Source organism: Cnephaeus nilssonii, assembly GCF_951640355.1.
Source record: "Cnephaeus nilssonii genome assembly, chromosome: 14".
Lineage (NCBI taxonomy): Eukaryota > Metazoa > Chordata > Mammalia > Chiroptera > Vespertilionidae > Cnephaeus > Cnephaeus nilssonii.
In genome coordinates this window covers 41,708,523-41,852,701 of record NC_137085.1, presented here as the reverse complement: position 1 = coordinate 41,852,701, position 144,179 = coordinate 41,708,523, and the positions used below count along the sequence as shown (strand labels likewise).

Here is a 144,179-nt window from a genome sequence, read left to right as displayed (position 1 = left end):
TGTTTTCTGGGCACTAGCTGGGTTCAAAGTAAGGTGAATGGCAGGGCTGAGAGCATGGATGTGGTATTTAATTTGCACATATTCTAAGTACGTGATTAAAGAATCTGGGAATGGGGGTGTCCAGGAGAAATACATTTCTTAAAGAATTAGTATGTGTAGCAGGCGTTCAGCGAGCTTTGGGACAGGTTAAAGGCTTCTGGGGACAGAAGAACTGGAAGAGTCTGACCTCAAGATGTTAAGAGTTCTACAGGGTGAAGGGATAATAGTTATACTGCCACAGCTCAATCTTACTGAGCACTTACTATGTGCCAGGCACTGTTCTCAATGCTTTACACACACACACACACACACACACACACACACACACACACACACACAGAGAGACAGAGAGAGAGAGAGAGAAGCATTTTTAAAAGAGCATTATAGGCAGGGAAAAAGGCAAGGACAAAGTTCCTAAGATACTAATAAGCTTGGCATGTTTGATGATTAGAAAGAGGTCAATGTGCTAAGAGCAGTAATGCTTTTTAGCCCCACAAGCCACTGAGGAAGGGATTGTCGTTATTCCAATGTTGCAGATGAGGAAACTGAGGCATGGAGAGGCAATAATGAGCCTAAGATCACACAACAAATAAGTATCAAGAACTCTCAGAACCATGCTTTTCAACCCCTATTTATTGAATGGTCAATACGTATAGGAACTCTACACAAATTATTTATGACCCACCCCTTAAAGGTGACCCTTATTGGCTTCTTCATTTGTATTAACGATTTCCTCAGGTTTCTCCGTGAGCTGGGATTCAGTCGTAGATGTGCCTGATGCCTAAATCCATGCTCTTTGCTTTACATTCTGCTGCCTCTTAGGGCCGCTGCCTCCCTTAAACTAGACTGAACAGCGGGCCTTTGCCAATCTGATCTGTGATGCTGAAACCTGGGGTCAACAGCATTTCAGGGGTTCTTGTTATTAATCCACTGAGATGCTCCAATTGAAAACAAGTAGCCCCAGAGTCTTGCTGAGAGGAGGGTTATAGGACTGAAGGGGCAGGACCCCAATCAAATGTCATGACCAAGAATGTGGCCTCACAGACTAAAGCCACAACTTTTCCCACAAGGAAGAGCTGGATAAATGGCAATTACTAGGGGACGGGGAAATGCATGAAAGACTGCAGGGGAACCTCAGCCTGTACCCATTGGAGCAGACCTGCTAGCCAATCTCTTATTTTTTTCCTCTTGGTTTTAATTTTTTATTTTTAAATTTATTTTTTAAAATTTTTATTGATTAAGGTATTACATGTGTCCATATCTCCCCATTGCCCCCCCTCCCCCCGCCAACCTGGTTTTTAAATTTTTATTGATTTTTTTTTTAAGAGAGAGATTTGTTGTTCCACTTATTTATGCATTCATTGGTATGTGCCCTGACTGGGAATCCACAGGCAATGTTGGTTATTGGTCTGGGGAAGGCTTTTTTTTCTTCTTTCAATTCTGTAAGTAAAGATAATCAAGGGCTCACATTAATGTGAAGAGAAAAAACAACAAAAAAACAACACCAACAATGCACATTTACTGACTGGGATCAATGTTGACTCTTCTGATCTCCGAAATAAAGTAGTCTCCAAGGACCATGATCATCTTGACATTTTGGAGCATTTCTATGGCCCACTTATATCAGTGATATTGTGTTAGTGAACAGAAAGTAGCCAATACTATGGCTGCTTTAGATATATTTGGTCCAAAGGATTAAACATAAAGTGAAAAAGATTCAGGGGCTGTCATATTGGAGAAGTTATTTGGGGTCCAATTGTCTGGGGTGAACTTAAGAAGAAAACCAAATTATAGCATCTTGTACCCTTGGCCACTAAGAAAGCGGCTCGGTGCTTGTTGGGCCTCTGGATTTTGGACACAGTCAGTTTTGGGGGGAGACCAGAGCAGGAAGGGACCTCACAGCAGGTTTGGGTTGCACTGCAATCTGCCCTGAAGTTTGTGCTGAAGGGCTCAGCAGACCCAGTGATGCTGGAGGTACCCATGGTGGAGAAGATGCTGTTTCGTGTTTGATAAGCTTCAGTGGGAGAATCGCAGCAGACTCTTAGGGTTCTGGGCATCGCCATGCCTTCTGTAGCAGAAAAGCACTCACCCTGGGAAGAGAAGCTCCGTGAAGGCTACTGTGCCATTTGTCGCCACTGAGCACCTGACCATAGGATACCAAGTGACTGTGAGAATGGAGTTGCTCACTATGGACTGGGCATCGTCATTGTCACTGAATCATAAGGAGCTGCCACAATCCATTGTGCGATGAAAAATGGTTCCTAAGAATCAGACCCAAGAAAGTCCAGAAGGTGGCACTAGAGCTTCTTCCTCAATTCATGCACATGGCCTCACAGCAGCTTCCAGGTGGTCTGCTGGTGGAATTTTGGGTCTGGTTCATAGGCAGGATTGATCAGTATACTGTGGGAAAAGAAATTGGACAGCCCTGGCAGTGTGGCCAAGTGGTCAGAGTGTCAGCCCACACACTGAAGGGTCACAGGTTTGGTTCTGGTCAAGGGCTCCTACCTGGGTTGTAGGTTCGATCCCCAGCCCTGGTATCTCTCTCTCTCTCTCTCTCTCTCTCTCTCTCTCTCTCATTCCCTCCCTCCTTCCTTCCCTTCCCCAGTCTCTTTAAAAATCAATGGGAAAAATATCCTGAGGTGAGGATTAACGAAAGAAAGGAAGAGAAAGAAAGAAAGAAAGAAAGAAAGAAAGAAAGAGAGAGAGAGAGAGAGAGAGAGAGAGAGAGAGAGAGAGAGAGAGAGGAAGGAAGGAAGGAAGGAAGGAAGGAAGGAAGGAAGGAAGGAAGGAAGGAAGGAAGGAAGGAAGGGCTGGACAGTTGCCATATCATAGACCCTCAAGGACAGAGTGAGGGGAAATCCTTTCAGTGGACAAAACTGCAACCGGTACACTTGATAGTTCTCTTCGAATGAGAGGAAAAGTAGCCAGAAACACAGGCTCAGGGCAGGGGAAATGGTGTGCTTAGTTGGTCAGGGGCATGAAACCAGCAAGACTGGAGGATTAGAGACGTGTGCATGGAAGTAGGCATAGAGTGAGAGAGCATCCATTCCAGAGGAGATGCCCAGTAACCAGGTGAACAGGACGATTTACACAGTGAATATCAGCCAGTATCTCCTCTTGGCCACCAAATGCTTAGGCAATGGACCTGTAAATATAGTAGCTATTCTAGTAGGGATGGAGTCTGTGCATTTGACCAGCGGAGCAAGCAGCCTCTCACCAAGGATGACCTACTGGCTACTGCTGCTGCTGAATGTCCAACATGTTAGTATCAGGGAATTGGGGACACTGAGCCCTCAGTGGAGGGCATCGGCCAGCTGCTTGGTGGCAGGTTGATCACATAGACCTCTTCCACCTTGGAGGTGGCAATTCAGATCGTATGTCGATTCATATCTGGGATTTATTGTTTGAGGGCAGATATGCTTTTGAGATTAAAACGTAAAGAGGATATATAAACTTCTTTAAGATATTTCTGGTTTAAACCTAATTACTGGTAAACCATTTGGACTCATTCCCTCTGGCTCTTTTTTAAAAATTATATTTTATTTTTATTGTTGACATTGTTACAGGTGCCCCTTCCCCCCACCCTTTTCGCCCCCTCCACCCAGACCTCCCTCTGGCTCTTCCTTTAGAGCAGTGGTTCTCAACCTTTCTAATGCTGCGACCCTTTAATACAGTTCCTCATGTTGTGGTGAGCCCCAACCATAAAATTATTTTCGTTGCTACTTCATAACTGTAATTTTGATGCTGTTAATGAATCGTAATGTAAATATCTGTGTTTTCCAACGGTCTTAGGCGACCCTGCTAGTGGTTCTCAACCTGTGGGTCATGACAGGTTGAGAACCGCAGCTTTAGAGGATCTGAGACGATTCATTTACTTGCCACAGAGACCACTTGGCGTACGTTTTGATAACTCGAGGCTGTTGCTTCTGCCTAACTTGGTGCAGGACACTGTGACCTAAAGAGATAATAGACAAGTAGAGCATCTTGCCTTGATGGGTCCAGGAAAGAGCAGTGCAGGTCAGCCATTAGGCTAGACCACAAGGTGCAGTTACCACTACTGGCCACCAGATGGCAGAGGCACTCAGGGCAGCGCAGCAAGGAGGTTGAGGGTTTCAGGTGAGGCTTCCCAAAGACCTGAGGGCCAAAGACAAAGGGTTTGGTAACAGCGTTCTCAGCAGGCAGGACCAGTTGTTAGGGCGAATATAATTTTAAAAGGTAGAAAGTAGGATTCACTGGTGAGTTGCAAACAGGCTCACTTTGGTTTTGACAGAGATTTATGCCAGGAACATGAAATCTAGAAGAGTATGTGCCTGTGTGTGTGTGTGTGTGTGTGTGTGTGTGTTGGAGGTGGGGGCCCTTGAAAAGGATAATTTCAAAGAAGCAAGGTCAAAACAAAAGATGAACGAGTAAACTAGAGAACAGGCTGGATATGATCACATGGTAGGATACAGAAGAAGTGATTAGTATTTCAGGGGGAGGTTTGTAATGTGAGTGAACTTCAGGTATGATGAGGTTCCTGAAGGAGTTCTTTATTTTTTTTAGCACTGGAGACCCATTTGACAGGCTGGTGAAATTTATGAACCCTGTGGTAGATTCTATTTTATAAAAAACTAGAGGCCCGTTGCACGAAGATTCGTGCAAAGACCTTCCTTCACTTGGCTGCCGGCACCAGTTTTCCTCTGGCACCGGGGACCCAGGCCTTGGCTCTGGCCACCCGCCGATTGGAGCGGCGGGAGGCGCGGGGGGTGGGACCAGATGGTAAGTCCCGCCCCCCGTGTCTCTCGCTGGCCCGATTGGCTGCCCCGAGTCCCACTGCTTGCACCTCCCGCCAGCCGGATGGGTCCCCCCTCAGGGGTGGCCGATCGGGTGGCGGGAGGCGCAGGTGGCGGGACTCACGTGATGGGGGGCAGGGAAGCACGTGGGGGCCACCATCTTTGCTGGGTTAATTTGCATAGCGCCCTGATTGGCTGTGGGCATAGTGAGGGTACAGTCAATTAGCATATTACTCTTTTATTAGGTAGGATGTCCTCAACTACATTTTGGGTCTCATCTTTCTACAGAAACTTAGTACTTCCCCATCAAGAGGTGGTCTCTGGCCCTGCCTGCTGTGACTCGTTTGGAGTGTCATCAGGTACACCGAAAGGTCATGGGGGTTCGAATCCTGGTCAGGGCACATGCCCAGGTTGCAGGTTTGATACCCTGTTGGGGTGCCTACGGGAGGCAACCAATCAATGTTTCTCTCTCATATTGGTGTTTTTCTCTCTTTCTCTCTCTCTCTCCCTCTCCCCTTTCTCTCTAAAATCAATTAAAAAACAAAGAAAAGAGGTAGTGTCTCTACACTCTCCCCACCAATCTGTGCAGGCCTTTGTGACAGCCTCAGCTGATAGCGCAGTGGGAGTGACATATGTGACTTTTGAAGGTAAGTAATAGAAGTCAGTAGAGCTTCTCTCTGGCCTTCTCTCTGCTTTCTCTGTCTTGGGACCCTGAGCTGGCATGGAAGAAGTCAGGCTACCTTGTAGCTGCCAAGTTAGAGATGCCACATGGAAAGATCATGCAGAGATAGAGATGCTGGGTGAGTCCCCCCGTTCCAGCCTCCTTCCCTCCACCCCCCCGACATGTCAATGGGTGGTTTCAGCCACAGCTCTCCTCTGACTCTAATTCCATGAGAGATCCCAAGCGAGAATTGCCTAATGGAGCCTTAGTCAGCCCCAGAACCGAGAGAGGTAATAATAAAATGATGGCTGTTTAGGCTTCCCTTGCACCATAAATTATTCACTGTTGTATCCTCATCATCTCCATTATTCCTGACATGTGAGAATTTCTCAATAAATATTTGAATTAATGGGTCCAACGTGCTTCCAATGTCCACTGTCATTGGCTACTTCTTTCTCTCGTGGTCCTTTCCAGAATCAGAGCTGCATCTCGGCCTGGCCATTACACTCTGGCCCCAGGTCTCTGAGACTTAGTGTGCCAGTTTTTTCAATAATTGTGCAATTGATTCAACAGCACATGCACACAGTATCACTGAGCTTAATGCCTCGTTAGCAAGAATAATTAGTTAAAATAAGAAGCCACCAGATGGTAAGTATTATCAATAACACCCATATGTGAGCCAAGACATGAATTACAAAGTTAATCTGAGGGCATGTTGTATGCTTGCCCTGGCACCAAAATTGCTAGTTACTGCTCTGCCTGGAAGTTCCATTCTACACAATAATTTCTGATGGCAGATCTATGAACTTTATTCAGCATGTGGGGGGATGAGAAGGTAGAAGAAAAACTCACACTAGTTAGTTATGAGAAGGATAGATTGGAGCATTATGATTTGAGGTTCAGCCAAAGGAGGGGACAGTATTACTTTTCAGTGGTGATCTACAGAGATCAAAGAAATATCAAGGTAGGAGAAATGTGTCCACCAGCCGGTACAGCCACCTCTAAGGCCTCCACTTGTAGGATCTGCAGCCATAGGGGTCAGCTACTGGGAGAGAAAATGTGAACTCTCTGGACATACAGTGCTGAGATGCCCCCAGATCTCCCCAAAGATGCGGGTGTTTTACCATGTCTCCAACATTGTACACCAGCCTGCAGTTCTATCCAGAAAGATATGCACATGAAATTCTTTAGTGCAACAAATACAAAACTTAAAGGTGGCTCCCTGTTTATGTAGTCCGCCATATTCAGGGCTCCAGACTTTTCTCCATCATTCTCTAACTGAATATTTATTTTTTTCCAAAGTTCTTGGCCAGACTCAGAGTCGCTTATGGAGCTCAGGGGTCAGTCATCAACTATCCCGTTTCCTTCTATTTGGCTCCTTGCTTCTTTCAAGGACCTCCTGTCTCATTTCTCAGAGATTTGAAACATGTGTTAAGGAGTCAGGGTCACATCATCCCACAGCTTCTTGCCCACCCACATGGTTCTCCTAAGGGCTGGCATTGGTGGTGGAGTGAAGATCTCATGGTATGTCACCACGAGTTCCCTGTCTACCACCTATCAGCTACAGGGGCTCCCCATCAGTAGAGTGGGGAAAGCAGCAAGGGCCATATCAATGATAAAAAGTGTGCCTTCAGCAACTTCAGAAAACCTTGTCGCTGGGTGCTAGCAGGCAAAATGCTCCAGCCCTCCTTTGCTAATAGAATCATGTTAGTCTCTGCCCTGCCACATCATCCAGATGCCTCTATTTGTTGATTGTAAAGACTTGTCTTTAAAAAAAATGTTTGTATTGATTTCAAAGAGGAAGGGAGAGGGGGAGAGAGAGATAGAAACATCAATGATGAGAGAGAATCAATGATCAGCTGCCTCCTGCATGCCCCACACTGGGGATCAAGCCCACAACCAGGGTACATGCCCTGACTAGGAATCTAACCATGACCTCCCAGCTCATAGTCGATGCTCAACCATTAAGCAACACCAGCCAGGCTAAAGACTTGGATTTTAAATGAATTAAGGGGCATGAACCACTGAGGTTTCTGTTTCCGTTGCTGGGGGGAAAATGGTAGTCAACAAGGAAGTCTACCTGGTATTCAGAAGCTCAAGGCTGGTCCCCAGATCCACTAGCCCTTCAGCCTGATGTCTTACAGACATAAATGAGGTATCATTTTGTCTTCAGGTGTGAGGGATAGAAAGAGAATACGCTTGTTAGCCAAAGAAATCTTGAATGGATAGGGCCTTGAGTGGGCGGTGTAAACTAATAAGATGTGAATGCATGTCTGTAGACATCTGTGTGTGTTTCCTAGGGAAACTATGACTGAGAAATTGTACAATGAAAGGAAGACACTATGACACCGAGACACTGAAGTGCCTCTCTTGAAAGCAGATCCAATGAAAACCAAGTGTTGGATGTATCAACCTTGAGGGGAGAGGCAACGCCTCACCATCCCCTCCCTTACATGGTCAAGTGTGTTGTTTCCCATGGCTGCAATAGCAAATCGCCATGTTAAAGAAAGCAGGCTTTTTTGTAACTATATATAGTGATGGATGTTGACTAGACCTTTTAGTGGTAATCATCTCATAATGTATACAAATATCAAATAATCATTTCAGACATGTGAAACTAATATGTTATATGTCAATTATATCTAAACACACACACACACACACACACATACACCAATCTATCATGTCACCATGCTGGATGTCACAAGTCTAAAATGTGTCTGCAGGACTGTATTTTTTCTAGAAGCTGTAGGGGAGACCCTGTTTTCTTGACTCTCCCGGCTTCTAGAGGTTTCCCATATTCCTTGGCTTCTGCACCCTTTCCCCATCATCAAAGCCAATCACTTAGCATCTTCTAGTCTCCTTTTGACCCTCCTGCTTCCCTCTCATAAAGACTCTGGCGCTTACATAGGGCCCACTGGGGTAATTCAGGAGAATCTCATCTCAAAATCCTTCATTTAAGCACCTCTGCAAAACCCCTTGGAAAGTAACGTGTGTACGGGGATTCAAACATGAACATCTTTGGGGGACCATCATTCAGCCTACCACATCAAGGATGCGAAAGTTATATTTTGTTCCCATGGTGACTTGTGTGTGACGTAGGCATGCACATAAACTGCCTCAGTGCTGGTTCGGGCTGGCATGGCTTGCGCTTCTTTTACTTTCCTACATGACACAGAGCTAGGTGAGCATTAATCACAACAACCAGGGCCTATTTTATGGGATGTATTCAGCACCAAGTCTTGTTTTTAAATCTAAGAAAAAACAGCAAAGAAGTGGTAGTCAGTGTCGAGTCATAAAAACATTAGGATGTGAAGGGATCTGTGAGATCATGTGATCCAATTCTTTTCATCTTTTTTTTTTTAATTTCTTTATTGATTAAGGTGTCACATATTTGTCCTCATCCCCCCATTCCCATCCCACACCCCTCCCCATGGATGCCCCAACCCCCTGTTGAACTTAACCATTGGTTAGGCTCTTATGCATGCACACAAGACCTTTGGTTGATCTCTCCCTTCTCCCCCCACCCTCCCCTATCCTCCCTCTGAGGCCCGATAGTCCGATCGGTGCCTCCTTGTTTCTGGTTCTGTTCTTGTTCATCAGTCCATGTTGTTCATCATTTCCCCTAGATGAGCGAAATCATGTGTCACTAGAGATGTACTTATAAGAATTGAATGTGCTACGGGCAATAATAGTTATGCTGACAGGCAAAAAATCAGTCTGTAGTGAGTTTCTTTCTGGACCAACAGTTCTTTTGAGACCCAATATCAATGTCCACCAGTTCCTTATGAGTACATGTCGGCACTGACCCCTCAGCTCTGGATGGTGGACAAATGGTGATAATGCAGGTCCGACTCCCTCTGGTTTGGTCTTGGCCGGACCCAGGGGGGGCACGGCCTCACCCGGACCCGGGACCCAGGCTCACCCGGATCCAGGGGCCCGCGGCCTCGCCCGGACCCGGGGCCCAGGCTCACCCGGATCCAGGGGCCCGCGGCCTCGCCCGGACCCGGGGCCCAGGCTCTCCCGGATCCAGGGGCCCGCGGCCTCGCCCGGACCCGGGGCCCAGGCTCACCCGGATCCAGGGGCCCGCGGCCTCGCCCGGACCCGGGGCCCAGGCTCACCCGGATCCAGGGGCCCGCGGCCTCGCCCGGACCCGGGGCCCAGGCTCACCCGGATCCAGGGGCCCGCGGCCTCGCCCGGACCCGGGGCCCAGGCTCACCCGGATCCAGGGGCCCGCGGCCTCGCCCGGACCCGGGTGCCAGGGTCACCCGGATCCAGGGGCCCGCGGCCTCGCCCGGACCCGGGTGCCAGGCTCACCCGGATCCAGGGGCCCGCGGCCTCGCCCGGACCCGGGTGCCAGGCTCACCCGGATCCAGGGGCCCGCGGCCTCGCCCGGACCCGGGTGCCAGGCTCACCCGGATCCAGGGGCCCGCGGCCTCGCCCGGACCCGGGTGCCAGGCTCACCCGGATCCAGGGGCCCGCGGCCTCGCCCGGACCCGGGTGCCAGGCTCACCCGGATCCAGGGGCCCGCGGCCTCGCCCGGACCCGGGGCCCAGGCTCACCCGGATCCAGGGGCCCGCGGCCTCGCCCGGACCCGGGGCCCAGGCTCACCCGGATCCAGGGGCCCGCGGCCTCGCCCGGACCCGGGGCCCAGGCTCACCCGGATCCAGGGGCCCGCGGCCTCGCCCGGACCCGGGGCCCAGGCTCACCCTGACCCAGTTCCCAGCCTCACCCGGACCCAGGGGCGCGCAGCTTCACCCGGATCCGGGACCCAGCGGGGTTTCGTCTTCTTGATCCCATTTCCTGTTGGTCAATTCCATCTCAGTAATTCCTTTGGCCATTTTCTCAGAGCTCCAGGGCAGCCGCCACAGAACTCGTTGGGCGGCGGGCTCGGCGAAGCTCCGGTGTGCCCGGTGCGCGGCAGCGGGCTGGTCCGGGGTGGCTGCGTCGGCCCTTGGGTCTGCAGCGGTGGCCAGTCACCGAGCGTGCGCACCTGGCCGCTTCCGGGGCGTTGAGATTCTTGAAGGACTCGGAGGTCAGCAAGCGCGGAGTCTCCCACCCCATGTCTCCCAGGGGCTCGTCTGTCCGTGCTCGGCAGCGAGTGGGGCCTTCCCCTCAGCCGGAGACCGCCGGGGGAACTGCGCCGAGCACGTTCCAGGCCGCCACTGTGTCGTCTGAGCCGTAGTTCTTAAAGTGTGATCTTTGGGTCACCGGCATCAGCATCATCCCGAGTACCCCTCTCTTTTATTCTAGTTGTAGAGCATCTGCTCAGTCAGCCCTCCGGTGGTTCTGGATGGTGTCTGCTCCGCTCTCCCGTCGTAGACTCAAAATTGTTGTGGTAGGCAGCAATCAGGCTTCCGCCCTATGCCTCCATCTTGGTCTTCCTTTGTATAGTTAAGTCTTGATTGTTGTTGGTGTCGCTGGGAGGAATTGTCCTCCAGGCCAATTGGCCGTGCAGATCCTCTGTGTCTATAAAGGAAGAGTTGCTGTGTAGGAGACAGATTTATGGGCCGGGTCTTGGTGCAGCAAGGCTTTGGCGCTCATTGATTCTGCCTCTGGAATGTGTCCTTTATGCGCGTGGTTGAAATCTGGTGTCATCTCACACCGACCACTAGATGCCCTCGTTTCTGGGTCTCCAATGGTGTGTAGGTCAGCTACTACCTGAGACCACTCAGCAGGACTTACGGCAAAAACTGCAGTTTCCTCCTCCTGTCTGAGCGTCCCTAGAGCAGTCCGACTAGAACCGCAGTTTATCTGGTCAAGCTGCCATATGGCAGGCCACCCACATGCAAAAGCCGTTGCTTGGAGCCCAGGTGTGCCTGCAAGACGTACGGGGCGGACCTGCAAAACGAGCGGGGCGGGTCCCAGGGCGGGGCGGGTCTCAGGGCGGGGCGGGGCCTCAGGGCGCCACCAGGCCATGGCGAGGCGAACCGCACTGGCTGCAAGTCTGCTTTTTCTGTTTTCCACGTTTCCAAGCCCCCTCATTCCGCACTCCAGCGCAGCAAACACTGATTGCTGGGCGCACCTCCACAAGGAAGTCACTCCCACTCTCCGACAGGAAGGCCGAGAGTCCAGCCTCTTCCCGCAGGCGTCTGGGGCGCTAATCTCCCCTAGGGTTGGAACAAAAGCCACAAGTCCCTTCCCCCGACCCACGCGCCTCCGCACCTCAGCTTCTCCAGAGTTCGCTCTTTCCTCTTCTCTCTTAGCTGTAAATCCACCATTCAGCCAGCTCTCCTGTGGTTCTGGATGGCAGACGCTCTGTGCGCGGCGAAGTTCCTTTGTTTAACTTTGAAATTGCTGTGCGCGAAGTTCCTTTGTTTGACTTTGCTGCCTTCTTGGTCCTCCTCTCTCAAAATGGCTAGAGGACTTGAGTGTAAGACAGGAAGTCTTAAGAATCCTCTAAGTCGGTGTTGGCGGTCTCCTGGGCCCCGAGGATCTCAGTGGGGAGCTGGGCCAGGTGGGCCCGTCTCGCAGAAAGATGGTCTCTTCCTTCACCGAGAGCCGCTGCGCCGAGTCCGCGGCCGCCGCCACAGCAGATGCTGCGGCGCCCACGAGCTCATGGCCCCGGCTGCGGTGCTGGCTGAGAGGAGCCGCCGCCCGGTCTGGGGAGACGCGAGCAGGAGTCGCCGCGCTCACCAGTCCATCTTTTAGTTGTTTTTCCGAAACTGCCATGCGAGGCAGCAGATCAGCCGTTCACCTCCGCCGCCATCTTCGCGTCAGTCTCTTTTCATCTTATATGTGAGGAGAATGAGGTGAGGAGAGACCAAAGGGACTTGCCAAGCTCAGCAACTAATGACACAAAAAAATCAGCACCCGCTTCCTAACTCTCTTGTTACATCCCCAGGATCGAAAATTAAATTTGGGAAGCTTTATGGAGTCAGTCACTGATTATCTGATCTTGCTATATTTCCCCCCTTAGTACTGGTTTTAAAAACAAGAAAAAGAAAAGTAAACCCTCCGTGAAGTTCCCTGATTTGGTATAACAACTGTTTACCAATGTGGCTGATGCATAAAGTGACCGAATAATGGCAAGTGGATTTAAATTTCAGGATGAGGAATCTGTGTGTGTGTGTATGTGTGTGTTTTCAGAAAAATGATCTAAGAAATATAGTTGAGCTCTAGCTGGTTTTGCTCAGTGGGTAGAGCATTGGCCTGTGAACCGAAGGGTCCCAAGTTTGATTCTGGTCAAGGGCACATACCTCGGTTGCAGGCTCCTGGCAACCAATCAATGCATCTCTTTCATGTCAATGTTTCTCTCTATCTCTCCCTCTCCCTTACACTCTCTGTAAAAATCAATGGAAAAATATCCTCAGCTGAGGATTAACAACAACAACAACAAAAAGAAACATACTTGAAATAAGTGTGGAGTAAAATGTCTAGTTTCCTTGGACTTTTTTTTTAAAGGCTTTTCTTTGAAATTTATAGAAAAATATTTGTTGCGTGTGTGAGAATCCTAGATTCTGAGAAAAAAGACAATGGAAGAAGGTTGAGATTTATTATTTATGACTTGAATTTCTCAAGCTTCTAAAAATACAGAGGACAACAAGTTTAAATGTTAAAATACAATAATCTCAAAGTTACATAAGTAGGGCATTGAATGAGAATAAATGATTATGTGGCATGTTAAAAAATGTGAAGTGCAGTTAAGTTTTTATTTGTTTTTTAAATTTCTTGTGGATGGGAACCTGTCGCCCTGCTCAAGCTGAATTGCTTGATTTGCCAAAATTAGACAAGCCAACATACTTAGGCGTGGTTAGGGTATAGAAATGCAGAATATGGGCAAATCCTGATGCAAATGGGAGAAATAAGTGTCAACATTTGCACCTGTTTGAGCCCTTTGCCATTTTGGTTCATAGTTCTGTCGGGTCTGGTTTGCTGATATCTGGCTTATTTTTTCTATGGAATTTGTTAAATCAGTTTTTCCATACCGTAAATTACCCCAAAAGAGCAAAGCAGTTCCCTTTGGAAATCAAATGAACACTTGCAGATCATTGGGTGTCTTGCGATACAGTGCACTCGTCACTGTATTATGGACTATGGGAATATTTAGGAAAATTAGTAAACTAGAGACGATGTACATAATTCGACTCCGGGAATCACTCCCATTTTTACTTCTTTGTAGCCATGAAATCATCGGAAGGGGAGTTAAGCATAAAGAGGAGAGGCGAGAGATGGTGTTGAAAGGATGTTTCTGAGATGAGTTGGAGTTGGTGGGGGAGAAGTTGGGCACCTTGAAAGCCCAAATCGGTTTCAGACCATAACTCTTTACCACCTGCAAAGGTCTGAGGTTTCTGCAGAGGGCGGATGGATGGTGGCTGTCATCCTGTGCTGACCAGGTCAGGCATTGAGACTGACTGATGAGTCAAGCAATCTGGATAAGGACTTCTGGGTCAGAAATTGCACAAAGGACGATGGCAGCAGTGAGAAGTCTGGATCATATCACGGATTATCCTTCTCCTGAAGCAATCAGCTTGGGCCTCTGTGCAGCCTTTAATAGAAAACCATCGAATTCCACCTGAGGGCAACAAAGAGGTAGAGAGGCAGAGACAGTGTTTGGCGAGGTGCAACCCACCTGGCCTCAGATAACAGGTTAAAAAATAAACAGCGCCCTCGCTGGTTTGGCTCAGTGGATAGAGCATTGGAAGGGTCACAGGTTCGATTCCGGGCAAGGACACATGCTCAGGTTGCGGGTTCCATCCCCAGTAGTGGGCGTGCAGGAGGCAGTTTATTCTCTCTCATCATTGATGTTTCTCTCGCTCTCTCTCTCCCTTTCTCTCTAAACTCAATAAAAATATATTTTAAAAAAATAGCTCTAGCCGATTTGGCTCAGTGGATAGAGCATCGGCCTGCGAGCTGAAGGGTCCCAGGTTCGATTCCGGTCAAGGGCACATGCCCGGGTTGTGGGCTCGATCCCCAGTGTGGGGCATGAGGGAGGCAGCTGATCAATGATTCTCTGTCATCACTGGTGTTTCTATTTCTCTGTCTCCCTCTCCCTTCCTCTCTGAAACCAATAAAGAAATATATTTTAAAAAAATAAAATAATAAAATAAACAGCAACAACAAACACTAAGCAAACGTCTACGTTTATCTTGATACAATCAGCTTGCCTTTAAGAACTCCCGCCTAAAGTAGTCTGACTGAGTACATTGCAATACAAGAGCCCTGAAATTGTAAAACAGAAAAGCTTTCAAACTCCAGGTAAAAGCCATGCGGTCGCCATTGACTGTGTAAAATTGCTGAATGGTTAGCGGGTTGGAAGCTTCCTAATGTCCCCCGGTTTAACCCAGGCCACGAATTATACAAAGGGCTGAATCCTCAGAAGGACCATTTAGATGTCTGTCTCTCAAAAAATGAGTTGCGCCCTTGACTTCACTTAAGTAATGCACGTTCACTGTAGAAACTGAGAAAAACACACACGAGTGCCAAGTCAGTGACAGCAGTGTCCTGTACCTAGCGTCCCAGCTTCGGCTGGGAGAACACAGACGAGTAATCCCCCAAAGGCAGCCATGGGCAGAGGCCAGGATGTGCTAAGTAAACATCCTACAATACACAAGATAGCTCTGCACAACCAACAGTTATCCTGCCAGTGTCAACGGTATCAAAGATGAGAAACCCTGCTGATAAAACTGTCAACACGGTGAATCCCAGTTCTATTTGCTTCACATCCTTGTGATATGGCCACGTCTCCCAGCGAGGAAACTGCTCTTCACAGCATCGCGGGCATCAGGTCCTTGGCCCACCAAGAACTGTTGTCAGTGTTGTGCTATGTGAGCCTCCAGGCTCTCTCTTCTGTGCAAAGCCCTCTAACACTTGTTTTCTTGAACGGACTGTCAAACCTCAGAGGGAAGGCAGGGGAGGGGGTTGGGGGAGGAAATCAACCAATAAACTCATATACATACATGCATAACCCATGGACACAGACAACAGGGTGGTGAAGGCCTGGGGTGGGGGGCAGGGATGGGGTGGGAGAGGTCAATGGGGGGAAAGGGGGACATATGTAATACTTTCAACAATAAAGATTAAAAAGCAACAACTTGTTTTGATGCCGAGCTGATTAAGGAAGGGAGGGGGACTCCAGGGAGCCTTGGCACATTCCTCCTTTAAAAGGAAGGGGCCCTGCCTGGCAAAGGTGCAAGTCACAGGGAACTCCAGGTGCAGAGAGGGGACCTAGACTGGACAGGTTGAACAAAGATCAAGAAATCTTCTTTTTTTTTTTTAAATTTCTTTATTGATTAAGGTGTCACATATTTGTCCTCATCCCCCCATTCCCATCCCACACCCCTCCCCACGGATGCCCCAACCCCCTGTTGAACTTAACCATTGGTTAGGCTCATATGCATGCACACAAGTCCTTTGGTTGATCTCTCCCCCCTCCCCCCACCCTCCCCTATCCTCCCTCTGAGACCCGATAGTCCGATCAATGCCTCCTTGTTTCTGGTTCTGTTCTTGTTCATCAGTCTATGTTGTTCATCATTTCCCCTAGATGAGCGAGATCATGTGTCACTAGAGATATACTTATAAGAACTGAATGTGAGACGAGCAATAATAGTTATGCTGACAGGCAAATGAATCAGTCTGTAGTGAGTTTCTTTCTGGACCAACAGTTCTTTTGAGACCCAATATCAATGTCCACCAGTTCCTTATGTGTACATGTTGGCACTGACCCCTCAGCTCTGGATGGTGGACAAATGGTGGTAATGCAGGTCCGACTCCCTCTGGTGTGGTCTCGGCCGGACCCAGGGGCACGGCTTCACCCCGACCCACGTGCACGCGGCCTCACCTGGACCCGGGACCCAGCCTCACCCGGATCCAGGGGCACACGGCCTCACCCGAAGAAATCTTCTTAACCAATAACCCCAGCAGATATGACCCCCAAATTCTATTCCTTTTCTCCAATTAACTTTGATCTCCTCTGATTTTTATTCTCCTCTTCCACTTCCATAGGGAAATTTAGAGTTTTCCTTTACGGAGATTTCTGTTCATAAGTGGTACACTATACATACTGTTTTGCACCTTTTTTTCTACTCAACAATGTTTTAGAGATTTTCCTATGCTAATAAAGGGATCTAGTTCATTCTAAGTGTTGCCTAGAATTTCATGGTGTGAATATATCATAGTTATAATAACATCCATAGACAAACCTTTAGGTTATTTCCATTACTTTACTATTAAATATGAAGTTGCAACGAGTCCAGCCAGAGTGGCTTAGTGGTTGAGCTTCAACCTATGAACAAGGAGGTGGAGATTTAATTCTCGGCCAGGGCATATGCCCTGGTTGTGGGCTCTATCCCCAGTGTGGCGAATGCAGGAAGCAGCCGATCAATGATTCACTCTCATCATTGTTGTTTCCATATCTCTTTCTCTCTCCCTTCCTCTCTGATATCAATAAAAATATATTTAAAGTTGCAATGATAACCTTAATACATGCCTTTTTGTGTTTCATGTAACTTTATTTCTCTGCAGTAGATACCAAGAAATAGAATTGCTATCTACAAGGCATTGCTCATTTAAAATTTTAATGAGGTTTTCTAAAATGCTAAACCAATCTAAACTGTCACATTTCCCCATACTGTCACTACACCTTGATATTATAAAACCTTTATAATTTTTACAAATAAGGTGGGTTAAAAATATATTATTTCTGTAACTTGCATTTCTTTGATATTCACTGATGAGTTGTGCAGATTTTTATGTTTTCAGGTCAGGTCATTTCTATTTTCTCCTTTACATTTCCTTTAACAAGTCCTCCTCCTCTCTTCCCCCACCCCTCCAATTGCTGGTCTTTTTAAAAATTGTTTTTTAGGAAAATCTTTATTCTGGATAGATAGTACTATTTTTTCTGTTATTTATATCTCAAGTAGTTTCATCCAGTTTATTACTTATCTTTTAAATTTTGGGGTTGTCATTCATTTAAACATTTTAAAATATTGATATGTTCAAATTTACCTACCATCTTGTTTACGTTTGCCTTTTGGATGTTAAGGAGGCTTCCTCTCTTTCAAGCTTAAAATACGTTCTCCGGTATTTTCTTCTAATGTTTCCTTCATTTGGATTTTTACACTTAGACCTATAATTTATGCAGACAAGGCTGGTTTCCTGGGCATGCAACCTGTGCAGCTGCACAGAGCTCTGTGCTTAGAAGGGCCAGCAAATTATTAATTATTTGTGATTGATGTGAATGAGGCAGTACATAGATTCATTAGGAATTTGTGTCCAGAAGTCAGAGTACTTGCATTTGAATGTTGGCTCTGACGTACATTAGCTGTGTCCTTAGGGAGAATCTTTTTCCCCCCTAAGGACACAGAAGACTTTATTTTGCACACAAAACCACTGGGGATCTTGCCTGTGGACACCTCGGAGATTACAATGCAGATGCACTTGGCTCCAGACACTTGAGCAGCGAGGTGAGAAGAACAATGATTTGGACCAGTCACATGACTACAGACAGGGCTAGGGTTTCCACCAGGGTTGCCATGTCAGGCTAGGCTTTGTGGCAGTTCTAGGAAGCAGTGAGAACACCACAGGGAGGGCAGAGGCAGGGGCCCCTGCAGCTATAGGCTGGGGGCCTTGGGCTGCCCGTGCAGATGTCAGCAGCAGAGGCCTAATTAGCCGACTAGTGACCACGGGGCTCGGGCAGCCTGCCCAGAGCTTTTTGGCCAGGGGGTTTCTGAAGTTCCTGCCGGCAAACTTGGCCTTGCTGCTCAGCTCCTCCTTGATTCTGAGGATCTGGTTGCACTTGGCCAAGCGCTCAGATCGGCCAGGAGCACCAGTCTTGATCTGCCCAGGGCAGAGCCCCACCACCAGGTCGGCAATGAAGGTGTCTTCGGACGGCCAGGGACACTCCCAGGATGGCGTTGGCACCGACTTTAGACTTATATTCCGTCCTGTCCGTCTCTATCATCAGCTTGTCGACCTTCCCCTGATCCACGATGCTCAGCTTCCTGCTAACCAGGGCAGGCGCAATGGTTGTATTGATGTGCTCAACAGCCTCGGAGACACCCTTCCCCAGAGAGCGCGTCTGGTCAGTGTCCCGAAGCTCTAGAGCTTCGTAGATACCAGTGGAGGCACCACTGGGCACAGCAGCTCTGAAGAGACCTTGTGAGGTGTAAAGAGAGATCCACCTCAACAGTGGGGTTCCCACGAGAGTCGAAGATCTCTCTGGCGTGCACCTTCAGAATAGACATGGTGAAATTCTGGCCGCCGGATGTCGCCCGAGAAAGAAGGGAGCTGCAGACACGCAGGGCAAGCGCTTAGTCACAATGGGCGGCGCTGCTGCGAGGATTCACATCAGGCAAATTTTTTAACCTTTCTATTTCTTAGATTTCTCATGTTTAAAAAATGGGGATAGTGACCAGATCCAGCTCATATCATGGTTTTGTTTTGTGGGTATAATGTAATTCAGGTAAGTGCTCAAAGAATATGCTCATTTTAAATGTTTTTTCTTTTTTAGGTGTTCAGACTTACCTTTAATGTGGACCTCTTTAAAACAGTACTGACCAGGTTTTGTTCTGCAGGTTCCAAAGTCTAAAAGGCATCCATGGAAGGGGATTGAAAGGTTGCATAACCTACAAATTACACCTCCAACATCTCCAAGGACTGGAGAGAAAATATAAGGGGAAAATAGAGATGAAGACCAGAGAGAGGAAAAACAGGGGAAGAAAAGAAAGATCCAAATATAAAGCAGTGATTTTCAACTTTAAAAAGTAAGCAATATTTTAAAAATTTGATTTCACATATGCTACATTTCATGAATTGGAAGTACTCTGAACTGATACTAATTAGAAATTAGGCCAGGTGGTCTAAATAACTTACTTGGTTAAAATGTATTTAGTTCCTCAGTGCCTAATTAAATCAATTCAAAGTTATGTATAGTAGCCAGAAAAATTCATTTGAGCCATGTAGCCACTATTAGGTCTTCTATTCAATGTCTAAAGCAGCACATTATCCTCTATGATTATTTATTGCTTGATTCATGTTTATAGATTGGTTATCTTCAATACTCAGATTCAGTGGCTCAAAAATGTTATTCATTTTGGTTATGTGGAAATAGCCCAGAAATTCTTAAAACGTGGTCAAAATACATAAGAATAGAAGATACCATCTAGAAGATCTGTTTCCAAAATTGATTTTAAATTCGATTTACTTAAGCAGTTAGAATAAGCAGATCCCCAGAGGGAACCCCCTCCCCCGAGTGAGAATCTACAGGGGTTGGGGCCCAGGAATCTGTATTTTAGACAGGCAGAAACAGCAGAAGTCATGTGACTGAGATATAGATATCAAGACCAGTTTTTGAGAACCACTGGTTCTACCGAATTCAGGAATCTCCATTTTGATAACTCCTCAGGGAGCCTTGGCAAGTGATGGAGAGCTCATCACTACTAAAACCAGCTCTGATTATGAAAGATTCTTCTGAAATTTGGCTACAATTTATCTTCCTGTTCATGGCCCCTTTATAATATATGAAGAGCATTGCCATGTCACTCCTATTCATTGATAACTCAAAGAAGAGTTTACTAGACATTGGGTGCAATGTAGTTTATATCTCCCTCTGTCATGCTGGGGTTAGAAGAGATCACTTTTAATAGAAAATAGTCTGGCTGATGAGGCTAATTAACCTCTCCTGACTATTCTTCCCAGTTTCAACCTCATCTGAAGACACTCTGGTCATTTAACATTGGTTTTCCCATTAAGCAAGTCAGACTTTCAGTCCATAATCACGTATCAATCCACAAATATCTTTTAGGAACTAAACTTAAGCCAATTGATGAGCCACTTACCTGTATTAGTCCAATTATTTCCCGTAATAAACCTTTCCAGCAGGTGTTGTAGTTGCCCACATTTTACATAAGAGAAAACTGATTTTAAGTCGTTTGCTCAGCTGGCAGAGATTGGCTTGAAAGGGTCTGTTGTAATTCCGAATCCTTGTTTTTAGTAACCGCACCAGGTCACTGGAGCTACCAACCTTCTGATGTCACGGTCTTCTTTCTCTCCCTCTCAGATGGTCCCTCCTCTCTCGGTTCCACACCCAATATCCATGATCTTCTTCTTCAAACCTTGTTTCCCACATTCTATATTGTGACTGAAGAAGATGCCTTCACTCTTAGGCCTTTGTGCTGATTGTACATTTTCAGTTGCCTGAATACTTACACACATGTTCTCAGATCCCTTTTAGTCTTTTTCTGCCTTAAAATGTATTGTTGGTTTTTAACACATGATGCATTTTGATTTGACAATTAAATTTCAAGCTTCAGATTAAATGCAAAGTAAATAGTTTCTTTACATGGTTAATTCTGAAGTATGCTATTCTATTTTATAACTTTATTTGTTAGCTCATATTATGTTATATAATAGCTTATTCAGGCCTTGTTGTAAGCACCTTAATTAGAGCACATACCACCTATATTATGCTTCTATAATTTCTTAGAAAAATTTCCCTCTTTTTGATTTATGTTTTTTTAATGACTTACCACCTAAGAGGCACAATAAGACAAAAACACGACTGCTGACAATCTTCATTCTTAGGTTTCTAGACAAAAAAGCTGGAAGGAGAAATACATCCTACTGTTAAATATTTCCTGGGGAAGTAATCAGTTACATATTTATGTTAGCTATTAAGAAAAAGGGAAATGACTGGCTAAGTTTTATTTATTTCATTAATAAATTATAAATAAATTTATTCTGTGATGAAGGAAAAATAAGGTACCTGTCTTTATCAAAAATTCACCATAAAACTTCTCCTCACTCCAACAACATTTTAAGTTGAGATGTCTTCTCATTATCAAATACCACCCCCTACCTTGTTTCCCCGAATAGTAATTATTTAATGCAAAAATATAAAGTGAGATAGATGATGTTTCTAGATTGATATTGTGTTAAAAATCCTCTTTTTTAAAAATATATATTTTTTATTGATTTCTTACAGAGAGGAAGGGAGAGAGATAGTCAGAAACATCGATGAGAGAAAAACATCCATCAGCTGCCTCCTGCACACCCCCCACTGGGGATGTGCCCGCAACCAAGGTACGTGCCCCTGACCGGAAATGAACCCGGGACCCTTCAGTCCGCAGGCTGACACTCTATCCACTGAGCCAAACCAGTTTTGGCTAAAAATCTTCTTAACTATTAGCCAAGAAGTAAGTATTTATTAATTTTTCTTTATAAGCTAATACTTTCATGCAAATGATCATATTTATAAGGCAAAGTATTATATATATAATAGATGTATTTAATAGTAATTAGTACTTATTAAAATGTAGTTAATAGTAATTAGTACTTATTAAAATGAAGAGAAAGACATTTCCAGATTGGCTAAAATGTAACATTTAGTTTTTCATGACTTACCTACTTGAGGTATTGTGGGAATTTCTTAGATCTGAAGTTGTTTAAAGGAGAGCAACAAGTAAACGATGTGATGAAGTCCGTTATAACTGAAACCAACAAGGCAAATCTCTGATCCACCAGATTCCAAACAGTTTAAACAGTAAAAATTGCCCAAGTAAAAACAGGTGATTTTTTTGTTTGAGCACTCTGATCTATATGAAATTTAAATGCCTTAGTCATGAAATTAACATAAAAAGACTAACTCAATCAACAGTTAAATTGATTAACTGTAAATTTGGCTATAGGTTTCTATATTCACTATGGTATAGATTAATTAGTTCACATGCGCATAGCCTTGTGGGTACACTATCTGTTATTGTATAAAATACTTGGTCTTGATTATTAGAAATATATGTATACAGCAGAACTAGGTACATTAAGAAAGCAATTTGATTTTTTTAAAATGTTTATTTCTAGGGTGAAAAAGGAGGCATATGTAAAACTTTCTTTTTTTTAAAAAAATATATTTTATTGATTTTTTACAGAGAGGAAGGGAGAGGGATAGAGAGCTAGAAACATCGATCAGCTGCCTCCTGCACACACCCCCTACCAGGGATGTGCCCGCAACCAAGGTACATACCCTTGACCGGAATCGAACCTGGGACCTTTCAGTCCGCAGGCTGACGCTCTATCCACTGAGCCAAACCGGTTTTGGCTAAAACTTTCAATAATAAAGAGTTTAGCCGAAACCAATTTGGCTCAGTGGATAGAGCATCGGCCTGCGGACTGAAAGGTCCCAGGTTCGATTCCGGTCAAGGGCATGTACCTTGGTTGCGGGCATATCCCTGGTAGGGGGTGTGTGCAGGAGGCAGCTGATCGATGTTTCTAGCTCTCTATCCCTCTCCCTTCCTCTCTGTAAAAAATCAATAAAATATATTTTTTAAAAATAAAGAGTTTAAAATATGTTTATTTCTAAATTAATATATAGTTCCAAATTAATACATTCCTCTTAAGCTGAATTAGAGTATTAAGAATATTAAAATCTTTGACCATGCTCCCTACCAAATCCAGTGTCTTTCCAAATGTAACCACATTGTTAAAATGACGAGTATCCTTTTTTATTCTGTGCATTTTTACAATATATTTTCAATTTGGAAATACGAATAATATTGCTTTTTGTTTAATTTTTGCAAAAATAATGTTACATATTATTTCCCTCTTGCTTAAAATTATGTTGAAAATCTTTCTATGTCAGTCTTTAATAGTAATTCATTATTTTTATTGCTATATAACATTTTTGGTATGGATTATACCATTGTGGTTTTGATTTGCATTTCTTTGATGATTAATAATGTAGAGCACCTTTTCATGTACCATTTGGCCATGTATATGTGTTCTTTGGAAAAACATCTATTAAAATCTTTTGCCTATTTTTTAATCAGATTTTTGTTGTTTTGCTATTGAGTTGTCTGAGTTTTTGTGGATATTAAGTTTTTATTAAATATACTAGAGGCCTTGTGCATGAATTTGTGCATGGGTGGGGTCCAGCCGGGCTGCCCCGATGGGGGCTGATTGGGACCAGGCTGGTGGGGGGGAGGGGACATGGGTGGGCTCACCACCGGCCCTGGCCCCGATCAGGGTCAGGCTGTGTGGGGGGTGGAGCCGTGGGAGGTCTGTCAGCCCCCCCTAAGAGGGGGCTGATTGGGGGCAGGGCCAGCCAGGGGGGGTGCGGGAGGTCAGCCAGCTGGCCCCACCCCTGATCGGGGTGGGAGGGACCAATCGGGGGCTGGGCCGGCCAGGGGGAGGGGCTGTGGGAGGTTGGGCGGGGCCAATTGGGGCCCAATTGGGCTGGTTGGCCACCACAGTGCATTGTCATAGCGACTGGTCATTCTGGTTGTCTGGTCGTTCCGTCATTCGGGTCACTTGGCTTTTATATATATATAGACTAGAGGCCCAATGCATGAATTTGTGCACAGTTGGGGTCCTGATGGTGTGTGGGGGGGCCAGGACATGATGGGAACCCTCTGGGTGGGCAGTGAGATGCCCTTCCTGGCCCAGGATCCAGATCCATCCTGCTGACATTCGTGCTGGTTGTCAGGAGCCACCTGGTAGGTGCTTTTATATTGTTTCTTCCTTGGGGAGCATCTAGGGAAGGGAAGTGGCTGCAGTGCCCGAGGCTGACTTCCAGGAGGCCGACAGCATTGTCAGGATCATGCTGGCAGCACTGGTCCTTTGGTGCCTGGCCTGTTCTGTGGAGATTGGACCTGTAGGACTACTTAGGGAGTGAGTGGCTGCCGCATGGCTGGTGGGCCGCCAGGATGGGTTGGTCAGCTGAGCGGCGCTCCCACTGTGGAAGCGCACTGACCACCCGGGGGCAGCTCCTGCATTGAGCATCTGCCCCCTGGTGGTCAGTGCGCATCATAGCGACCAGTTGTTCCGGTCATTCCGGTCATTCAGTCACTTAGGCTTTTATATATATAGATGATTTGTAAATATTTTCTCCCATTTGGTAGGTTGCCAATTTTTGTTGATAGTTTCTTTGTGTAGAAGCTTTTTATTTTATTTTATTTTATTTTATTTTATTTTATTTTATTTTATTTTATTTAAATCTTTAGTGTTGAAAGTGTTGCATTTGTCCCCATTTTTTCCTCTATTGACCCCTCAGAATGCTCCCCCTCCCCTATCCTGTCTTGTTCCTATTCTTAGGGGAAATGATTTTAGTTCTTGCCCATTGAGTATAATGTTGGCTGTAGGTTTGTCACATATGACCTTCATTATGTTGAGATACGATCCCTCTATTCCTACTTTGCTGAGAGTTCCTATCAAAAATGAGTGTTGGATTTCGTCAAATGCTTTTTCGGCATCTATTGACATGATCGTGTGAGTTTTGTCTTTCAATTTGTTTATGTGATGTATCACATTTTTGATTTGTGAATACCGCACCAGTCTTGCACCCCTTGCATCATTCTTGGTCATGGTGTATGATATTCTCAATATATTGTTGGATCCGATTTGCTAATATTTTGTTAAGGATTCTAGTATCTATGTTCATCAGGGATATTGGCCTGCAATTCTCTTTCTTTGTAATGTCTTTATCTGGTTCTGGAATTTGTGCAGAAGCTTTTTAGTTTGATGTAGTCCCACTATTTATTTTTGCTTATGTTGCTTTTGGTGTCAGATTCAAAAAAAATTATTGCCAATCTTACGTCAAGGAGCTTACAGTTTCAGGTTCTACATTTATGTCTTTAATCTCTTTGAGCTGCTTTTTGGTCCAATTTCATTCTTTTGCATGTGGCTGTTCAATTTTCCCAGCACCATTGATTGAAAAGACTGTCCTTTCGTATTGTATGTTTTTGGCTTCTTTGTTGTAAATTAATTGGCCATATATGCATGGATATATTTCTGGGCTCTCTATTCTGTTCCAGTGATCTATATGTCTATTTTTATGCCAGTACCATACTGTTTTTAAGTGACATTTAAATAATATTCTGGAAAAGGCAAAACTAAAGTGGTTGCTGGGGTTGAGCGGGAGAGGAGGGACTGACTACAAAAAGATAGCATGAGGAAAATTTTGAGGATGGCCCAATGATTCTGTATCTTGTTTGTGGTAGTGGTTACAAGACTATGCCTTTGTGAATTTCAGTTAATATAAATTAAAAAATAAATTTAAAGTATTAATAGGAAAAAAATCTGTAAGTGCTGACAAGGAGAGATACTAGGAGTTAAAAGAAACAGTAAGAGGGGATTCTAATCTATTATTTATATTGAAGGATCAGGGAAGGCTCATGATAACAGAATTGGAAATTAAGCTGAACTGTGAAGAATGGTGAGGAGTTGGCCAGGAGAGAGATGGGAGAAAGAGGATTTCAGGCAGAGGAAATAGCTTTTAGAAAGTACTTGCCCTGATAAGACATGGAAGTACTTTGGTTCTCAAATGCTAAGAGAAAACCAATGTGATTGTAGCCCAGAGCACTAGTGTAAGAGTAATGAGAGAGGGGCAAGTCCTGCATGGCCTTATGGGCCACCCATTTGAGGATTTTGGCTTCTATCCAAAAACAATGGCATTTTTACTAGTGATTAGGACTAGCATAATTAAATTTATAATTGTACTTTAAAAATGGGACTACAGGTTGAGAAAATGGGAGATGAGGGAGAGTAGAAGTTGGAATATTTGCATAAAAGAAAAAATGATCTGGGACACGTCCTTTTACAGGCTGTAATTCTCACCCTCCTTCTGAAATGAGCATTTCTAATAAACCCTTATGCCAGTTTCTAATGAAGGAATAAAGACTTGTTCTGGGTAGTGATACACACAGTTGACTATCAGCTGACTGCCAGTCAAGAATCTAGTGACCTTCAACCAGACTGTTTTTTCTATATCTGATCCTTTCCCATTTTCTAAAAAATTGTTCTACCAAGAAGAAATATTTTAATTGACCTACAAAGAGCATTTTTTTCTTGCATGCATGCAAGATTGCAATAAGATGTTGACATACGTTAATTAAAAAATTCTTTGAAAAAGCTGCTAGAAACAAAGTCAGTGTTCAAAAATTAATTGCCTTCCTGAATATCATCAATAAACCACTAACAAACATAAACTCTAAAAGATGCCATTTACAATAGCAATAAAAATAAGGAATTTGAAAATAAATATAATAAATGATATGCAAGATCATTATGGTGTTCCCAGGTGTCCTTGGCTTGTGGCTGCATAGCTCTGATTTCTGACTCCACCTTTGCATGGCCTTCTCTCTGTCTTCTCTTCTGTCTCTTACGGCATTTGCCATTAGACATAACGTCCATCTGAATTATCCAGGGTGATAGCATCTTGAGATCCTTAATTACAACAAAGATTATTTTTTCAAATAAGGTCACATTCACAGGTTCCAGGGGTTAGAACATGGACATATCTTTGTGGGGGAGGGGAGCACCATTTAACCTTTTACCCACAGTAAAGAACCAAATAAATGGAGGAATGGACCATGTTCAGATTAATGAAGACAAATATTTAAATGACGTGAATCCTTATCAAATTGATTCAATGTATATTAATTATATCCCCAAATAATTTTTCAATGGAACCTGACAAATTGGTTCTAAAAGGGACAAATAGCCAGGATATTCTTTAGAAAGAACTGGGCTAGGAGATGTGACCAACTAGATATCAAGATTTATTTGAAAACTATACTACATAAGACCATGTGGCACTGGCACAAAGATAAGCATACTGACCAATGAGACAGAAATTAACCTGCACATGTATTGAAACTTGCTATATATGAAAGATGTGGCATTGCAGGTCAATGGTAAAAAAATGTCTTTTTAGGAAATTTTTCTGAAGCAAGTGGCTATCCACATTTAAAAAAACTGAAATCAGATCCTTACGTCACACGATACCCAAACGTCAATTCTAAATGTATTAAAGCCCTACATGTGAAAGCCAAAACTTTAATACTATTTGAAGAAAATATAGAAAATTATCTTCATGACAACAGAATAGAAAATTATTTCTTTTTTCTTTTCCTCCCTTTTTTTATCTGCAAAAAGCTTTATTGTTTCATTTGGTTCAATCCATGGGAGAGGGCTCCAGGGTGGTTAAAAGAAAGGCTAGTAGTTTCGGGGAGAGGCTCAGGTAAAAGCCAGACACGGGGGGGGGGGGGGGGGGATGCAGAGGGGCCCCTCAAAGGCCTCTGGGCTCCACAGGCTCCTAGTTTGTTTGAGGGGGAGCCTTTCGAAGAGATACCCGCCCAGCCCAGCCTGGGGGCCGCCAGCCTGCGGGGGTGAGCCAGGTGTGGCCCATCTTCTGGATGAGTTTCCCCTCCTCACCCCGGAAGTGGTTCTCCAGGAGCCACAGAGCTGAGGGTCCGTGCGGGTAGAGCCAGGGCCTGCGGCTTCCATGGCGTCCTGCGTTCTGCCCACTGGTCTTGGGGGGGCTTCAGCACCTCCTGGAAGAGAAGGCGGCCACCGCGCTGGTTTTGCAAGTTTAAGAGAAGCTCAGCGCCCTCGCGCTTCTTCTCCACCCACTCGCCCTCCAGAGCCACATCTTCCTGGTGGAAATAGAAGCCCAGAGAGAGGTAGGTGTTGGGCCCACAGATGCAGGCTGGCCAGGCGGTTGACCGCAGCCTCCACTGGGTGGAATAATTCTGACGAATTTGGGAGCTCATGGTTGTTCGGCAACCAGGAGTTCAGGTAGAAAACAAACCGGTGTGTTGGCTGGTCCCGGAGGTGGTTCTGAAGGTGGTGACTGGGTAAGACGCAGGAGAGTGGCCTGAGGCTGGAAGAAGGGGCGTCCCTGGCTCTGTTCCGTCCAAACACTGCTGAAGCAAGAGACAGATCCGGGACTGCCGAGGGCACTGCCGGAAATTATTTCTTAAGCAAGAAACAAAAAGTACTAACAAAAAAGATAAAGATGATAGCCCTGGCTGGTGTGGTTCAGTTGTTTGGGTGCCAAACGTTGCTGGTTTGATTCCTAGTCAGGGCACAGGCCTGGGTTGTGGGATCCTTAGTAAGAGGCAGCCAATCAAAATTTCACTTTCACATCAATGTTTCTCTCTCGCCCTCTCCTTTCTTCTCTCTCTAATAATAAAAATATTTTAAAAAGATGATAAATTTGACTACATTAAAATTAAGATTTTTTTTGTCTATGGAAAGGTATTATAAAGAGAATAAAAAGACAAGTCAAAAACCTAGAGAAGACATTGGAATACATACAAAGAAGATTGATATTCAGAATATATAAAGAATTTCTGAAAAAATTAAGAAAAAGGCCAACAAAATATATAAATTCTGTTATATCTATATATTCTTGTACCTACTAGTATGTTATATTTATTAGAGTATATTATAACATAATATTAGGATAAATATATGAGCAAATATTTTAAAGAGGAAATCTGAATACTCAATAAGCATACCAAAACGTGTTCAATCTCATTATTAACCATGGAAATAACAAAAAATGAAAACATAAATATCATTTGACACCCACTAGATTAACAAAAATTAAAAAGTTGTAAAAAGTTTTATTCTATTGGGCCTGAGGAGCAACAGAAACTCTTGCTGGTGGTCATGAATACTGGTACAAGCATTTTGGACCACACTATGGCATCATCTAGTAAATTCCAACTTGCCCATACCCTGTAACTCAGTAGTTCTCTTCCCAGGAATAGACTGGGCCTATAGAACCTCTCAAACTGTGGATAGCAGACATGTACAAGGATGTTTCCTGAAGCAAGGTTTGTATTGACAAGTATCTGGAAACAACCTATGCATCGTATCAGTAGGAAAATGGACAAGTAAATAAAGATGTTGTTATATGAAAGAACTGGGATAACGAAGAAGATGCGTGAACTACAGCTGCTCACATAAGCATGGAGGACTCATTGAGGCTTAATATCAAGTGAAGAAAAAACCATGGCTTAAAAGAATATTTTCAAGTTTTATCAAGTTTACATTGTAGTTTTTGTTAATCCTCACCCGAGGATATTTTTTTCCATTGATTAACCACTGAGCCAAACTGGCTAGGGCTACAATTTAGTTTTATAAAGTTTGTCAGCTAGCAAAATCGAACAACATTTCCCATTTCATACATTGGGCAGTGGACAGAGCTGTGAAAAAGCAGAGGTTAAGTGAGGCACTGGCCTCAGGTACTAATTTAAGGGATGTCAAAAAGCTCAGTAGTCAAGAGAGATCATATTTTAATACTATATTAAGAAAATCAAATTGGCAAACCACCTCACTCAGGCCAGTCACCTGGTTTTCTAAACGTAATTATATTGCAAACAGGGTTCTGGGATTAGGGTGAGGAAGTGTAGAAGTACAGAGTCAGATCCCACCTTTATCTAAAATTGTCATATTTTGTTTTTGCCTCTTAAATTTTGCACCCAAACCAAATGGCTCATTTGCCCCACCTTTGTCCTGGTCCTGTATGGGTTGATTTTACTATTATGCTTCATAACTCATAAAAATGCTGTATGTATTCCTTTGAATGAATCTAATATTTCAAAATTTAAAAAATGATATAAAAAAATAAGACACACAAAAAGAAAGGAGAGCTAGGGAAGGAATTCCCTAGGAAAATTGGAGCCCTCCAATTTTCAGTAATCTGGAAGATATGTTGCAAAGTTAAAGAGACTAAGGAGAAGCCAGCAGATAAAAGGAAAACCAGAGACTGGTGTCTTCCAAGAGTGGAAATATTTCCAAGTCCTTTGGGTCAAGGCAACTGCTGACAAAAATAGCTGGACAATCACCTATTAACCTTTTCAATCACCTAGGCCTTGACTTCAGAAACCTTGTCTAACAGTCTAGCTGAGAGAAGAAAACACGTTGTGCATTCATGCACAGGAAGCATTATAATGTGCAATTATGAAAAGCTGTATTCTTGAGGAACCAGAAGTTTAGGTATTGTCTTAAGCATTTTGAGTTGTTGACAAGGCCTGTTGAATTCATTTGAGGGACCACTATGTCTCTACCTGTCTTACTTTACTGACCGGTATATTCCTTTTATGCTTTGAGTCTCAGCTCAAGTGTAGTCTCCTCTTAGATATCTTCCTTGTGGCCAGCTGTTCTGTTTTTCACCTGGCATAATTGCCGCCCAGAACACTGTGCATAGAAAAGCTTTCAGGAATGCTTTGGACAGGAGAAAGGGCAAAACTGGAAGTGAGGAGAATAAATTTAGGATCTCTGATGATTTAAGGCAATGGGGCAAGCTGAAATCCACTGGAGAAAGAACTTGTAGTTATGACTGAGCCCGTTAGAACAGAAATGTTTGAGAATATGAACCAAAATTTGGACTTTAAAAGAATGAAAGGGAAGAAGGTTATGTATCATTCTGAGGACTGCATTCAGATGCTGTATAGTCAAGCCTGCCTCCCTCCCTCCCTCCCTCCCTCCCTCCCTCCCTCCCTCCCTCCCTCCCTCCCTCCCTCCCTTCCTTCCTTCCTTCCTTCCTTCCTTCCTTCCTTCCCTCCTTCCCTCCTTCCCTCCTTCCCTCCTTCCCTCCTTCCCTCCCTCCCTCCCTCCCTCTTTCCCTTTTCCTTCACCTACTATATGCCAAATGCTGACTTAGGGACAGAGGTTGCTAAAATTACGACATCACCTGACATGACAGATTAAGAATGCTATCATATTTTGTTGATTCTAATTTGTGCATTATTTTTTTCACATTATATCATCTTTGATGTTGGAGTATATCTTACAAACATACCGTGGTGATAACATCTTTCTTTATTATGTCTTTTAGTTGAAAGTAACTTAGATTTGATAAAAGACCTTAGACGCTCTGTCTGTGTCAATTTTATGTGACAGCCAGAGGCATTGGAATAGAGCCTCCTGCCTCCCCAATAGGGGGATAGGGGACAAGCTCCTCAGCCCTCCTGATCGAGTCAATTTACATCACTCTGTCCCTTTAAATGACAAAGCTTGGAGAGAGAACTCTGTAGTGACCACATGACCACATCATGCCCTTCTCTCTTTCTTATCCTGAAACTTCTAACCTAACCCCAGGCAGAAAAAAAATGTGTGGGCTTTTACTTCCCATATATCATACTAGAGGCCCGATGCATGAAAATCTGTGCAAGAGTAGGCCTTCCTTCCCCCGGCTGCCAACACTGGCTTCCCTCTGGCACCCAGGACCCAGGCTGCTTCCCTCGGGCTGCCTGCAGGCACCCAGGACCCTGGCCAGCCTCCCTCTGGCCCCAGCTTTGGCAGGAAGGATGTCTGGAAGGATGTCCGGTCTAATTAGCATATTACCCTTTTATTATTGTAGATGATCCTTGACCAGATTTAAGATCAATGGTGATTATTATCTTCTCTAGTCTATAGGAGGGACTCTAGAATCTTATTCATAGGGATTAATTTTTGACATGTTAAATGGGAACCAGAAGAATTTGGCAAAACTTATTTAGGAGCTGTTTTCTGCCCTGAGTTTAGAAGTCGCACAGGGTGAAAGGCTGTAAGAAACGTGATTTAGGGTGGGTGTGGGGTGGGGAGGATTAAAGGAGATGCCAGCTTAATAGTTGTAAAATATCCCTTTGTACTCATTTCTTTTGTCTTGTTGCTTTAGTAAGAACATTTAGAACAATATTAAGTACTAGGGGCCCAGTGCACGAATTTGTGCACCTTGAAAGGAACTGTAGGCCATGAGGCTGCAGTGGGCACAAGGGCAGGTCTCAGCCCATCCTCCGTGCCCCTGCCTGGCCCTATCCCACTGTGGCCTCCAGTCCCCCATCTGCTGGCAGCCCCGCTCCCGCTGCCACCGCTCCCACGTGCTGATGGCTCCAGCCCCACTCGCACCTGCTGACGGTGTGGAGCAATTGGGGCCAGAGCTGGCAGCAGGTGCGAACAGGGCCAGTGCCATCAGTGGGTGTGAGTGGCGGCTTCTGCCCCAATCACTCCTCAGGAGCAGGGGGAGGTGGAGAAGCCCTCAGGGGCAATTGGGGCTGGGAGCCGCTGTTCACACCTGCTGATGGCACTGAGCAATTGGGGCTGGCACTGGCAGTGGGTGAGAACAGTGGCTCTGGTGCCAGCAGTGGGTGCAAGTGGGGCCATTGCGGGCAGCAGGTGCGAGAGGCAGCTGCTGGCCCCAATCACCCCTCAGGAGCAGGGGGAGGTGGAGAAGCCCTGAGGGCTCACACCCACTGACAGTGCTGAGTGATTGGGGCAGGCACCAGGCGCCGGCAGCAGATGCGAGTGGAGCCGGCGACAGCAGCAGGTGCAAGCACTGGGCGGGACTGCGGCACGCGGGAACAAAGAATTTTCAGTAACCACCAAAGGTTTGCCTCAATGACAGCGACCGGCACTCCGCCTTGGTCTGGTGCCCCCGCTCACCTGCTCCACCATCCCACTGTGGCCACTGCCTGCCATGTTCTGCGCTCTGTGCCTGCTGCTGACGCCCGCCATGTTCCATGCATGTGCCCCTGGTGGTCAGTGCACGTTATAGTGACCAGTTGTTTGTTTGGTTGGTTGTTTGGTTGTTCCGCCATTCAGTCTATTCGCATATTAGGCTTTTACATATATAGATTCCAAACTTCAAAGGAAATATATCTAGGTTTCACTTGACTATGGTCCTGACTGCTTTTTTGAGGGGGAAAAAGTCTGACTCATATTAAGAAAATGTCTTAGTCTTAGTTTAGAGTTTTTATTAGAAAATGACATTGATTTATATATTAAACTAGAGGCCCGGTGCACGAAATTCAGGCATGGGTAAGGTCCCTAGGCCTAGCCAGAGATCAGGGCCAATCTGTGGGGCGACTGGTGGGGCGATCTGGGGGCCCCCATGGGCACCCGCCTGAGCCAGCCTGGGGCTGACCTCTCGCCGGCCCCACCCCCACCCTCTGCTGTTACTACTGGTCGCTCCCTCTCCGGGACAACCAGCAGGGCAATCTGGGGGCCCCTGCTGGCACCTGCTTTGGCTGGCCTGGGGCCTGCAGGCTGGGGGCAGCTTCTGTGTCGAGCATCTGCCCCCTGGTAGTCAGTGCATGTCATAGCGATGGGTTGTTCTGCCAGTCATCCCGCCGTTTTGTATATTAGGCTTTATTATATAGGATGCCTTTGATATATCAAATTTATCAAAATTATTATGGGATTTTTTCTTTGATCTATTGATACAATATTATGCATTTTCTGAATAAATAACACTTGCATTACTGAAATAAACATTGTTATAGTGTGTTATTTTATTTTAATATGCATTTGATTTTCTGCTGTTTTATTTTTGCTTTTTCCACCTCTATGTTAAGTGAAATTAATCTACATGGTGTGTGTGTGTATGCTATTTTGGTCAGGTTTGCTAACAACATTATGGAAGTTCTTAAAATAAATTGAGAAGCTTTCCATATTGTATTAGATGCTGTGAAATTTCAAATTCATGCTCTGCTTCTTATAAGATGTGTAATTTTAGGCAAGCTGCTTTATTTGTTTTTAAACTTATTTTGTAAAAATTGACTACTCAAGCTTTTCCCACTTTTGAAGTAATTTTTATAATTTATATTTATAATATATGTATATTTATAATTTATATTTTTCTCTATAAATTTCAAATATATTACCAGATACATACTAAGGATTTTTAAAATATTTTTTTATTGATTTTTTTATAGAGAGAGTACGGGAGAGAGAAAGAGAAAGAGAAACATCCTTCAGCTGCCTCCCACATGTCCTGTACTGGAGACCAAGCCTGCAACCCAGGCATGAGCTCTGACTGGGAATCAAAACAGCAACTTTTTGGTGCATGGGACGATGCCCAACCAACTGAGCCACATCAGCCAGGGCTATGCTAAGGATTTTAAAACAAATTAAATGTCTGTCAAATCTGTGGTAAATTTTGCATATAAATTTTTCAAAGTTGATTGGTAATTTTGTATAGTTTTCTTTTTAAAAATATTCTCTTAGTCTTTATAGTAGTTTGTATGATTGGTTTTTTAACAACCTAGCTCATTGGTTAATTTATCAAATATTTTCAATTTCTCTAATATATTAATGTTACAATTTATCTCTTTTAAACTGATCTCCTGGATTAACTCTCCACAGCTCTTATTACTTCCCTCCCCCTTTTATTTCTTTTTATCCCCAGGTTCTGGAAGGATTGCTTGGTCTTGAATTCTAATTCACAGATTTGTTTGAAACTTGACCATAAGGTTTTCTATTTTCTCTGTCCTTTCTGATTTCAGATTTTTCTCCTTTTTAATTATTGCTCATTCTGTATCAATAGACAAAATCTTCTTTAACGAATGAGAGAATTTCTAAACTTTCATACAAAAATATGTCCTTTCATTACTCAGGTTGGAACTTGTTTGATTTATACTCGCTTTTCCCATTTTCAGTTATTTGCTGAATTAAAGAGGGAGACCAGCCTTTGTCCAGTATTGGTGGTTTCCGTTCTTTTAGAGATTATGTAGCTTTGACGTGCCAGACCAGCCAAGCCTGAGGTCAGCTGAGCAGCAGCCCTGTTTTTCTTCTTTCTTTTTTCTCTTTTTTTCTGTCGGAGTCACCTTCATTTGGAGAGAGCCGTGGCGGCCTCTCTGCTCTTCTGCCAGCAGCTCGCAGTCCCGGCTCCGAGTGCCACAGGGTTGTCAAGTACAGCTCAGGGAATACAGTCAATAGTATTGGAATAACTATGTGGGGTGCCGGCTGGATACTGGAAATATCAGGGGGAACACTTTGTAAAGCATATGAGTGACCACTATGCGGTACACCTGAAACTAATCTTATCTAATAAAAGAGTAATATGCAAATTGGCCATCACTCCAACACACAAGATGGCTGCCCCCATGTGGTCAAAGATCCTGCCCCCATGTGGACACAAGATGGCCACCACAAGATGGCCAGCAGGGGAGGGCAGTTGGGAGGGATCAGGCCAGCAGGGGAGGGCAGTTGGGAGGGACTAGGCCTGCAAGGGAGGGCAGTTGGAGGTGATCAAGCCTGCAGGGGAGGGCAGTTAGGGGTGACCAGGCCGGCAGAGGAGGGAAGTTGGGGGCAACCGGGCCTGCAGGGAAGAGCAGTTGGGGAGGGGGGGACCCAGGCCTGCAGGGGAGAGCAGTTGGGGGAGGGGTAACCAGGCCTGCAGGGGAGGGCAGTTAGGGGTGACCAGGCCTGCAGGGGAGGGCAGTTAGGGGCAATCAGGCTGGCAGGGGAGCAGTTAGGCATCTATCAGGCTGGCAGGAGAGTGGTTAGGGGGTGATCAGGCTGGCAAGCAGAAGCGGTTAGGGGCAATCAGGAAGGCAGGCAGGCGAGCAGTTGGGAGCCAGCAGTCCTGGATTATGAGAGGGATTCTAGATTGGAGAGGGTGCAGGCTGGGCTGAGGGACACACCTGCCCCGTGCACGAATTTTGTGCACCAGGCCTCTAGTACAGAATAAGATTGAATGGAAACTATACTTGAAAAGTACAATTAATTAAAAAGATATTTGGAAGGACCCCAGGATCCCTGCTCCTTCTGACTCTGGCCTGCAGAGCACCACACCCCGGAGGTGAGGACTGATTTATAAGTGTCCCTTACAAGGCCACCATTGGCCTATTGTTACCTCTAGCCCCCTGCTAGTGCACTCAGGGTTATAGTCAGATTTTGCTGAGGTCTGTTTACATTTACTTTTCAAACTTCAAAGAAACTTGGGGTGATGGGGCTTTTCCTCGTGGTCCTATGTTTCTGATATTTAGCAAACATTTCTCCCTTTTTAAATTGCCAGAATTGCTGTAAGATGTTTCTTGTTTATAGTATTTGCAGGTGATTCCAGTGGTTAACTTGGATGGACTAAAGGGTAGTTAAATGTATCCTCAAGTCACCATTTTTAGCTGAAAACCATCCGCTTTTCTGAGATCTGGGACAGCTACCAAATTAACACCCACATGTACTAGTGATGGCTGGCAGAGCAGGGGATCGGGGGCAGAAGATTTATGCTATATACTTATTCCATTTTTTCAGTCATCGCCTACAGATGTCTTCTACAAGAACATCAGTTCAGTGGCCAAGAGTGTCTTGGAAAGAGGAAGCCAAGATATTCTCTGCAGTGCTTGGTCTCCCGCTGTCTCTGATCTCTCAGAGCCACCAGATCAGTTAGATGGCCAGTAATGGCCTGCTGCTTGCTGCTTCCTGTAGTCCCAGCTGTTGCTGCTGCTGTCAGGGTCTTTCAGGAACACAGGTGGGCACCTTTATAACATCTCGTTGTGCCCACTGTAAAGTAGTTCATGTTAATAAGATTTGCCTTCAGGTGGATGGAAATTCAGGTCATTTCTTCCATATGTAAGTTTTCTTCTAAATTGAGATCATCAGCATCCCATTGCACATGTCCATCAAACTAGACGAAGTAATTTGGATAAGCATACCCAGGTTTCCTTTTAAAGCTCTAGAAGCACATACATAGCTTATCATTTTCCACTGAGGTTCCATTTCCCATAGAAAGATTTTCTTTAGGTTCTGGCTAGATTTCCTCTTACCTCCCACTAATCACGGTGTACTAGGCAGCGCTTAAATTCAGTGAGTTAGCAAAACTTGCAGAAACTTAGCATTTGGCCAAAGCCTCAAAGAAGAAGAATGCCAAGATTTCGGGTTATTTCTGGGAGGTACATGGGGAAAGGACACTTGAGCAGAAAGGCCTGTTAGCAGCTGAGGTTTGAGGTGAGGTTATATGAGGATTTGGTGCAGGATTAGCCAGGTGGTGTGACATTGAATGTGGAGAGGCCCCAATCTTCACAGGAAGATTGCCAGGGGCTATTGTACAGTCACGCTCCACTTAAGGATGGGGGTGGGGATGGGGATAGGTTCTGAGAAATGTGTCATGAGGTGATTTTGTCCTTATGTGAGCATTATAGAGTGCACTTACACAAACTACTCGCATTGTATGTGCTCCACTTTTATAAGACAGGCAGCAGCGCTGGAGGTTTGTTTACACCAGCATTTCCACAAACACAGGAGTAATTGCAGTACAAGCGCCTGACTTAAGCTTAGATTGCCCAGGCAACCACTCCAAGGAGGCAGCCACTTCAAAACCACAGTCTCTGATAAACACATTACCACAAAGCTAGATGAAGAGCCTCCTCCCTTAACTGAGGCTCGTTTGATTTTGAGATCTGGGTTGATTTCCATAACTGACCATGTGGGCTACTTGTTTTTTTCTCTTCCTGCACTTTAAATTCTTGCTCTTATGTTTTTAAATTCACCAATAATGAGTGAGCCTTGAAACCTATGCTCAACCCCAATAAAAGCAGAACCCCAAGCCTGTCTCCTTTCTCCCTCTATCCCCCCTCCCCCTCCCTCTCTCTCCCTGAGACCTTACGCTGTGCCCCCTCGTGTGCCTGTACACTCCAGGGCCTGTACTACTAAGTAATGAACTCCTTTTTCTCTTCAAAATTTCCTAATGGTTATGGCCGAAGCATGTCTTGCAATCCTAGTAAGAACCACAGGAGTCCAGGTGAATGCCTCCAGGTATTTCTAACTGTGTGATTAGAAAGGAAGCATGTGGATGAGAAACTGGAGCCCAGGTGAATGTCCCCAGGTATTTCTCGCCCATAACATTCCTCTTTGCCCTAGGACCTTACCACAGCTATGTAGGACATCACGATGCGGTAGGAATTTTCCAGCTCCATAGTAGTCTATGGGGCACTGCTCTATATATGGTCTGTCATTGACCATATGTTGCTATGCGGCACATAAGTGTACTGCTAACACTTAGGAACAAAACCAGAAGCCTTCTAAACTTACAGGTGACTAAACAAATTTGATAAGAGTAATAGAGTGCTATTAATGCTGAAAGTGGTTATTGCCATTCAATAAACATTCATCAAGGGACTACTATATTCTAGTCTCTGTGCAAAGACCAAAGTATACCAAGATGCATAAGTTGTGCTAACAAAGAAGCTGATCTGATTATTTAGGGAAAAGATTGTAGTAAAAAGAGGAGCTTATAGAATTCTGTGATTTGACCAATTATGTTTCATCTAACTCCTTAATGAATATGATCTTTAAATTTTTTTTATTTTAGGAAATTTCAAATATGACATAAAAGTAGACAGAGTAGTTTAATGAACCTAATGTGTTCATCACTTAGCTTTAAAAATTAATATATGGTTAAGTCCCTTTTACCTACATTCCCTCAACTCTTCCCTCACTGAGATGATTTTGAAGTAAATCCTGAACATCATATAATTTTCGTGATATTAATATTTCAGTATGTATCTTCTGAAATAAGGACTCTCTTTTTTAACATACCCATAACACCATCACTATCACATGCAAACAAATTGATAATAGCTCATCAATATCATCACATAAATGTTCACTGATTGAACTGATTGCCCTATTTAAAAAAACTTTTCCTTACAGTTTATTTTTTGGTTTGTTTGTTTTGCCCCTAGTTGGTATGACTCAGTTGGTTGAGCATCATCCAGTACACCCACAGGTCACTAATTCAAATCTAGGTGAGGGCACATACTCAGGTTGTGGGTTCTATTGTGAATGCAGGAAGCAACCGATCAATGTTTCTCTCTCTCTCTCTCTCTCTCTCTCTCTCTCTCTCTCTCTCTCTCTCTCCCCCTCTCCCTTCCTCTCTTTGTAAAAAAAAATTTCTTCTATTCCTGTTCTCTCTATCATGTCTCTTTTCTCCCTCCTATAACTATCTATATCTAAAAATGGCTTATCTTTTCATTGCTTTAAAAAATATAAAATTGGATATCCTATATAATAAAGAGGTAATATGCAAATTGACCATCACACCCTCGCACAAGATGGCCGCCCTCATGTGATCAAAAGATGGCCACTCCCATGTGGTCACAAGATGGCCAGCAGGGGAGGGCAATTGTGGCTGATCAGGCCAGCAGGGGAGGGCAGTTGGGGGGGACCAGGCCTGCAGGGGAGGGCAGTTGGGGGTGATTGGGCTGGCAGGGGAGCAGTTAGGTGTAGATCGGGCTGGCAGAGGAGTAGTTAGGGGGTGATCAGGCTGGCAGGCAGAAGCGGTTAGGGGCAATCAGACAGGCAGGTGAGCAGTTGGGAGCCAGCAGTCCTGGATTGTGAGAGGGATGCCCGAATGCCAGTTTAGGCCCTAAATGGGCAGTCGGGTATCCCTCAAGGAGTCCCAGATTGGAGAAGGTGCAGGCTGGGCTGAGGGACACCCCTCCGCCCCCCCTGTGCACAAATTTTGTGCACCAGGCCTCTAGTATACATATAAAATAATTATTTATTTGGACCCTTGAGCCCAAACTAGTTGAGTTAAAAATCTACAGGGAACAAAAGACTACCCAGGTGAGCCCTGCCCAAGTTCCTGTCTCACAGAACATGGAAAATATTAAAGCATTGTTTTACATACAGTAACTGTGTTATGAGGTAATGTGTTATACAGTAATAAACAGATGATACAGCAATATATATATTGGATGGCCCAAGATGGCCCAAGCCACCACCTAAATATCATCTTTAGCTAACAATAAAAAAAACTACCCTTCTAAGTCTTTTGGCTGGTCTTATAATTAAAACAGAATAACAGGAGAAAAAAAAATATTTAATTCATACATACAGAGATCTCATAGATATGGGACTAAAGGAAATGTCCAAAGCAAGCAGCTTTTGCACATTTTAGACAAACTATAAATTGGTGAGGAACTAATAAGACAAAAAACTTAGTCTTGGGTACTTAATTAGTGAAGAATGTAAACAGAGTTTGTTTATATCTTGGCCCTAAATTCCCTGTCTCTGGCCATAGAATGTCACTCTACTTCCCAGTGCAGGGAGGATACTTTTCATGCGATATATTTTCTGCTGACAGTGAGACAAAGGATGGTCAGAGTGTCCTTTTTGCACTGGCCGTTTCTTCAGTAACTTCCATGTAAATTAATGAACATGCCGAAGTGACCTGCTGTAGAGCAGCCTGGCCCGAGCCACATCAGTATCCTGCTCCTCACATCCTGGACGGTGTTGCCAAATTTACTTCCTTTTCTTTGTCTCTCCGAAACAATATCCATAAATCAAAATTGAAAGCAGAGAGATTATTGACATCATTGCAATGTATCATGCCTTCTGATTGAGAATGTTTCTGGGCTCTTGTTGATGTTTGGAGTCTTGCCAAGCACCATAAGTTAAATAAGATAGCTGCTTCTCCTAGCAGGGCACTGGAATGACTCCAGCTAGGAACCGATCCAGTAACAAACAACTTAATTTATGATGGCATAACAAGCCTCCGCCTCAGAATATAATTAGGAAAAATCCAACTGAGACTGAGGTGTGCTAAAATGAACATTCTCCTTTCTTTGTGCAACACACACCCTGTTTTTCTCGTAGATTCGCAGAGTCAGAACACTCTATAAGAAATCATTTGGTTTAGCGTGTAGGCTTTTTGGCTTTTTGAATGAATAAAATATCCTGAAACTGGGATAATATTCTTTTTATTTAAATATATTTTATTGATTTTTTTACAGGGGGAAGGGAGAGGGCTAGAGAGTTAGAAACATCGATGAGAGAGAAACATCAATCAACTGCCTCCTGCACACTTCCTACTGGGGATGTGCCTGCAACCAAGGTACATGCCCTTGACCGGAATCAAACCTGGGAACCTTGAGTCCGCAGGCCGACACTCTATCCACTGAGCCAAACCGGTTAGGGCAATATTCTTTTTTAAAAAATATATTTTTTTATTGATTTCAGAGAGGAAGGGAGAGGAAGAGAGAGATAGAAACATCAATGATCAGAAAGAATCATTGATCAGTTGCCTCCTGCATGCCCCCTACTAGGGACCGAGCCCACAATCCAGGCATGTGCTCTTGACCAGAATCGAACCTGGGACCCTTCAGTCCGCAGGCCAATGCTCTATCCACTGAGCCAAACTGCTTAGGGCTGGGATAATATTCTTTATAAAGACTTTATATGGTTTCTACTCTGGCATGTTTTTAGACTGCAAAATGGACTCAGTAATAAAGAGTCTAGGCCCTGCCCTGCTCCCTAGTCACCTCGCCATCCTTCCTGAATCAGTAGGGTTAACTGCAGCTATGAATGACACAAACTCCCACATGCCAACAATTAAGTAAAGGTAGAAATTTACTTCTCTCTCATGAAGACAATATCCCGAGACAAACAGTCCCAAGTTTGGCTTGATGAAGCTGCTGTTATCAGAGACCTTGATTCCTTTCTGCAGCTTTGCTATTGTCAAAATGAGGCTTTTCTCCCATGCCCAAGTAGGTGTCTTGAGTTTCAGAAAGTAGGTCTACAATCTGGTCGGTATAAAGAAGTGGGAGAGGCCTGGCCGGTATGGCTCAGTGGTTGAGGGTAGATCTTTGAGCCAGTAGTAGGTCAAGGTTCGATTCTTGGTCATGACATATGCCTGGGTTTCAGGCTCGATCCCCAGTAGGGGTCGTGCAGGAGACAGCCAATCAATGATTCTCTCTCATCATTGATTCTCTCTCCCTCTCTTTCTCTCTCTCTCTCTCTCTCTCTCTCTCTCTCTCTCTCTCTCTCTCTTGCTCTCTCTCTCTCTCTTGCTCTCTCTCTCTCTCCCTCCCTCTCCCTTTCTCTTTGCTACAAATAAAGATAACTTAGACACTTCCTTTTAATTTATATTTTTCTTATTTTATTCTCTTTTCTAATTACATCAATTATACTAGCTAGCAGTTTCATAATAAAATAATGGAAAAACTTTTTTTTTTCAAATAAACTCCTTTTTAGGAACCAGATATCTTACCTAATAATAGACAAATATGTAAATTGACTGTACCTTTGCTACACCCATAGCCAATCAGAGTGACTATGCAAATTAACCCAAAAAAAGATTGTGGTTAATTTGCATACATAGGCGCCCAGCGCCTGTGTCCCAGGAACATCCTGGCACCAAGGTCACTGTGAGGTAAGGCCTGGAGCAGGAGTGGACTCCCTGCGATTGATTGCAGGGAGTTGGGGCTCTGCTCCTGCTCAAGGCCGAAAGCAGACCCCCTGCGAAAGATCGCAGGGAGCTGGGGCTCCGCTCCTGCTCAAGGCTAAAAGCCTCCACTAGAGGCTTTTGGCCTGGTGCAAGAGCGGACCCCCTGCAATTGATCGCAGGGAGTGGACCCCCTGCGATTGATCGCAGGGAGCTGGGGCTCCGCTCCTGCCCTAGAGGCTTTTGGGCTGGGCAGGCCTAGGCAGGGGCGGAGCCGGCGATCAGAGGGAGCTGGAGGGCCCCTGCCCAGGCCTAAAGCTTTGGCCAGTGGCTTTAGGCCTGGGCAGGGCCCAGCCCGTGATTGGTGTGAACTATAGAGGAAACACCTTTTCTGACTGCACATTGGCTAAGCTTCCTGTATGCCACTGGTAATATTCTTAGTAACTTGGGTAATAAGAATCCAAAAAGGTGATCTAGGGTTTTTCTACCATGCTTCTGGAGAAAAAAATGAAGATCCGCTGCTAGAGGGCTAAGAAATGTCATATCCTGCCCTAGCCAGTTTGACTCAGTGGATAATGCCTCAGCCTGCAGATAGCAGGGTCTGGGTTCGATTCTGATCAAGGGCATGTACCTAGGTTGCAGGTTCCTCCCTGGCTGGGGCCCAGATCAGGGCTCATGCAGGAGGCAATCAATCAAAGTGTTCCTCTCACTTTGATGTTGCTCTCTGTCTTTCCCTTTCTCTTCCACATTCTCTAAAAGTCAATGGAAACATATCCTCAGGTGAGAATAAAAAAAAAAGAAAGAAAGAAATGCATATCCTATGAAAGACACATCTTGAAAATGCCTAAAGAAAGTTGTCATTTTTTCTTGGTGAAGGGACTGGAGTCCGTGTTGATGAAAACACCTTGGTGGCTGTGGTGACTGGCAGTGGCTGCAGCAGTGGGGTGATGAGGCTGGTGCCTTCCCCTGATCAGCCTGGTTGCCTCCCACAAAGGGAGGCCAGACTGCAGCTTAGGCCCGCTCCCTATGGAGAGTGGGCCTAAGCCGTCAGTAGGACATCCCCTGAGGGCTCCCAGTATGTGAGAGGGGGCAGGCTGGGCTGAGGGACCCCTACCCCCAGTGCACAAATTTTGTGCACTGGGCCCCTAGTAGAAAAAAATAACAGTAAAGCTGTTCTAGTTGATGTAAGCATAGGGGTCTCTGATGCCCACCAACTATCTCCCCCACAATTAGCTGGATCCTTACTCTACATCCTAATACACATATGAAAACCTGTAGGGTTAATGGAGCATAATTTGAAAACTGCTTACAGATTCTAGCACTTTATTTTGCTGATGAGGAATCAGACCTTAAGATTTGTCCAAAGGAAAAAAAGGCACCGTTTTTAAAATAAAATGACTATATCATATGAAACAATGAATTCAGTTTATAGTTATTTTCATTTATTCATCAATTCACTCACTTAACAAATACTTATTTAGAACTTACTAAATATTAAGAAGACAACACAAAAGACTTACAGTCTAGGGCTGAGGTCATAAGCTATGGCACAAAGGCCAAATCTAGCCTGCTCCCTGTTTTTATATGACCTGTGAGCTAAGAATAAGAATATTATATTATATATTCTTATTCTTAGCTCACAGGTCATATAAAAACAGGGAGCAGGCTAGATTTGGCCTTTGTGCCATAGTATATATGTATGTATGTATGTATGTATGTATGTATATATATATAATTATATATATATATATTAATCCTCACCTGAGAATATGTTTTTATTGATTTTTTTGGAGAGAGGGAGAGAGAAAGAGAGAGAGAGAAACATCTATGTGAAAGAGAACCATCGATCAGTTGTTCCCAACTGGGAATCCAACCCACAGCCTTTTGGTGTGTGAGACAATGCTCCAATCAACTGAGCCACCTGGCCAGGGCTATTTTTTATATTTTAAGTGCCTGAAAAAAAATTAAAAGAAGAATAACACATGACACAAGAAAACTATATGAAATTTCAGTATTCATAAAGTTGTATTGAAACACAGCCATGCTCATTCATTTATGTATTGTCTACAGCTGATTTCTTGCTACAATGGCAAAGTTGAGTAATTACGAAGGAGACTATATGACCCATACAGCATAAAATATTTACTATCTGGCCCTGAAAAATTCACCAATATTTGATCTAGGTCAGTGGTTCTCAAAGTATCAAAATCATTGAGACCTAGGAATCTGTATTTTGAGAACTCTTCTTTCCTCTCTCCTTATGCCCATTATGAAAAACAAGCATGAAAATAAATAGAAACAATACAAGATGATAATTGTTTCAATGGCTGTGGACGGGCAGTGGAAGTAGATAAGATATCATCTAGATCTACCTGGGGGGGAGACAGGAAGTCTTCATCTCACATGGTGATATTGGAAGATGAATGGATATTTTCCTGTAGAACAGCAGAAATAGAGCATTCCAGAGGTCAGCTAAAGACAGTACAGGATGTTCTGAACATTGTTCCAGAGAGGCCATATAAAACAATGTTGAGGAATGTGGACTCTGAAGTGCCTCTCTCACTATCTAAGGGACCTGGGGCAAGTTATTTAAGCTCTTGGTGCCTCAGTCTCTGCATCTGCAACTGTATTTAATAACTATGCTTCATTTTACTCACCTATTGATTGGGTTGTTATGAAAATAATAATTGTTATTAGGACAGTGTCTGCTACATACTAAGTGAGTTGTAAGCATTATTATTACTATGGATAAAGGGTGAAGTCAGAGGGCAGAGTAGGGAGAGATAAGGTTAGGGAGGGAGGTAAGGGCTGGTAAGTTTAGATACAATTTTGGTAAGTGATGCACATCTGTGGTAGACGGTTAAGTTGGTAGCCTCCAATGAACCACATCTCTCAGCATTCACATCCTTAGATTATCCCTTCTCACGTTGACTTTGGACATTGCCATGTGACTTGCTTTTACTAATTGAACATTAGCATATTAATGCAAGCAGAGGCTTGATAAGCACCTTGGAGCATATCCTCTTTAAATTCACCTTCTTAAAATCCTGCTCACCCTGTAAAGAGATCCAGTTATCCTGATGGAGACACCATATGGAGAGATGCCTAGCCAGGTCCCAACTTTTCTAGCCACATCAGCTGAGTTCCAATAATCTTGGATTTCCAGTTGAACTATTGCATGACTGTAGCCACAAAAATGACCCTAGACAAGAACAAACAGTATTTCCTCTCCATGCCCAGTCCTGATTTTAAAGCTGTGATAAAATAAATGGTTGTTGTTTTGCATCACTAAGGAAACAGATAACTGAAATATCAGCACTAAGGAATTATGTTCATGAAAATTATCAGATTTGTATATATCAAAGGAGACTTTGGTGGCGGTATGTGAGATGGCATGAGATGAGAAGAAGGGGTGCTGGTAAGGGTGTTATTTCAGTAGTCCAAAAGAAAAATTATAAAGAGTTGAAATAAAACAGTGAGAGAGGGGATGGAAAAGAGAGAAACGAGAAGACTGTTCTGTGGATGTTAGCTCAGCAGAACTCATCCTAACATTATAAATATGTACCATGTTTCTGTCAGTCCTTAAAGGGAAGCTAAGCATCTCACCAGGTGCTCAGGATGCCCTTTTTTTCTTCTTCTCTGTTGCTTAATTAAGGTCTAACCTCACCTTCTGCCTACTTGGAATCTTCATTCCCAACTTGGTTTCCCTCTGATTTTGTTTTCCTCTCTCTGAACTTTGGGTTCCAGGACTTTCTCTGATCCTTTGATTTTGGCATTTATACTTGCTTTCCTAGTATCTGGAACTTTGCTTTTTCCTAGGAATCGGACATGGTTCATTTTCCTAGACTATTGGGTTGATGCACATTTACCTCAGCTCCAAGACCCTCTTAGTTATCCATTTGGAGGTGACAGGGAAGGGTTGGAAAGAATCAAGATATTTATAAGGTGGTGAAGGTAGGATTTGATTGATGTAAGTTTGGAGTATGGGTAAATGGAGAGGTGGGTTTCTAGTTTATGTGACTGGGAATATATTGGTGCTATTAACCAAAGTATAGATATCAGGAGAAAGAGTAGATATTGGGGAAAATGGTATAAATTTAACTTTAGAATTATTGCATTGAATGTGTCTATTGGACATCCAGGTGGAGAAATCCAGAAGGCTCTTGTATATATAGATCACAAGTACAGAGTGTGGATTGGAGATAGAATCAGCATTCATGTGATACATAAATACATGCCCAGGGAGAATGAGAAAAAGGCAGAGCACAGGCCCTAGCCATTTTGGCTCAGTGGATAGAGCATTGGCCTGTGGACTGAAGGGTCTCAGGTTCGATTGCAGTCAAGGGCATGTACCTGGGCCCTGATCAGGGCTCATGCAGGAGGCAACTTCTCTCTGTCTTCCCCTCTCTCTTCCACTCTCTCTAAAGATATCCTTGGGTGAGGATAAAAAAAAAAAAAAAAAAAAAAAAGGCAGAGCACAAGTCTCTGGGGATGCTGACTTTTAAGGGACAATGAGAAAAAAATGGTGATTGACGGAAGCAATCAGAGGTGAGCCAGAAATTAGTATTATCATACAAAGAAGGCAAAGAAACAATGAAGATAAGTATCAGATACCAAAGAGTTTCAGGTGAAATGATGACTGAAAAGTGTCCACTGGATTGAGTAATTAGGAGGGCACTGGTGATGGCCTTAATGAAAGAGGCTTCTGTGGAGTAGCAGGGAGAGTAGAGCCTGTTTGCTACAGGTCGAGGAATGAATGGGAAATGAGGAGAGAGACAGCAGCCATAGACTGTTCTTCTTGAAAGTTTGACATGAAAGTAAGAAGAAGCATAGGACACATGCAAAAATTGGACATAAATTGTAGGAAACAATTTAAACATTTTAATATCTAAGTAAGATACAAGAATAGTTAGAAAATCAATGGTACCAAGAGGCCTATTAGAATACTAGAGGCCTGGTGCATGACATTCGTGCACTGGGAGGGGGGCGGTGAGGTCCCTCAGCCTGGCCTGCGCCCTCTTGCAGTCCAGGACCCCTCAGGGGATGTCCACCTGGGGATCGGGCCTAAGCCAGCAGTCAGACATCCCTCTTGCTGTCCGGGGCTCTCGCAATCTGGGACTCCTTGCTCCTTACGGCCTGCCTGCAGTGGAGGCGGGAGAGGCTCCCGCCATTGCTGCTGCACTCGCCAGCTGTGAGCTGGCTGAGTGGTGCTCCCCCTGTGGGAGTGCACTGATCACTAGGGGGCAGCTCCTGCATTGAGCGTCTGCCCCCTGGTGGTCAGTGCGCGTCATAGCAACCGGTTGTTCTGCTGTTCGGTCAATTTGCATATCAGCCTTTTATTATATAGGAAGAGCAGTCCCTTGTTTCTTAGTAATAACTACATTCAGTTCTTCTAGGTGTTTATAACTAATATGCTTATATTGTTATTTTATTGACTGTTCTGTCATAGATTTACAAATATTCAAATAAGACTACCTATATCAGTGATGGGCAACCTTTTGAGCTTGGTGTGTCAAACTTCGCCAAAAAACTGAGCATAACTCGGGTAGTGTGTCACTTTGAGGAAAAAACTAACTCCAAGACTCTAGTTGCAAATGTTTCATCCTCAGGAGCAGCAAATGTTTCGTCCTCGGCATGCAGCCGCGTGTCATCAGAAATGGCTACGCGTGTCAGTGCTGACACGCGTATCATAGGTTCGCCATCACTGATCTATATCTATACCTACATACATTACTGTACGCTAATATTTTTACTGTTGCAAATATTAAATCATGCTATTCATGTTGTTTGGTGGCTTTTCTCACAGACATATTTCTAACTTAGTACTTACAAATGCACCTCAGTATGTTTCAAGCGATTCAGTGTATGGAGGTGCCACAGTTTTTTAAACCACTGTAGTTGTGCTTCTGCAGTCACCAATAATGAAATGACTCTTGCTAAGGCCACTAACAAACTTCATGTCTTTAAATCCAATGAGTCCCTTTTTAACGTTCTATTCTTATAAGGCCATCCCTTGCAGTAATTTCTTTGATCTGTTTTCTTTGATGTTGGTATTATGATGGATAGATTCTTTGCTTCAAGTCACACCCATTTCAGACATGATTTAAAAAGAATTAGAAAACATGATAAATTCAAAGTCAAATCGTGATATAAGATAGAATGTGGTTTGTTTTTTTATGTCTCTTTTTAAAAAGTTTTTCAAAGCTGTTTGCTCCTGAATTTTCTGTAAGCAAGAAAAAAACTCAAAAATGTTTGACTTGATCTTCGAAAAAGATATCTGCTAATTATAGTTTGTGGGCAAGTGCAACAAAATAACACACATGTGGATTACAGCACTCTGTATGCTTTGCTGATATGGAGTGAAATTACTAGTTGAGAATCATGTGGGCAGGATATAGATGGGGAATTTTAACAATTACGTGAAAAGACATCTTTGTCTCCTTTCAATGTCAGTACATATTATTGTCTTTCAAACACTAGTTTTATTATTTGAAAAAAAAATTTTTTTTAGAGGGAGTGGAAAAGAGAGGGAAAGACAGAGAGAAACACATGGATTGGTTGCCTCCTGCACGACCCTGACCAGGGCCCAGACCCGGAGAAACCTGCATCCGAGGGGAAGAATGTCTGTTGGGTTGCTAACCAACAATGTCTGCCACACCCTTTCCAACATCCCAGTTTTTGTATTTGCTCCATTTCCTCACTTGCAGCACACTTTGGTCACTGGAATAAAATAATCGATCATGTCCTCATTTTAAAGAGTCTTTCATTGGACAGAAGTGGGCAGAATATCTGGCCTGTCTATAATTAAAATTAAGAAAAAGCCCAGCCATCCAAATCCTCCTCATCTTTGGAACTAGAATATAGCAAAGGCCTCCAAGGTGGCCTCCCTGCCTTCAGACATTCTGCTCTAATCCATGTTCCTCACAGTCAACACAGTGATTTTTTTAAATCCCAGACGTAATAGTTTCGCTCTTCTGCTTAAAAATTTCAGATGGTTTCTATCACCTCTCATACCTAAACTCCTCAGCATCACAAACCGTGCCCTTTGCAGTCTTGTTTCATCCTACCTCCCCATCCTCAACTCCCTTTTCTTACGCATTCCAGCTTTGCTTTGTCATGAAAGACATTCTAATGAATCTATGCCTTGTACAATGGCATTTCTTCTTTCTGGAGCATCTTCCTCACTTTGTCTGCCTAAATATAGCAGGTTTATATTGAGAAAGAGAGAGGTGGAGAATGGTAGGGAGAGGGAAAGAGAGTGGAAAAGAGATTGGAGGAGACAGAAGGGCCGGAAGAGAGAATTGAATAATTGTGTATTAACCCTGTTTCAGCTCTTTGTTGGTATGATATTTAATTCCAAGAAAAATAACCATATAGGCATTTTGACCCACATTTTATGAGGGAGGAAATGGAGGCTGAGTGAACGGTTAAATCATTTACCCAAGATCCCTGAGCTTCTTAGAAGCTGAGCTAGAATTTAGACTGATGCACTCCCACTTCAATGTCCTGCTAATTACCCTACCTGTACCACTCACTGTCTGACCAAATATTCCCAATTAGTCTGGTGGTACTTGAGACTCTAGTTGAAGCTGGTTGCATTTGATGGATTTAAAAGAATATAAAAATTCTCCTCTCGTTTGCCGGCGTCACTCTGGACTGAAACTCATGAAGCTGGAAGCCGACTCTGAGAGATGGTGGCCAAAAGTGATCGTGGCACAGCATGCCTTCCACTTTGTCGCTGCCAGGAAAGTCCAGATGCCCTCAGTTAACCAGTTCTAATGGCTCTGAATACACCTCTCTACAGCAAAGTGCTCCCCTGCTACTCCCTAATAACCTTTTTCTGAAGGGAGGCCTTTCACCAATGCCAGTGGTTTTCCACCGTGAGCTCCTACGAGGACTAAGCATTGGGATGCTCATTGCTGTCCATGAGACATTATACATGTTTATTTCTCTAGTCTAGAAAGAGTACCATGTGTCCTCAGACTGTAAAGCTAAATGTTCCAGATGGACAAAAGCTCCTGGGATTCTAGGGGACAGTTTGGGGGACTCTAGGGGACAATGTGTTCCTTTGCACCTTTCTTTTCAATGCCTCCTTGATGTCTCTGTGTCTACAAAACTCCTTTCAATTATTGCCTACCCCGGCTAAGACAAATGCCTGTGTCTGAAAGTCTCGGGATAGTTTCAATCTAATGATGCGAGGATTTGTCTTCTGCAGTGCAGAGATTGTGGTGTGAACCCAGATTAAGAGGAAATGAATTGGCCCTTGACGGGTGTGTTACTAGAATGTCAAGTCAGCAGAACCTACTCAAGCATCCCACAGAACAAAGGATGTGAACATAGGCTTCTCAGTCTGCTCGATTTATAAACTTGGGCTAGCCCTGAGGGAGGTCAGCCAGAATGAAGGAAAACTCTAATTGTAGTTTAATGTACTAGAAAGAACATTTGTCTTTTATTTGCATTTAAGAAATAGAATTAATTCGGTCTAAAGTATTTCCAAGCTGAGATTCACCTTTTATATGTAGAACCTATGTACCTAATGGTGCTATATTTTGTTCATTCGATCATATTTAAAATAATAGTACAAGTTCTTAAAACATAGGCACTTATCTTAAGTTACTGATCTTGAATATGATGTGAATTTAACAAAATCAGAAACTTGTACAAATGTAAATCATAGCCCCACCAGGCTGAACTGCTAGAAAATGGGGAAAAGGGAAATGAGGTGACCTCCACAGATGGCAGTAAGAGCTACTATTTATTGTGTGCTAGTACCAGACCAACAGCAGAACCTTAAGAGGTAATACTTTATCCTAAGTTTTCAGTTAAGTCCCAGTGTCTGAGGGGTTTAAACGACTGGCCCAAAGCCACATTGTTAGTAAATAACAGGAAGAGCCCAGAGCCCAGGCTCTAACTGAGATAGGCTTGGTTGCAGTCCCTTTGTTCCTAATGCCCACTTTCCAATGCTATCATTTTAGGACTAACAGATTTCAGAGTTAATCTACTTCAGTGTTTCTTGAGTAATGAACTTTTAGTGATGATCCCTGTTAAGGAAAATAACTCATGTGGATCCATGGTGTTGACATAAATTGTTTTTATTATACGAAGCTTAAATATGTACTAAATACGTTCTTTTATGCCCATATTTTTAATATAACCATAAAGTCAAACAACATACAAATTAAATACCAAGCAAGTTGCAAAACCAATAAAATTTAAATTAGTTGCATTAACATGACTGAAGATGCTGTTTTGCTGAAACTAAATTGCTCATACTAAAAAGTTATCTACTAATCACCCCTATAGATAATCAGAGTCTATAGCAATGAGGTGTTCATATAAATGTTAATAATTTCAAGCCACTGAGAAATGCTTAAATGCCCATTTTTTAAAAATTAATCTTTATTGTTGAGATTATTACAGATGTCCCTCTTTTTTCCTCCCATAGCTCCCCTCCACCTGGTTCCCACCCCACCCCAGGCCCTCGCCACCCTATTGTCTGTGTCCATAGGTAATGCATACATGCATATAAGATCTTTGTCTAATCTCTTCCCTCACTGCCCCCATACACACTCCCTTCCCTCTGAGAATCATCAGTCTGTTCCATTTCCATGACCCTGATTCTATTCTATTCACCAGTTTATTCTGTTCATCAGATTTTTTTATTCATTTCATTTTTAGATTCACTTGTTGATAGATATTGTTGTTCATATTTTTAATCTTTACCTTTTTCTTCTTCCTCTTCTTAAAGAATACCCTTCAGCATTTCATATAATACTGGTTTGGTGGTGATGAATTCCTTTAGCTTTTCCTTGTCTGTGAAGCTCTTTATCTGACCTTCAATTCTGAATGATAACTTTGCTGGGTAGAGTAATCTTGGTTGTAGGTTTTTGCTATTCATCACTTTGAATATTTCTTGCCACTCCCTTCTGGCCTGAATAGTTTCTATTGAGCAATCAGCTGACAGTCATATGGGCACTCCCTTGTAGGTAACTAATTGTTTTTCTCTTGCTGCTTTTAAGATTTTCTCTTTGCCTTTTGCCCTTGGCATTTTAATTATGATGTGTCTTAGTGTGGTCCTCTTTAGATTCCTCTTGTTTGGGGTTCTCTGTACTTCCTAGACTTGTAAGTCTATTTCTTTCACCAGGTGGGGGAAGTTTTCTGTTATTATTTCTTCAAATAGGTTTTCAGTATCTTTCTCTCTCTCTTCTTCTGGCACCCCCATAATTCGGCTGTTGGTATGCTTGAAGTTGTCCCAGAGGCTCCTTACACTATCTTCATATTTTTGGATTCTTTTTTTTTTTTTTCCCTCTTCTGGTTGGGTGTTTTTTGTTACCTCATATTTCAAATCATTGATTTGATTCTCGGGGATCCTCTAATCTACTGTTGAATCCCTGTACATTATTTTTATTTCAGTCAGTGTATGCTTAATTTCTGATTGGTCCTTTTCCATCATTTTTTTTTTTTTTTTTTTTTTTTTGGCATTCTCACTAAAATCCTTGAAAGTCTCACTAAGTTCCTCGGAGGTTTCTAGAAGATTCTTGAGTAACCTTATAACCGTGGTTTTGAACTCTATATCTAGTAGTTTGCTTTCTTCCATTTCTTTCATTTTGACATGTTTCTTTGTCTCCGCATTTTGGCTGCTTCCCTGTGTTTGTTTCTATGTACTGGGTAGCTGCTAATTTTCCTTGAGTTGATAGAGTGGCCTTGTGTACTAGGTGTCTTATAGGGCCCAGTGGCTCAGCCTCCCCAGTTACCTGAGATGGGCACTCTTGGTGCACCCCTTTGTGGGCTGTGTGCAGAGTTTTGTTGTAGTTGAGCCTTGATTGCTGTTGGTGTCACTGAGAGGAATTGATCTCCAGGCCAATTGGCTGTGAGGACCAGCTGCGACTACAGTGGGAGAGCTGCTGTGCAGGAGACACCCTTGTGGGGCCGGACTTGCTTCAGTGGGGTTTTGGTGCTCACTGAGTCTGCCCCTTGAGTGTGTCGCTTATGGATGTGAAGAGTTGTAATCTGGTATGGTCTCACACTGACCACTGGGTACACTGGCTCTTGGGTCTCCAGGGAGGTGCAAAGTCAGCCACTGCCTGGGGCCATCCAGCAGGAGCTACAGAGAGATCTGCAGATTCCTCCTCTTTGGAAGTGCCCAGATGAGGCCCAGCTGTGAAGCAAGGCAGGCTATGCCTGTTTTGGGGCCTTTTATTGACAGGTTTGGGGCTCCCTGACCCAGCTGCAGCTTGTTTGACAGGTTTTTAGCCTGAGAAAAGACAAACCATTCATATACAAAAGCCACTGCGCAAAACTTGGGTGGGGTTGTAAATTGGGTGGGGTGGGGTCTTAGGGAATCATCAGGGTGGAGCAAACAGAAATGGCTGCCAGTCAGCCCTGTACCGGGGAGGTCCCAGCACAGGAACAGTGACAGCTGGGAGCACCTCCATCTGGAAGAAAGCCACCCCAGCATTCCTGCCCTGATGCCAGACAGTCCAGTTTCTCCCAGTATGTGTCTGGGTTCCCCAGGGCTTCGCCTGGCACTGGAACTCAGAGGAAGTGGGAGCTTGTAAATTCAGTTCATGGTGCCTGCCCTTTAAGAGAAGCAGCTGGGTCTCAGTCTATTCTCTACGTATATCTATGAGTCTGTTTCCATTTTGTTTGTTAGTTTATTTTGTTCATTAGATTCAAACATAAAATTGAAATAAAATCTGAGACTGACTTATTTCACTTAGCATAATATTCTCCAGATCCATCCATGCTGTCAAAAAAGGTAAGATTTCCTTCTTTTTTATAGCCAAGTAGAATTCCATTGTAAAATAACAGTTATATAAAAAGAATTCTCTATAAAACATTTATCCTATTAGCATCAACAACAATAAAATAGTTAGTGGAGAAAATAATATTTAGTAATAAAGAATTTACATTCTAAATATTAGAAATTAAGATGACAGTTAATATAAAAATTGCAGATTACTTAACATTGAAGGTATTCTTAAGTGTACATTATCAAGTCAAAAAAGTTTTCAAAATAGCATGATCTCTTCTGACAAAAACATGGATATATGGAAATGCTTAGAAAAAATTTTAGAAACATATACAACAAAATGTGAACCAATTCTTTCACTACGATGGAAATTTAGCTTATTCTTTTGTGTATGTTTTTTATACTTAACATGTATTGTTTTTGTAACAAGGAAGAGAAGAATAAATATCCTTTTCTTCAAGTGCTTGATCTGAAAAATAATTTATCTCCATTCGACTACTCCTAATCAAATTTCATTACTTTATTTTGGTAATGATGGCTTGAGGCTGGTGTCACTCAGTTGTTGAGCATTGACCTATGAACAAGGAGGTCATGGTTGAATTCCTGGTCAGGGCACATGCCAGGTTGCAGGCTCGATCCCCAGTGTGAGGCATGCAGGAGGCAGCCAATCAATGATTCTCTCTCATCATTGATATTTCTATCTCTCTCTTCCTCTCCCTTCCTCTCTGAAATCAATAAAAAATATTTTTGAAAAAAGATATAAACTTTATCAACCAAAATAAGCATAAAAAAACAATCAGTAGTATTTTTGTGACAGATTGTGGGATGTTTTCCCACTGTGAAAGTTGGATATTTTCCCACTTTTCTGCAGCAAAGATACAGGTTTTTAAATGATATTGTAAAGATTAACAAAAGGAGTCATAAATTTCCGTGTTGATTGTAGAATCACAGCCTTTAGTTTGACCCTCGCAATTAAGTGTATTGTATTCAAAGTGAAGCCTCAACCTTATATATCTCATGTACAAGAACAGCAACTTAATGTTTTTGAAAAGCTGCTTGCTTGCTTCTCCCTCTTTGCCAGTGCTATTAAAGAGTGGTGTAAGCACACTTATCAATGAGTCATATCAATAGTTATGAGTAACAGCAATACTTTTATCGAAGATGTGCACCATCTTTTAAAAACTCTAAGCAAAATGCCATCTTTATGCAAGTGAATGATATGAGAGGCTGTTTTGAAGCAGTGGGGTCTTTTGTTGGTTTTGGTCAATCCACATTGGAGGTGAGAAATCACGTGATCCAGTAAATGTAAACCATGGCATTTTTTATATGAACCATGTGACACACATAGTATTGGGCGTGGACTCGTTCTTAGGACATGATTAAAATTCCCTAACATGTTTTGTAAGGCCCATCATGTTTATTAGCAACCTCCAGGTAGATTCCTGGGATCTCCATGGTGGATATTTAAAGATTTTTCTGCTTTTTTCAAGCCTATGCTTCTACCTCCTGCCCCTTAACACATGACCTCCACCCTTGCATCATTCAGAAAACAGAAGGCACCAGGCAGAAAAATGACTCTACTTTGCTCCACTGAATCTGCAAACTTACCTACTTTAGCACCCACCAAGCCACTCTCCTTTCTGTAGCAATTCCTCCACCTGTGCTCTGGATCTCAGCTTCCCCTGCCTCCTTAGGGACTACACTCTACAATGAGCCTCCTTTCCCACATCTTCAGTTTCTTACTTCAATCACGGGCCTTTCAACATCCTTTTCAATGATATATGAATAGAATTAATAAAATGGCAATTCCCATTTACTAAGCATTTAGTCTATACTGGATATAGAACTAAAGGCTTTTAAATCTACGAACTTATTTTTTAAACCTCTTTTAAAGGTTGATGATGCTGTCCATATTATGCAGATGAGAAAACTGAAGCTCAGAAATGGTAAGCACCAGCTAAGACTATGCAGTATATTGTGGTGAAGTAGGCATTCAAACCAAACTCTGTCTGATTAGAAGATTATAATTTAATCATCATGTTATTCTGCCCTTGAGCATCCCTGAAAAACCCTCTCTTGGACCCAGTCTCTAGTTCATCATAGACAAACTTCCTGAAAGGCTTGTATTCACTTGCTGTCTCCACCTCTCACACCTCAACCCACTGCAGCGTGGCATGTGTCCCATGACATCACTGAGACCACTCAAGATACCACTCAACATCATCAATTATCTTCTCACTTCTAAAACCGAACAATCCTGAGTCCCCCTCACGGCTTGATTTGTAGTAAGCAGCCTTTGACTCTGTTGACAGTTCCCTCCCTGAAACATTCTCTTCCATGGACTTGTATAAAACACCTACTTTGTTCATTTTTCTCCTACTTAATCTTTGGGGTTGCAAGTTGCTCTTTTTCCCTCTATCTATTCCTTATGTTTTGAAATTCCTTAGTTCTGTCTTCGTTTTATTTCAAATACAATACTTTCATTACGAATACTGTCCTGGAAATCTCACCCACGCCCATGGTTTTACTTCCATTTGCTGATAAATGCCACATTTCTATTTAGAGCCCAGGTTGCTATCCTAATCTTTAGACCTGAATGTCTGCTGCCTATTCCACTCCTGACTTGACATGTCCCACAGGCATAGGGCTAGGAGCAGTGAAGTAGTGAGAGCATTCAATTTAGACTCAGACCCCTGGGTTTGAATCCTGGCACCACCCCCTTGAATCCTGTACCTCTGAGCATTCATTTTTCTGCACCTACATTTCCTCATCTCACCTGCACTTTCTGAGTGCACACACAAACCCACACATATACTTTTTCTCTTTTTTTTAAAAACATGTCTTATACAAATACAGACACTAACATACTATCACAGGTTATTTTTCATAATTTTTATGTAGGCCACTGGCCACTCCTCCATTAAGTGAATGATGATGTTATGTTCTTTATTTAATACTAGAGGCCCAGTGCATGATTAAATCATGCACGTGTAGGGTCCCCTACACGCTTTCGCTTTCGATCACGGGGGAGCTGGGTGCCTGTCCGCTGGTGCACCAGGCCTTTCAGAAGCCTCCGCAGAGGCTTCTGAAAGGCCTGGTGCCTGAGGGGACAGGCACCCAGCTCCCATGCTTTCGCTTTCAATCGGGGCAGCGAGTTCACGTCCCACCGCAGACCAGTGTGTACGTGTGTGTGTGTGTGTGTGTGTGTGTGTGTGTGTGTGTGTGTGTGTGTGTATGTATGTGTGGCTTAAAACAAATGTACTATGCTATGGTTCTATAGATCAGAAGTCTGGCACGGGTCTCACCAGGCTAAAATGAAGATGTTGGTAGGGTTGCATTTCTTTCTAGGAGAAAATCTGTTTCCAGCTTCTAGGGCTGCTCTCATTCCTTGGACATGGATCTCTTCCTCCATCTTCAACACCAGCAGAATTGGACCGACTCCTCAAATCATATTTGTCTAACCTTTCTTCTACATTCACATGTCCTTCTGAGTCTAATCTCTTCAGGGAAATGTTCTCTGCTTTTAAGAACTCATGTGATTAGGTTGGACTAAAAAATGTGTGTGTGTGGTTTTTTGTTTGTGGGTTTTGTTGTTGTTGTTTGTTTTGTTTTTTAATAAAGACAAGGGCCTTTTGGAGTATGATGACCCTGGTTTCCTGGATTTTGTTAACCTGCCTGAAAGAAGCAATATTTCTTTTATTGGGCTCTTCAGTACCTACATTACTCATCCATCTATCCATCTATTCAACAAACATTTTTTGAGTGTCTGCTCTACTCCAGACACTGTGCTGACTAATAAATGTTGGTGACTCACAAACTTGCCAGTGTTGAGTAGTGGTTATGACTTGTTGTGTCAGACAAGAGGCATCTTAGCCTTAAGTCTTGTCCAGTTAGAACAAGTTAGAAATGAGGTTTACAAAAAAAGCATAAAGGGATATTGAGGAACTGGTTAGTTTTTTGCTCCCTATTTCAAGTTTGCCCTGTAACTGCCTGACATTTTCTAAGTCTATTTGGGTGTCTTTTTGAGCAAACTGTCAGCCTGCCATAGATCAGTTCAAGGAAAACATACAAAGTCATTCCTAGGAGCCCGGCCGGTATAGCTCAGTTGTTGAGTGTCAGCCTGTGAACCAGAACGTCATGGTTCAATTCCCAGTCAGGGCACATGCCTGGGTTGTGGGCTTGATCCTCAGTGTGGGGCGTGCAGGAGGCAGCCAATCAATGATTCTCTATCATCATTGATGTTTCTATCTCTCTCTCCCTCTCCCTTCCTCTCTGAAATCAATAAAAATATATTTTTAAAAAAGTCATTTCTAGGAAACATCTCAGAATAAAAAAAAATTCTCTGTGACCCTAAAAATATAAAATGGCCATCTGCATGGTTCAAGATCATTGGGAAATTTGTTGTATCCTACATTTCCCTTTATTTATGTCTGACTTAGCCTGATCTTTTAAAAACTGCATGACACTTTTTATATTTCATGGGATACTTAGAGTGGAGTAGAAGTTATATCTTTCTTTTTAAGCATTTGAACCAGGTTGAATCAAAACCAATTTTTTAAAATTTAAATTGGATGATGGAAAAATAACCAAAAAACAAAAATGGTATGAAAGTAAATCTTTCCTGAAAGAATCTACAACATGTCTGCAGGTTTAGCTGTTCTTTCCGTTCAGGCTAGTCCTTGGACATTCTTTCAGGTTATCTGCCTACACTGTCATTGTAAGGATCAAATGAATGGTTCATGAGACAGGCCTCCTCAGCTCTCCTGTTGTTCTAAGCAAAAATGAGGTATTGTCACTCTCAACTGATGACCTTGGAAGTCATTTCCTCCAAAAGAGGTTTTTATGTATCTGTTTACCTTTTAGTCTTGGTCTGCATGTTCTTTTCCTTATCTATGTGTGACTGTAAACCATTTGTCAGAGAGGACTTTGAGTCCTATCACAATTATACCCACGGTTTCGCTTGGTTTCACTTGAGCCAGACACTTCCAGATTTTCCTGTTTAGTGGTTTACTGGGTTTTTATTATTCGATACCCACATCCCCGTAGAAAGGAGATTTAAATAGGAAATAATTTCCTGTTAGAAGGACATGAATGTAACTGGTGTAGCAATAAATGGGTAAGATGAATGAGAGTTGTATGGCTGCTTCTGTACATGCCTATCACTGCTGTATTATCCTTGATGCATTTACAAAGCTGTCTCTATAACTAAGTGCATGGAAAATGGCAAGTGTGTTTATTCACCATTCCATGTTCTCTTAACTAAGGGGCTCAGATACTGGAATGGTGGTGTTACCGGAACAGGGACTCGGCCTAGAGCGAGTCTGCCTTGGGGTGGCCTGTAGTGTGTGAGTTCTTGACTTTGTGCAGGAAAGATTTCACATCATGAGTCCAGGTGATTTTGAGAGGATGTTTATTGAAGCTGGGGACAGTGAGACAAGGAAGGGCTTAGGAGAGAGCCTAGGTGGGATTGCTTTGGCTCTCTAGGAAGTTACGGGAAAGAAGTGAGCCAAGGCGAGGCTGCTGTCCTCTCACTAAAGAGTCAGAGAAAAGGGGGTCTTGGGGACAGGTTCAGGGTTAATCTGGGACAAGCTGCTGCTGCCCATTGCTCCCTGGTTGCAAGCCCCCTGGGGTCCCTTAGAGTTTAGGACAGAGGTGTGGAATGTCCAGCCCGTGGGCCCATATAAAGCCCGAGAAATCATTTGGTCTGGCCCTGCCAAGGCAACCTCAGGCAGGACTCAAAATTCAATAAATCTAGGAGCAAGTGAATTATACTAAACGAAAGATGTTATAAATACCAAAATGGACCTTGGCAGGAAAAAGGTTCCCCACCCCTTGTTTAGGAGATGCACCCCTGTGGGGGAAGCAAAAGGGGAAGGAAAAAGTGTGGGGGTGATCCGGAGAGGAAGAGGGAGCTAGATCCTTGGTCTTGAAGGAATTTAGGGGAGATCTTCAAGGAGGATCTCAATAAAATATTCATCAGCTTTTCCAGGTGTTCCTTTTAGGGTCCTGGTCTCCACTGATGGGTCGGTACCAGGGCAGGGGGTCATTAGTAATTGAAGCTGGTCCTGAGGTTGCCCGCCTGGTTTTGCTGATACAACTGAGGCTTAGATGTTATCTCTAGGGAGAAAAGGTCAGGAGCATCTAAACTGTATGGCCAGCAATATGCCAGGGGAGGAAAGGCCACCCTGGGGGTGAGGTCCCATGCCAGTTTTACCCTTTGCTAGGCACCTGGGCTTCCCATTCTGGCGACCGTCTGTATCTGGCTGTAAGTTGCTTGGCCAGTTTGTTTAGCTATCTGTCTCTGTTTCCCCATTCCACTTGCTGAGGAGTTTTCCTAGCTTCTTCTTATTCTGCCTCAGTGGAATGTGGTAGAGTGGGAGTGTGTTGGATGGATTTCTCTTCATTCTTCTGAAAACTTGCTTTACATTGTCAATCTCTTTGCTAATTGTAATATTACTAATGATAATTTTAAAACAACTACTCATATTAAGTGAGGTAGAAATGATGGAATTGCTGTGACAGACAGCATTACACAACAGAGAAAGGAAAGAATGTGTTTGGCACCTTTCTTCTCTTGCCCAATTTGATGGTAAGTGACATGTGCAACAATATCAGTGTATTTATATTATGGCTATATTATTTTGACAATCTCCAAAACCAAGCAAGAGGATGTAGATTAATGTAAATAATACCACTCCAAGAATATCCCATAGGGACCCAGTTGTCCAAATATACCAAGAGACTCCCAGGCCATTGATGGTTCTGCTGGACCCATGTAAGTCTTCTCACCTCCCTCCTTCCTATCCTCAACCTGACCTAATGGTCCACATTTGTGCCTCTGGCTTACAATACCCCATTATGTAGGGCAGCTCTGGATACTTGTACCTCATTATCATATGGGGTCCACCATTTTCAAGGACAAAGTGTAACTGAGGAAGAAAAGGAGGCAGTTCTGTGTACCCTGTGTGATAATTTCAGGGAACTATTCGTCTCTGATAACAAGAAGTAATTTCCGTTTAGGAAGCAATCTCTGAGCTTTCTTTTTTTTTCTGGCCTCAATCTCTATCCTCTATTGATTTTCAGGTTCCAGAATTTCATCTATTTTAGATGAATTCTTTCCTATTCTAAAAATCAGCAAAGTGTATAGTCTAGGTACTGCTTGGACATCCCTTATGTACACGAACATTGTTCTTTGAGAATGTTTGCTTTTAGATTAGCCAAGTGACCTGAGCCCACATGGAAATTATTCCCTGGTCACTTGTTTTTAAACTCCAGGCCATCCATCTTCTTGACTTCCCAGGTCAGAATAGATCTTCACTCTGGTTACAATTTAAGGAGAATTAGGAAAGCTACCTCATTTCTTTTTACACTAACTGCCTTCCTAGAAGTATTCTCCCAAACAATACTAGAAATTGTACTACTGTAACTCTATGAATGGGGTCCAAAATAGTCACCGTATAATGCATTAAGTTTTATTCAATGCTTAGGAATTTGGCCCTTTGGTGACACATTGAACTCTCTCTGTGTTTTTCATTTACGGCATAAGAACCGATCAGATTCTCTCTTTACTTCCTAAGATTGGAAACCATTGATATAATGGGGAGCAGGAAGACCATGAAAAGGGGAATAAATGAAGAGGAAAGGGAAGGGGCTTGGCAAATAGGGGTAAATACCAGTTTTTGGCTGGTATTAGCTCAAATAAAAGATCAAATGGAGTGATGGAAAGAGCTTTGAACTAATTGCCAAAAGTCTGAGGATCTTAGAGAACCAGTGCTGTGATTTTAGACATGGCATTTAATGTTTGTTTCCATCTATAAAATGCAAAGTCCTATGTCTGCTCTGCTTATCTCCTTGGCTGATTATGAGACCCAAATGTATATTTCTGAAAACTCTCCATAAAACATACTGTGCTCTGGAGAGGCACTTGGTTTTTATTAAGGGTTTGTAAGCATGCATAAATCCTGCCTCAACAAACTATTGGGCCCTGGCCTGCGGACTCAAGGGTCCTGGGTTTGATTCCGGTCAAGGGCATATGGCCGGGTTGCGGGCTCGATCCCCAGTAGGGGGTGTGCAGGAGGCAGCCGATCAATGATTCCCCCTCATCATTGATCTTTCTCTTTCACTTTTGCTTTCCCTTCCTCTCTGAAATCAGTAAAAAAAAATTTTTTTAAATCTATTGGGAAAGAAGTGGGTACAAGAGGGTATATATGTCACAAATTAACATTTGTGAGATATATCAAGAGTAGAGGAACTTCTGCTTAACAGTTTTGCCTGGTAGCAGTCGTGTACTCACAACTGTAAACCTACTTTTGTATGTATCATATTTCAGTTAATTCTGATAGTGAAATAGAGTGGTTATTTGTATTTCTGTCTTGAGAAAGTGAGATTTAAGATGAAGCCACAAACACAAGATTGTGTAGTCATACATGGTAGATCCAGAATTCAGTCCAGCTTTGTCTGATTTTGAACGCCTGGCCCTTAATCACTTTGCTCTCCTATCTTGACCTGAGGGGGGAAGGATGAGTAAACTAGTATTCTGTCCTCACCAAGCCCCAATTTAGTGTTTGGATGAGCATTATAAAAACTATTATCAAGGGGCCCACAAGACAGATAAAGATGACTAAAATACTATTTTATAGAAATAATACATTTTTACAATTTGAGAGGAAACATTCTATTTTTAAGCAATAAAATTAGTAACAGAAGGTGTGGTATATATTGACTTCAACAAGGCATCAGACAATTTTTATTTTATAAAAATTTGGAGGAACAGTTGTAGAAATATTATGTAAATGACAGTGTGTATGGAGAATTTCAGAGCTGATTGAAGCTCTACATCAAAATGTATTGCCTAATATAGTCAAGATGAAGCTGGAGTTTGGGCTGCTTTTTTGCTACTTTCAACTTAAAGTCTTTAATACCCCAAACTCAAGTTATACTTTCTTCATTTCACAACATATAATAGTATTATATACACTATGGCAATTTTAATATTATTATTTATTTTAGAGAGAGGAAGGGAGAGGGAGAGAAAGATAGAAATATTGGTGAGAGAGGAACATCATCTATTGGCTGCCTCCTGTATGCCTGCTACTGGGAATCAAGCCCGAAATCTGGGCATTTGCCCTGAATGGGAATCGAACCATGACCTCCTGGTTCATGGGCAGATGCTCAACTGCTGAGCACACTGGCTGGGCATACACTATGACAATTTTAATGCTTGAGGAAGGAAATGAGTAAGTCTGAATTGGGATATTAGAGTATATAATCTGAGATTAATTCATCTATTTACTGAGTCTCTATTATGTGCCCTTGCATAAAGAATTCTGAAAAAACAAACCAAATTTATAAAAGCAACAACAAAAATTGCTTCTTTTTGATGCTTTCCCCTCCCATTTGGGCTAGATTTATAATTAGTGTCTTTTGCTTTTCATATGAAAGAGTCTTCCATAAATGGTAAGAATGGTAAGTTCCTTTCTCTCTCTCTCTCTCTCTCTCTCTCTCTCTCTCTCTCTCTCTATATATATATATATATATATATATATATATATATATATATATATATATATATAATTAAAATCATCCCTTTAGAAATATTCAGAGAGGAAGGAATTTTTGACATTCATTTATAGTTTCCCAAGTAGGTTTAATTTTATATATTCAAATAAGGCTATAAGAATTTCTCAAAAATCTTTTATTTTCTTTATAAGAATCATTTTTTTGTCACAACTTGATTTTCAGTTAGTTTTTAATTTCCATATGAAATATACACCTATCCAAAGGGACACTAATTGTGTAGCTTTTCTAACAATTGTAATAGTTGGTTTTCTGCTGGGATAGAAGCCCAAATTGGGCATGGCTTCTAGGAGCATGGACTCACATGCATGCAACAGCTCTTAGTATACAGCCTATCACATCGTTAGTTGAGCTGAGCCTCTTCCCAACTTGGGAACCACTGTCAGCTCAAGCCACTTGAGCTGTGCATGGATACCTATGAGAAAAACCAACCCTTCTTTGTTGTCCCAAGAATGAGCACGTAAATAGGATTTCATTCTCTAAGTCTCAATTGTCAATGTGGCATGTTGGATATGTATAAAGTAAACTCTTCTAGTTCAAGGCAGAAAAATGGACTAATTCCCAGAAATGTGTGAAATCATGTTAATGATTCCCTACTCCAACAAATTAAAAACTATATTTCTTAAGCTATTACTAACACTTGTCCAACATGAGATAGATTGCATGAACTAAGTAAAATGGTAGCTCTGCTTTTGGTTTGAATTATGTTAATTCAACATGATAGTACTAGGCAGTTCATGTTGATCAGAAGCTGTGGAAGGTAGTTAATTTGGTCTTTCATTAATGAAAATGGGGTAATTTATGTAACAACTTATATTGGGCATCTATCTTGTCTTCTTTATAGATAAAATGTTTTAAAAGGTCTGAGCCCTAGCTGGTTTGGCTCAGTAGATAGAGCGTCAGCTTGCAGACTTAAAGGTCCCAGGTTCGATTCAGGTCAAGGGCATATGCCCTGGTTGCGGCTCGATGCTCCGTAGCGGGTGTGCAGGAGGCAGCTACTTAATGATTCTCTCTCCCTCTCCCTTCCTCTTTGAAATCAATAAAACTATATATTTTTAAATCTGCAACTATTCCATAATCTGCCACTTAAAAATGCTGTTACAATATTAAAAAAATAAAATAAAATTTAAGGTCTGAGAAGGAGAAATAAAATGAGTTTTGGGGAGTAAAGAAGTATGGAACCAGTGATAGTATGTGATCTCCCATTTTACAAATGAAGAAACCAAGGTCTGAAAAGGTGGAATGACTCTCCCAAGGTATCATTAGCTAGAGGCTGAGCTGGAATAGAAATCCATAGATATTGATTCTATCTAGTGCTTATCCTTTGGTGTTAAATGTGGGATATCTTTATAACCCATTTTAGGGTAGAAATGTAGATAAAGTAACACCTGGTGAATAGTAGTTGCTTTGAGCTTGCTGTCATAGCTAAGGTGCTACCTGATTCTAAGGATCAGCAGTAAGAGTAGTGAAGGAGCAGCACTTATATGGTACTGAAAGCTTTCTATCCAGAAAAAAAAAAAATAATCTTCCTGCATCAGCCGGGCATAAAACCTAGTTCAAGTTGAAATTCAATTCTCTTCTTTTGAAGTTCTTCTTTATTCATTAAAATTTAGGTAAAACATATGTCTTTTCCCAATTTTCTCCAAATTTAGTTGCTATTCTACAAAGTAGAAGCAGCTTTTTTTCTAGCTTACTTTTCCCTCTACAAACCTCTAGTCTCTCATCTGTTGTCTTTTCTATATTTGAACTTTTATAAGAAAACCTCCAGGATGTTAATGGTGATGATAGGTCTGGGTTGTGAGAGAAGAGTATTTTTTAAAAAATATTCAAATCATTTAAAATGAACATAACAATTTTACAAAATAAAATATCTATTTAAAAATATAGACCTCTTTAAAACAATGATAAAGAAATCACATCTGCATTGTTACCAATGTGTCACTTTAGCTCTAATCTTAAGTGCCTTTTATTATATTCACTATAGGCCTGGTGCACAAAATTCATGCACGGGGGGAGGGGTGTCCCTCAGCCCATCTTGCACCCTCTCCAATCTGGGACCCTGAGAGGGATGTCTGACTGCCCGTTTAGGCCCCATCCCTCTCACAATCCAGAACTGCTGGCTCCCAACTACTCGCCTGCCGGCCTGTCTGATTGCCCCTAACCGCTTCAGCTTGCCAGCCTTATCACCCCCTAACCACTTCCCTGCCAGTCTGATCAACATCTAACTGCTCCCCTGCTGGCCTGGTCACCCCTAACTGCCCTCCACTGCTGGACTGGTCGCCCCTAGCTGCCCGCACCTGCCAGCCCAGTCACCCCTAACTGCCCTCCCCTGCCGGCCTGGTTGCCCCTAACTGCCCTCCCCTGCTGGCCTAGTCGCCTGCAACTGCCCTCCCCTGAAGGCCTGGTTTTCCCCAACTGCCCTCCCCTGCAGGCCTGGTCCCCCCCAACTGTCCTCCCCTGAAGGTGTGGTTCCCCCCAACTGTCCTCCCCTACAGGCCTGGGTCCCCCCCCCCCAACTGCCCTCCCCTGAAAGTCTGGTTCCCCCTAACTGTCCTCCCCTATAGGCCTGGGTCCCCCCCCGCAACTGCCCTCCCCTGAAAGTCTGGTTCCCCCTAACTGTCCTCCCCTGCAGGCCTGGGTCCCCCTCAACTGTCCTCACCTGCAGGCCTAGTCGCCCCCAACTGTCCTCCCTTGCAGGCCTGGTCCCTCCCAACTGCCCTCCCCTGCCAGCCATCTTGAGGTGGTCATCTTGTGTCCACATGGGGGCGGCCATCTTTGACCACATGGGGGCGGCCATCTTGTGTGTTGGAGTGACGGTCAATTTGCATATCACTCTTTTATTAGATAGATATCCAAATTTGATATGCAGTATATATGATAATATGCTATTCTCCAATCATGCTAGGGAAATGTTATACTAATACTATGGAAACTATTAATTCCACTCCTAGAGGTGACAAGGAAGATGAGTGTAAGTTGCATATGGGTAGGACAACATCTGTTTCATACAGTGTCATATCCAGTGCTTAGCATAATGCCTGTCATACTGTAGATTTCCAAGAAATATTGGTTGCATGAGCAAACAGAATAAGATATATAGGGACTAGCACTAGAGATCAGCCAAACTGGCTACGTGAGGATTGAGCCATCTCTCTATTGCTAGTAAATGTAGAAGTGAGGCACCCACAGACATAACTACTGCTATAAAGATAAAGTAATTTGGGGAGGGGGCACAAGAGTACTCCTTTGATGGGTATGCAAACCTGCATTCTCACTTAAGAACTAGAAAATTGAGATCATTATGATTTGCTCTCCATCAAGGCTTCCTACTCAGAAGAACACAATTTTAGAAGGAATGCATTTATTCCATCTCAGATTTTTGGTGTGCCTTTTTTCCCCTTAAAGCATAACGAGCTTGTCAGTTTCCATGGTGAACATGGAGCACCATGGAAACTGATAGATTTAGCTACACAAAAAGAATAAATAAAATAGGCAGTCATCTACTTCACTGTGCAACGACAACTTTTTCCTTGGATGGGAGAGGAAAGTGGCTTCTCATTTAAGCCGCCTGCCCTTTATTCCCTGTGCCTCATGAAAACACGCGTTATTTTCACTGGATCATTTCACTAACCTATGCTGATTGGATTGCTTATCTCCTCGAGGTCCTAGTTTTATTCCTGCTTTGGTTTTACTTCAGGGTGGGTCGGTGTGTCACTGACAATGGTTGGAAAACCATGTACAATGTGGAAGTTGTAGATGACAACCTACAATGATCAAGTGAGTCATGGAAAAACTGAATGTAAAATTCTTCGCTGTCTATTATGGGGAAACAATGTGTGGAAATAACTGCAGTCAAGACCCAGGTCCATCCTGTACCAAGTGGCTAGGCAAGCCAATGCCCTGGAACCTCAGTTTCCCCATCTCTGTAATGATTCAAGTACACCCTCTTCCTACTTTATAGGGTTGTTGTGTGCCTCAAAATGAGATAGAAGAAGAGAAAGCCTTTTAAAACAGGTCAGATTCTATCTAGCAGGAGAGATTGATCAGCTGCTGGTATAATTACACCAATAAGGTGACCAAAATGTAAAAACTGATCATACTATGGTCCTGTCCTTTGCCTCAGCAATTAGAGTTTCAGAATATACTTGTCCCACCTAGTAGTTGGGGAGTTTTGAGACCACTGTTTCCATTTGAAGCAGGGACGAATATGGTCTTAAGAAATGAAGCTTTTCAACTTTTCTGTATGTTTGAAATTTTTCATAATAAAATTTTGGAAGACTACATCAAGAAAATAAAGCTTTCTTTTTAAAAAATATGGTTTTATTGATTTTTAGAGAGAGAAAGAGAGAAACATGCATCAGCTGCCTCCTGCACGCCCCCTACTGGGGATGGAACCCACAACCTGGGCATGTGCCCTGATAGGAAATGGAACTGCTGACCTCCTGGTGGGACTTTGCTCAACCAACCGAGCCACCCTGGCCCAGGGCTAAAAGTCTTCCTTAAATTCTAGTCCCAATAAAAATCTCACCATTAACACACTTACTATAGCTCTTTATTTTTTAAGCACTAAACTATAGGAAATAGAGCTATCTCTTGAAATTCAGCATTTATATAAATCTCTTGAGCAGCTTCTCTTGGCCAGGCACTGTGTTAGGGGATACAGAGAACAAAAGGGGGAAAAAGGGAGAGAGCTTGGTTCTTTAGGAAACCACAATCTTCTGGGGAGACAGACTAATAAAGGAGAAGCACCTAACACCAGAGAGAGAGGGAGTATAAAGATTTCCTGGAGGGGGTTGGGAGTGAGCAATTAAGCTGAAGCATTTGATCAGGGGAAAGTAGGTAGTAAAATGAGGCCAGCACCATGGGAGGCGGAGAGATCATGAGCCAAGCAGATGCATAGCATGTGGGAGAGGAGGAGGAGGAGGAGCCGGAAGAGGCAGCCATACGAAGGAGAGTCTCTTTTCTTTGGAAGGAAGTGAAATGTGGGGGTTGGACCCTGAAAGTACACTCCATTGGTGGCTTTCCTTTTGAGAAACTGAGTAGGTGGGGGTTGAAAGGAGCCATTGCTGACAGGGAATGATAATACTAGAGAAAAGCAGTGAAACGCACACTAAATAATAATTTCTAAGGCTCTCAGTTCTAATACTGCATGGATTTAAACATGGGCTGTAGAAAGCGCTGGAGAATAGGAACTGCGATCCCTTGAGACTTTGGAGGCACAATAAATGCCCATTTGTTGCATGCTTTGCCCTGTCAGGATAACCACATTAACCAGAAGCTGGCTCGCCGTGTGTTGGGGCTATGTTTCAAAGGTGACTGTGAGAGCTCTGCAACTCCTTTTCCTCCAAGCCTCAGTGACCTTGAGAACATGTTCCCGGGGAGACCTGGGAGGACCAACAATTTAAAGGAGTCTCTGTCTCTACGGGTGGAGGAGGGATGAGAGTTGTCCAGATTTCCTGACGTGTGGCTGAGCTGAGGGTGCTGGATCCTGAGCGAGGGGTCTACAACTGGGCTGTGAATGGCAGCAGTACTGTGCACTTACCTGAGGAACACCACTGCCATGTCCCCGGGAGGCCTGTGGCCATTCCTTCTGTGTAAGACGAACTTCATTTAAATCTACACGATAAATACTCATACCATGAGCCACAGACAGCAAAATCAGTAAACATCAAAACAAAATTCCCTAGCAATTCCATTACCCCAATAAGACGATAGTCACTGTTCTCTATACCTTTTCAAGTCTAGCCATTATGCCTATAGGTGGTTCATGATTGTAACCAAGCATAAATACCTTTAAAAAAAACTTAAAATTTTATTATATATAATTCCCAGATGCCTACATATTTCCCCTAATTGTTTTTAATAACTGCATAATATCCTACTGAGCAAATACATTCAAATTCACTAGTTTCAACTGTTGGATATTGAGGTGGCTTTCATTAGAAATATACTAGCTGTATCTGTTTTAGGAGACCTACAAATCTATTAGGAGCATTTACATGATTTCTTTTTTTTTTTTTTTTTTTTTTTTTACAATAACAGCCAGACACTATCTTCACTTTTCTTTCTGAGGTTTGTGTGTATACAGGCCTAGATCAAGAGGATGTTTTCGGTGTTCTGGCTGTTGGGACTGCCAGGAGGGAGTGTGGTCTCAGGATTAGGAAAAAGTGACAGGGAGAGAGGGCTAATGTCTCCACAAGGCAAGATTCAGGGCTTCCTAATCTGAGTCTTTGGCAGGGAGACCAACCTCCTTGTTGGACCTGGGACTGAGGAGTGTTTGGGTTTCGAGACTTTCTGTGCTAACACCAGGAAAGTCTCCCATAACTGGAATGAGTTAGTCACCCTAGACATTAGGGGAAATGAAGGCACTGAGAAAATAATAAATCATTCATAGAAGCTAGCCCTAGGTTATAAAAGCAGCAATTCAGAGAAAGCCTGCTCGTGCACTGCAATGGAACGTTCACTCTTTATGTAGGCACCAAAACCGGATACTTATCTCAGGTTATTGTTCTTCCAGAAAAACCATTTCTTCATTTATTCAATAAATGTGTATGCAACACCACGCACTGTTCTAGGCACAAGACCCCTATTCTAGTGGTATTTCCATTACTGTGTGTGTGTGTGTGTGTGTGTGTGTGTGTGTGTGTGTATTGGGGGAAGGGAAACAGAAATAAATAAATAACGTAACATAAAATGCATGATGATGGATATAATCAATGCCATGGCAGATGTAGGATGGACTATGGAATAGAGTCTTCAAGGGCAGGGGTTTGCTACTAGCTTGGTGGTGGGGGAAGGTTACTTTAAGAGCTGACAATGGAAGTAAACCAGAAACAAGAAGCGCTGGCCACGTGAGACCCGCAGGAGGCATGAGGGGCAGAAGGAGCAGCATGTGCAAAGGCCCTGAGTAGAAACCAGCTGGTTTTCTGGGAGGAACTTGGTGAAGAACCGTGTGGGTGCAGTGTGGGAAAGGAGTGTGGACCTAGAAGCGTTCTTGGCAGCACCCAGTCCAAGCTCCATTTTCACAAAGGACGGTGATAAGGATGCTGAGGCCCACCTCATGGACCATAGTCTCCTGATTCCTCACCCAGCACTTTTCCCACCACGCCACGTCACACTGCCATCCCTAGCTAGTTGGCTAGAGTATTTCTTTTCTCCCCTTTGTACAACTGCAAACAAACCAAAGAGATTAATTTAGGTATGAGAAAAATTAGAATTCTAATTGTGGATGGACAGAAGGACCAACATATTGGCCTCAAAGTGAAGAGAGGTACTTTGGGGTCCAGGTTAACCTCCAGTGTGTGTGTGTGTCTGGGGGGGCTCCTAGCAATTCGGTAGGACATGCTTCCAGACCATCAGATTAGGACAAATTCTGCCGCTGGCAGAAGCTGAAAATGAAACCTGTCTGTGAGGTTGGCCGCTCTAACTGACCTTTCATCCGTGTCTGAACTTGTGCCAGGTCAGAGTGTGTGGGTGCTACAGGTTGAAGAGTCCAAGGTTTGGCCACCAACAGCCCTTAGAGCCTAAAGGAGAGAGAAAACAGGCAGGTGCACAGGTGTGCCGACTAAAGAAGGGTGGAAGAGGTTGGGGGGACAAAGAGCAAAAGCAGTTTTAGTGACCAATTCGAGGTCCGGGGCTGGAACCCTGACTCCTCCAGCTCCTTCCTTCATCTCCTGCCCCCTGGGTGGGTGGCAGCCACCACGGATCCAAAGAACTGCAGCGTGAGCCGTGATTTTGGAAACTCAAAGAGTTAATATATCAACAACTCACGCAGTGGAGGAGGGAAAGACCACACCCACGGGAGCCGGGAGCCAACTCCAGGGAGGAAAATCCCATTGGTATAGAAAAGACAGGGAGCCAGCCCCTGGGCGCGGCCTGCAGGGGGCAGGTGATCTCCAGAAAAGCGGGGGTCAGGACGAAGCAGGAGCCCGTGCGGGTTGAGCAGCAGAGCCTCCGCCGGGTGCGCTCCTCTTGGCCCGCGGACCCCGCCGCGCTGCGCTCGGCCGCTGACATGTGCGCCGCCCGGATGCCGCCCCTGGCGCACATCTTCCGAGGGACGTTCGTCCACTCCACCTGGACCTGCCCCATGGAGGTGCTGCGGGATCACCTCCTCGGAGTGAGCGACAGCGGCAAAGTAAGCGGGCGGGGGTCGGGGACGGGCGGGCGGGCGGGAGGAATCGCGCGCGGTGCCCTGCGAGGTGCAGAGCCAGTGCCAGCTCCAGAGTTGAACTTGAGGGCTTGGCTGCGGGGGAAGCCTGAAGAATCCTGGCTGCCAGGGAGCAGCGTGTTCCTAGAAGCCAAACAGGTGTCCCAGAGCCCGGAGCCATTGGTGCGGCAGCCGTCCAGGCTGTCGAGGAAGGGGGAGCGAGGCTGTGCCCTCGCAAATCCTAAGAGATAATTACCAGACTAGAACCTTGTATATCAGGTGCCTGGCATAGGCTAGGGCGCTGTGTCAATGTCTTGTGAAAGGAATAACAGAGGAGAAATTTGATCAGTGTTCTTTAGTCCGCTCAGTGCAGAGAATAAGCAAAGTACTAATTTCATTCATGTGGTCATTCAACAGACATTTTACTTACTGATGACTCAAACTAAACTTGGAATCCTAAAAGGAGAGTCTGCGAGAAATTATCCACCCCACTCCCCCAACACACACCCAGAGCCATTTGCATCGAAGCAAGCAGTTCCATTTTTAGGTGCAAAATGTCTCCTACCAGTGTATCTTCCACACTTCCTTTCCCAAAATCAGATTTCTACAAACAACATGGGTAACTTGATGTCTAATATTTATTGTTCCATATTCATCGGTGCTCACTGTAGTGGCCTGGCCAGTTTGATGAGTGAAAGGCATTCCATTTGTTTAGGAGAAAAAAAACTAAGCAGGGGATGGAATATTTTTGAGCTTTCCCCCCACCAGATTGTTTAGCACAAGTACAGGTATTGTGACTTGTCAGCTTGAAGATGCTATTCCTGTCTAAAGATTCTTCCGAGTCAGTGAGAGTTTTAAATAATGACTCTTACATTTGGGGATAACTAGACCCTGTTTTCTTAGGGTGCTTTAAAAAATATTCTCTGTGCGTATTGAGGGAGCCTGCTCGTATATTTCCAAGGTGATTGAACTCTCAGTTCCTCCAAATGGGGAGATTCCCATAAACCCCCAGACTGATGAATTATTGCCTTGAGTACTTTACCCCAAAGTTTCAGGGAACCCTTAGGCTCAAGAAAAGTCCCAGGAAGCCAATGAACAGAGACTGCTAAGCTGGGGAAAGGCCAGAGGAGTTTGCCTAACCACAAGGAGCTGGTCAACTCTTAGGATTCTTTTTTTAAAATTAATTTCCCATATCCTGAATTTTAATTGGTAGGGTAGCAGGCAAGAGAGTGAGTTTGAGGACTGAGTATAACCAGTGGAGAGGAATAAGAAAAGGAAGTAATTTATCTTAAAAAAAAAAAAAGGTACCTTTGCTAGGTTTTGTACAGAAGAAGAATAAAAGTCCCCAACATGCAATTAGTAGTTGAGTCAGGAAGTCTATCCTAACTACGGAACATACTGAAGCAATAAATTTAGAAAGATGCCATTTCCCCACAAGATAACATTAACTAGGAGTTGAATGCAAAGGTGAGTTCATCAAGTGGCTTCAATTTGTGGTATAAAATGCCCCAATCACTGAATTGGTAACTGTTTACAGCTCTGCTCCAAAGTACAAAGCAGTTGATTTCTGACTGCATACAAGGATAATGTGCCATAGATAATGTGTCAGGACTTGATTTCCCTCATTTTCAAAGTGCAAACGCCTGTCCTTTAGAGTCGCTGGGATAAATATCTTATTTACTTAAAAATTATATTTCCATGAAATAAATATGAGGAATCACCATGGTCTTTACATTTTTACTGAGCTCTGAAAGCTGTTCTCACACCGTGGGATGAATCAGAGCCACTGAGGGGTGCTTGTTACAGTGCTGGGTCCTGGGCATCATCCTCTGAGAATCCGAATCTGTAGGCCTGGAGGGGGCCCCAGGAAGTGGCGTTCCAACAAAGGGCCCAGGAGGTTCCAACCCAGGTCATGGGTGGGTTACACGTTGGGTAACCACAGTATGTAGGTTGTGTGATAGAGTCAGTTGTGTCAGGTCTTGGGAGCTTAGTTCTCCACTTCGAGTTCAGGCCTGGCGTAGCATCTCAGAGAGAGGGGGTGTGACTTCCTCTGTTCCTCTCTGTCTCCCTTCTAGACCTCATCCCTTATTTCATATAAATTCATTTTGGCCCAGAGAATGGCAATGACTCACTACTTTTAGTGAGTTAATTAAAGCTCATTCAAAATTAGGTTAATTAAAATTAATTCTCTAGTCAATATTTCAGTATTGGGCATTTTGAATTCAGCGTTAGTTTTTGTACTCAAGTGACATGTAGCTTTTCAAAAGAAAGACCCAGCCTGTATAATTCATTTGCAGATATTTAATCGTGAAACAAACACTGTGTGCTCAAATATTACTAAACTGCCTGATTCCACATGCAACAGGGTCAGGTTGACTTTAAAGATACATAAAGATGCTTTTGGTCTCTTAAAATATTTTTATTGATTTCATAGAGGAAGGGAGAGGGAGAGAGAGAGAGAGAAACATCAATGATAGAGAATCATTGATCGGCTACCTCCTGCACTCCCCACACTGGGGCTCAAGCCTGCAATCTGGGCATGTGCCCCAATGGGGAATTGAACTGTAACCTCCTGGTTCATAGGTCAATGCTCAGCCACTGAGCCACACCTGCCGGGAAAGCTTTTGGCCTTTTAATGAACACTTACATGGAGGCAAGAGCAAGAAAGAGAATCATTTTGGTGCTAATGTCCCGGGGTGGCAGGAGAAAGTCCTGTGGAGAAACAGAGACCTGGTTCAAGTTTGGTCTTTACTGTTTACCTGCTCACTTACAACCTATGTGAATTTGATCAAGTTATTAACAATTTATTTCCAAGTAATCTTATGTATAAAATATTTCTATAGTCTACCTCATAGGGTCGTTGAAAAGATTAAATGAGTTAATAGTTGTAAAGTACATAGATTAATGCCTTGCATATAGCACATATCCAATAAACACCAGCAGTTATTATCAGCAATTTAGATGGAGATAAGTGAACAAAATTGGTAGGTATTTATGTCAAGTCACCTGGATTTGATGATAGGGTTGGAAAGATATTTGTGAATGTCTTCAGTTGTATGGCGGGATGCAGATTGGCTAGTGATAGAAAAAGCTTGACGAAGGAAGCCAAAATTGAGCTGGACATTAAGAACACACAGGACTTGGACATGCAGGAGAGGCTCTGGTGAAGGGAATGAGGCAATGTTCTTTATTTCCTGAAGCTGTTGGAAGGAGCAAGAGTTGTATTTCACCTGACAATGCATCACCAACTTGCGTTGCCAGTTCTCACAGTGTAAATCACACATCTTAGTGGTTCTGAATCATCCTTTCCTTCTGCTTAGGCAAGTGAAGACCCATCTTCCTTGCCAAGCTCAGGACCCCAGAATATGCTGTGAACTTGAAGAGGGAATCTGGGCTAAGCCCTCCCTTCTGAAACTGCCAAATCAGAGCTTTGCTGTCATTGGAAACATGTGTTCATGCCCAAATATCATGTTATTATCTTGTAAATTCCTACTTTCCAGAAGGCAGATTGTTTTGTTCAAAATGCTCATGGCAGGAACTGTTGGCTTACCCATTCAATAGCTATAACCCCTGCTTCCTTATTAACACGTCTGACTTTGATCTGCTTGTAATATACTTGGCTCACAAATACATCATGGGGTAAGCCAGTCTTGGTCATCATAATCTCATTTGCCGGATACTTCTTTTCCCAGCTTCCTGGTAGCTCAGGGAGGCCAGGATGACATTCTGACATGCAGGAAGTTGGCTCAAGGCTTCTGGGAAATATTTCTCTCCCTAATCAATAGATACAGATGTGGGAAGAGAAGTCCTTTCCCTTTTTGATGCCCTCACGTGAGGAGCGGAGCTGCTGCTGCCACTGTTCACCTCCACCTAACCCCACCTCCTTTTCCTCTAGCTATCACCACACTGTTGTCTGCGTTTATCTGTTATGTATATACTAGAGGCCCAGTGCATGATTGAATCATGCACGTGTAGGGTCCTCTACACGCTTTTGCTTTTCGCGGTGGAGCTGGGTGCCTGTCCGCTGGTGCACCAGGCCTTTCAGAAGCCTCCGGCTCGGCGGAGGCTTCTGAAAGGCCTGGTGCTGGAGCAGACAGGCACCCAGCTCCCACGCTTTTGATGGTCCGCAGCCGCTGAGGGGGGCTACCCTGCTGTTGAGGGGGGCTGCCGCGGACACCTGCCATTGAGAGGTGCAGCTGGGTGTCCGTGGCAGGCCCCCTCAGCAGCCGCGGATCTGGCCGTTGAGAGGCACAGGGGGTGGGAGTCCTGCCCCCTGCGCCTCTCAACAGCAGAGTAGCCCCCCTCAGTGGCAGCGGATCCGTGCCTCTCAATGGCCGGATAGGCCACCCCATGTTCCGCCCCCCAGCCTCCCGCCGCCCAATTGTGGGAGTAGCGGAGTGATGGTAATTTACATGTTACTCTATTATTAGATAGGATTTTTTCAGTTAATCCCTTCACCTTTTCCATCCAATCCCCCATCCCTCTCCCCTCTGACAGTTGTCAGTCTGTTCCATGTATCCATGCCTGTTTGTTTTGTTCGCTAGGTTCCACTTATTAGTGAGATCACATGGTACTTGTCTTTTTCTCCGACTAGTTTATTTCATGTCTGAACCTCAGCATCCTTATTTATAAAATGTGGACAGTAATAGCACCATGAAGGAGATGTGAGGCTGATGAGATAATGTGTGTAAAGCACTTGGCGCATAGTAGTTGCTCAATAAACGTTGGCCATTGTTATTATTTTTCTTTCACTGAAGTAATGATTTCATTTTTGCATTTGATTATACTTAGCTTAATAGAATGTTCTCACTCACTGAATTGATTTAAAGTTCTCAAAAATGGGAGGACAACTGGAGAGAAGGTGACATTAATGTGTCAGATACTTAGCTAGATTCTTTGTACATTGACAACTCTAGATTAGATATCATCATCATCATCATCATCATCATCATCATCATCATCATCATCATCATCCCTGCTTTACAAATGAGGAAATGGAGGCTTAGAGAGTTCTCTGACTTGGCTGTAGTCATAGGGAGTAAGTGGCAAAGCCAAGATTCCCACCCATGCCTGTCTTATGTCCAAGGCCCCTGCTCTTTCCAGCAGTCCCTGCTGCCTCCTGTCATGAGAAGGGCTGAAACTCTATTGTGTTAGGGCCCCTCAACATTGTCTTATTGTTTTGACACAAAATAGGTGGACAGGAAAGGACATGGAATGTGATGTATAATACAAAGACATTCATGAGAGATGTGGAACAAAACAGACATTTCTAATTCCAGAGAGGTAGTTAAAAAGCACAATTACACTTCTTCTCTGAGGCTTTGAAGCAACATTGCTGGCATGGCTGGAGTTTGCTGCCCTTCCATTTGTGTAAAGTTGTCTGTTGGTTTCTGGAATTTCTTGGCAGCCCTGATTGATCTGGTGCTGTGGCTGCAGGCAGCCGAGGTGCTGGTGTATCTGACACATGGCTGCTGCCTGAAGGCTCTGACAGTTGCAGAGATGGGCAGTATCTCTTGCAGGCTTATGGCATGCCCACTCACTTACAGGCGTTGATCTGATGACTTAGGGATAAAGACCAGCTGGACTTCCCTCGCCTTCAAGAAAATAAAACCAATCAGTCATGTATTTATGATGCCTGTTTCTGTAGAAAGGATGTAAGGCAGTTCCAAAGAGCATAGGCAGATAGTGATGCTTTTATACATTTACAGGGAGAAGAAAAATTCAACTGTTGACATGAAACAAAGCTAGGAATTATATTTAAAATACATGGCGGGCCCTGGCTAGGTAGCCCAGTTGGTTAGAGTGTCTTCCTCATATGCCTAAGGTTGCAGGTTCCATCCCTGGTCAGGACACATACAAGAATCAACCAATGAATGCATGGATGGGTGGAATACCAAATTAATATCTCTCTCTCCTTCTCTCCCTCTCTCTTTCCCTTTCTCTCTCTCTCAAATCAATTAAAATTTTTTTAATTTATTGTGCCAGCTGATAAAGGGCTATGTGTTATCTAGTCAACAATATCTGTACTAAAAGCAACTGCTCAAGAAGAACACATCTATTCTTGATGCTGCATTCAGACTGGAATTTCTCCTAGATAGACACTGTGTCTTATAATTATGTTTAACAGCTTTCCTACTCAAGGTAGAGTTTTGTAGGGTCACCTCTTTTGAGCACCTATGACTTGAACTGAAGATGCGACAAAAAGTAGGGGTCCATATATCTATTCTGTAGGGCTGAGGCTACAGGGAGGGGCAATGGGAGGTGATCCAAGTACCTAGGTCTTGGCTGATCTGAAAAGACCTGGAGATAGACTTTATTATTATTATTTTTAAATCTTTATTGTTGAAAGTATTACATATGTCCCCTTCCCTGCCTCCCCCATTGACGTCCCCCAGCCTGCCCACACCCCCAGCCCAGGCTTTCACCCTCCTATTGTCTGTGTCCGTTGGTTATGCATCTATACATGCAAATTCATTGGTTGCTCTCTACCCCTGCCCGTCCTCCTCTGCCTTCCCTCTGAGGTTTGACAGTCTGTTCGATGCTTCTTTGTCTTTGGATCTATTTTTTGTTCATCAGTTTATGCTGTTCATTATATTCCACAAATGAGTGAGATCATGTGATACTTATTTTTCTCGGACTGGCTTATTTTGCTTAGCATAATGCTCTCCAGGTCCATCCATGCTGTTGCAAATGGTAGGAGTTCCTTTTTACAGCAGCATAGTATTCCATTGTGTAGATGTACCACAGTGTTTTAATCCACTCATCTGCTGATGGGCACTTAGGCTGTTTTCAAATCTTAGCTATTGTAAATTTCACTGCTGTCAACATAGGGGTGCATATATTCTTTCTGATTGGTATTTTATTTCTTGGGCTGTATTCCTAGAAGTGGGATCACTGGGTCAAATGGAGAGAGGGTTCCCTTTTTGGAGATAGACTTTAGGATGTCACAGGCAGGGCAGAACCATGTGTCCTTTAGCACTTCTCCTAAGAGTAGTCCTGTCAATGGAGTTTTGATGAACACCAAGAGGCAGGAGCCTGAGTAGTTCTCTTTGGCAAAAGCCTGGAGTGCCACTGTTTGGTGTTGCGTGTAAAATGCAGAAGCACATGCCTTTACTAATAATCCAGCTTTGAGGAGGTTGAGGAACTTAACGAGAGGTTACTCAATAATTTCAAATCCATTTACATTGGTGAGACATGCTCTTCTCTTCCTAGAAATTGTGCCAGTTTTAAGTCTGCTTGTCTTATCTTTCATTTTGCTTGTGCTTAAGTTCATTCTTTAAAGCTCGATTCAAGTACCCTCTCCAAAGTCTTTTTACTACTTCCCTACCCCAAAATGACCTCTCCCTCCTATAAATGTCTCTCTTATTGTCATTCTTCTTATAGACTACTTATATACATTTGCTGACCATGTACCTTATTTGTATATATTTTCATCCAAATTGATTATAAGTTCCTATTCACATGACATAAGAAGAAAAGTAGGAAATATTTACTTATGTCTTAGCAGTCACGGGCCTTGTAAATAGTGTAGGTACTCAATAAATTTTAAATGAATGAATGCTCCACAAAATTATAGAAACTGTTGAACAATTTGTCTTAATCTCTGTTGAGAATATTTTAAAACAAATTTGCACATACTTTAGAAAGTAAAACATTGCATGTAATTATATCTTGTCTCAAAGTGATTTCTATTACACAAAATGCAGATGTTTAGAAGTTGTTAATTATGTTGATTAAATCTATTCTGGTTTTAAAATTATCTTACTTTTAAAAAATATATCTCTTTATTGATATCAGGGAAGAAGGGAGAGGGAGAAAGAGATAGAAACATCAATGATGAGAAAGAATCATTGATTAGCTGCCTCCTGCATGGCCCCCTAATGAGGATTGAGCCTGGAACTGGGAATGTGCCCTTGACCAGAATCAAACCTAGAACCATTCAGTCTGCAGGCCAACGCTCTATCCACTGAACCAAACCAGCTAGGGCAAAATTATGTTACTGTTAAGAGGTATTGTTTTATGTCAAAACACAGAAATTGGCAGTTACTTTTTTTTTTGTACTCCATTAGGGATGTAATGCCTTTAAGCATTCATTCTCCAAATACTGAATACCTACTCTTTGCTGTGTGTTTAACAAGTTAAAGAACTGGATTCTGTGGCCAATGATGAGATCACAACAACACATTCCATTCACAGTGTATTACAATTTACCACTTAAAGCCAAATGCTCAGTGTCACTGGGTAAAGGGCTGTACTCCATCAGTGGTTACAATTATAAGATACATATTCTTCCCAGAGAAATTGTTAATAGCATGCCCAGTGCTATTCAGCCAGGAAGGAATGGAGTTGGGATTTGAATCTAGATGTTTCCTCTCCAGCATTTATTATCTCTCCAGATTTTATTTAAAGTCTCTGGTTACCATTTCAGCCACCTGAGCACTTAACTGTCTCAGCCCTGCCTTCTTCCTTGCTGTGCCTTTGAATCCTAGACAAAGAAAGCCATCTTCACCTGCAGCCAAGTCTCAGGTTCCTGCTAGTCCTATTAGTCACCTCCTGGTTCTTCCCCACTGAAGCTGTGTCACCTTTTTCTTGATCTTTTCCCTCAGCCCTGTTTGATGTGCTCTTGTCAATAAAGCTATTTTTACATCTGGGTTCTCAGCACTCATACAACTCAAAGTGTAGAAATACTCCCAACCTACAGCCTTCCTACAATCCCAGGCTTCCTCAAACAATGCAAAAAAATGGTGGCTCTCAAACTAATCTAATTGATATGCATATATCTGAATTTACAAAACTGATTAAGAAAGGTATACATGCACTGCACAAAACAGTTGGTAAGAAAGGATTTTTTAAAATTTATTTTTATTGTTGACAATATTGCAGATGTCTCCCATTTTTTTCCTCCCTTTACTCTCCTCCACCCAGCTCCTGCCCCACCTCAGGCCTTCACCGCACTATTGTCTGTGTCCATGGGTTATGCATATATGCATATAAATTCTTTGGTTAATCTCTCTCCCCCCGCCCCCCATCCTTCCCTCTGAGATATGTTTGTTGTGTAGTCTGTTCCATGCATCCACACCTCTGGACCTATTTTGTTCATGTAGACCAATAGTGATAGATTCAAAAGGGACCTCAGGTTCTTCTTATTCTGTTAACCAGTCATCTATTAATCTCCTCGCTACCTCCTTTAATTGTTGCATTGTCTGCATATGGATTTTTCTATGAGGTGCTCATAGCTTTCATCAGACCTCAAAAAAAGAGTAAATGACCTCAAATTGTCAAAACCTCAGATCATTTACTCTTGTACCTCAAATAGGACTATCTCACCTGTGCAGCATTCTTGTCCATCTTTTGTATAAATGACTTCAGTGATTAATATACCAGAACTGTATTGATCTACCCATTTGGGTGCTAATCATGTCACTTTTTTTTTTCTATTTTGAAAATTTTAAGAAAATCAGTTTGAGCCATACCCACAAAATTATTGGAAAGTCCAATATCCGTCACTTTGGGATTTCTCTTTTCTTTCTTTCTTCTCTACCAGGATTCCCGGAGCCTTTTATGATCTAAGTGTCCGTTCCTTTCCAGGTAGTGATTCAATGTTTATGATGTCCCAGGTCCTTGTTCTTGTTCTGGGGCTAGAGATTGCTGTTGGGGAACAAGACAAAGCTGCTGCCCTCGAGGAACTTTGTTATTTCTGTTTTTAAGGGGGATCTTCATATGTGCAGTTCTAAGGCCACGGTGGCCATGGCTGCCCTTACCTTTGTGGCCACATGATGCTGCAGCAGGGTGCTGATCCCAGCCATCTGTCTGCCATTGCTACTCTGTCCTGTCCAGGCTAGAAGGGCCTTCACCAAGGCCAGCTCAGTGGCAACTCTGTACCCTTAGGCTCAGCTTGTTCTAGAACAACTCATACAGACCCGTGTGGTCACACTGGTCTTAATATTGGGCTTCCCCTCTAGAGAAGAACAATGTTTCATTCCTTCCTGGTGCATCCAAGGCACTAAAAGAACAAAGTACAAGATAAAGTCTCAATTGGTCACTCAACTACAATGGTAAACTTTAAAAGCGTTCCATGGTACATTTAAATTATGGTTTTAAAAGTTTGATTAGCTGTGATATTAGTAGCACATCTCTTATATTAAGCAGTTGTGCATTCAGATACTATAACATGAATAAAAAGAAAATAAATTTTGCGTATAAGTCATCTTCTTGCATTGCATTTGGCTTTTTGCCTAGGACACTGGATTATAAACTTGGAGGCAGGAGCCACACTGATGATGATGATAGTGAACATGTATTGGACGTTTGTTATGTGCTAGGTGCTGTGCTGAGTGCTTTGCAAAGCCCAATTCTCCTGATTGCTTTATGAAGTGGAACTGATCTCCTTATTTATAGACAAGAAAACTGAGGCTCAGAGTGGTAATATTAACCCTGGAAATAATATCTGATGACTATACATTGAATGAATTTTCTCTCTCCTGAAACCATTGTGTAGCTTTTTGTTTTCAGATAGTCAAATAGCCAAGTTGCAGTAGCTTCCCTTACTTCAATTGTTAATACGAATTCAATCCTTAAGATTAAAGAGAAGGACACATTCATCTCTTCTGATGCATTTTCTGAACTTGAGCAATTAATGTTGATCTTCTCCCATAAGATCTTACTTCATGCGTGACATTGTTTCCAACTTTTTAAAAGCCACACCCTTTCCTTTGTGAAAACATTGTTTAGTTGACGATGTCACATTAATTACATTAACTTTAAATTTAACTTCTAATTGAGATCTGTTTCTCAAAGCCTTTTGACTATTGAAGTTGGTGCCTCTGAATATGAAATGCTAATCTTCCCTATGAATTAGTGATCTATGCACTAATACAACTGAAGCCATTTCCCAATAAATACCTGTCACATCTTCCTGGTATGATCCTGCTCGGTTGGCACCACATGGGACCTGTCTCTATAGTCTCAGTGCTCTTTCTCTTCTCTGTGTTATTGGTTTTTAAAAACTACTTTGACAGAGTCAACCTTCCTCACTAAACCCACCTGAAAATCCAAACTTGTTAGCAAGCTATTGATTCATGAGTTTAAAAATAAAATCTTTGAAAGCTAAAGCAGTTACAAGGTGATTCTAACTTCAAGTGAGTTCGTCTAGGCTTACACATGATGTAGGAATTTCAAAATGCTGGGATTCCCAAACAAGTTAAACTGACAGCAAAAGTGTATGCTCTGACCATTCAGCCCCGTCCATGCACATATAAGACACATTTCTGGAAAGCCATATTAAAATTCAAAACCCAAGTAATACTTAAGGGTTGGGTTGTGGAAAAGAATTTTTACTTTCCACTTTATAACTTTCTGTATTGTTAGTTTTGTTCTTGTTTTACTTTTATAACTTAATAAAACTCACCCCTGGAAAGTGTGCAATTTAGCGTCATTTATTACATTAACAAAGTTGTGTAACCATCACCACTATCTGATTCCAGAATATGCTTATCAACCCAAAGGACAACCCATTAACCATGAAGCAGTCATTCCCTATTCTTCCCCCCACTGCCACCCCTCAGCAACCACTAATTTGCTTTCTGCCTCTATAAATTTGCCTATTCTCAATGTAAATCATGCAAATGGACATATACAATATGTGATCTTTTGTGCCTATTTTTTTTTTCATTTAGGATAATGTTTTCAAGGTGTATCCATATTGCGGTATGTGAGAGCTCCATTCCTTAGTTGATGGACATTTGAATAATTTCCACCTTTGCCTATTGTCAACAGTGCTGACATGAACATCTGTGTACAAGTTTTTAAAACTAATTTATTCTTTAAAATTTTTTTATGGCTCTTTATTGCATACCTAGGGGGGGATAAATCCAGGCCTGACCTTGCTGACTGCTTGCCCAGCCTTTTATATTGTTTATGCCTTTGTGTCTTTGTCTCTGTTCCTCCTGCACCGTTCAACTGCTGGATTAATACCTTGCAAGACCAATTAAGTGTCTCTTTCTCAATGAGGTCATTACTGACATCATGCCAACCCCTCTGTTGACAGGCAGAGCTAAGTCCTGGCTCCTTTGTGCCCCACTTTCTGCGTGGCACCTCTTTATGGGTCTTACTTTATCTCATGAGTCTTCCCTTTAACCTAACTTTGAAGGCAGGGGCTACAACTTTATCACTTTCAGATCGGTCCATAACTCTCAGCACATGGTGGTTACTCAGATGAATACATGTTAGAATTTTTTTCACGACAGGTAACCCGGTGGGAAAAATGCACTCTAGGAGTCAGCAAAATGTATAGTTTGCTAAAAATATCTCCCAAATAACCAATTATTAGAATAAGAACTCTGGATTTTTCTAATATGGAGCTGAATAAAACATATTTGGTTACTGGGTGCTGCTGTTAGTTTCATGTCCTACTGAATGATTAAGAACCCTGGAAGAGTAGATTTTATTGGAATTCTGAGACCTCAGAAAGCTCTCAAATGCCTTTATCGTGGACTATGTTGAGGATCTGGAATAATATAGATTATAAAGGCCTGCTTACTCCCTTTGGTGTTTATATTATGGTTTGTTATGTGTTCACATCTTCATAAAACGGCTATTTACTGAAACTGTTGTTTGTGAATTGCCACTTATAATTTTCAGTCCTGGAACATGGTAGAGCCTCCATAAACAATAGCTCTTATGGCCCATCTCCTGTCCCTCGCAGTACTTAGTGCTTTAGCACAAAATCGGCATTCACTAAATGCTTCTGAATGGTAGAATGGACTGCTGTGCTCTGTGCGCTATTCCCTGTGGGGCACAGGTGGTCCTGGCAGAGTAGACAGGAGGAGTTAACCAACATCCCTAACTGGTTGTGGCCAATATGTGTGAGGGTGCACACAACAAGTTACGTTGTTAAGGTCTTCACAGGGAGGGGCAGATTTTTCCTCTGCGTTATTTAACCTCAAAGTCACGTTCCTCCTGCCATTTGTAGGGTGGTCTCATGGATGCCCTGACCCTTTTTTGAAATGCAAAGCACAGAAGGCACTCCAGGTCCCTACCCTGGTGGGGGCTTGTGAACCTCCTTAAGCTCCAGCTCGGTGTGGACTCACTCGTCCTGTGTAACAGTGTGCTTAGCGTTCATAAGAACTGATAATAGCTGAGAAGGACCAAAACCTTCCACGAGTTAGGGATAAATGGTGAGCAAAAAAGGTGCAGGTTCTGCCTTATTCTCACTCGGAGTCAATAATCAAATAAGCATCAGTATGTATATAATTTCTAAAACAGGAAAAGGGGGGCGTGCTATGAAGTGTGGGACCAGAGGACATGGCTTGTCTTGAGGAGATAGAAGCTATTTGAGCGGAGTCTGAAGGTTACACGGGAGCTGACGAGGCAGAAAGAGATGAGGGGAAGGCTTGTGCAAAGACCCAGCAAGGAAGAGGAACTAGGAACAGGCGTGGGATATTGCTGAAGATGGAAAAGGCGGGGGTTGAAGAAACAAATGAAGCCAGACAGATAAGCAGTGGCCATTATTGTTGGTATTAGGAAGACTTACATGGGTGGAGAGAGAGGGTGGCGATTGGCTTGGTTTTGGAATGGGAGGAAGATAAGGACATGCAGAGAGTGACCATAGACAACTCTTTTGAGATAACAAATACCTAATATTTTTATTCATCATATGGATAATAAAGTGCCTTCAACAGTAATAAAATACAAACACATTACTTACGTTGATTTCCCCAGGTAAGGACAATACAAACGTTTGCACTGGTCAAAGTTATGTAAGCATGCTGGTATTGCCCATTTGCAAATATCTGAGAGGAAGCCGAAGTACTGGCAACCTACATGTACCCGAGTTAAAATGACTTGCAGCCTCCTTAAAAAGTATTTTACTATCTTATCTCAGAAGTATAATTTAGCATCTCACTGCACTGGAAGTCTTGTTATTTAGTCAGAGTGAAGCTCTTTTCATTAAGTTCAAACAGGGAAGGCATAATTCTTCAATAAATGTGAGATTATTTTGAAATTAAAACAAACACAGCCAGGTAAGACAGTAGAACCAGATGTTTTCTGAATTCAAAAGTGCAGTTTGGTTCTAGGGAGTCATTTCTGGACTCTGCCTTCTCCAAGGGTTTGAGAAAACCTCACCCTCTTCCTCCTTGCTGGGCGGGTGACTGTACCAGAAACTTTAATCCAGCTAAAAAAGCAACATATAAATGACTCATATTAAGGAGGAAAACAACACCTTTCATCTGTATGAATCGGGGCCTGTGCAATCATTCATTTTTTCTTTCTCTGTAGGAAAAAGAAAAACAAGACTAATTCTAGATATGCCACTGGAATTAGAATAAAAAAACAACTATAAGTATAATCTAGATAGTATGGGATGCTTCAAACATGCCATATCATTGGGTAGATAGAGTGAGAGGACAGTAGGAAGAAAAGATGTGGAAAGGAAATGATGTGACAATTATGGCAATAGAACCACACACCAGTTTACATTGTTTCATGTCTTTGGGCTTCTCCATCTCTTTTTTTTTCACGTCCTGAACACCCTTTCCCCTTTTTCACCCCAATATATGCCTTATTCATCACCTCCTCAAAACAATAAAACAAAACAAGACAACTGATTTTTCTAGTCTTCTCTAAAAATGTTCTCCCTTCTATGGAGTTTTCCAGCTTCGTCTGTAGTGCAATTTGGCCATTAGAGAAACATGTCACCATGCATTGTCTTCAGTTTCCTATATGCACGTAAATTTTATTCCCTCAGTTGGAAAACAAACTCTTGAAAGATGAGTTTCTTACACATTTAGCTGAATCCTTAGCAGTTTGATAGCATACGGTGCACATTTAAACAATCTATACTGTCTTGGGCTGTTATCATTTGAAATACATTACTGAACAAAAGGTAAGCCAACAAGCCTGCTTTTTTTTCACATTTACTAATTCTCTCTATTTTTATTGAAACAACTGAGGTTAAGTGAAGACATCATGAGTTTCTTTAGCTTGCATCTGCTAGACTAAGGGCACCTTGCTACATAACCACAATACCATTATCACACTTTAGAAATTAACAATAATTTCCCAAGATCCTTTCATGATCCATAATCCATGTTCAGATTTTCCCAACTGTTCCTATCACTTCTTTATAGCTCAAACAAAAAAAAAAAAACAGAATCCAATCAAGGTTTATGAATTTGTTGTTATGCTTCTTTTGTCCTTTTAAAAATATTTTTTATTGATTTTTAGAGAGAGGAAGGGAAAAGGAGAGAGAGAAACATGGATGCAAGAATGAAGCATTAATCAAGTGTCTCTTGTACCCTCCCTGCCAGGGATTGAGGCTTAAACCTGGGCATGTGCCCTGACTGGGAGTCGAACCAGCAACCTTTCAGTGCATGGGACCATGCCCAGCCTACTGGGCGACACCAGCCAGGGTTCTTTTGTCTTTTTAAACGTAGAAGTCTCTGCTTTTGGGGTGTGTATATTCCAAGAAGCATATTTTAAGCGACTTCCTATCAAATCTTGGGATTTCTCCTCCCCTCCTCTGTATGCAAGGGTTTGATTGGCATGCATCCTGCCACAGGCCCTTGGCATGCAGAGGTATAACCTTCACAGATGACCCCGGGAGATGCTTGCAGTTTTATGGAGGTGAGTGTCTGGATCCTGCCCGTGCGTGTGATGGTCAGTGTCATTTAACCAGCCAGCAAGCTCAGCTGGCCTGGCAGCATCAGCAGCTCAGCAATTTCTTATCCTTGTTGTATCCCTGGTAACTCCCATGAAGTAGTTGAAAAACAACCCAAACAGCATTTTTATAAAAAGTTGTAATAGTTCTTGGAAAATTGATGGGCAAGTGAAGATGTGCTGCTATCAAAGTAGCTTCTTCTCACAGCTGTGTCCCAGTGACCAAAGGAATGAAGAGAGATGAATTGTAAATCAGACACACAGAATGAAGCATAAAGATTTTTTTTTCTCTTTAACATTAGGAAATATGACATCAAACACCAATCTCTGGTTGCCATAAAAATAGGACAAGAAAGTTGGACTAGACCCCCAGGTTTGACTAATGAATGCTGTGCTCGTGAAAACACATAATTTTCCCTGAGCTCTTGAAACGAATCAAGTGCAGTAGCTTGCGTGTGTGTGTGGGGGGGGGGGGGACATTTGTATATATTAATTTTAAAGATTATAGAATCTAGGTTGGCAAGAATGGCTCTCCTTGTACTATGTAAAGGATACAGCAAAAATCAAAGAATAGACATGAAAACTGAGAAAGGAAAAAAGCTCATTGCTGTCTTCATCTATCACAGATTTTTTTAGAGCTCAATAACTAGATTTTTGAGTAGTTGTATGCAAAGGAGATTTTATACTATATATATATATATATATATATATATATATATATATATATATATATAAATTAATACATCTTGGACATGGTTTCATATCAGTACATAAAGATTTGCCTCATTTTCTCACTCTTCCAATTATTCATTTTGTGGTGATTTGTTACAGCAAACATTGCAGTCATCTGAAGGCTTGAGTGGGGCTGAGGGATCCACCTACAACATTCAAGTTCATTCACATGACTGTAAGCTGGTGCTTACAGTTGTTGGCAGCAATCTTTGGTTTCTCCCAGGCCTGCTGCTTGAGTGCCCGCATGATGTGCCTGGCGATGGAAAGCATTCTCCTAAACTAGCCTTAGAAGTAACAACATGTGATCCCTTTGTTCCAAGCACATCGCTAAGTTTGGCCCACCTCAAGGTTTGGGGAGGGAACTAGAGCCCACCTTTCGAAGAGAGGGATGTCAAAGAATTTGGGGACATATGTTAAAGCCACCACACTGATGCTTGGGATGTGAGTTGTGGATGGAGCCTCCCCTTCACCCTGAATAGGAATTAATTTTACTACATCCCTGACAGATGGCCAGTCAGCCTCTGCCTGGCACTTCCAACTATGAGGCGCTCACTATGTTGTGAGTCACTGAATTCCATTTATATCAATTGTTAGAAGCTCTTTTATTCATGAAATTGAAAATCCTATTGCTGAGTATTCCATTATAGAAGCTAGTTCCACTGCTCTAGAATGGCACTTTTAGGTGATGACTTTTCCATTATTTGCAACTGTGGTAATCTTGACTTCTTTCTTCTTTAGACAAAATAATGTCAGTTCTACTCAGAAACTCCTCTGAAGTTTTGATTTCAGGATTTTCCCACATCTTAGTCACCTTCCTGTAAAACATTTCAATTCAGTACATCCCTCCACAACTGAAAATCAGTAACTAGTTCTTTATCCCAATCTAAGCCTGAAAGGACATGACAAAGCAGTTCTCTCTTTGCATAGCAGTAGAATCAGGGGCATGGAAATGGAACAGACTGATGATTCTCAGAGGGAAGAGGGTGTGTGGGGGTGCGGGAATAGATTAGACCAAGATCTTATATGCATGTATGCGTTACCTATGGACACAGACAATAGGGTGGCGAAGGCCTGGAGTGGGGTGGGAACCGGGTGGAGGGGAGCTATGGGAGGAAAAAAGAGAAACATCTGTGATAATCTCAACAATAAAGATTAATTTAAAAAAATAATGTCTCTCAATTTGGGTTTGCCTTGTGTTTTCTCATGATTAGATGTAGTTTATGCATTTTTTTTTTTTGGCCTGAATATCACAAAAATGATTGTGTTCTTCTCAGGGCATTCACATGAAAAATTTATTAAATGATGCCAAATGCTCATTTAAAAAAATAAGTTTTTATTGATTTCAGGGAGAGGAAGGGAGAGGGAAAAAGGGCTAGAAACATGAGATCATCAATCAGCTACCTCCTGCAAGCCCCCACTGGGGATTGAGCCTGTAACCTGGCATGTGCTCTGATGGAAAATCAAACTGAGACCTCCTGGTTCATATATGTATGTATAATTGATCTACATAAATTAAAAGCCATGAGTTGACATCAATACTTGTAATTTAAATTCAATACCATAGATTTTTTTCTAATAAAAAGTTACTAAATGCCAATGAGTCATTGGTGATGTCTTCAATAGAGGTCAGAAAAATACTAAAGTTATTGTTTTATCTATGAAAAATATATGTTTTCTACAGCAAAGTGGGGCTTGTAAGGCTGCCAGAATTTGTACTTTTCTAAGAGTGTTTTATCATGCCCTGAATTTAAAGGAAAAAATTGTTGAAAGTTATCACAAGTTGCAAACAATCATAAATTGAAATAATGCTTCCTAGAAACACTAGCATAAGCCACAAATTATGCAGTCTCAATTTGCCTGCATCTTCTGAGGAGCCTGCATCAGAGGTTGGCTTATACTTTTAGGGAAGCAGGCATAGAGGTGTGGAAGAACCTCTGAGAAGATGGGTCAAGTCCAGCAGAGAGTCCTGGCCTGCTCTGTGCCCTTGGCCAATTCACGTTACCTGATCCATTTCCTTACCTGTGAATTGGGAATCTTGGATCTGAACACCTAAGTACCTCATGCTTCCCTTTGGTGACATTGTAACATAAATTTGTTGGATTCTACCTTTATAGGCTGACTTTTTTTTTTTAAGGCAATCTCACTTCACCTTTCTTTTCCATTAATCTGTTTGAGGTGAATTGAGCTAATATGGCAATTTTCATCTGTGTCCAAAGCTTCAGAAATCTTGAGACCACATATTTTTATCTGATTTTATCTCCCATTACAGTGCCTAAGAGTGGATTTTGTATAATGGGTTGCAATATATCTTACCTTATTTTGTTGGATGACCGAACTATTTCACAATGGCCTGAAGAGCAGTTTACTCTGTTCCATAGCAACAAGCCTCTTGCCCAGATTGGCCATCTGGTGTTTGAAGCCTCTATCTTGCAGATATTTTTTTCTTTAGCTGATAGTCATTACTCATCTGCTTTTGGCTTTAGTATTCTTGACATTCTCGTTATTGCTCATCCTAAATAGTCCCAGTTTCAAGTAAGAGAACGTTTGGAGGCATTGCTTAACAGAAGGGATTTAATTTCCTCATCTGGAAACCAAAGGGGTCAGATGGAAAGGTTTCTGACAGCTGGCACCATCTATGACTTAATGATTTTATGAAATTTGTTTTTTTGATGACTGCTGTATGTGCTTGCCAGCCCCCCTAGACTCTGGCTGTGAAGAGGAAGACCATGACCATAATAGGCACTCTTAAAGGTGAATGCTTGAATAAGTGAAGGAAGGGCCACATAAACCCAGGAAGCTCCAGGTTGAAAGACCCATTGCCCTAGAGAGAAAACATCAATGCTACGTTGTAGTTTTGCCATATTTGTTTTCCAAAACATGTTTAGAGGTTTCTTAAAAATAAATCTCAATCCCTGGCCAGTGTTTCTCAGTGGTTAGAGCATCAGACAGTGCACCAAACCGTCATAGGTTTGAGTCCCAGTCATGGGCGGGTTTGCTCTCTGCCAGTCGGGGAGCATGCTGGAGGCAACCAATCAATGTGTCTTTCTCACATTGGTGTTTCTCTCTCTCTCCCTCGCCCCCTTCACTTCTTTATTCATCTATTGATGGACACTGTGACATTATTTTCTAATGTGTCTGATGGAATGAAAATATAGTGATTTGATATCTACTTTAACCTATTTTCTAAGAATCATAAATTAGCTCCTCCTTAAAGATCTAAAATGCTATGTAGTCCCTTTTTCTTCTTGAATTACTAATTCTATTCTACTTTCCTTACAGGGTTGTGCTGATGAAATCTAGTTTTACACTTGAACGTCTTTTATTGACCAACCAGTAAAATAAAATTTGTGCTTGTAAATTTAAATGTTTAAAACTTCCTGGGACCAAAAGGAAGTTTTAAAATATATATTACACATGTTGAAAGGCAATTTGTTAAATGTGAAATTAAAAGGCTGTTTTTTACTCCAACCACATAAATATATCTATAGATGAGTGTTACTTTGTAGAATGAATGAAATATGAGCACCATCAATTTTTTCTTATTTTTTATTTTTACAGAAGAAAGTGCTGAGAATTATTTGCACATAAATCAAGTAGATGGGTGATGGGAGGAGCAATATCTCTCAATTCTTTGAACTCCTGAGTTATTTGATAAAAATAATATATTAATCTATCATCAAAATACTTTTAATAATCTGTCAGCAGATAAGCAATTAGGTCTCCAGTAAATTTTATTGAAAGTAAAGACCACAGTGCTAAAGAAATATCTTAAGGTGCCAGGCACAGGCATTGGTAGTAGCACATTTGAGCTTGATGACTGGATATTCCATCTACCATGTGCATGCAACCCAGAAGAGGGGAGAGTTGTGTTCATTTAGGGTTGAACTTGTGCCAGGTGTATGTTAACTAAAATTCATAAGCAGTAGGAAATAATACATGGTAGAATCTAAGCTGGACAAGGAAAATGGTGAAAAAAGACCGCTGATGAACTGAGGAAAAGTGGAGGGGAGAAGGTAAAGGGAGGGCTTTTTAAGATGGAAGATTGGTTGGAGTAGTTGAAATGACAAATAGGTAAAAGAGAAATTGTGATTTGGGAGTTTTAGAGGTAGAGCAGTTATCATGTGAAGTTCATGAACTTCATTTGTTCATGAACAAATGACTGAAGATGAATTCATGGAAGTAGCTGGCCATGGTTTCAAAAGGCTTGTCCAGGTTGATAGAAGGAAGAAAGAGCAGGGCGTGGAGTGGAGAGAAAGAGTGTGAGGCAGGCATCAACAGATTTGAACAAAGAGAGAAAGGTTGGTAAAGGAGAACAACAAAAAGAGAGGACAGATGTTCTGAAAGCTGAAAGGGGCAGGTCTTAGAGGAGACTTCTTTGTTTACAAGAAGCTGAAGGAAAAATGGTTTGGAAATGGCCGTGGAGGGTACCAAAGGCATCAAACTCATTGCCTGAGCCTGATGTCTGAATACCTGCCATTTGAGAAGCACAGGGGAAGCCATGTCCTTGGGGTAGAGCCCCAGCTACTAGGAGGGAGGAACTCAGAGCACATACGGAACAGGTAGAGGAGTTTGGTGCTTATGGAGGGGGAGTAACAAGAGGTTGCAGTGAAGGGTTTTAGTAAGTGGAAAGGGGTGGGAGGAAGCTCAGGCAGGGACAAGGAACACAGAACTTTAATGAAAATGATGATACAGATGAAGATCCCTGGTGTATATGCGAGGAGCAGGTGAATTCCAGCTTGAGTGTCAACTGAAGATAACAGTAAAGAGGGTGGGTGGGTTTGTGCCAGCAGTCTTTCTTTTCTTTTCTTTTTTTTTATAGAAAGAGAGAGGGAGAGGGAGAGAGAGAGAGAAACATCAATGATGAGAGAGAATCATTGATTGGCTGCCTCCTGCATGCCCCCTACTTGGGATCGAGCCCACAACTCCGGGCATGTACCCTTGGCTGGAATCAAACCCGGGACCTTGAGTCCACAGCCTAACGCTCTATCCACAGAGCCAAACCAGCTAGGGCTATTCCAGTAGTCTTTAAGGAGTTGGGTTCTTGCTTAACTACTAAAAATCTGTTATACCTTGATAGAAGATGTGTCTTGCTTGGTCAGAAGAATTGAGGCTTACATGTTGCAGACATGCTGAATTATTATTTTAATATACTTTTGCTTTTTATTGCCAATATATCATTGAGATTATTTTTGCACCCATATTATTAAATAACAAATGGCATTGGCTTGTAATTTTCACTCTCTCTTTGTATGTATGTGTTTATGTATGTGTTGCATGTGCTTTGTCAGATTTTGTTATGAGGATTATGCTAGCTTTGTAAAAATAGAGGTCCATTCTTTTCCACACTCTGGGGCTCTTTACCTAGCACAGACATTATCTGTTCTTTGTTAGCTGGAAAAAACTTGGCTAACAAATTCTCTGAATGAATGCTGTCCAATGCAGTGTATTAAGCACTTGAAATGTGACTGTAAGACCCATGAACTAACTTTTTTTATTTCTTATTTTAATTTTTAATTTAATTTTCCATTTAAAAAGTGATACTCATCTCAGTTTTAGAAAACTTTTAAGTGTTTTTGGAAAAACCTATTTATGTGATTCTACTTTTTGTAAATTATATAAAATCTAAATATATAAAAATATTTCTCATGAAAATTTAGCAACTCAGTTGAAATATACTTTAAATGCAAAATATACCTGGGAATTTAAAGCCAGAATACCCCCCAAATAAAATGAATAACTTTTATATTGATTTCAATTTGACATGATAATCTTTTATCATGGTCATCTATGTTGTTTAATAAAACGTATCATTAAAATTAATTTTACCTGTTCTGTCTCACATATTTAGTGTGGCTGCTAGAAAATTTAAAGTTATATATGCATTTGTTCTGAACCATATGATTTCCTAAAGAGTTAGTAAAACTTTCTCAGATTTTTCTAAAGCTATTGGTACATTCAGTTTTCCTATCACTCCAGAATAAATTTTGATAATTTATATTTTTCTCAAAAACATTTATCTCATATATATTTTTAAATGTGGGAATATAGTGTTGTACAAATATTTTATCATTGATTGATTGCTTTAATGGTAAATCAGTTCTGAGACATATTAACAAATTCTGTTTTTATGGTCCATTCTTTTCCATGCTCTGGGGCTCTTTACCTAGCACAGATATTATCTGTTCTTTGTTAGCTGTTTTCATTAATTATGTATCTGCTTTGATATTTATTTATTCTAGTGTATTTTTTTGAATCATCAAATTACTTTCCCTTATTTGTAGGAATTACATCTTCATTTCTCTTCTAAAAATATTCTAATTTTTTAAAAAAGGATATCTTCAATGAATACGGAAGTTTATTTCCAGTTCCATAAACAATTTTTTTGGAGTATATTGCCTTGCTTCTAATTAACTAGATGCATTTTATCTATGGGTGTTTTTTTTTAATATTTCATGTTCCATGAAATGTTTTTTTCTCACAATATTACATTTAAAAATGAAACAGGGTATTGCCTGCATATATGTTTCATTGTCCCTTGTCCTTTCTTGCTTTGCAATCCATTTTTATAGAGAAAGCAATTACACTATACTTGAAAAATGATCAACAATAGGTATAATGTTTCTAAAATTTAACATGTTCCAAGGATGTGCTAACTTGTTTGCTCAAATGTTCATATTTAGGCCTCACAGTAGCCTTGTGAAGTATGTGCTGGTGTTACCCCCTGTTTGCAAAACTAAGAGATCCATTGAGGTTTCCCAGCTGTGGCCCATGGGCTTCAGACCTCATAAGTGTAACACGAAAGATCATTCTTTTTGTGTCTCAAATACAGTACTAGAAGAACATAGCAGACATCTAGTATCAGAACAACATAGTTCATGCTAAGACGCAATTGTCAGGCAATTATGAGCAGTTATATTCAGTGTTAATAAATTGCCCAATGATACACTACTAGGGTACTCTAGACTTTAGTTTCCCACAATATCATAACAAAAATCTTTCAGCCATCTGTAATGAGGTATACCTTCTATAAACAATTGTTTTCTGTAATCACTTTCAGGGCTGGGAAAGAAAAAAATATCAATTCACTATTTTTTTAAAATTGTTATTGATTTTAGAGAGGAAGGGACAGGAAAAGAGAGAGAAAGAGAGAGAGAGAGAGAGAGAGAGAGAGAGAGAGAGAGAGAGAGAGAGAGAGAGAGAGAAACATCAATGTGAGGGAGAGACATCGATCTGTTGCCTACAATTGGGATCAAGCTCACAACCTGACTATGTGTCCTGACCAGGAATTGAACCAGCCACCTTTGGTGCATTGGGGGGCACTCAACCAACAGGGCCCAATTAGCCATTTTTCATACCCTGTATCTCCAAATTAGAATTTTGAAGCCATACTTATATCTGTAGAATGGTAGAGAAGAAGAAATATCATGCAATTTACTTCTTTGGGCAAACAAAGGCAAACACCTGCCGTTTTGCCTCTAAACTCAAGCCCATTTGGTATCAACTACCTTTTAAAATTAACGCAGCTATAGTGTAGTCTCTTTTAAAAAGATTTAGATATTTAGTAGTGACAAATGATGTTTCATTAATTTGTAATTCTTTCCTTTCTTTCTTTTAAAGATAGTGTTTTTAGAAGAAGCATCTCAACAAGAAAAGCTGGCCAAAGAATGGGGCTTCAAGCCGTGTGAGATAAGAGAACTGAGCCAACAGTGAGTCATAGCCAACTTCTTCCCTTTTGTGGATGCCATTAACTCATCTCAAATGATAAGAAAACTGCCTTGAGCGACAAAGAGGCTTTTTTATTTTTTTAAGGTTGAGGTGGGAAGGGGAGGTAAATAGAGAACAGGGACAGAAGCTTTGACTACTAGAGGCTGCCATCTTTCATTTACTTCGTTGGCACATATTTGTTGAGCTTAGTATGTGCAAGAACTGGGATTCAAAGGTGAAAATGGTCTATAAAGTCTTTGTCCTTGCAGGGTTTACAGCCCTTTACAGCCCCTGGGGAACACAGAACATAAACAAGTGCACAGATACGGAGGCATGGCAGTGCTAGCTTGTGAACCTTCTGTAAAGGAAATAGAGAAAGAGCATGATAGAGATCATTGTTGGGAGGATAGAAGGGAGATTTGGGGAGCAATAACTCTGACAGCATGGTTAGGTAAGGCCTAGCTCTGAAAATGCATTTGAGCTACGATTTCATATTCCAATTATTTTTAGTAGTTTTAAGTAATGTGTTCAAAACGTGTTTCTTGTGATTGCCCACATTCTACATAGCCTACTTGATTTGTTTTATGGAAATGGAGATACTTTTTCTTTTTTAACTCAACGATTTAATCTTGTTTCAGGCCACATATATTTCCAACGTCAGTGAAAGTTCCCAAGTCAATCAAAATCATTTTCATTCTAAAAACATCTTAACTTGGGAAGTGACTTTAGAGTAATGTAATGAGAAGAACACTGAAGTAGGAATTAGAACACATGGCGTGAATCCTCATGCTACAGCTTGTGGCTGTTTACTGTAATGCAAGCCACTTCCTTTCTCTGAGCTCAATTCCTAGGCTGTTAGCAAAAGGCTTGTTCTAGGTCACAGTGTCCCCTGCAGCAAATCTGTGGATTGTGTTACCCCTAAGGCTTTAAGGCAGAGGGGCTGACCACAGTCCGCAGGCATCCTCAAACTATGGCTGCGGGCCACACGCGGGTGTTTTTGCCGTTTTGTTTTTTTACTTCAAAATAAGATATGTGCAGTGTGCATAGGAATTTGTTCATAGTTTTTTTAAAACTATAGTCCGGCCCTCCAACGGTCTGAGGGACAGTGAACTGGCCCCCTGTTTAAAAAGTTTGAGGACCCCTGGTCCAGAGAGACGGAGGTAACTGGCCATAACGTTTTGTTACATTTGCATTCATACTCACATCTCCTACCTTCTTCCCTCTCTCTGCTGCCTCTCTGTTGGCCTGCATGCTTGCAGGCAATGGGCATAGAGATGAGTCCAGTGAGCATGGAGATAATTCCAGTGACTTCTACTGTTACCATCTGCTTCCTGTTGCTAGATTTTCATGAGAATAAATGTTGAGGAACAGGGCTTGCATGCCTTGGGAATGAGAGGTTAGAAGAAGGCTTGGGAGTGGGTAAGATGGAGGCTGGGAGGGGGTGAGAGGATGGTGAAGTGATTGGAAGATGGGGAGGGGGCGAACACATTTGTGAGTCATCACATTTTTTGTCCCTCCTTATGAGGCTGCTTTTGGAATTAAATTCATAAAAATAAATGAAGATGCAAAGGAACCTTTAAGCACAAAACACCAACAAGAGATAAGGTAAGAAAAAAAGTTAAAGTTTGGTGGAAGACTGAAGTCTTTGAAGAAAAATCATATATAAAATGCAAAGTGATTTACATATTAAACACGTAAGATATATGCGTTTGAATTTCTTTAAGTCAGTATTAAAATACCACAGAAGATGCTGTCTCTGATCTTCTGTTTCATAGATTCCGTGTATCTACAGGTCTATCTCAGGACAACGTGTGTGTTTTTTAAAATGAAAATTGCAACTCTGAGCAGCGCCTTGGTAGGAGTGGTGCAGATTGTGGCCACGGACCATAGAGGTTGGCAGGGCCAAGATTAGGGTGAGACGAGTGAGGCACTTAACCTGAGGCACAGAATTTATGGGGGGGTGGGGTAGGCAAAAACTCAATAATCAACATAAATAACAGTTTAATGCAATATTAAAAAAAAAATCAAAATTAATGCAAAAAAGTCCATGATAAACAAAACGCCAAAATTTTAAATAAAGACAGGATGTTGTTGGTTTCATATCCTTGTATTTTTTGTGTGCAAGAAAAGAGTGGTTTTCAAACAGCCCTGTGCTCCCAGAGCAGGTTAACAATGTTGTTCAAAGAGATGGAGTAACTCAGGCCTTTATAGACAGTCAGTCGTATGTGTTAATTCTAAAGCTTTTATTAAGGTTTTCCACTTGGTTAGAAGACAGGTGGATGTTTCAATAAGCATATGTAGGGCACACATTGTTCTTTTTCCTTCGGTTCTGAGACAGCCTGGCCTGCACTACAGGTTTGAAATAGGAAATTGATGTCCTTTTCTGGTGGAAGTTGAGATTTTCTAAGGGAATTATGATAGTGATTAAGTCAAGTGAAAAGAGGAAAGAAGAAAGGAGAGCTTTTCACCTTTTTCTGCTTCCCTTCAAAGTCCCATCTCTGCTTTGCCTGCAGCTTGACTTTTGATGGCTATGATTTAGCTGTAAGTAAGGTCTGGGGTGGAGAACTGAGTTTTAATCCTGGTTGGACCACTAGCCAACTGGTGGTCCAAAATTGACCTTGGCATCTGTGAGCTTCCTTTGGGGCTCTGTGACCTCTAATCTCACATGCCACACTATAGCACCTACGAATATCTGTAATATAAGTCCTGGACTAGACCTTGATTATGTGAATGCTTCTATTACTAAGTCTTCCACAATGCTTCCTGTTTCCTAAAAAGGATTGTTAGCTTTTCTGGATGAAAATCACATTTCTGATGCAATAAATTGCTGGTCTTCCATTGCCTCAGAAGACTTTGCACCCTGAATTATCTCCTTTACTTCTTTTATCTCTGCTACCTTCAGAACATGCTTGAGCTTATCCTAATGGAAAAGAAAATGTGGCTTTCTCTCTCCTCCCCCTACATTACCATCCCAACATTCACTTACCAAATGTTTTCAAAGCAACCTCGCCATCTGTCCAGCAGTTTCTCTGACACCTGTCCTCTGTGTTCATGGCCCTCTACTCGGCTTCTTCCTCCCTTCATCGTCTGTGATTAACCTCACACCAGTCATTCCAACATAGGAGCCAGCTCTCTCCTAGCAGAGCTTCGCTTTTCTATCTTGATCTCTAAATACTCGATGAATTTAGTCATCTGTTTGCCTCAGCTCTAAATGGATGTGGGATGAACAGTTCAATCATGGCCAAGAGAAAAGATGATTTAAACGTATGCAAAACGACAAAAGATGCTATTAAATTCTTTTTCTCTCATCTTTATTTCCAGTGAGTTCTTCATGCCTGGGCTGGTTGATACACACATCCATGCCTCTCAGTATTCCTTTGCTGGGAGTAACGTAGACCTGCCGCTTCTGCAGTGGCTGACCAAGTACACGTTTCCTACAGAACTCAAGTTCCAGAACTTGGACTTTGCTGAAGAAGTATATACCAGAGTCGTCGTAAGTATCCTGCTTGTGAGTGCCGGGGTATGATGTTTGGTCACCTGTGGAAACATCCTTTTCTTGGGAGCATGTTTTAAGTATAAAACACAGGCAGGTAAGGCTAGAATGGGCTACAGAGGTTTATTTTAGTTCTTTCACAGCCCAGTGAGTTTGTGACCATCTACACAGCTAGTTACTAGCAAAGAGCGAACTTGAGTTCAGATTCCCAGATTCCCCGATTGGATGGACTCTCATCACTCTCCATCTTTTACTTTTTGTGTGTTACTCCACTAAATTTGGGTTGAATGCATATGTGTGTTCCCTCACAATACTGTTCTGGGACCCTATAGAATAGCTGAGTAACCTTTGGAAAGTTCTGCAGCTCATCTTCCCCATCTGTGAGAGAGAGAGAGAGAGAGAGAGAGAGAGAGAGAGAGAGAGAGAGAGAATGAATCTGTTTCACCGGATTGTTATGATAATTAAGCCAGTTAATATTTGTAAGGTTCTTAGAATAGTGCCTGACAGATGGAAAGCGTTCTATGTGTTTGCTTTAAAAAATACCCAAGGCAATTAAAAATTAAAAATTTAAACTGCAGTTAGAAGGGCGTCATGCTATTTTGGTAACTTTGCAAGGAGGGAAAATAGGATGGTCCCTTTTCTGGGCATATGGGATTGTGATGAGCATTAACACCACTAGAGGGAACTATGGGGCTAGTTCAGTCATTGAACAGTGGCTGTAGTGTGTGCCGACTCAACTGTATGTTGAAGACTCCAAAAATATCCTTTCTTTCACTCTCTCAAGAAAATCGTTTCCCATCTTTCTACCCCAACCCTATGCCCAACCCACTTAGCAGCCAGAAACAGCTTCTGCAGTTGAGAATTAAAGCTGAAAATACCTCCTTATCTGACCACTGCCTCTTATCATTCAGTACACATAGTCTGAATAATCCTGCATTTTTGCTGGGTTTTCTCCTGATGGCTATGTGATGATGGCAATATTGTAAGCCTTATATACTACCCAGTTATCCTGCCAGTTTCCTGGTTTTGTGTCACTCAAGCTTTGAAGAATAAAGCAAGTGCTATCATTTATACACCTGCCTCACTTCATTATAAATTCAGTGAAATTGTGGGTTTTCATATTTAGCATGCATCCTCATGACACCAGAAAAAACTGAGGACTAAAGCTGTGTATGGAGCTGCATTGTGTTAATGAATTGTGTTAACCACACCAAAGCTTTTTATTTTCAAAAATTATTTATACCTTGCATTGTTCTAAAAAGGGTTTGAGATATCTTAAAATTGCATAGTATCCAACAGAAGAAAATGAGTCACAAAAGCATGGCAAAGGAAAATAGGGGAGAGGAAAAATAAAATAAAACCAAGAGGTAAATGTATGCCATGGGGATCCATGCATTTGTTAGAGTTTGTTACAAATTGGGCTTTAAATGTCTAGGTAACCCAGATAGAAAAATCAATTTTGAATTTTACACTGTATGATTTTTTAAAAAAAGTTGTTAAGGTAAAGCATATCTATTTATCATACTGAAATTTAAGAGAAATATTCCAATATAGTTACATGCTCTGGTGTCAAAATATATACTGTCAAGGTACTATAGTATCAAAAAAATCCAGATATGTACATCTTTTATGTTTGGAGGGAGTATCTAGAACATGTAGTTTTAGATACTCTCTCCAGGCCATACTCCATAAATTTTATTTCTTAAATCAGACAAGATTCGGCATGTTCAGGGTGGTATGGCCATAGACTTATTTCTTAAATCAGAGATTTGAGTAAGAATTTGATGCCAGTGAGTACAAGATAGGTATTATTCTCAACAGGTATTTGCAGTTCACACATCCAATATTTCTGATTATGAGCAGGCCTGCACACTTTGAGAATTGCATGAGCCAAGGTTATGGCTAAGAAAGTTCAGATTTGTTAACTGGAGCCTGTCCTTAGGCGGAAGACTGCCCATGGCAATGGATAGGGGTGCTAAGGCAGTACCCTTGAATAGAATCGAGACATTTTTGTTTTTTTATTTTCTCCTTCAGAAAAAGGTTCTAGATCTATACTTCAACAAATTGGCAATCAAGACCACAGAGTTTTGCACCATAGAGTTGTGTGTATTTTTATTGGTTGTTTTTTTTTTTACATCCATAGGTAATATTTCCATTGTCCTTATTGCTAAATAACTGAAATTTTCCACTTTGATTCCATCTTCAAGTCCAGATTTTAGAAAAGTGATTAAAATTTTGAGAATTTAGAAAATGTTTGCTAATACTTCTGTTTTAATTTTGAGTTTCACGTTACTCTGGTTAGCGAATATAATTTGCATGATTATTTTTCTTGAAAAGTGATTCATTGTTTTTTTATGACCCAACAAAAGGTTAATTTTTATAGTTATCTGTACATTTTTTTCAAGATTGTGTTTTCTCTATTGACCTGACATTTTTTACATCTCTGTTAGACTAAGTTGTTAAAAATGTTAAATAAGTCTTCTAGCATTTTCCTCTATATAAGGCAAGAATCTTACATACCCTTCTCTTCTTCATGTTATACCCTCCTCACCATGTTCTGTGATATATCACCTGAGATTTTTGTTCCAGTTTATTTTTTTACCATGTGCACTTAATTTAAAATAAGTTTTAACTTTTAAATTTGCTATTTTAAATTTTATTTTAATTTAATTCCAGTTTATTATTTTTCAACATCAGCACTTAATTTAAAAATGAACTTTACTTCTTTTTTTTTTGCTATTTGGATCCCCTGTCTTTCTCTTGGATTCATTTTTTTATTTTCTTGGAATCCATTTTCAATAAAGTGGTTGATAAACATTCCAAATTCTTGAATTACCAAAAATGGTTTTACTTTCTTCTGACTCTTTAATGATGATGCACTTTTGCTGTAGAGAGAATTCTACTTGAAGTGATTTTCCCATCAGCATCTAATGCGCTGATGTCAATCTGATTATCTTTCTATTCTGGCTAATTTGCTGGCCTTCAGAATGTTCTGAAATTTCACTTATAGATTTTTTTTTTCAGTTCATTATCTTTCATACGTAGTTTATTCAATGTGAGATCTGCTTTCTTCTAATTTGGGAAATTTATTTCTCTCTCTTTCTCTCTGAGTATATTCTTCCCTGCAATCTACTCTTTGTTTTGGTAACTCCTATCAGAAAAAATGTTAAAACTTCTGTAAATGCTTTTGTGTTACATTCTTAAAGAACATGTGGTCTAATTTTGTAAGTCATTCATTCACTCTGCTGTTATTATAGCCTGTCCTCTTGCAAGGACACAATGTCCTGTTCTATTTATCTAAGAACTAGTGGCCTGGTGCACAAATTTGTGCACTGCCAGGGGGAGGGGACGTGGGAGGTTGGCTGGCCAACCCTGCCCCCTGGTCAAACTCCTGGTCAAACTCACAGCCTTTTATTATATAGGAAACTGATTTTATGTCTCTTGTTGCTTAGTAATTCAGCTTCCTCGGGTGTTCATTCAGTAAATATTTACTGAGTGCACTGAATCCAGACACTTTCAGAGTTGCTGGAGGTTGAATACGATGTCTCTGGTACTAGCTCTTCCCCTGGACTTGTGATTCTGATAGCGGGCTCATCCTCATCTTTAGCTGACGGGCTCTAATCATCCTCTATTAGCAGCCAGATGTATTTTATTCATATGCAAACTGTCTTAAAATTTGAAAAGATTGACATAAAAAAAAATCCAGCTCTTCAAATTCTCTTGACCTTTGGGACGATGTCACTGGGCTCTCATTTGCTTTCTTCAACATTTGGCTGACTCAGAATAGAGACTGCTGTTTGAGATATAGGGTATGTTCTTCTTTATTATTTAAGTTCAAAATGTTTTTTTTCCTGAGGAGTTTTCTTTTAATTTACCCTACAACCCTTCTATTGACTTCCAAATTTCACTTATAAAATGTTTACTTTTGGAGAGCTCTTATTCTTTGATTTTCATAGCATTCTGTTCTTGTCTTGTAGATGCAATTATCTTCTTTAATTCTTTCAGAACGTAATCATAGTTTTGTTTGTTTGTTTGTTTTTAGTCAAGCTTCCTTCTGACTCTGTTTCCTCCATTATTTTTTCCAGACTTTCTCCTTTTCATAGCAGCTCTCCTCCAGAGTCTGTTAAACTTTGAACATACATTCACATTTATTTATCTATCTATCTATTTACTTATTTATTTATTTTTAAACTAGAGGCCCGGTGCATGAATTCGTGCATTGGGGGGGGGGGTGTCTCCTCAGCCCAGCCTGCACCCTTTCTAATCCGGGACCCCTCGGGGGATGTCTGACTGCCGGTTTAGGCCCGATCTAAACCGGCAGTCGGACATCCCCCTCACAATCCAGGACCACTGGCTCCTAACTGCTCACCTGCCTGCCTTCCTGATCGCAACTAACTGCCCCCCTGCTGTCCTGGGCACCCCCAACTTCCCCCCCTGCAGGCGTAGTCGCCCCTTAGTGCCCCCCCACCGGCCTGGTCACCCCTTAGTGCCCCCCTGCTGTCCTGGTCACTGGTTACTGCATCCCTTGCCGGCATGGTCACCCCCGACTGCCCCCCACCCCGCCAATTTGGTCGCCCCTCACTGTCCCCCCTCTGCCAGCCTGCTTGCCCCTCACTGCCCGCCCTCTCCCCACCGGTCTGGTTACCCCCAACTGCCCCCTCTGCCAGCCTGGTTGCCCCACGCAGCCTGCTGCTCAGTCGTTTGGTCGCCCCTCACTAACCCACACAGCCTGTTTGGTCGTCTGTTCAGTTGTTTCAGATGCGATGGTCGCTTAGCCTTTTATATATATACTAGTAGCCCATTTGCAGGAAGAATCCTGCAAGCGGCCGCCGTTGAGGTCACCGCGCCTGCACCCTCGCGCCACTACCACCCGCCCCGCTCCGCCCCGCCCAGGCTTTCCCTCTGGCAGCCACTTCGCTTTCCACTTTTCCTCCCTCTTCCTTCTAAGTTGTCTTCAGTCTTCACTCCTCCCTCCCTCAGCGTATGCAAATTAACTGCCATCTTTGTTGGGTAATTTGCATACTCGCCCTGATTGGCTGGTGGGCATGGCTTGGGCTGGTGGGCGTGGCTTGGGCATAGGGAAGGTGTGGTCAATTTGCATATTACTATTTTATTAGGTAGGATAGATATATTTTTTTATTGATTTCAGAGAGGAAGGGAGAGGGAGATAGAAACATCATGATGAGAGAGAATCATTATTGGCTGCCTCCTGCAAGCTCCTCCTGGGGATGGAGCCCACAACCTGGGCATGTGCCCTGAATGGGAATTGGACCATGAACTCCTGGTTCATAAGTTGCCACTCAACCACTGAGCCACACCAGCTGGGCCATACATTCACATTTAAGTGTGATGCCCTAACATGTCGATCGGAAGGTCTGGGTGGAGGTAGCTCTTGTTGACTAGTGAACTTCAGTTTAAGATGAACAGTGAAAGAAGTAAACAGCCTTTGGAGAAACCAAGATGGCAGCATAGGTAAACACCTAACCTGCAGCCTCATACAACAATTTCAAAAATACAACTAAAAGTCAAAACGGACATCATCCAGAACCACAGGAAAGCTGGCTGACTGAAACGCCCACAACTAGAAGGAAAGAGAAAACCACAAGTAAAATCAGAGGAGCTGTAAAAGCCTGAGGTACTGAGACACGGGTGGAGACACGGGCGCACGTGCGTGCGGGGAGGACGGAGCCAGAGAGGACAGGGCAGCTGAGTGCCTGGCCGGCGTTCTCTAGCGAGAAGGAGATAAAAGCTCCAGATTGCGCTGAACCCCAGCTCCGACTGCACTGAACCCCAGTTCCGGGCGAGACCCTGGGAAGCCAGGCTCATACTGGGGGAATCTGGGCTGTAAGGCGGAAACTCAGGGGAGCGGCGAAAGGCAGAGCTCCGGAGGCGCGCACGTGAATGTGCGCAGAGGATGGACTGTTGACTGTGCCGCTGAATTGCCCTAGCGGGAAGGAGACAAAAGCTCCAGACTGTGCTGAGCCCCAGTTCCGACTACACTGAAACCCAGTTCCGGGCGAGAATCTGGGAATCCAGATTCATTGGAGGAGAGACTAGACTGTTTGGCAGCAGGCGAAACTCCAGGGCACCTTTCTCTCAGAGGTGCTTGCAGGGAGTACAGAGGGACACTGAGGGACACTGAGACCCAGGAACCTCATAGGGCGGGGCTAATGGGAAGCCAAGGCTGTAGGCTCCACCCTGAAACTTCGCCCCATCCAAGCTGAGCACAGAGGCTTTTACAATTTTACAAGTCTAGTAGAATAAGGCTGTCTCCTGGCGTAGACACAGCTGATCCTCACAGCCAATTGGCCTGGAGGTCAAATCCTCCCAGTGTACCAACAGCAATCAAGGCTTAACAACACCAAGACTTTGCACTCAGCCCACAAAGGGGGGTACCAAGAGCGACCACCTACGGAGATTGGGGAAGCTGAGCTACCGGCCCCTATAGGTCACTGACCACACAAAGCCACTCCATCAACACAGGGAGGCAGCCAAAATGTGGAGACACCAAAGCAGGTCACGAATAGAAGAGATGGAGGAAAGTAAACTTATGGACGACACAGTGTTCAGAACCATATTTATAAGGTTACTCAAGAATCTTCTAAAAACCGCTGATAAACTTGAAGAGACCTTCAAGGACCTTAATGAGAATACCAAAAAAATGGAAAAGGACCAGTCAGAAATTATGCATACACTGTCTGAAATAAAGAATATACAGAAACTCAACTATAGATCACCGCACCCCAAGAGTCAAACCAAAGATCTGGAACATGAGGAAGCAAAAAACACCCAACCAGAGAGGCGGAAAGTAAGAAGAATCCAAAAGTGTGAGGATAGCGTAAGGAGCCTCTGGGACGGCTTTAAGCGTACCAACATCCGAATTTTTGGGGTGCCAGAAGAAGAGAGAGAGCAAGATACTGAAAACCTATTTGAAGAAATAATGACAGAAAACTTCCCCCACCTGGTGAAAGAAATAGACTTACAAGTCCAGGAAGCACACAGAACCCCAAACAAGAGGAATCCAAAGAGGACCACACCAAGACACATCATAATTAAAATGCCAAGGGCAAAAGACAGAGAATCTTGAAAGCAGCAAGAGAAAAACAGTTAGTTACCTACAAGGGAGTACCCATATGACTGTCAGCTGATTTCTCAACAGAAACTATGCAGGCCAGATGGGAGTGGCAAGAAATATTCAAAGTGATGAACAGCAAGAACCTACAACCAAGATTTCTCTACCCAGCAAAGTTATCATTCAGAATTGAAGGTCAGAGGAAGAGCTTCACAGACAAGGAAAAGCTAAAGGAATTCATCACCACCAAACCAGGATTACATGAAATGCTGAAGGGTATTCTTTAAGAAGAGGAAGAAGATGCCGAAACCAGTTTGGCTCAGTGGTTAGAGCGTCGGTCTGTGGACTGAAAGGTCCCAGGTTCGATTCCGGTCAAGGGCATGTACATTGGTTGTGGGCACATCCCCGGTAGGGGTTGTGCAGGAGGCAGCTGGTCGATGTTTCTCTCTCATTGATGTTTCTAGCTCTCTGTCCCTCTCCCTTCCTCTCTGTAAAAAATCAATAAAATATATTTAAAAAAAAAGAAGAAGAGGAAGAAGACAAAAAAAAGGTAAAGGTAAAAATTATGAACAACAAAAAGACATCAAATACATACCTACCAACAAGTGAATCTAAAAATCAAGTGAATAAAAAAATCTGAAGAACAGAATGGACTGGTGAATATAATAGACTCAGGGACATAGAAAGGGAGGCGACAGACAATTCTCAGGGGGTAGGGGGTCTGAGGGGTGCAGGAAAAGATTGGACAAAAATCTTATACCTATGGATGAAGACAGTGGCTGGGGGGTAAGGGTATGGGGTGGGGCGGGGAATCAGGTGGAGGGGAGCTATGGGGGGTGGAGGGAGAGGAACACCTGTAATAATCAACTGAACAATAAAGATTTATTAGAAGAAGAAGAAGAAGAAGAAGAAGAAGAAGAAGAAGGAGAAGGAGAAGGAGAAGGAGAAGGAGAAGGAGAAGGAGAAGGAGAAGGAGAAGGAGAAGGAGAAGGAGAAGGAGAAGGAGAAGGAGAAGGAGAAGGAGAAGGAGAAGGAGAAGGAGAAGGAGAAGGAGGAGAGAAGAAGAAGGAAAGAAGAAGAAGAAGAAGAAGAAGAAGAAGAAGAAGAAGAAGAAGAAGAAGAAGAAGAAGAAGAAGAAGAAGAAGAAGGAGAAGGAGGAGGAGGGAAGAAGAAGGAAAGAAGAAGAAGGGAAGAAGAAGAAGAAGGAGAAGGAGAAGGAGAAGAAGTAGTAAACAGCCTTTTCAATTGTGGGCCCCACATGTCATTGTGAGGACATCTTTCTTGTAGAGCCACTCATCTTTGCTAGAGAAGAGTCCTTCTGTCTTGCCAGGAGTGGTGGTAGTAATACGTGTGGCATTCTAGCAAGCTGACTGAGGGCCCCCGGAGATCAGCCAGATTTTCTCTTCAACCTCTTCCTTTCAGACTATGCCTTGCCTTGTCCTTTGGGGCTTACATACTCCAAATACTACTCAGTTTCTACAAAGAGTAAATCTCTCCTGCAAGGAGCAGGTTAGGGGTGATTGACTGATTTCAACAGGAAGAAGAAGGGTCCTGCCAGGGCTTAGTCTTCTGTAGATGGACTTGGAGCCAATTCCCTGTTAACCACATGCCTCTCTCTCTCTCTTTCTCTCTTCCTAAGTTGCTTTCAGGTTCTCTTCCATATTCTTTGTGTTCCAAGGAGATGTTGAAATGTTTTTTTCTGTTCGTGTCTCTTCGTATGTTCCTCTTGATGGTGAATAAATTTTGTACACTTTTACTGTTATTTTAGTGGAAATTCGCTAAGGAAGAGAGAGAGATGCATGTGACCGATCTGCCAGCTTGAACGAGAAGTCTAGCTAAATTATTTTACCCTGTAATAGACAGAAAAATATCCTTTATTCACTCCCAGATGCAATAAGTTTGCATATGCTCAGCCAAACCTAAAAGATAAGGAATTAATTAGCATCCTATTTAATGAATTCTGCAACACAGAACTATGTGAATCTAGGAAATCAAAAATATCAAGTTCTCCTCCAGCTCACACTTTTGGAAAATCAGTACCTTTGCCATTTATCTGAACTGTATTTCATATCGAGGTGGCATATCTTTAAATAAAAACATTTTAAAATTGGGACCTAGAATTCTATTTTCATCTGTATATGCCACGTGACTTTCTTGGCACATGCAACTTATGGTTTTTGTGGTGTATTTTTAGAGGAGAACACTGAAGAATGGAACAACCACAGCTTGTTACTTTACAACAATTTACACTGACTCATCCCTGCTCCTTGCGGAAATTACAGGTGAGGAGATGAAGGCACACTTTATGGGCACATCCAGCAAAGCCAGCCAGACCATGTCTGGCAGGGAGTTAAACTTATGTGCAATCTTGCCTTTTAATTACTAAAATTTGGCATTGCATTCCTTGCAAGTAATTAGGTGTCTTTGTATTACTGTGGCTCCTGGATGTATTTTATTGTTTAGGTAATTTGATTATTTACTTATGGTTTTTGGTTCTAGAATGATGTGTATAGGTCTGAATTTTGTGTATTAACTTAGGGCTTTTGGGAGCAGATTTATTAATTCTAGTAATGGCAACAGTTTATTATAATCAACAGACATGTATCTTGGCTGTTGGTTAGACTTAGGCACTGTGCAAATTGCTGGGAACACAAGAGCTAGATAGGACTAATTGATTAATAACTACACACATTTATCAGTAACTTTAGGAACAGCTGTAGTGCACTTTTTAAAAAAATATTTTTTATTGATTTCAGAGAGGAAGGGAGAGGGAGAGGGAGAGGGAGAGAAATATCAGTGATGAGAGCGAATCATTGATCGGCTGCCTCCTCCACACCCCACACTGGGGATCGAGCTTGCAAACCAGGCATGTTTCCTGACCAGGAATTGAACCATGACCTCCTGGTTCATAGGTCGATGCTCAACCACTAAGCCATGCTAACCAAGCTGTAGTGCTCTTATTAAGATGCCTGGATTGTGCAAAGCACTCTACATGGATTATGTCAGCTCAGTTGCAGACAGCCTTCCAAAGTAGTTATTATGTCCCCATGTTACAGATGGTTAAACTGATGCTCAGAGAGGCTATAAAACATGCCCAACTCACATAGCTAGTAAGGAGAGAGGAAACTTGATTTAGGTCGATGATTCTGAAACTTGTATCCATCACAGTGCCCAGCACATAGCAGGTACTAGTAAATGGTGTTGGCTGATATGCTGATGCTACTGCTTGCAGACGAGGTCATTGATGTCAACGGCCTAAAAGATGATGCTGAAAATAACTATTGCCATTTTTGGAGGAGACAGAATCCAGACCTGGAACATCTGGGAAGACTTCATGGAAGGGAAGGGAGTCTTACACTTGGCTCTAAAGGGAAAATAAGATGGGGAAAGAGAAAATGTCCTTCAGACAGGGGAAACAACATGAACAAAGGCATGGAGACAGGAATGTGTACAGTGACACTGGAAGCATGGAACAGAGTAGCTGAACTGGAGGACAGGCTTCATTACACGGAGGCTGGGAGGTGCGTGGGAGAGGGGGTTGGGCAAATGGGATGACTCAGACTGTGGAGAGATTTGAATATGCATCAAAAAATCAAAGAGGGTTTGATGCCAGGTAAGGTATGTGATCAAGCCGCTGTTTTAAGAAAGAACAATCTAATGGCCAGTTATTAAAATGCATTACAGGGAAACAGAAAGGCAGAAAGATTTCTGTAAGATTCTTATGACAGGTGGAGACATTGTAAGAAAAATTAACATTGCCCAATGTCAACTTCCTAGCTGAAATAGACTTCCTAGAACCTCTATCTAGACTAGGTTCTTTAGTGTTGAGAGCTGCTAGTAGGACTAAATAAAATTTTACAGATAATAATATTGGCAAAGCTACAGTTAAGAATAGTGGCAATATCTTTTCTAAGCATGTGCCAGGCACTTTACATATATATATATTACGAGGTATATGCCTTCTAACCCTGCACATAGCGGAGGACACTGGACACATATAGGTTTAGACCTTAAACAAATAAGATCCACTATCTTGGAATAAGCAGTCAAATCCAACCAATTCTGTCTAACTCTAGTGCCCTTTCCTTATCACTAGACGCTTCTGCTTTTTCTGTAGAACAGAGGGAGAGTATAGAGAAGGACTCAATCCGCAGGACAGTGGTAGAGTAGAAGACAGAAGGGAGATTGGGAGCCTGGAAAAAAGAGAAGAAAGAGAGAATAAATAAGGTGGCAAGGTCGAATAGTGTTACACCAGGTCTGAGGCTGCCCTCTCTTTTCCAGGCAATAAAATGGGAACAAGGATAGTTAGGACTTGAGTAAAAATATAGACAAACTGTATAAGCAAAGAAAAAAAACTAAGTAATAAGTAAAAACACCCAATTATTACCTGGCCAGTCTAGAAGTGGGAGTTGGGGAGGGGGTGGTTGACGTGATGGGTGGAAGAATGTTTACTACTTATAGAACTTAGTGGGGTTTTGTTGTTGTTATTGTTCTTAATCAATAATCTTTCATATTCTCACCTATGTTTTCATAATGATTTTAATCTAAACATGTTTTTAAAAGGCCAAGAGAAGGTACTGTGTGGGAAAGACCATGACTTTAGGTTCTTTTTTCTGTGTGCCTCACAGATAAATTTGGGCAGCGGGCATTTGTGGGCAAAGTCTGCATGGATATGAATGACACTGTTCCAGAATACAAAGAAACCACTGAGGAATCAATCGAGGAAACAGAGAGGTATGTTCATCTTGATTTATCTTGTGAGCGGTCCTTCTGCTGCACTGATGGAGTTGGAGATGGAGAGAGAAAACCTCTCTGAACCAGGCAGGATGTGCACATGTTCCAGTGTGGGTTTGCCCAACTTTATGAAATTGATCTGGTCCTAAGAAAACCATTGCATTCAATACTATTTTTGTATACCAAATTATATCTTAAATCTTCTGGGAACTTGTGTGTGTTTTTTAAAATATATTTTTATTGATTTCAGAGAGGAAAGGAGGGATAGAAACAGCGGTGATGAGAGAGAATCATTGATTGGCTGCCTCCTACAGAATCTGAGCCTGCAACCCGGGCATGTGCCCTGACTGGGAATTGAACAGTGACCTCCTGGTTCATAGGTCAACGCTCAACCACTGAGCCATGCCAGCTGGGCGGGAACTTGTTATAGGAGTCCTAGGATAAGCCCCTTTGTAAAATGAGGGATTCTTTTTTGAAGTGAACGATTTATACTCTCCCTCTCCTTTATTATAGATCTGGTCTTCTCCTGTAGGTTGGACTTGCTTTAAGTGTATGTGTGGCCTGCTCCTTAAGTTACAGTTGACTCTTAAGCAACACGGGTTTGAACTCTTTATCTTATATTGGCATATTCTATTGATCCTATAAGTACTTCTGCATTTCTTGAATGGCTTTTTCATGGTGCCTTGAAGATTTGACAAGGAATTGTGTTGAATGACACTCAACACCCAAGAGATATACATAGAAGAAATTTCTTTAGATTTAAATCTTCCCCAAGACTAAACATATCCCAATGCAAATTTTAGAAGTCCCACTTTTCTTGATTCCCCAGACCTCCTTCACCTAAACTGTATCCTCTGCAAAGGGAGGCTCAGGAGCTGCTACCTACCCCAGAGAAAAGGAAGCGTGCGCCTTCGCCCTAGCATTGGCCATCAGCTCAACTTTTCTATGAATGTGTGTTTGTGGTCATAGTAAACCTTAATTCACATTTTATTCTGAAACAAAGGAAAAAGGACTTCCAGAAGACAGGAAGCCTAGCTAATATTCCCAGCCAGGGCTGAATTAATCATTGTATGGGTCATGCAGATACCACCATCCCTGCAGATACAATTGGTAAGATCGCCACCCCCATCACCACTCGTTTCACAACCTTTGTCTTCTACCTTACGTCAGAATCCCAGTGGAAATAAAGGGTGATATTGTGTGAACAAGTAGCTTCCACTTTAGGGAAATTAGGAGTAGAGAGCCCCATAGTTTCTAAGTATCTCCAGGTGCATAGGATTTAGGGACTCTAACATCCCTGGAGCATCACATTTCGCAATATTCCCCCAACCCGATCTTAAGCTGGTAGAATGGCTTGAGTGCTGTGGGAATACGCATGTATAGCCCAGTTGACGTTAGATGACAACATTGCATTTCTCTGTGATTTTGCACTCCATCTCTGCAAATGAGAAAGCAGAGTAATTACTGCTTGTTCGTCTTTAATTAGTGTGGTGAAACATGTGCAGTGTTAGAGTGTTTGTATGGGAAATAGGACATGGAAATTTCGTGTTCACATCTTTAAAAAGAATTTTTTTTAATGCCTAAATTTTCTAACTTCCCATTTGTTGACTTACTTCAGATTCGTGTCAGAAATGCTCCAAAAGAACGTAAGTAAACTTGTTTCCAGCTTGTTTTTTGATTGCCTTTGTCTTAGTTGTAGGATTCGTTATTAAGTTGTTTGGCAGAGAATGATCTGGGTGCATTTGGCTTCTCCCCATGCATGCAGAAGTATTTTCCTAGAACCTCAAGTTGTTTTCACAGAGGACCTGTCAACTCAGCTCAGTGAGGTCAAGCCTTTTTTGCCTTCTTGGTGGTTTTCTCTTCTTCTCCTTTGGGACCGTCTAATTTCACTGGGCTGATCTGTGGGAAGGTGGGGGTGGGCTCCATGGCTGTGGACAGATTGGTGGCAACTGGAAATTGAAGCGTGATGTTTGCTGGCTATGCTGGTAATGGCTGTGGCCTGTTGGATCTGATCTGAAACACAGGTGGTGTCCAGCCCGGATGCCCCTGCCACAGGCTGCCTTGGTCCACATATGTATGTGTGGCATGTCACATGGCTTGCGGGCATTCAGCCAGGTACTCCCCTTTGTAGGCCCCGGCGTTGGTGAGCCTAGGGAGGCAGTGCTGTTTTCTGCCTCCATCTCCAGCAGGCTGGCTCGTGGCTCCCTGGTGCCATCTCTTTAATTGCCAGACCCTTCCCTTCCCTTCCCATCTTTTGAGGTCTGATTGGAAACCACAGGGAACCTCGGAATTTCTTTCCATCTAATCTTGGGAGACTTGGGTGTCTTGTGGGCCCTTATTCTCTCCATCCCTCCATAAGTTCTTTCCTGCTCAGACCCTCACTTCAGGTGACATCAGAGCCAGTTCTGCTACGGAACAGTCCTCGGGGATGCCATGGCCAGCACATAGAAAGGGGAATAGGCCACTGCCTCCCTTCTAGTCTCCCAGATCTCTCCTTTAGAAGTTCTCCTGCTGCCTCTCATTTCTCTTGATGGAGGCCACCAGTGCAGGCCTCGGCCGAGCCCTGCTGTGGGTGTGGAGCAGGGGTGGCTATCATTTGGGACACGCTCTTCTTCCATTGAACTTGGTGCTACAGAATGTACTCTCTTTTGTCCTCAGCCATGAGCCATTTCCATGAAACCCAGCACTTCCACCCACTCCTAGAAAGGAGGACTGTCCCCAAATATCAAGACATAAAATTACCCAGATGTAAGATATGCATTCAGGGTATGCTACACATCAGGGTACCAATAGTTTCCTTACCCACTGGTTTTACTATTTCCAGTATTCTAGAGTGAAGCCCATAGTGACACCACGTTTTGCCCTTTCCTGCTCTGAGACGATGCTGGCCGAACTTGGAAACATCGCGAAGACCCGCGATTTGCACATTCAGGTGGGTATTTTTCTCTTCTTTGTGCTTCTGCCAGACCTGCGAGGCTTCTCATTATCCTGCATGCTGGCAATCTCTAATTCTACTGAGATCTAGAGGTGTAGCATTATGGGACAGGGAAGGTCCTTACAGACGTCACCTAAATCCATTCTTTAATTTTTCAGCTAAGAAACCGGAAGTTCCATTTCCTCTCAATCATCTCTGATCAGGCTTGCAGAGATGAGGCTATCATAAGTAATCCAGCAAGATCGAAGGCAGACTGGCTCCCTGTTGTCTGTAGGATACATTTAATGCATTTCTTTTCTGCTTCTCTTTCATTTGATGCTTTCTCAGCATTCGAGCCCTTCATTTTTGAAGGAGCCACCTATTATTTAAAAAGGAATAAGAACCTTATTTCCACCTTATAAAATGCATTTAAAAGCCCCTTTGTTCCAAGTTTCTTAATTTAAAACCAGGAACAAAAACAGTATATATTACTTTGTCATTAAGCAGGTGCAACTTAGGAATAAAACATGTTTTAAAGCTTCCAGCTGGGTTAAAATTGGAAGTTGGGAACTCGCCTTCCTCCATCCAAGCTTCATTATATACTGCACTAAAATTTCCCCTGGTAAGAGCTGACTATCTTATAACAAAGGGCAAGTCAGGGGAAAGGTAACAAACACATTGATTCTTTATCAGTTTTAGGGTGGAGGGTGGTGGTTCTTTTTTTCTTTTCTTTTTTAAGATTTATCTTAATAGGTCTCATTCACCATTCTCATCTTTCCCCCTTCTCTTTCTTTTTGTTTGTGTGTATGTAGGGGTGGTGGGGTGTTGCAGCCTGGGATGTTTGAATTTTTGATTTAATTCCACAGATGTAGGGGAGGGAAATGTTTTTCTTCAGCCTTCTTGGAGTTCCTGTTTGGGTTTGAAAACTAAATGCAAAGATAGATTCACAGGAGGAAAGCATGCAAATGTATTTAATGTAAGTTTTACATGACACAGGACCCTTCATAGGAAATGAAAACCCAGAGAAATGGTTAGACCTGAGCATTTTTGAACATTACAGGTTTGATGAAGAATGCACGGTTGTGGAGGAATATGATAGGGTAAGGGGTATGAGCTAAGTGTAGGAAACTTAGCGAGCCCTTTTTGTTCAGCTTCTTCTTGCTCCCTTCGTCATTAGAGATAAGGATGCTCTTTTTCCTCCAGGCACCTCTCTCATGTGGGTTTTATGACCTGTTTCGGGGAAGGAAGGGTGAGAGAAACATCAGAGTGACCTTCCTGCTTCTGCCATTCTCAAACTCCTTTACCTTAATATGGCATTTTTCAATATGCCAAGATGCCATATTTTGGGCCAGTATATACTGAACCCCATCAACACACAGCAAAAGCAAGTATATCCTTGCTTGGGGTATATGTCTGTATGTATGTGTATTTACTCAAATTTATCAAAATGACACAAATCATCTGGTTGTCCTTTCTTCTGGTGCCCATGCATTCGTGGTCTGGGCTTTCCTCGAGGACAAGGATGGAGTTCATCCCATGGGTGGGAGACCGTTTTTTTAGAATATTGCTGGGTTGTTGTTTTTTTTCTATGACTTATTTGGCTATGCTCGTGCAGAGAGGGAAATGGCATTGCTATTCTTGGAAGTGGTAGCTTGCTCATGAGTTATTTCCCATCATATATATTCACCACCAGTTGGCCTGAAATGACTTTTGTGTTAGGCTAGGGGTAGGTTTGTCTCTGAAACACTTCACGCGCTCTCCTGTTTAGTGGTGCCTGGAGAGAGGTTGGTGTGGGAGCCGGGACTCACTTGTTTTGCTTGCATGTGAGTCTTCACGGGCTCTTTCTTGGTGACTGCAGGATTGTCTAGCTCTGTCATTTTCAAATTGTTTTCTGGAAGCCAAAAAAAGGGGACAGAATGGAAACAGAGTACCAGAGTCCCAACCCTGCTGCATTCTGAGAGGCAACATTTTTATGCCTTTTACATACTGGATTTCGATGAATTTTATCAGAATAACATGGCCAAAGCTAAAAGAAGTTGGAAAATTGCTTATCCAGCCAAACCCTTTTATTTGAGAGATGAGGAAATGGAGGCCTAAATAAAAGAACTGACTCACCCTAAGACCCATGACTAGGGTCAGAACTTGTCCTAAAATTCAGCTCTATTTATTCAAATCCAGTTTTCTTATGAGTGAAAGATGCCATCTGTCCTATTGATGGCCTCTTTTCTTAAAGGACAACGGCAGAAGAAATAGGTGGCCACAAATAGCTAGGCCAGTGGCGACAAACTGCGGCTCGCGAGCCACATGCGGCTCTTTGGCCCCTTGAGTGTGGCTCTTCCACAAAATACCACGGCCTGGGCGAGTCTATTTGGAAGAAGTGGTGTTAGCCGAAACCGGTTTGGCTCAGTGGATAGAGCGTCGGCCTGCGGACTCAAGGGTCCCAGGTTCGATTCCGGTCAAGGGCATGTACCTTGGTTGCGGGCACATCCCCTGTAGGGGGTGTGCAAGAGGCAGCTGATCGATGTTTCTCGCTCATCGATGCTTCTAACTCTCTATCCCTCTCTCTTCCTCTCTGTAAAAAATCAATAAAATATATTTTTAAAAAAAGAAAAAAAAAAAAAAGAAGTGGTGTTAGAAGAAGTTTAAGTTTAAAAAATTTGGCTCTCAAAAAAAATTTCAATCGTTGTACTGTTGATATTTGGCTCTGTTGACTAATGAGTTTGCTGACCACTGAGCTAGGCTGTTAACTCTCTTTAAGGAATACTTTTTATTTTTGTTTGTTCTTACTATAGTTTGGAATTTGAAAAGACCTTGTTGGAACATTACATGGGTTAGAACCTTACATGCTTGTGTAATTACATATTCATAGTTTCTTTGTCACATGATTGCTTTAAATAAAACACATGTACAGTCTTGTCTTTCTATGTGGCCCCTCACATAGACAAGTTAGAAACCATCCATAACATTTTGGGGTAGGAAGTATAATTTCTAGTTGCATTTTTACCTTAAAAATTGAAAATATTATTTCTTTTCTCGTAGAGCCATATAAGTGAAAATCCTGATGAAGTTAAAGCTGTGGAAAACTTATACCCCAGTTATAAAAACTATACAGATGTGTATGATAAAAACAATCTTCTGACAAATAAGGTAAGTTGTGTCAAATAGGGCGTGTATACCTAAATCTAAGATCTCAGTAGCGCTCTTAAGTCTTCTATGATGTGTGCATTTCCCAGACTAGAGTAAAGCTCAGAGCGTGCATATGTGTGTGTGTACATAGTTAAAAATGGGCCTGAACTCTCATCCTGGTAAATAAATCTAAAGACTTCCTTGAGGGTGGGAATGTCATTTGGTCCAAGGACATTTTGTCAGTATTTATTAGAATGTAACTGTACATTTCTTTGAGTTAGCAGACCATATCTGAGGATCCATTCTGTAAGAAATATGAATAGGAATGTTAATTACATATGAAAGTTAAAAAATGGTTCTCATGGGGGATTATTTAGATGATAGAATTTACATAATTATAATTTTATCCAATATTCACAAAGAATGAGGCACACAGGCTTACAAGATTGATGTCTGTGTGTATATGTGTGGGTGCGTGCTTACCTAGAAAAATTGTGTGGAAGACACATATTGGATGTTAAAGGTTATTCTCCCAGAGGGAGAAAGCAGTTTAAACACTTTGAGATTGCTTTTATGAGTGTGTATTGTTTTTATAATTAAACCATTTTAAGTTCATTAAAATTAATGTGAGTGAGCAGAGACCTCATTAGAACAAGATACCCCTTGGCCTTGGCCTTAGCTATGGCAGCAAATAAACTCTTAGGGACTTGGTGAGCGGAGATGTGGCTATGACTAATTTGAAAGGCTAATATTCTGCATAAATCTTATACATGCTGCACCTTAATCTTCATCCTCCATAACATATATTTCCATATGATTAATACATTAACCTTCAATTTGCATGTTCCTTTGCTTTGCACAGAGGTTACGAAAATTATATTTTAATAATAATTTTGTGGCCACCGAACCATGCCTCCTAAAGAAGAAAGCTAATCAGATACAGGTTTTGTACTGAGGACAAAGGAATTTTGAAAGAGTAAAGCCTTATTCAGGAAAACCCACAAATATTACCAAGCCTGAAAATGAAGAGAAGTCTCTTATGTGTGCAGTTCCTGCTTTCTTGGATCAATTTCACCTTCTGAATTCATGCATATGAGATATTACATTTCTTAATTTTTATGAAAATGTAAATATAGGCAATAAGTAACGGAAGTGTGTTCGGTTATGCATCAAGTCCATGGTTCCTATATCTAACGTGGGGCAGAATTAAAGAACAACTCCTTCCAGGATCACTCCCACAGCTTCCATGTGCTGAGAAAGGAAAGCTTACTTCTGGAAAGCTCTGGTTAGAATAGGAACAAACACAGCCCCACCAGACGCCCACTAGATTTAGAAGAGAAAGTAACTTGGTTATTTTCTAAAGTGGAGATGAAGGAATCACAATATCTTCAAACTGGATGGGTGTTCTATGCTGTGGATGACCTGGATCAACCCTCCTTATTTTGTAGATTAAAAAAAGAAGAAGAAAATGATAAGATCTACACATGTGCTGAAACTTTTGTAATCCAATGTCTTTACAGGCCTTTTTGAGATGTGACTTGTACTGAGTGATTTTATACAGACAGGTAATCATAAATGTTCTTGTGAAGATGCTGACAGACATCTTCACGCACATGTGAGCAGGTCTAGGTGTCACAGCTTCTCTCTGTGCCTATACTGCCTTGTTGTGAGTGAGGACTAACGGAAGCATTTTTAAGTGGTAAACCCACATGGGACGCTCTTCTCTCCAGACAGTGATGGCACATGGCTGCTACCTTTCCGCAGAGGAACTGGATGTTTTCAGGGAACGAGGAGCAGCGATCGCACATTGTCCCAATTCTAACTTGTCGTAAGTAGGCAATGATTGATTGATAAATTATGAACATTTGGGTTGCAAAACAGCATCCTTTGTTTTCTGAGTCATTCTTTCAGTATCTCCCTTCTATAGTTATGTTTGATTGGAACGGGAACTAGATAGGCGCATACCTTTGCGTCTGAGGAGAAAAAAAAAAGCACTTAACAGGGCAGTTTTTGCAGAGTATGTCTTTGAAGAGCACCACGACTCTTAAAATTTCTGAGTTTGTGCAAAACAGGAAAGTGGAAATACAACAGAAAGAGTTCAGAACCAATAGCATTCAGAACTGACAGCAGGGCCTGAAAGGCACATACTCCCGCAGGTGTTCCAGGGAGAGGTGCTCACTTCCCATCACTCTGTGTTGTGCAAACTGCTAGAAACACTCACGCTAGTAGAAATGATGCCGTGCTACTGGGAATCAACACCCGACATGCGGTGTATGTCACCTGATGGATCGGGCAGGATGCCAGTTCACGTGAGAGCGACCTTGCCCTATTATAGTTCACCAGAATGCAAAAGCTTCATTTATAACTGGTTCTTAACGTTTTGAAAGGTTATATATTCACAAGTGAATCAGATGAAAGTTATGGCCTGTATCTTCAGAAAAAAACAAAGTCCAGAGATATAAACAAGCTGCACCTAATTTCAGGGAATTCATAGATCCCATGATGCTGACCCATGGATGCTAGGTTAAGAATTCATGGTCCAGGATTAGATACAGGAAGGCCCTCTCCTTTCTGGTATTAGTCAACCCAGAACAGAGCTGCTTCCTTCTTAGAGGCGGGTGGGGCGGATTTTCATCTTTTCGAGGGTTACTTAGTGTTCTCTTGTTTTGAGTTCTTGCAGAAGTAGACCATGAGACGAAGATTCACGTACAAGCATCTTATTGGGGAGGTGATCTCAGGAAACACCTTTACGGGGGTAAGACAGAGAGGAGAAGGAAGTCAGCAAAGAATGCACCATTAACCAAGTTACCAGCATGGGCTCCCAGAGTCTAACCCTTCTGGAATTCCCAGGAAGTCAGTGTCCAAAGCAGACCTTCAAGTCATTCTGCCCAAGGGGTGGGGGACCTAGGTGGTTATGCCCAAACACCCATCAGTTATTGTTGGGGCACCGCTGGGCGGGGTGAAGAGGCATTGATTTCCTGGAGTTTCTGACCTTCCCCAAACCAGGGCAGAGCAGGCTCTACTGGCTGAAGAGAGCCCTCCGCAAAGAGTTGGAGGTGTCGGCAGTTAGAAGTCTAGGGACCTCGTGAATGACATACTTATGTCAGTGGCAGCATGGGAAGGCCCAAGAAACACAGTAATTTATTTCTGGAGTGTTCTGAAAGGTTCCAGAGGCTTCCAGATTTGAGACATCGAGTGGTAAGGCATGACAGGGAATTCTGCCCATATACAGCTTAGTGATCATAATTATGATCTAGTGGCCAGAGAGGGGAACGGTTTAACACCCTTTCCGTTAGTTACACAACATCTAAACTAAACTGTGATCCAAATTAAGGTCTGAAGTTAAATTTCTTTATGGATACATTTCTGTTTACATGGCCACTGTTATTCTTTCTCCAACAACTTTGAGAGTTTTATTGCGTGTACATGCGGCTTTGAAAATTATAATCATGTGTGTCTTTGAGCAGACCACTTTGACCTTTGCATCTTCTCAGATTTCTAATTACCGCTTTAGTTTTCCTTCGTTCCTCTAGAAAGGTGCATATCTATTAAGCTCAGGGCCACGAGGTGCAGAATTCAACACAGGAACCATCCCTCCTAGTCTCTGCTGTCCTCAGTGGCCTCATTTGAACTGGCAGGCCCGGATTCACCAGCCCGCACCTCCTTTTCCAGTTATACTCCCTTTCTTTGCTCTTGAAAGTCACTACTCATTCAGGGTAACAAATTATTTGAGATGGAGAGGAAAGACAAAGCTTTATCATTTCTACTTCTTAACATAGGAGGAAGGGTTGGTTAAAAAAATATTAAAGACCGGTAAGACTTTTGGACTAATTGCAAGATTTCATTTCTTCATTTATTTTTCATTGTAAATGATCCCCTGCTTCCTGTTTTTGCTCTTGCTTCTTTGTACCCTCCTAAGATTACTAGTAACCTCTGTGCCAGGAGTTAAGCTCCTCTGTGGTCTTGTTTTTATCCAGGACTCAGCTGTTCTGATCTGATGAATGTGTGTGTGTCAGCATTAGAGCTGATGTGACAGAGAACACAAGTTTCAGTGACATCTTCATCACTATTGTTGGGGTGCTGCTCTTGTTGGGCCCACATAGGTCTCCTGGTTCTGACCGTCTCCTCTCTCTGCAGGCTGACCAGCGGCTTACTCAATGTGCTAGAAGTGCTGAAACACGATGTGAAAATTGGGCTGGGCACAGGTTAGTAGTTCACCTTTTAGGGCCATGGATAAGTGGTTGCTTAAGTGCATAACTTTCTAATGTGACTAATTTTCAGGTTGCATTTCCATGTTAAAAAATTAGTTTTATTTTTCTGGTAACAATATCTTGAGCTAATAAAATAGTGAGAGTGGAAGCAGTGAGAAGATATATGCAAAGGAAGACGTTTTGATGTCACTAAGCTTCTGAAATCTATTCTCTGCATTTACTGTCAGAGGCTCTAAAGCAAGCATGTCAAACTCGTGGCCCGTGGCCCACATGCCTCGTTTATTTGGCCCATGTTAGCCTTTGAGTTTGACATGCTTGCTCTAAAGGATAGGTCCTACTCTAGTGTTTTAGAGATTAATTTAAAGAAGTCCTTGATTTTTTTTCTCTTTTGTTTTGTCCTTCTGGCAAGGCTTTAATAGTTTGGATTTGTATGTTTTTAGTTTTCAATAAATGTGCCATCACAAATACTGTCTCAAAAGAAAATTACTTGGCCTTGCCATAACAAGCGCAGACTCAATTCATGCCAGCGTCGAGAACTCTGAGTTATGTTAAGAACTTGCTTTCCTTGTAAGCAGTGTTTAACAAAATAAGATTCCATTCCCACGGGCAGTTTGATGCTTGCTAGGCTGAAGGACATTCTCAGTGGCTGATAAATTAAGGGTGCCTCTTTTTTAATTATTTTTTTCCTGAATTTGTGCAGTGCTACTAACTTTGAAAGCATGCGTCAGACCCAAATGTCCAGGCGTATCAACTGTGAACCTTTTACTATTGTGTGTAAATGAACTAATTTTTTAAAAAAATATTTTTATTTATTTCAGAGAGGAAGGGAGAGGGAGAGATAGAAACATCAATGATGAGAGAGAATCATTGATTGGCTCCCTCCTGCATGACCCTACTGGGCATTGAGCCCACAACCAGGGCATGTGCCCTTGACTGGAATCGAACCCGGGACCCTTCAGATTGCAGGTTAATGCTCTATCTGCTGAGCCAAACCAGCTAGGACATAAATTTCTTTTTAAGTGGGTATAGGGCACAAGGACTTATTTTCCATTCTTGATGCACTTGTCCTCCTGATATTCAAGAGCATGGGGATGTTTGCTTGTTGACAATGATGGTCAGGAATAACTCAAGTCTCAGTTAACTTTATACCAAGCAATTTCTTTGTAAGACACACAATAACACAAAGAGATTTATTAATATTTTAAATAGGTATGCTAATGTAGAAGTTTTCCTTAATTTTACATGAATTAAAAAGAATTAGGTATTTTTTTTTAAAATTCTAATTTAAGCCTTGAATCGCTGAGATTGTGTAATACCTGGATATAGTCACAGGTGCTAAGGCAGGAAACTGGCTGTTTTACCTTAACAGAAAAGCTTTAATAGATCAGGAAAAAATAGCCACGAGTTTTTGTTACATACTATAGTCAATTAATTAAAAAATTAGCAGACATGCAAAATAAGGTAGGTGTTTGCTTTCAAATTTCCTGGGAGTTTGGTCTCTATGAGTTAAATTCATCACCTAACTTCTAGTTCTTGGCTTTTGATTGTGTAGCAATAGCTTAGAACAATTAGGTAAAGCTCTCACTGTCACTTATTAGCTGTAAAACATTGAACAAATTAATGTTCTAAGGCTTCAATTCCTAATTTTTGTAACAATAACAACAATCATAACGATATCTATCTTACAAGCTTATTTTGAGGCTTAAATGAAAAAAATTTGACACGTACTAGTCAATAAAGATTGGCTTACAAGGGAAAGAGCAATGTTGGTATATTGACCAAATGTTTGCCTAAATATGATGTATTTGCTTATTAAGTTGGAGAATGCATTTCACATCATCTCTGCTGTGGTAGCCACTCTATACTCCACTATTTCCTAAATGTGACCTTTGTGTATGAATTTGCACTTCATTGGTAGACTTTAGAATATTATTTAATTTTCTAAAATTGACAGAGAGCAGTTCCAAAAGCAGGTCATTCGCTGTATCTGTATCAAGTGTAGGCAGGTCCTGACTCGCTCCATATTAGAGGAAACCCATAGGAAGCTTAATGAACACATTGCGAAGCAAGAGAAAACAGTATCAAAAAGAATAAAAGGATGAGCATATTTCTGCAAAGGATTTACTTCAGGGTCCAGAAGAAAATTTCAGAACATTACCATCATCCTTGGAGTACAAGAAGACATGGTACTATGAAAAGACCACAGGTTGTGATGGAAAAGGAAATTTTTAAACTGAAAAGAAAAAAAAAGAAGAATAAGAAGCATGTAGACTCTCATACACAGCTGGAGGGAGGGTGAATGCACAACCACTTTGGAGAACTCTTTGGCAGTTTCTTAAAAAGTTAAATATAAATCTACATATCACCTAGTAATTCCATTTTGGAATTTACACTAGAGACATGAACACGTATGTTTGCAAAAAGAGTTGTACATGAGTGTTTATACCACTTTACTCATAACAGCCCATCCTCCCAAAAGTCCCTCCTTCAATTTAAGGCAAAACCTAAAATACCCTGAAGTGTGTTTTGTATTCTCTCCCTCTCCCGGTATCTCAATAAATGAATTCCTTTGACCACTAACTCTCCTGCATCATCATTATCTCCTCACTACTGGGCCATTCCTAACAGCACACACATATTCCCTAGTATCTTCTAAGCAATGAAATGAAAACACACACACACACACACACACACACACACACACACACACACACACAAAACACCTCTCTTTTAATCAGAAACCCCCCTCTGGCTCCTACCCCACTTCTCTAACTTCTCTATTCCCCTTCAAAGCAAAACTTCTTCAAAGAGTGGGGACCCACACCACTACCATTTTCTAGGCACTCTTGCATTCCTCCACCCACTTCAGGCTGGCTTTTTGCCCCACCATCCATGGTAATGATCCTTGTCCTTTCTCCCTTGAGCTATTACTCCTGTGATCTCTTGCTGCCAACTCCAAAGGACACCACTCTGTACTTATTATTCTGGATTTCTGAGCAGTATTTGCCATAGTTGACTACTCTCTCCTTTGTCCAAACAGTCGTATATCAGATTCAGTGGAATCGCACTGTTCTCATTTCCCTTCTTCCTCTCCCGCCAGCCCTTATCTTCTCTGAAGACCTTTTCTCCTCTCCCTGGCCATTCAAGGCTCAGTCCTAGGCTATCTCCTCTTTTGACCTTATGCTTCCTTCTTAAGAGACTTCATTCACAACTATGCCTTTACATGATTACATGTGTGCAAATCACTCAGATTTTTATATCCAGCTCAGATTTCTCTTTGAATTCCAAACCTGTATTTTCAGTTGCTTAGTTTCTCCTTCCTCTTTGATGCCCTCCTCATAGATCCTCCACAGTTCATTGTATTCCCAAAACACGTTTAAGCCTGGTTATTTTAAATAGCTCTCCTTTTCAGAGAATACAGTTTCTCAAAGTGGAAACTTGGGCACTGTCTTTGAGACCTTCTTCTCCCTCACCTCTCCCCCATGTCTAAGTCAGTACAATGTCTAACCTCATGACTCCTTTACAGCCTCTAAATCTATACTCTTTTTTCATATCAGCCACCAATCCCTAATGCAAGCTACCATCCTTTCTGGCCTGAACTTTTGCACTAGCTTCCTAATCCATCTCATTCATCCTGGGCTAATCCAGTCTTCTCTTTTCAAAAGAATCTCAATGAAAAATATGGCCATTTCACCTCCTCCTTACCACCCTTCAGAGAGATTTTAAATGTGCAAACCTCATTACAAGGTGACAAAGCTCTGCACATTTGACACCCATCCATCTCCCAGCCTCTTCTCCCAACACTCTCACCTCCCTACATGGGCTATCTTTAAGTTCCCTTTATGAATCTCACTCCCTCTACCAAAACAATCTCAGTGCATTCTGTTCCTCTGCCTGGAATGCCCTTTATACCTCTCTTTACATGGCTTAGTTCTTCTCGTTTCCTTTTTAGTTTAAATGTCATTACCCTGAAGAGGTCTTCTCTGACCATTCTGTCTAAATGGGCTTTCCACTTCCATCTTCTCTGTCACTAACTGAACACAATTGATAGTTAATACTTGTTTGTTTATTTGTCTCTTTTCTTCCTCCTCCACTAGCTGGTCAGCTCGTATGGAACCCATCAGTTTTATTTATGAGTACATATACACATAGAAGATGCTCAGTAAGTGACTGTCTATAAATGAATGAATGCAGCCGAAACCGGTTTGGCTCAGTAAATAGAGCGTCGGTCTGTGGACTGAAAGGTCCCAAGTTCGATTTCGGTCAAGGGCATGTACATTGGTTGCGGGCACATCCCCGGTAGGGGGTGTGCAGGAGGCAGCTGGTCGATGTTTCTCTCTCATTGATGTTTCTAGCTCTCTATCCCTCTCCCTTCCTCTCTGTAAAAAATCAATAAAATAGATTGAAAAAATAAAAATAAATAAATGAATGAATGCATAAGAAGTAAACACACACATATAAAATCATTTCCTTTTATCTTTAATTGCCTTCTGGCTCAAATTTTTACTCTTATATGGTTTGTTTAGAGTCATCTTGTAAATATTGTATCCTTGTGCCGACTCTGGTAAACAAATAACAGTGCCATTCTTTATCATGACCATAGAGAGGCATGGGTTGGGAATAGATTTCTGAGAAAATGCATCCATTTTTCTCCACCATTTTCCCATGCAGATTCTACCCTTAATTCCTCATTCCCTAGCACTTATGTTACTCAATTGGATTTTTCCAGCAACTGTCAAAATAGACGATATTATTTCTATTTTCTAAGAAAATTGAGGTTCACAGGTACTAAGTAACTGACCAAAGGTCAACAAAACAAAAAAGTCCCAGATCCACATTCTAAAACCAGGTCTGCAAAATGTGATGTTCATTATCTCTTTTTTCACACCATCACACGGCCTCTCATTATATGATAAAGTGGGGATTCTACCTGTACTAATGTGTTGCAGGGAGGAGAAGTCACTGAGCTCACCTAGCTGGGCAGAGATCAGGAAGTTACTATCACAATGGAAATCCCTGGAAAAAAAGTTTGACTAAAATACCGTGGTTTATGTAGTCCAGGGTTTCTTTTTCGATCTGCACAATATTGTTCCTTTGTTGGAACTTTATTAACATAACAACCAGAAGAGTATAGGATGATTAAGTCATCCTGTAAGGCAGCAGCATATTAAGACAGCTCTCAAAATTTTCTCAATAAATTGTTCCCTAAATCCAATGATGGATGTCTTACAAGAGAAAATGAGAGACACTTAAAGACACAGATGGAAGACACAGATGAAGTTGGAGCCAGGTACTGAAGTTACACTGCCACAAGCCAAGGACTGCCAGGAGGCGCCAGAAACTGAGGGAGGAAGCAAGGGAAGATTCTTCTCGGAGCCTTTATAGAGATCGTGGCCCTGTGAACACTTTGATGTAAGACTTCGGCCCTCCAAAGCTGTGAGAGAATAAATTCCTGCTGTCCTGTGCCACCAAATTTGTGGTAACTTGTTGCAGAAACCCTAAGGAAACTAATGCAGGTGCACATTTGATACTAATTACAGGTTTTTGATTCCTTTACATGTTAGTCTATGTCTAGTCTGGGTGTATAGATCTTTTCTTTGAAGTGTGTTAAGGACTCAATATCTGTCACTAAAACAAACAAAACACTTGACCTATTAATAGTTGGTTGTTACCCAATAGTGATGGGCTGTAAAGTACAGCATAGGGAATGTAGTCAATAATATTGTAATATCTATGTGTGGTGCCGGGTGGGTACTTGAAATATCGGGGGTATCACTTTGTAATGTATATTATTGTCTAACCACTATGCTGTACACCTGAAACCAATGCAAAATAACATTGACCATAAACTGTAATTGAAAAATAAAATTTAAAAATTCAAACTTATATACTTGATATTCCCTTTATCTCACAAGGTTACTGTTCTGGCTTTATTTTATCTATCATAGATGTGGCTGGTGGTTATTCATGTTCCATGCTTGATGCAATCAGAAGAGCAGTGATGGTTTCTAATACCCTTGTAATTACTAAGGAAAATGAGGATAGCCTCACCCTCAAAGAGGTATTCAGACTAGCGACTCTCGGAGGCAGCCAAGGTAATAACCATTGTTTTTCCTCTAACAACGTACAACCATGCCAATCTGTGTCCTTGGATGCATTATGAAGGTACATGATAGTGGCATCAGCAGGCATCCAATATTCATGATGGTTGCATCTCACATAGCATACCCCAAACTTAGCAAATAAGTCCATGTTCAAGCATGTGGTGGAGGCATAATTCTTTCAGGATGCTCCCTTTCTTTGCCAGAAGAGATGTTTAATATACAGTTACCATATTAATTACTTTAATGGATTTATTTGCATTGGTCACATACAAGTTCTTTAAAATAATAAGTTTTTCCATTGAGTCAAGTAATACACTCTATTGCCCTAAGTGAAGATGATGATAATAATACTAATAGTAAAAATATGCCTGGCCGGTGTGGCTCAGTGGTTGAGTGTTGACCTAAGAACCGGGAGCTCACGGTTCAATTCCCTGTCAGGGCACATGGATTGCGGGCTCAATCCCCAGTATGGGGTGTGTGGGAGGCAGACAATCATTCTCTCTCATCACTGATGTTTCTGTCTCTCTCTCCCTCTTCCTTCCTCTCTGAAATCAATAAAAATATATTTAAAAAATAAAAATAATAGCCAAGAGCTCTTACTATGTTGTAGGCACTATGCAACATGTGTTACGTGTGTTGTTATTTATTTCCAACCACTGTTATTAATTCTATTTAATCAACAAGGTACCTGGTGGAAGCTTACACAGCTCTCAAGCTATGCCATGATTTGAATCCAAAATCTGATGCCAGAGTATAGGTTCTCATCCTTTCACTGTGATACCTTCCTGTGTAAATCCCACCTTAGGGTATGCATTCTTTATGTAATTAAGTACAGTAATTACCCAAGTCTCTTTAAGTGGAGAGAAATGTTGAAATATAGTGGGTTGATATGCAAATATTGTTCACCAGCTTTTCCCAGTTCTCACATGTAACTATTTTTATGGGGAAAAATAGAAATCGGTAATTGTATTGCTTTCAGTCACTTTAGCATTATGGTGTATTCTAGATGAATGATAGTGAACATAGCATGAAACCTTAGGTTGCTTGTGAGAAATAACAACATACATATCAAGACAAATATACATATATGTGTAGATTTACATATAGCTAATCTGGGTCTTAAAAATGGAGGATGATGAAAACCAAGACTATCCTGTGAAGAGAAACTTCCTGGCTCTTCTTTGAATGCTCGGGGCTGTGATGAATGCCATCAAGAACCTTCCAAGAAAACCAAGTAGAGGACATGCTCCTTGCATTTCAAAGTCTTAGGATTTCATGTGACGTTCCATGTTCTAAGTCACCATTCTTTTAACAAGTGTGGCGCTCCTCACCCCCACCCTCATTGTGTTTGTGCACCTGAGTTCAAGCAATTGGCCAATCATCTTATTTTCATGGTGCAAATGAGTTGTATTTAAATTGTGCCTTTTTGTTTTCTTCTAGGCTCTCTGTGAGTTGCTTCATCAAGATTCTTTCTGTCTGATCAAGCCAGCCTAGGTTGCTTACCAACTCATTTCTGCCTTGTTGTATAGCTTCCAAATCCATTTTCTTGGCTGCAGGGCTTGCTGTTATGGAGTTTCTTCTCCTTAACTTGTGTCTCTACAAGAGTCAGAGTGAAACAAGATGAATGGATTCCTATTTAAAGTGTGGCATCTTCCTGGCTTTCCATCACCTTTATATTCAAGATGTTGCATAAATCCCCTTCCAGAGCCAACATGCACTCTAAAGGCAGCGAAACTGTATTTCCTGAAATGCATTTGAGGTGTTTACCAGCCCAGCAGGGCCTTACTGCAATGATGTTAACTAGGTCTATTTACAAATTCACCAAAAAGCAATTATATCTTCTTTGGTCAGTACATGCCTGAACTCTCCAGGTTCCAATAAATGGCTCAGTTACTTTATATATATTATCAAACTCTGGCAAATGAACCTGGTTATCTGGTCTATTAAACACACAAGTTTATGTTGAATACAGTTATTAAAAACATGTTTGTCATGTTTCTTTGTAGAGGGCACATGAATGAAGGAGGAGAGAATTTCCAGTGATTTTTTCTATTACATTCAGTCCTTCTCCATACTATTAATAGAAGTTACCTAACTGCTTTTAACATTTCTAATTATTTTTGCTCCCTTGTCTTCCTATAAGAATTTTAGAAAAAAAAAATTTCTTTTCTAAGAATAAAAGAGGTGCCCTTTAAATAACCTTTTCAGAATAAATAGGGTTTCTAACTCAGTGATTAGTGCATTGCCCATACATATCCATACATCCATCTATATATATAAAAGCCTAAGCGACTGTTAAAGACTAGTTGACCAAATGACCGATTGTACCAGTTGCTATGATGCATGCTGACCACCAGGGGGCAGACGCTCAATGCAGGGGCTGCCCCCTGGTGTTCAGTATGCTCCCACAGCCAGCTTCCCTCGGTCTCTTCCCCCAGCTGGCTGGCCCCGACAGGACCTGATCAAGACTGGGCAAGATGGCCCCGATTGGCCCTGATTGCAGGCCATTCTAAGGGATCCCACCCGTGCATGAATTTGTGCACTGGGCCTCTAGTAGAAATATAATGTATCAGATATGGTCTAACAGGGACATGCCAGCCAATATTTTCACATTGGACCATATCCTGACAGTGAAAGAACAGAAAAAACACATGTAAGAATTCAAATAAAAGTGCTGCACTCCAGTTGACCCTCCCTTTATGCATGCTTTCATTTAGTACCTCAGTGTACACCTTTCTCAAATTACAGGCTGTCCTGAGCTCAAGATTCAACACCTTCATTGACCAGGAAAGTCAACTACCTCCATCTTGTGAAACTAAATTCATGTTAGTGAAAGAGATGTTCTTTGTCATCTAATACACATGGAACATGAATTCTAGCCATGAGGTGGATCAAATTAATAGACATATCAACCTATGCCCTGTTTATGAAAACCATTCTTTTCTGGCAACCAGAAAATCTTTGAAGTTGCAAAGAAATTGGTCTACTTTCAAAAGTATTGGGACTTTTAAGTCATGAGCATCTGTTTACTTTCAGAAGTGATTTTTTTTCTCTTCCAAGGATTTAAACTAAGGAACTTATGATGGATATGCCTGCATTGGCTAATGTGCAAAAAGATAACTATTTTTTATTTATTTGAGGTTTATTTCACTGCCATGAAAATAGATCTTGTCAGCTATTTCATAAAATGAAAAGATCCAAAAGGACAGGGATAGGAGTGTTGTGGGGAAGACTAGGAGGCAGAAAGAAAAAGGATATTTTGTCGAGTGCCTTGTTTTTTGGAGGGATGGATGAAAGTCCTAGACAGCTGGACTATGACGTGCACTGATAGAGCTAAAATAGAGAGACACTATCAGAGTTATGATTATGGTGATGAAGGGAACTTTTTATTCTCAGATTTGCTTTCCCTGTGCTTACTCGGATTTCTGTAAGTCAAAGTCTTGTGATCTGTTGGAATGAGAGAGTTTTTATGCTCCACTATTAAGATATTAATTTTTTTTTCTAGTGACATGTTGGCTGACTCTGTCCTTGCAAACTGGGACATTGGCATGGTCTGATGGCTCAAAATACTAACTGTTTATTAATTTATTCCACCCTGTAGCCCTGGGGCTTGATAAAGAAATTGGAAACTTTGAAGTGGGCAAGGAATTTGATGCCCTCCTGATCAACCCCAAAGCATCTGATTCACCCATTGACCTGTTTTGTGGGGATTTTAGTGATACTTCTGACGTAAGTAAAAAAAACTTAATCAAAAGGCATCTATTTCCTGAAGTAATCACAGAAGCTTCCTTGTAGAAAACAAAATAGAAACAAACATTTTCATGGAATACAAGAGACTCTTAAGAGGAGAAGTTAGATTTTTAAAAGTTAACATAATTTCATGACAATAATGTTAGCAATGATGGTACTAATAGAATATTTGTATTTTGAATATATTTGTATATTTTAATGGTTTGGGCTATAAGAAGCCATAATATAGCTAGCACTTACTGAATACACTTGCTGGGTGCTAGATGGTATAGCATTAAGCATTTGCATAATTAACTTTTATTTAATGATCAAAACAACTCTTATGAGAGGTAGATACTATCTATATTGCCATGTAATCTGTGGGGCAGTGAGGCTTAAGGGAGGTTAAGTGATTTACCTAAGGACCCATGGCTGGTAATTAGTAATTAGTAGACAGAGTTGGGATTCAAGCCCAGGACTTCATGACTTCCAGAGTCTGTTGATTGACCACAATGCTACATTGATTTTCTCAATTATAAGAAAATGAGTTTTATTACTTTGTTCCTTTTATTATAAATGTTTCCCTATATAGGAAATAAACTGGTTCTTCTTACTTTAATAGCAATTAGTTATAAGATATTGAGTTTTTCTAAAAACATTAATTACCATTTATAAATTTATAAATATTTACATATTTACTTATGAAAGTAAATATGTAAATATAACATATTGGGGGTTTTTAGAAGAAAGATGCTGGGTTATTTCAGGTTGATTGTTATTTTTATATTATTTATTCTTTTGCTCCTTTATTAGAATGGATTTCTTGGAATAGGGCTCAGCCCTATTCATTCAATCATTTTTCTTATATTATGCATCTCTTAAACTATTTGCATTATTTTATTAAATTAATTTATGTAAACTTTTGTTCTAAAGGTTCCATAGTTTTATATACCAAGAACTTTCAGGCAATAGATAAACATTTGTTAATAGCCAGTATTTTTTTTTTAAGCAAAGGACCACTTCTTTTTCATTAATAAAAGTAGATTTTACCACTGAGAAATGGATTTATATTTCTGGGTTTTGCCAACCCTCTACTGACTGTGAATTTACTCTTCTAAATGCACAAAAATGACTATTTCTTATTATTACCTTTATTTTCCATTTTAGGCTTTTATCCAGAAGTTTCTCTATCTAGGTAAGTAGAAATATGTCTCTATGCTAAATAAAATCTTTCTTTGTCTCTATCTTGGGTATGACTCTCTGCATTTATGATACCACTTGTAAAACCCTATGTGTGATCATTTGCGTTGCTTTTTTAAAAAACATTTTTCAGCATGGAGTCCATTTATGGCACAATATTTAAAGACACACTGTGAAATTGGCATGCTCCTCTAGAACATACAGTCATAAATCCTAATCGGAGGAGTGGCAGGCCCAGGGAATGGCTAATCATACATCTTCCTCCTACACTCATTCTCTATCCCGAGGCTGCCCTACCAGGTTGTATTTATGATAAGGATGTGGTGGAATCTTTTCACACATGCTTTTTCACATACTCACATTCCATTGTATTCACGGAGGGAGGAAAATAAATAATGTACAAGATTCTACTCTGCCTCCCACTCCGTTGAGTGTGCTCTGAGCCCTGAGTGAACTTGGGATGGGAGAGACACCTGTTGTATTCATTGTGGAGCTGAGTTCTTACAGGTCCTTCATCTCACCACCTAAGTGTATTCTGGGGTGTAAAGCTAAGCACTTCTTTTACATTTGGGGCTAGAAAGGCAAACCACTCACTTCAGCTGAAGGACAGCGATAGGGGTCAATTCAACTTTATGTGATTTCTGCCTTAGGGGCAGATTTCAGACCCCAGTTTTCAAATTAGATGCAGCATCTTCTACTGGTCATATCCCCCTGTCTATATTTTAAACAATCTCAGAGAAACAAAGGCCGTCTTTTTTATGTTCTCTTTTAGAAGTGTGTTTTGCTTTTAAACCTCTCCCAGGGGCAATTAAAATACTTATTTCAGAGGGGAGCGGGATGGGAAGAGATTAACCAAATAACTTATATACATACTGTATATGCATAGCCCATGGACACAGACAATAGTGTGGTGAAGGCCTAGGGTGAGGCAGGTGCTGGGTGGAGGGGGCAAAGAAGGGAAAAATGGGGGACATCTTTAATATTCTCAACAACAACAAAATATATACAGGGTATCCCCAAAAATGTATATACACTTTGAAGAATTATGTTAAATCTGAAAAGAAAGAGACATCAATTGAGCTCTCAGCTGAGCCAGTGATGTATACACTGAGTGGCCAAATTATTATGATCTCTGAACGCATAATAATCTGGCCACTCCTTGTATATCCTATATAATAAAAGGCTAATATGCAAATTGTCCCCTCAACCAGGAGTTCGACCAGCAGGCAGGCCAGCCAACTGCCCATCTTCCCTCCCCCTGATCAGGCTGGCTGGCCCCCACCCATGCACGAATTCATGCACCAGGCCATATATATATATATATATATATATATATATATATATATATATCCTATCTAATAAAAGAGTAATCTGCAGATTGATCATCACTGCAACACACAATATCGCTGCCCCCATGTGGTCAAAGATCCTGCCCCCATGTGGATACAAGATGGCCACCACAAGATGGCCAGCAGGAGAGGGCAGTTGGGAGGCACCCGGCCTGCAAGGGAGGGCAGTTGAGAGGGACCAAGCCTGCAAGGGAGGGCAGTTGGAGGTGATCAACCCTGCAGGAGAGGGCAGTTAGGGGTGACCATGCCGGCAGAGGAGGGAAGTTGGGGGCAAACAAGCTGGCAGCAGAGTGGTTAGGGGGTGATCAGGCTGGCAGACAGAAGCGGTTAGGGGCAATCAGGAAGGCAGGCAGGCAAGCAGTTGGGAGCCAGCAGTCCTGGATTGTGAGAGGGCAGTCGGACATCCCTTAAGGGGTCCCATATTGGCGAGGGTACAGGCTGGGCTGAGGGACAACTCCCCTCCGTGCACGAATTTCGTGCACCGGGCCTCTAGTGTGTGTGTGTGTGTGTGTGTGTGTGTGTGTGTGTGTATGTATATATATATATATATATATATATATATATATATATATATATATATATAATAATGGCCAGATTATTATGCGTTCAGAGATCATAATAATCTGGTCACTCAGTGTATACTTTGGGGGGACACTCTGTATACATTTTTAAAAATACTAATTGACACAAAACGGTTCCATGATTTTTTTCTTTCAGGAGATGACCGGAATATTGAGGAGGTTTATGTGGGCGGAAAGCAGGTGGTTCCCTTTTCAAGCTCAGTCTAAGACCCTCGGCGTCTCCAAGTTCTCCTGGATAGCGTGGTTCTGCACCTCCTTATGCCCAGGCAGAGTTAGAAAGTCAAAAAATAGTACCTTGTTCTTGGGATGACTATCTCTTTGTGTGCTTACTTACAGTGCTCACTTGACAAATCGAAGGAAGTTGCACTAATTCTCAAATCTCTGGTTGGGAGGATTCAAAATGTATCCCTTTTGAGCTGTTCAGATTTACTTTAAGCTTAAATATAAGAGAATGTTATGACTAGTGGTGTTCTTATTATGAGATTTAAGTAAAATCTACCTAATATTTGGAAATGTGAAGAGGAAAGTTATTCCTGTGAGGTTCCATATTCTGAGCTAGTAAATATGAAAATTGGATATGGAAAATGAACCAGTGAATATATTTTTATGAGGGAGAAAAAGTTAGACTACAGACAAACATTGGAAAATCATTTCAGATTGCTTTAAAATTATATACTGAGCTTACTAATTTAAAAAGAGAACTCACTGAGATAAAACGTGTTTCTAGGTTGACTTTGTGTTCTGGAAATTTGCACTTAATGGAATTTGCGTTTTAGAGACTTGTTATTGTTGCGCTTTGCCCTCTTTGGGGATTAATTGTCAGAAATTGAATGCCACGTGCTTTCTTAATATAGTTCTGTGCTTCAAAAGTGTTTGGCAGAAGTTGGGTAGTAAAGATTTAAAGTCTCTTAGGAATAGTATTCACACAACTACGTGGCATAAATAGTTGTATTTTTGTGTACTTAAGTCACCTTAATGTATAACTGTGTGATGCTGTTATTACTTCGGTTTTATTAGAAGAGAAACACATTCCATACTCCGCTGTTGTGTAGACTGAAGTCTTCATAAATTGGGACAAGTGCTGGGCACTCACGAGCTGTCAATACTGAAAGGAATGGTTTCATTGCAATGGCCTAGTCTCCCCAAGGATTATGCCATAGTCGCTGGCAATTTCATACTCAGATCAATCTGTTAGAACTTTTAAATGAAGGCAAATCCTATTAAAAATATTATTAAAAATCTTTAAACCTTGTATATCGCAAGCACTCTATTTTCCCAATTTTATCCTATTATACTTTTAATTCCTAGGAATTTTAGGACGTTGGAATTTTAGTATAATGAAAAATATGTAGACATCCCACATAATGTTTATATTAATAGGACTTAATCTGTACCAGACACCTAGGAAGATTAAGCAAAGCAAAGAGTATTTTTATGCCTCCTAACTAATTAGTGTATTTTCCCATAACCTAAAATTAAAAACAAATTATGACTATGATAAATCCTTTACAAGTATTGATGTGAATGCTATTTAAATACGATGTTTTTCTCCTTTAATTCCAAATAATATAAACTAACAAGGGAAAGGAGTAGATTTTCTTAATATTTCATAGCACTTACTAATACCTTATAATAGAGAACTTTATGCTCTCGAGGTAACTCCATATATAGAGAACTAAGGACAAAATTCTCCCTCTTACATATAATTTTTATTCTCATATAATCATGCTTATTCAGCAGTAATTTGCCCAGTTGTTGTTTTTTTTCCTTTGTGGAAGCACTTTTAGATTTGATTATGCTTGACTACGAATATTTAGTCTGATTTTTACCAGTGGCCGATTTTTTTTTTATTTTTTTTTAGGATATTAAATAACTCAGTCAATCTAACTTCTAGTCTCAGTAGCTGTGTTTCCAGAATTCCTGAGCCATGTCACAGATGGCCCACCAGACTTCTCCCCATTTCTCGGTAGTGCCAGCACAGGAACTCGATTACCTGGTGTCTAACCCACAGGGGTGGGCTTAAGAATTTGGACGAGCTGTTCAAGATTCACAAACAGGCAGCAGCTGTCCCCAGCCTTTGAAGATCCTATACTTTTACCTTCCTCAAGGGTGTGCATTTTGAGGTTGACCATCAGTTTTCATTTAGGTTTAGGATTCCTATGCAGTAAGTATAAACAAGTGTAGTATCAGAAGCAGGAAGAACGGCCATATACAACCACTTTGTCAAATGTTAAGTTTAGCCCTGATAGTATGGTAAGACCTGAATATCTTGTCTAATAAATATAGAATGTACTGAAATGTCACACGTGCTTTGATCTTCCTACATCACTTAGAACGTATGTGCTTTATCCTCCAAGTGCCGTGTTCTGAATGGTGCATATGCTTTTTGCAGGACTTCGGGCCTTAGCCATACACGGGCCCAGATGTTCTGCACTTTGAAATGTGGCCTTTGCCTAATGTGGGTTGACCTCCTGGACTGTGGGAAGTCAGTATCCTCAGCCAATTCTTGTTACTTTGTGTTTGAATATTTTGCTCTCTGACAGGAAAGAATTAAAACTTCTAATCAGCCCCCTCACTTCACCCTACACTCTTTTGCCTCCGGTTTTGTGGTGTTTTTAATGGAATACACTTTAAGAGGCCCAAACATATCCAGCAGGATTGACTGCCATACATTTAAAAGAACATTTTTGCAATTAGAACACAAAAGCAGGCTAATCAGCTAAGATGAATTTAATATTCAAAAGAGAGTGAAACGTGGAGGAGGGCACGAGAGGTTGTCCTAGTCTTCGTGAACTGAGGCCGAGGAGGCTCAGCTCCCTCATTTATTCTCCCAGCTTTTCCTCTGATTCAATTGTCAAAGGTTTGGGAACCTAGGAGGACACCTTGGGACAAGCTCCCTGCATGGCAGCAGGAGGTCTTTCTAAACTGATACCATGAGCATCAAACCCCATTGACTCTCTGTTTTACTCCCATGAGAGTTATGCACAGTTAAGGAAGGAAGGCGGTAGGGAAACACTCGAGTGCTTTGCTGATTGTGAAGTGTGCCTTCCATATCCCTGTTGGCAGCTAGAGCTGAGATGTCAGAGAGGAAACAATGGGTGTGAGGTCCAGGAACGTATTTTGAATCTTCACTCCTTTCCAAATTCTTCCTGTTTTGACTCTTTTCATCTCAGAAGCAGACATATGGAAAGCCTTAAGGGCCAGCTGGAAGGCATGTTGGATTGGGTCTCTTACACATGGAAGAGATGCAGCATCAGGTGCTTCTGTAGCCTCTTGGACATCGTTTCATTGTTGTCCACGTTTTAAAGCTGATGATGATGCCAGAAACGTTCACATGTTTAATAAGCGTGTTCTGAGTTGTGAAAAGGGGGACTAATAAATGTGTCATGTCCAAAGTCTTAACATAAGTTCTAAATGGCGTGCATTATTGTGAATTTTTTCTTTTTTCTGAAGGCTTACAAGAGACATTTGCAGTTCCCAATGGACCTAGCCATTTTAGGTATGACTTAGAACCCTGACACACCTTCGTGTCTCTACAGGAAACTCCTGGAAAGAGGTGCACAAATGAATACTCACCTTTAGGAAACCCTGGCATTGGTCCCCAGGCGTGTTTTCATGCCCAAGCTCTCCTCCCTTTTCCTCCCACAGCCCTGAGTGTGCGGGCGCAAGCATCAGGGGGTTAGTTCTGGTCCAGATTTAGTGAAATGCAAACGTTGAACAGAGTAATGATGAAGCTAAATATAAATCCCAAGGTGGCTTTCACTGTCCTTGGGGATCAAGAGACTGAGTACCGGATGCTATGTGGCAGAATTTACCTGTCCATTTCCTCCTCAAAAGCCTGTCAGAAAGCATTCTTTATTGAAAACCACTTCACATTGTTGTCAAACTCCTGCTCACTGCTCTGAAGAATAAATATATATATGTATGTATTCTTGGGGACATTTTTCTCAAAATTTGTGTGGTTTGCTTATTGTTTATGTGCAGAGTGAGCTCCTTCGTGCTTTAGAAAAAAATAAATGTGATTTTGTGTTTACATTATTTTCTTGTTGTTGTGAGTTCTATCAATCTGATAGAAGGGGATTAATCTTACAATGTTTTTCTTCTTTTAACATGAATTTTAAAAACCAGAACAGAATATTTAGCCTTGGGCTAACATATGTTTTCCAACCTACGATAATCACTATACTAGTAGATAGCTTTTAAAAATTAAGGTCTAATGTTTATCCCTTTAGAATCATAATGCTACTGCTTTTGATTTTAGCATAGTTAATATTTTATATATATTTTAAGCCACAACCCAAAGCAAGAATGCTTTAAACATCAAGAATTAGTTCACATGCCCTGGCCAGTGTTGCTCAGTGATTAGAGCATCGGCCCATCTACCAAAGGGTCCCGGGTTTGATTCCTAGTCAAGGGTACGTAGCTGGGTTGCAGGTTTGATCCCTGGTCCTAGCCCGGATGTGTGCAGGAGGCAACCAATCAATGTGTCTCTCTCACATCTCTCTCTCTTTCTCCCCTATCCCTCCCTCCCTTCCACTCTATCTTCTATCTAAAAATCAATGGAAAAATATCCTTGGGTGAGTGAGGATTAACAACAACAACAAAAAAGAATTAGTTCACACATACATGTGTATTCAAAACAAAAATATCAAAAATAACAATTTTCCTATCTCTGATGGCCTGGGCTATTTTCTGCACTCTTTTATTCTGTTCTGTCCTATTCTTTTATATTTTATCTGTTTAACTATTTTTATTCTGTTTAATTATGTTTGGTTTCTTGAACCTGCATGGAAGCAGTTCCCAGTGTCCTTGAGCTTACGCACTCAGTCTCCGTGCCTCCATCCTGTGATTTGGGCATGACATGCCTGCCTGCCTTAGAGTCATGAGGACCAAATAAATGAATCCATAGCCAGAACTTGAGATAGCACCGGGGCCAACGTGAGTGCTCACCATAGAGCAGTTATTGTTTAAACGAATACACGCTGAACAGAAACAAAAATAATTTTAAATGTATTTTTATCTGTCTAGTTTTTAGAACCTTAATTGTGATGCTACAGTTCTCTCTGTACATAAAATTATCCTATAAAAATTAAATCTGATTTTGGGGGCACTATTATGTTCATTTTTTAAATTTATAACATGAAGCATAAGAGAGTAGTAGATTTGGTCTATAAATTCACCCTCAATGTTCTAAGCACTTACTAAGCACCCTTTTTTTTCTTCCTCCTAAAGAATAACTTAGTTAAAATACCCAGAAGAGAATCTTTATGTGCATAATCTTGCAAAATGTGTGCCTCATTTACACATTGTAGGCGCTCTGAGTTCTGTAATAGGTAATTAATAGATACATGCAAATTACTGCATGGTACCAAATCCAATATTTAAATAAAGTTTAGACATAAAACAAGGACAGTGGTAGGGTGTTTTGTTTTTTTTTATCTATCATCTATCTTTATTTTTTTAAATAAATCTTTATTGTTCAGATTATTACAGGTGCTCCTCTCCCTGCCCCCCCCTATTGCTCCCCTCCACCTGATTCCCCACCCCACCCCATGCCCTTACCCCCCGCCACTGTCTTCATCCATAGGTGTAAGATTTTTGTCCAATCTCTTCCTGCATCCCTCAGGCAACCTTCCCCATGATAATTGTCTATCCCCTCCCTTTCTATGTCCCTGATTCTATTATATTCACCAGTCCATACTGTTCTTCAGATTTTTTATTCACTTGATTTTTAGGTTCACTTGTTGGTAGGTATGTATTTGATGTCTTTTTGTTGTTCATAATTTTTACCTTTACCTTTTTTTTCTTCTTCCTCTTCTTAAAGAATACCCTTCAGCATTTCATGTAATCCTGGTTTGGTGGTGATGAACTCCTTTAGCTTTTTCTTGTCTGTGAAGCTCTTCGTCTGACCTTCAATTCTGAATGATAGCTTTGCTGGGTAGAGTAATCTTGGTTGTAGGTTCTTGCTGTTCATCACTTTGAATATTTCTTGCCACTCCCGTCTGGCCTGCATAGTTTCTGTTGAGAAATCAGCTGACAGTCGTATGGGTACTCCCTTGTAGGTAACTAACTGTTTTTCTCTTGCTGCTTTCAAGATTCTCTCTTTGTCTTTTGCCCTTGGCATTTTAATTATGATGTGTCTTGGTGTGGTCCTCTTTGGATTCCTCTTGTTTGGGGTTCTGTGCGCTTCCTGAACTTGTAAGTCTATTTCTTTCACCAGGTGGGGGAAGTTTTCTGTCATTATTTCTTCAAATAGGTTTTCAGTATCTTGCTCTCTCTCTTCTTCTGGCACCCCCAAAATTCGGATGTTGGTACGCTTAAAGCCATCCCAGAGGCTCCTTACGCTATCCTTACACTTTTGGATTCTTCTTTCTTTCTGCCTCTCTGGTTGGGTGTTTTTTGCTTCCTCATATTTCAGATCTTTGGTTTGACTCTTTGGGTATGGTGATCTATAGTTGAGTTTCTGTATATTCTTTATTTCAGACAGTGTATGCATAATTTCTGACTGGTCCTTTTCCATTTTTTTGGTATTCTCATTAAGGTCCTTGAAGGTCTCTTCAAGTTTCTCAGTGGTTTTTAGAAGATTCTTGAGTAACCTTATAAATGTGGTTCTGAACACTGTGTTGTCCATTAGTTTACTTTCCTCTATCTCTTCTATTCGTGACATACTTCGGTGTCTCTGCATTTTGTCTGCCTCCCTGTGTTGATGGAGTGGCTTTGTGTGGTCAGTGACCTATAGGGGCCAGTAGCTCAGCTTCCCTAATCACCCTAGATGGTCGCTCTTGGTACCCCCCTTTGTGGGCTGAGTGGAAAGTCTTGGTGTAGTTAAAAGCCTTGATTGCTGTTGGTACACTGGGAGGAATTGACCTCCAGGCCAATTGGCTGTGAGGACCTGCTGTGTCTATAATGGAAGCACTGCTGCACTGGAGACACGCTTGTGGTGCAGGGCTTGTTTGAGTGGGGCTTTGGTGCTCACTGAGTCCGCCTCCCGAATGTGTCACTTATGGATGTGAGGAGTTGAAATCTGGTGCCTCACACTGACCATTAGGTGCATTGGCTTCTGAATCTCCAATGGGGTGCAGTTCAGCTGCTGTCTGAGGCTACCCTGCAGGAGCTACAACAAGAACTGCCGTCCTCTCCTCCCTGCTTGGAGCTTGGAGTCCTTAGAGCTGTCTGTACCGGGTTGCAAGTTTACTAGTTTAAACTGCAATAGAGAAGGCCATTCATATGCAAAAGCCGCTGCTAGGAGCTTGGGTGTGTTTGTAGATTGTGCGGGACGGAGTCTCAGGGCATCACTAGGCTAGGGCGTGGCAAACAGCAATGACTGGCAATGAGCCACCTCCAACCGCTTCCCTGCACCTCCGACCATGTCCTCGCTGTCTCGCACCCCGGCGCAGCCAACAATTCTACCTCCACGCAGCTCTGCTAGTAAGCCACCCTCACTCTGACCCAATGGCAGACAGCCCAGTCTCTCCCCAGAAACTGGATTTCAGAGAGATTGGGGGCCTGTCTATCTTCGGATTGAAGAAAGCAATGCCCGCCTTCAGCTGGGCTCCGCCGCCAGCTCGTATCACCCGTGCGCTCCCCTGTACCTCAGTTTTTCAGCGTTTGTGCCCTGATTGCGCCCGTCTCTTTCGGTCTAGTTGTAGAGGTTCCACTCAGCCAGCTTTCCCATGGTTCTGGGTGATAGACGTTCTGTCTTTTAGTTGTAGTTTTGGAAATTGTTGTGGACGGCAGCAGCCCAGATGTTTATCTACGCCGCCATCTTGATCCTCCTGGTAGGGTGTTTTAAGGCTCCATTGGGGAAGCCACTCAGTTAAAGACACAGGACTCACAAGTAGTTGTCACCAACAGGAGCAGGGTTTTTTGTGTTTTGTTTTTTTTAAATCATATTTTAAAATGGGATAAGTGAAGAATTCTCTGTTCTTTAATGTGATAGAACATTATTTTAACGTGTAATTAATATTTTTTTTCACTAATTCACACTCATGTGCTTTTACCATCAAGTCTGCCTACACCATCATGGTAAAATTACATTAAATTTGTCATACTTCCATATTTTTTCATGCTTCTATATTAGTTGAGTCTATATCTTGGGTAGGAAGGAAGGTCAATATAAAAGGATTCTCTATAGCAAAACCTTTGTTGGGAAAATTTTCAGTGGTAACTCAGAAAAAAACGACAACACTTTTATTATTATTATTATTATTATTATTATTATTATTTTGGCCTCAATGTAAAAAGTGATAAGATATAAACAGATGGCATGCAGTTTTTCTCAGGCCACTTGGACCCCCCTCGATTGCCTAGATTCTGCCCATCCCTATAGGAAATGAAGCAAACATCCGATTCCCCATCTTCAGCCCTACAGCAAATTAGATTGATAGCAGTAAAATCTGATGTAAGAGAAATAAAGGCCCTAGAAGGATTATTCTTTAGTCGCATAACAAGAAGTTCTCATACGCTTGCTTGAAATCTGACACTTGTAGCTTCACTGTGAAATTAATTTCTGCCCTTTTAATCTTGGGCGGTCTCTCCAAGTCAGACTTGCCTTTCACTGCTGTCAAATGAAGCTACAGCCCCCAAATGAATAACCCAAGGAAGAGTTTTACTCTTGTGTTTTGTTTTGTTTTGTTTTTTCTAAATGTGCTTCCCAGAGCACTTGAAAGACTTCAAACAGCTTTGGTGTTTTGTTTTCCTTTTTCTTCCTGAAAAAAATTGATTCCATCCATACCTGAGTTTGGGAACAAAGATAGGGATGTCTTTGTGTTTGGAAAGTACTTTGAAAACCTTGACTGAAGCACATAAACAGACAATGACATGAGGGGCTTTTGTTATTTCAAAGGATAAATTAAGAGGCTCAGAAAAAGCAGTGAATGCACTTCTTTAATTCATGAAAACTTTCCTACTGGCAGAACAATGAAAGAGGAATCAGGCCTGGCAAATTATGTATTCTGGATTAATTTATATAACGACAATAAACCCTTCAGCATCATGAACATGTCTTGGCTCAATGCAACAGCATGCTATGCATCCAGGAAATCTTATATTTATGATAACAGGTATGGTCTTCATGAGTAAAGTAGTATGGGTGTAAAAGAGAAGCTATGGAATTTAGGTTGTTTGGGGTAGTTGTTATTTTAAGCTCAGTGATATATATATAATGTCCAGGACAATTGTGCAATCTCTTGCACATCCTGGCGATTATGTAGGGTAACTTACAGAAGGAAGAAACCCCATTATGTAGAAACATGCACAAAATCATGTTCTGTATAAAATTACCACCCGAGTAAAATAAGAAGAGATCAACCTAAATGCATATAAAAGCTTCATTTAATGTCATTTGTGGTGCTGTGGACCATTTAACATGGCAGAAACCTCAATCAATCAGGCTACCCTGAAATGTACACAGCTATTCTCATGCTTTTCACGTGTTGGTAAAATTGAATACTTGAAATTAGTTGCTTTTTAAAAAAGATAGAAATCCATACATGCAGAAAGCATAAATCATAGTCAATTAAGTAATTTTCATTAACTAATCATGAGGTTGATAAATGTTAAACCATATTCACTCAAGTGATTATTAAGTGCACACGAGATATCAGTCACAGGCCAGCTTTGAGGGTTAACAACAACATTCATCCTTTGAGAAACTCAGTCTGGGATGGTAGGTGGGGGGACTATGCAGACAAATCAATACATTAAGTTCAGGACAGATGTGCAGAGACCTAAGGGGGCTCAGAGGGAAAAGCTGGGGTGTGTTGGGCATATTGTGAGTGAGAAGAACAGAGGGCAAAGGGTAACAGTGGATATTTCTCAGAGGAAGTGACATCTAAGCTGAGAAGAAGAATAGGAATTTACTTTGCATGTAAAGACTCTCAAAAGTGTATTCTGAACAGCATTCAGCATAAAGAACTTGACCTCTGAAAAAGGTAAGAGAAGGATGAGATGGACTAGTCTAGTGACCATCAGGGTCCC

At 41.9% G+C, this 144,179-nt stretch overlaps 1 protein-coding gene across 1 annotated transcript; it reads left to right on the top strand.

Annotated features, from left to right (window-relative positions):
• Positions 1-71,266: 71,266 nt before the first annotated feature.
• GDA (guanine deaminase) lies at positions 71,267-138,196 on the top strand. The gene is made up of 14 exons (XM_079789890.1): positions 71,267-71,583; positions 95,602-95,690; positions 99,010-99,181; positions 108,448-108,535; positions 110,882-110,987; positions 112,606-112,633; positions 113,812-113,919; positions 116,941-117,048; positions 118,758-118,855; positions 121,165-121,232; positions 127,187-127,333; positions 130,944-131,071; positions 132,239-132,266; positions 134,338-138,196. Exons 1-14 carry the CDS (start codon positions 71,461-71,463, stop codon positions 134,406-134,408), a joined length of 1,362 nt encoding a protein of 453 aa, XP_079646016.1. The 5' UTR covers positions 71,267-71,460; the 3' UTR covers positions 134,409-138,196.
• The last annotated feature ends 5,983 nt before the right edge of the window (positions 138,197-144,179 follow it).

What these genes read in the sequence shown, in the direction of transcription:
- GDA (XM_079789890.1), top strand. Translation starts at nt 71,461, where the DNA reads ATGTGCGCCGCCCGGATGCCGCCCCTGGCGCACATCTTCCGAGGGACG. An exon ending in AAGTATATACCAGAGTCGTC is followed by an intron (nt 99,182 to 108,447) that starts GTAAGTATCCTG and finishes GTGTATTTTTAG; the next exon opens with AGGAGAACACTGAAGAATGG. An exon ending in GACTCTCGGAGGCAGCCAAG is followed by an intron (nt 127,334 to 130,943) that starts GTAATAACCATT and finishes TCCACCCTGTAG; the next exon opens with CCCTGGGGCTTGATAAAGAA.